This window comes from Megascapheus bottae, chromosome 26 (genome assembly GCF_031878675.1).
Source record: "Megascapheus bottae isolate mThoBot1 chromosome 26, mThoBot2.hap1, whole genome shotgun sequence".
NCBI lineage: Eukaryota > Metazoa > Chordata > Mammalia > Rodentia > Geomyidae > Megascapheus > Megascapheus bottae.
Genome location: NC_143534.1, coordinates 18,397,320 through 18,541,498, shown reverse-complemented (window position 1 = coordinate 18,541,498; position 144,179 = coordinate 18,397,320). Strand labels below are relative to the sequence as shown.

The 144,179-nt window shown below is 39.3% G+C and overlaps 1 protein-coding gene and 1 long non-coding RNA gene across 6 annotated transcripts; one reads left to right on the top strand and one right to left on the bottom strand.

Annotated features, from left to right (window-relative positions):
- Window positions 1–27,063: 27,063 nt before the first annotated feature.
- On the bottom strand, window positions 27,064–116,197 carry Arhgap12 (Rho GTPase activating protein 12). 4 transcript variants are annotated; one of them, XM_090319068.1, is made up of 19 exons: window positions 116,076–116,197; window positions 105,001–105,042; window positions 102,347–103,101; window positions 71,976–72,239; window positions 65,484–65,624; window positions 63,410–63,490; window positions 62,187–62,312; window positions 59,046–59,120; window positions 50,800–50,861; window positions 46,394–46,475; window positions 42,448–42,549; window positions 40,466–40,564; window positions 36,404–36,506; window positions 34,737–34,853; window positions 32,740–32,838; window positions 30,845–30,922; window positions 30,614–30,748; window positions 30,298–30,400; window positions 27,064–29,376 (listed from the first exon to the last, which is right to left on the bottom strand). In XM_090319068.1, exons 3-19 carry the CDS (start codon window positions 103,022–103,024, stop codon window positions 29,202–29,204), a joined length of 2,520 nt encoding a protein of 839 aa, XP_090175194.1. In that variant the 5' UTR covers window positions 103,025–103,101; window positions 105,001–105,042; window positions 116,076–116,197; the 3' UTR covers window positions 27,064–29,201. The 4 variants fall into 4 exon arrangements, with proteins under 4 accessions (XP_090175194.1, XP_090175195.1, XP_090175197.1 ...); XM_090319069.1 differs by lacking the exon at window positions 59,046–59,120; XM_090319071.1 differs by lacking the exon at window positions 65,484–65,624.
- LOC150046027 (uncharacterized) lies at window positions 115,982–121,965 on the top strand. 2 transcript variants are annotated; one of them, XR_016532713.1, is made up of 4 exons: window positions 116,883–118,112; window positions 118,457–118,652; window positions 121,637–121,762; window positions 121,858–121,965. It is a non-coding gene; the product is annotated as an uncharacterized LOC150046027 (long non-coding RNA). The 2 variants fall into 2 exon arrangements; XR_016532714.1 differs by lacking the exons at window positions 116,883–118,112; window positions 118,457–118,652 and adding an exon at window positions 115,982–116,212.
- Window positions 121,966–144,179: the final 22,214 nt, after the last annotated feature.

The window sequence follows — 144,179 nt, the reverse complement described above, 5'->3', positions numbered from 1 at the left end:
CCCCTTCTTGGCTGGCTATGCACAAGACTCTGAGCCAAGGGCTGTCTCGGGCTGTCTGGGTGGGAGCCAGGGAAGGGGAGAGACAATAAAGAATAAGCTCCAGGGTCTTTTTCTTCTCTGAAAAGATCTTCATTTCCACGCTAATTGCAATTTCGGGTCTGCCTCAGATTCAGACTCAGCCTTATTTGCCCAGGCGGCTGGCAAGTTGTTCCTGGACTGTGTCCTCCTCTTTCTCTTTCTTTCTTTCTTTCTTTCTTTCTTTCTTTCTTTCTTTTTCTTTCTTTTTTCTTGGCCAGAACCCACCAGTCCTAAATTGACAGGGAAAAAACACAGCTCTCCAAATTATTCTGGTGCCTCATCTAGGGTTATTATGCAGCTTTGGGACAAATCCCTAAGCAAGGCTCAGCTGCTTCGGACGCTGACCTGAACTAACACCTCTCATCTCTCCTGCTTTAGCTTCTTTCCTCCTTGCTGATCATTATGATTTGGATCTTCAAATTCCCAAAAGGCTTGCGTGTTGAAGGCTTGGTTCCCAGCTAACAACATTGTGGGAGGTGGTAGAACCTTTGATGGTGGAGCCTAGGGGCAGGAAGTTAAGTCACTGGGGAGGCGGAGAGAAGAGGGAGAGATACTGGAGACTAAGTCTCTTCTGTTCTCTTTTAGCTTTCCATCTGCCATAAAATGAACCACTCTGTTCTTCCACGTGCTTCCCACCATGATCTTTGCTTCACAGAGTTCCAAAGTGACTGGACCAAGCAAACGTGAACCAAACCTCGGAAATGACGGACCAAAATAAATCTTCTAAGTTGATTCTCTCAGAAATCCACAGGGGGAAAGCTGACTAACACATCGAGTATTCAAGAATTCCATTTTCCTGACTTTTCTTGGCTGGTCCACAAACCAAGAACATGAAAGCCAGAACCAGGAAGCCTCTGGGTACAGAGGCTCTGTGAAAGACCCCAGGACTGGACTGAGACCCTTCACCTGAAAAGTCCTCCATTTGGATACTAATCAAGCCAGAATCAGCAAAGGGTTGTGAAACTAACCAGATATGAATGGAGAACCTAAAAGGTGTGTGGAGAGACAAGGAACAGGGCCTAGTAGTAGAGTGTTTGCTTAGCATGCACAAAGCCCAGGGTTTGGTTCCTCAGTACCACATACATAGGAAAAAAAAGAAGTGGTGCTATGGCTCAAGTGGTAGAGTGCTAGCCTTGAGAAATCCCAAGGACAGTGCACAGGCCTTGAGTTCAAGCTCCAGGACTGGCAAAAAAAGGGGGGGGAGAGGTGGTAGAGACAGGATTCAATGGATAGAAGCAGGGATGTGGGGAAGGGCTAAGTAAGCTCAGCTTCTGGAACTACATGGTATGTGTGACTGAGAGTGGCTCATTAACGGCCTATGTTTGTAGAGATGGGAATGTTGTGGTTTTAGTACTTTAATTTGAAACCAACAACCATCTTGGGTTTGGAGCACAGAAATAATGATGAATGCACATTTTTATCAACAGTGGGGATGTGAGGAGAATCCGTTTACTAAAAGAATCATGAGCCTTCTGTGAAATAGATCCTTCAGGTGTACATTCCTGCTGCTCCAGTCTTCGCAAGCTCCTTCATCTCCATGAAATTTCAGATTGTGAAATGGATGCATTTCAAATGAGTCCATTTCCTCTTGAGTACAATTCATAGTTAACATGATGACTGCTAAAGAGAAAAAAAATGCATTATTCAAAATGAGAAGGGGAAGGAGTCTAAATTCAAATGATAAGCATGATCTCACAGGAAGCGGCCAGCGCCTCCTGCAACACTGGACAAAGATCCTAGGTGAGAAGACTCTCACTCGGTTGAAGAATGACACTAACCTCTGCACCAGAATAAAAGGGATTTTTATTGTTCGCCTTTTATTCTCTTGTATACCAGAATATGTGGGCTGTGGGGCGGGGGACCACAGTAAGGACCAGCTGCCGGGTTATGTCAGAACGTGGCAGCAGGAATGTGAGGTCCGTGAGAATGGTCTTGTAGGTTCCCTCGCCCTTCAGAGGTGGCCTGCATCCTGTCTGGCTCTCCTAGAGCTGCTGCAAGTGCAGAGGCAGGTGCGCACAGCGCCCCCTGCCGGCCGCGGGGCAGGTGACACCCTGCGCTTGCGGGAAGGGAGAGGGGTGCGGTCGGGGGCCGGGCAGGGTGGGGTAGGGTGGGCCGAGCGGTGTGCAGGTGGCGCCCCCTGGGCTCTCAGCAGAGCCGGGGAGGAGGTGTGGGGGGGGAACTGTGGCGGCGCGGGCTGAGAAGGGCGGAACCTGAGCACCGGGGCGAACGAGGGGTACCCGTGGCCCCCCCAGGCTGCGCGCACGCAGTGGCACATGGGTGGAGCAGGTGGCGGCTGAGTGTCCACGACAATCCAGGCAGGCCGTGACGGGGCACGACACAGGCGAGGGCAAGTCCGTGCGCAATGCATCCAGGCCCCGGCAGGCACCGGCGGCTCGTCACTCCAAGGCCTTCCATGTGTGACCTCCGAAGTGGCTTCTTGCGGGGGGCGTGGGGGGGGGGAGACAGTATCCACCGAAGCGGGACCGAGAAACCTCACACGCAGTCCCGAGGCGCTCGGGAGGAAGCGGGTGGGCGTGGATTCGCTGTGACCTGGCCAATCGCAGCCAAGCGCCAGGGTGGGGCCGGGGCGGGGCAGCTCCGTGTTTACCGCTGTTAGGTAACCACGGCGACTGCGCGGACCTGTCGCGGCCACGCCCCTCGCGGCCTTGCCCCGCCCTCGCAGCCAGGGTCCCGCCTCCCCACGCTCCCCTATTGGTCGCTGGCCGCGGCGCTCCCTGAAGCCACCAATCCTAGTCCGCGACGCCTTACAAAGGGAAAAGAGACGCCTCGTGGAGAAGGACTTCCCTGCTGGGACCGCCGGGCTGATAGCTTAATTGAGGTGCACGCGGACCGCATTACCTAATCGCACATTCTTCAGGGAGCTCTTTGACAGCCCCAGCAGTAACCAGTCCTGGCCTGTACCTGTGCCCAAGAGCTCATCCTGGATGTCTAGCTACACCTGCAGTTCGGGCACCATCATCCCCTAGATGGGCGTCACTTCCCCTCTAAAGGGATCTGGTTCCTCGTTCCGGAAGAACGCCACAGTCCGTCCGGACACTTTTGCAGTTGCAGAGTCTGAGCTGCTACCTGGGAGCCCACACTGTTTAGCATTCAAGCCTGACCATGGAGCGCCCCTGAGAGGGTGATTTGACTCCCCTTTTTTCTCTTCCTCGACATGCAGAGAAAGAAATCGCTGTCTCGCTCCCCTTTGCTGGAGTGGAAAAAAAAATCAATAGGCGTTTAATCTGCAAGGGAGATGAGTTTCCCATCTAACTCAAGATATTGGGCGGCCCTGGACTGAGGATTGATAGAACCGTCAGGTGTCACAGCTAGCAGGAGCCATAAATAATCCAGACCAACCCCTCGGCTTTACAGATGAGGAGCCAGGTGTCTAGAAATGCAAAAGGAATTGCACACACCGCCTCCGAGCCCTCAAGAGCCAGGGTGGAAACAGTGTTCTTTATGTGACATCGTGCTGAACAGCCCTAGCTATTTGCTTTCTTCGGGTTTCCCTTCTTCTTCCTTCTCTAGTATTGTCCAATAATGACTTGAAATGTGCAGATACGACTTTGGAACCTCAGAGTTGTCACCAAGCTGAATGTTCCCCTCCTGTTCAAGTTAGATTCCTCAACAAAGAAAGCTGCTTTGAACTTGGCCACAATCTGAGGTTCTGAAGTACAATTATACAAAGAAGAGAGAGGGTGAGAGTAAGAAAGAGAGAGGGGGAGAGAGAGAGAGAGAGAGAGAGAGAGAGAGAGAGAGAGAGAGAGAGAGAGAGAGAGAGAGAGAGAGAGAGAGAGAGAGAGAGGAAGAAGAAGGGAGGGAAGGAAGGAAGGAAGGAAGGAAGGAAGGAAGGAAGGAAGGAAGGAAGGAAGGAAGGAAGGAAGGAAGGAAGGGGAGAAGAGAGAGAGGTTGACAGTGTCTTGACTGACAGGTAGATTCTTATTTCCCAAATGACCCAATCCCACAATACAGAATCTACAGGGTTGTAATGATTTACAGCCACCCAAGAATAGTTTTCCACTTTTTGTCAAACTTGCCTCCTCTACCCCAACATCAAGCCTCTATCAAACTCATATAAGTTTCTCAAATGATGTAGGCATTTACCAAGTTCACACACACACACACACACACACACACACACACACACACACAACCTCAGAGAACTAGGTGTGATTGGTCAGAGTATCTATATTTTAGGACAAGTTGGAAAAGTACCTACCTTGACAGTACCTCCCTCAGAGTCTATAGATACAAATGAATATCATTGCTATTAATGCCTAGGAGTTAACAACTCAGATCCCCCAATAACAGCAATGAAAGACCTTGAGTGACTCTTGTCTGTGGGAACTTTGTTTACTGCAGCCACCTGTAGGCCAATGCCTGAAAAGCTTTTCAAAGCTCTTACTTATCTCTGCCACTAATGGTTCTGCTCTTTCTAGCCCCACTCCCACCCCACCTCCTAAGAGTTTTGTCATTTTTCTGGAGATTTTTTCCAAAGAGTCCAAATGGGAAAGTGTCTGTGGACTCAATACAACACAGGCATGTAGATTCTACTCAGTGCCACAGAGTCCTGCTGTCAACAAGCCAGACCTAGTTCTATTTCCAGGGGATGCCAGCTAGGTAACTCCATGTGTCTGGAGACAGTCAGCTGTTATGTCAGTCCTGCTCAGAAAAGTGAAGAGAAGAAAAAAGGCTAAAATGCATGCATGCATTTTTAGTCCAAAATCTCTTGCCACCATGTTCAAAGGAGTGCCTATTCCATCAGTAACCTGTTCAATCCTTTGAGCACCCATTCAGTGCTGGCCAGAGGGTGCTATGATGGGCAGGCACATTCTCCATGGAGTCTGCAGACTCTGGGATGGAGTGGAAGCTGAAGGCAGAGTTTCCCACTGCAGGAGTCATGAGAAGCTTCCTATTGGAAGAGGGAGGAGGCTAGAGCAAAGTGTTCCGGGGTGGTAGGAGGTAAAGTTGGAGAAATAGGCAGGAGCAGATCTCACAGAGCCCTGTAATAAGGCATAAGCAGTTGGAATATTATTTAAAGAACAATGAAAAAGTATCACAGAAGCCAGATTCAAGTGGCTCACGCCTGTAATCCTAGCTGAGATCTGAGGATCATGGTTCAAAGCCAGCCTGGGCACTAAAGTCCACAAAACTCTTATCTCCAATTAACTGCTAGAAAACCGGAAGTGGCTGAAGTGGTAGAGAGCTAGCCTTGAGCTTGAAGAGCTCAGGGACAGCACCCAGGCCCAGCGGTCAAGCCCCATGACTGAAAAAAAAAAAAATGCATTGCAGGTTCTAAGCTAGAGAGAATCGTGATTGACATTTGCAAACTATTCTGGCTGCTGTGCAGCTAGGGACCATAGCAGTATCTAGAGAGGAATCATTATCTACAAGGAGGGAGAATTCACTCATCTTAACATCTCTCTTTGGACTTTCATTTGCCCCAGGAAGAGATACTGAGACTGACTACTCAGTCTAGCTTGAGTGTCGAGTTACAATGACTCAGTCCCCTAGGACCGCTGGATGAAGGGGCACATTTTGGCTTCTAGCTCTCCAAAGCTGAACCAGACTCTGACCAAAGTCTTACCCACCTGTAAGAGCCTCATAGCAAGTCTGAGCTGCAGCCAGCTATCTTTCATGGTTATTGAATGGATGGATGGATGGCTGGAGTGGAAAAACATATGACTTGGTAGTTGGATATATGGATGAATGGGATACAGAAGAATATTCTAGAGAAAGAAAGGGAGGGGAAGGAGAGATAGACATGGAGATTTGCCTGGAGACTTAAATAAATGGCCTTTGCTATCTCCCCAAAAGTCTATCTCCCCCAAAGTACATTTACTCTGTCTCTGTCTCTCTATCTCTGCCTCTTTGCCTCTCTGTGTCTGTCTCTATCTCTCTGTCTCTGTCTCTGCAGACGTTAAAATCATGTCTACCTTTCTCTGAACAGATAGATCTTACAACTTGCTAAAAAAAAAAAATTTCTCTTCCAAAGCTTGGATTGGATCAGAAAGGCCCACTAAGGAAAAAAAAAAGTGTGGTAGTGGTAGAAACACTGGGTTAGGCATTTCTGTGTCCAGAGACAATGGTGGGAGCAGAATGCCATCTGACCCCCAAGGCCCACATCACACTGCACCGAAGTAGGGCTGTGGATACCAGTACAGTAGCAGCAGCACCAAAACGTCCCTTTCAGTTCCTTACTTCCTATCCCCAACATGCATGGCGTGCTGTAACCAGACACAATGGGCAATGAGCCTGCCCCTTGCTGAGGGAGAAGCTAATAAGCACAACCAGGGGATAAAAGAGTGAAGAAAGGTCTATCTTGCAGAAGTAAGGAGCACACTGGAGAGAATCCTCAAAGCAGCGTCTCCCTGGACAAAGAAAGCAAGGCACTTTTATTGGAGAAACTCATACATATTCATATAGGAAATCTTTATTGAGGTCATTTTGAGGTCATACATTGCATACTAAAAGGGGGGCCGGCGGGGGGGCAGAAGCATTTCCTGGGTGAAGAATACGATATTGCAATGAGCAAAACTTAACTCTAGGGCATCCAGAAGGAGTAAACCAGAGTGACTCAGATTTTGGCTGGTTTCTGTTAAGTTTCTCTGGAGAATCTTATCAGAAAAGAAAAATACAAGTTTTTTTAAGAGGCAGCAGTTCCTTCTCCCCCTCCCCCAACACACACACACACACACACACACACACACATACACACACACACACACACACACACACACACGCTGACACAATGTGCCTACTCAGAGGGAAAAAGATTTGGAAAACAAGAGGCCACGTTGCTGTGGGTCCTTTCTTAGGAAAGCTGGCTTTTCTGATTCTAGTGGTAAGTGCCACTGGGTTATCTTAGCAAGACTGACAGAACCAGTAACAGAACTTGACACAGTGTCCAAGAGCATCACACAAAGGGCTGCTTTGGCTGTCCTGCAAGGCTTCCAGTGGAGACAAATGCTTTCCACATGATGAGGGAGGGGGGAAGGAGGGGAAGAAGAGAAGGGGAGGAAGAGGAGGAAGAAGAGGCTTTTTTCCACTAGCTCTTGATCCTGAGACCCTGCAGCACGTAAACAACCACCTTCCCACAGTTTGCCAGAAACAAAAGCCTCTCATTGACCTCCTACCCCAACACTAAAAGCACAACTCAGTAGCATTCTGACCTGCACTACAACCATAGGACCACAGATTCCCTGTATCCTGAGGGCACATGTCCTCACACACACACAGGAGCCACCTGCAACACAGGCTGCCCCTGCTGGCCTTCTGTGGTAATGCAAGCTGGGTACCCAGGCACCCTCCACCACCACTGCTTCCAGACAAGCCAGCTAACAAGTGAAGTCAGATTAAAATATGAGGGAGGTACCCTCATATCAATAATGACAACATATATGAATTGCAAAATAAGTTATAAAAACATAAAAGAATCCCTCCTGTGTACAATTAATGCATACTAATAAAAGAAGATAAGAGGGAATAGAAAATACTGTGGTCACCAACATGTGATATATTTATGATCTAGATAACATGCCTAACATTTTGAGTAAAAGACTAATTTAAAAAAGAGTTGAAAGGCTTTATACGCTGAACCAGATCACTGAACGTCACTGAACTTGGCATTCCAATTATCCTCTATGGGAGTCTTCCTGTGAATTCATTTCAAGGGTGACATAAATTATTAGCCAGTATTTTTGAGTAGTTACTATGTGTGAGGCACAGTTTAAGAACTTTATTTATATGAATTCATTTAAGCTTCACTAATATTCTTGGTGTGAAATCTAATTACTATTCCTATTTCATAGGCAAGAACCAAAGGAAAGGGAGTGTCAGGTGTCACAGTTTAAATGTGATCTGAGAGTCACACAAGATTACATGTGTTGAAATTTAATCCCCATTATGAGATATTCAGAGGCTGAATATTTAATTCAAGTACTGTGTTTAGAAGTGGAGCCTTAAGAATCAATGCAGATATATACAGGCATCAACTGCAACAATGCCATAAGGAGAGAGACCAGAAAAGACACATACACATGTAAACTCTGGGTCTCTCACCACATGATGGTCCATACCAGTTTAGGACTCTGCCAGCAATAAGGGTCATCCGTAGACCTTGTTCCCCCCACCCCAGAACTGTGATCTCAATAATCTTTCTTACTTTATAAAGTAGCCTGCCTCCAGTGTTTCATTATACTAATGAAAAATGGATTCAGCCATTAGGCAACTTACCCAAGGCGATACAGCACTGAATTTGAGCCATGATAATCTGGATTTAGTGATTTTGTTCCTAGTGTTACACTATGGAATCCTTGATCATGTTCAAACCCTTATCATTCTGGCTGAGATATGGCTCAGTGGCATAGCACTTCCCTAGCAAGCATAAGGCTCTGGGTTTGATCTCCAGCAACACGAGGAGAGGAGGAAGAGGAGGAGGGGGGGGAAGAATTGTGTACTTTAGTTGACACCAATGCTTTCATTGCTTTTATACCCAATTTTCTTTCTTAAAAAGTCTATTATTGTTTGAATCTTGAATCTTTGCTCTAGTTTGGATGGGGAATGTCCTCCAGAGGCAATTGTTAAATGTGTGGTCCTCCAGGGATGGTGGAACCTTTGTAAGGGGATCCAGACCTCTGGGTTTTGGGGGGGTGCTCTTGAAAAGGCTTGTGGGGCTCTATACCCTCACCACTCTCTTTTGCTTCCTGGTATGTGCTTTTGCTCCACCGTATGATTCTGCCCTGATGTACTGTTTCAGCACAAGCCCAAAACATTGGTATCCATCAACCTTGGACTAGAACTTCCAAAACTACTAGACAAAATAATCTTCCCATTATAAGTTGATTACCTCAGGTGTTTGTTACAGTGATGAAAGCTGAGTAACATGTCATTATTGAACATATCGTCATTATTGAGAAGGCATGTCCTTCAATTATTCTTCCTTTAGGGGCATGCCTTACAAACACATACCTCATATGTTTTGTTTTTAAAACAGTATGTAACGAATTCCATTTTTGAACAGCATGTTGGAAACATATGTACTTTCATCTAGTTACATAACAAAACTTCCCACATTGCATTGTCTTCTCGTGTTTGTTTCAAATATTCACTGACTGCTTTTTATGCAAATAAGTAGTATTGTATGACAAAGGACTACATTTTTAAGTTCATCCTCATAATTTTTCACTTATTATTTTGGCCAGTTTTACTATGGCATGTCACTTTCTAAGCTTCTCAACATTTCTCATTATTAGTTTAGTAAAAAAAATAGTTCAAGTGTTGAAATATTTCATGACTTTGAATGTTGATGAAAAATGTTGAGATTTTTCTGTAAGTTCTCTGTACTTCATTTTAAGTGTGGTAACATTCTCATTCTCTTGTATCTCAGGGAACCATGTGCATTTTAGGTAAAGTCATTGTGAATGAGATGGCTGTATGAATCATAGATGCATGCAGCCTTCTCAAAATGTTAATGTATTTTCAGTTGATTTTCTTTCTAGTCTAATTATACCACTTTAACATCTAGTAAGAAATAATACATGCTCCCACTGGAAGCTGAAGAAGAATCCATCCTTTCATTTTCACATGCTCTTCTTTTACTATATATTTTCTTTGCAAGGAAGTTTTACAAGCCACCTGTCAGTCTTGTGATCAATATTCATGTGTAGATAGATATACATATACATATGTATGTATATATAAAATTATACACACATACATATACATGTGTATAGAGAAGGTATGTGTGTGTGTGTGTGTGAGTGTGTGTGTATAGGAGACACCAGAGTCTGGCTTCACAGGGAATACTCTGAAGTCATAGTCTTAGTACTAGTGGGTGTGGCTCAGTAATTCAAGTACATGCTTACAATAAGCAAAAACTTGAGTTCACGGCCTGGAGCATGGCCTAGTGGTAGAGTGCTTACCTAGCATGCATGAAGCCCTGGGTTCAAGTCCTCTGTACCACATACACAGAAAATGCTGGAAGTGGTGCTGTGACTCCAATGGTAGAGTGTTAGCCTTGAGAAAGCCCAAGGACAGTGGCCAGGCCCTGAGTTCAAGCCCCAGGGCTGTCAAAAAAAAAAAAAACTTGAGGCCGGGAGTTTGGCCTAGTGGTTAAAGTGCTTGCCTAGCATTCATGAAGACCCGGGTTCAATTCCTCGGTACCACATACATAGAAAAAAGCCGGAAGTGGTGCTGAGGCTCAAGTGGTAGAGCTCTAGCCTTGAGAAAGTCCAAGGACAGTGCTCAGACCCTGAGCTCAAGCCCAGGACTGGCAAAAAAAAAAAAAAAAAAACTTGAGTTCAATCCCCACTGCCAAAATACAAATAAATTTATAGGTGATGCTAGGTAAGGACTCTATGTAAGAACATGGAAACAGATTTATAATATATTGAACAAAAAATGTCTGGTTCAAACATCAAATAATATTTAAATATCAATATTTAAAACCTATTTGAAAAATCTTATTCATATGAATAGCAGGAGATAACTATACTAACAATTCTTCATGCCTGTCCTCCGCTATACTAATTTACTGACATAGCAACATACCTTACAAGGAAAATAAGCTCATTTAGTTCACAGGCTGAAAAGTCTACAACCCAGCAGCCCCTTGGTTCAGCCTCTGGGAAGGGCCTCATTGTAGGTGGTCTCACAATAGGGAAAGAACATGAAGAAGAGATCACATGGCAAACCAGGAAGCCAGGACTCACAGGCCAGGTCTGCTTTTACAACTTGTTCTCCCAAGAGCTAACTTCCCCACTGCCACTTCCCCACCAACAGCAGCATTAATCCCTTCCAAAAATGGCACCACCCTATCATCTACCACTTCCCATAGGCCTGACCAGTTCTCAACAGAGTGACTGAAGGACTGGGGTGAGGGGATTTTAAGTAGAGTTCTGGGTGGGTAGGGTTGAAGGTAGTAGCTGGACGGTATGCACTCACAACTTCATTGTCTTTGAACAGAAGTTAATTACACAGACCTGGTTCTGGGAACTTATATGATCAAATCCCCTGCTTAGTCAAGTGTGGCCTGCTTTGAGAAACTCAGCCTCTGGTCACCTGGTTGGGGGGGGGGGGCGGGGAATGTCGTGCAGGGCTTCTAGTTTCTGAGTCTGATGGGGACTTTTCTGCCTGGGCTTGCTTCCAACTTTGATCATCAGATCTCAGCCTCCTGAGTAGCCCGTGAGTAGCCACTGCTACCTGGCTTCAACTTTCATTAAAGTTCACCAAATCTGCTGAGGTCGCTAGCCTTTGTCTGTCTTTGTTCTGCTCACCTTTTGAGCCTGTCCTTTTTCCTAATATTTGGAGGTGTGACCCTTAAAAGGCTTGCTAGCTTGCTTGCTTGCTTTCTTCCTTTTTTTTTTTCTTTCCTTCTCCAGCCTTGGGGCTTGAACTCAGGGCCTGAGCACTATCCTTGGGCTTTCTCAAGGCTAGAGCTCTACTACTTGAGCCACAGCACCACTTACAACTTTTTTTTATGTAGGTGGTACCAAGGAAACCAACCTGGGTCTTTGTTCATGCTAGGCAAGCACTTTACCACTAGGCCAAACTCCTGGCCAAAAGACTGTTTCTTCCAGTTACTATGTATTGAGACCAAAAGAAACCAGCTAACACTTTGGGCATGTCTCTCAAATGCTTTCAACAATCTTTCTGAGGTTTGTTCTTTCATCTTTTCCTTTATAGATGAAACTGAGACTCAGAGAGGTTAAATAAAAAGTCTTCCAAGTAGTTATGACCAGGAAGTGGAAAAGCTGGGACTAATTGAACCTCGACATAACAGGTATGAGTCCTGTGCTCCTTCCCTCAGAGAGGAACTTTTGGCAGACCAGCTGGTAATTTTAGGGCTACAGACAAACTCTTGACCTCAGACCCACTTTGACATCCACAGGGGAAGAGGCAGATGGGTATAATGGCATTAAGTGGTGACCAGGAACTGGCAGAAGCCGGGGTGCAGGAGAGCAGGGCTCCTCAGGGAACCATCCGTGAGGGATTCTGGACAAGTCACATGAGATCCTCTGCAAGATCTGGTAGGTAATAGGAGGATGAAAGCTTCCTCTCCACCCAGAGCTCAGCTCACTGCAGCAGTGAGACTTCTGGTGCATGTGAGTATGCATATTGGAGCACATGCCTGTGTGTGAATGTGTATGTGTGTGTGTGTGTGTGTGTGTGTGTGTGTGTGTGTGTGTGTGTGTGCACATGTGTGCTTTGTGGATCCAGATTCTCCCAGGCCAGAGTTGAAGATCGTGTTCTAGTTGAGACCCCAAAGGCCAAACATGTGCTTTGTACTCTTGCCAGCTCCGGGGCCTCTGGCTAAAGTAGCCTGTTTTATGGATGAGCAACAAAGCCCCACACAACTTTAAGAGGCCACCTGGAGAGTTGATTATGATTTTTAAGAGCTAATGCTACCACCCACGACTCACTGTTTATGAATGGCCTTTGCTCGCTATGGTGCTCATAAACCGGGTAAGACACTGTATATTCTTGAGCTGCCCAAAGCCCTGGGTGGGCAGGGCCCAGTGTGCACTAATCAAGGTGCTGGGAGAAGACAGGGCCCTGTGGGTGAGAGGAGAGCTGAGGCAAACAAAGGCAGGGAGGGCAGCTGTGCCTGCTGGCAGCTGGGGAAGGGGGGGGAGGCCCATGGCGGGCCACAGACAGATCCCCTTAAGTTATGCAGCCCCGCAGCCAGCAGGGATACACCATAAATCAACAACAGGCTCACATCCTCAGCAAAGCTCCTGCAAGCCTAGGGATCCAAACAAGCCCAGGGCCTGGGGAATCCGAAGGAAAAGAAGAAAGAGCTCTGTCCCAAGCCATAAGATGCCTAGGTTGAGCATGAGGTTGCTTTTTCCTGGAGAAGTAGATCTCAGGAAGGGAGAGTGAGCCACACTGCCCCTTCTTCTGGGAGAGGGCCTGGAGTGGGTTCCAGTGGGAGAGACAGCTTCCGCTTCTTTCTGATTTTCTCAGCACAAAGTACTCTCTGTCTCTGCCTCTCTCCTTTTATCCTGGTCCCAAGGCTTAAATGTAGGGCCTCATACTCATGATTTTTGTTTTTGTTTTGTTTGTTCAGTTTGGTGCTCATTCTGGGGCTTGAACTTAGGACCTGGGTGCTGCCCCTTAACTTTTGTGCTCAAGGCTGATGATGTACCACTTGAGCCACAGCTCTACCTCTGGCTTTTGCAGGTGATGAATTGGAGATAAGAGTCTCATGGACTTTCCTGCTCAACCTGGCTTTGAACCTCTGTCTTCATATCTCAGCTTCCTGAGTGGCTAGGATTATAGGCACAAGCCACGAGCACCCACTTGGGTCTCACACCCTTGTTCAGCTTTACTCTTGAACCATGCTTTCAGTCCAGCATTTTGCTGGTTACATGAAGATAGTCTCATGGATTTCACATTGTGATTTTCCAGGTCTCAGTTTCCTAAGCAGCTAGAATTACAGGCGTGAGTCACTGGCGCCTGGCTAGAAAGGCATTTCTTATGAAGAACCATGCTGGCCTCATCTGTAAAATCATTCCGGGAAGTGGGGAGACCCTGTTTCTTGGGGCATGTTGGAGGGGAGCTCTGCAGACATCAGTCCTTGGGCTGCAGATGGTGGCTGGGTTTCCAGAAGTCTCAAACTCATCCTAGAGTCATAAGGGGAAAGCAGAACTTACCGAGCTCCGTAACCAGCTTGTGGCTGGATGCCACAAGTAATCCCACTGGATCTCTGCCTTGCAGCTACACAATTTCCAAAATGCCACTTGCTCTCTGAGCCTATGACACAAAATAAAACCTATCAGGTTCTGAGCTTAAAATGATGATATTTGGTGAAAAATAATTTAAAAACAATAATAAGTAAGCTTCCAGCTTCAGCTCTAGGTTTGCTTTGCTTTTCTCTGCCCTCGCTCCCACCCCTACCCCCATCACTGGCTGCAGACAAAGGCAAGAATTAATCACTATTATTCTCAGATCAACTCTGCTCCTGCAGGCTTCATACTGATGAGCACAACCTCTGTGCACCGACTTCCAGGGCTGGGGAAACAAAAGGGGAGGAGGAGAGGCAAAGAGAGGAGAGAGAGAACAGCACAGAACTCTAGCTCTGCTACCCACACACTCACACTCCCTTTAGAAGCCCAGCAGGTTTCCTGTCAGTTTTGCTGTGTTTGTTACCCTTGAAAATCCATAAAGACCATGTCCACTGTGACTAGCCTGCTTCCTTAAGGGAAACATTTTTTTTTGCCAGTCCTGGGGCATGAACTTAGGGCCTGAGCACCATCTTTGGGTTTTTCTCAAGGCTAGACCTCTACCACTTGAGCCACAGCACCACTTCCAGCTTTACACACCTTTGTTCAGCTTTTCTCTTGAACCGTGCCTTCAGTCCAGCATTTTGCTAGTTAAATGAAGATGGTTCTATGGGTGTCAAATTGTGATCTTCCAGGTCTCAGTTTCCTAAGCAGCTAGGATTACAGGCGTATGTGGTACCAAGGAATTGAACCTGGGTCTTTGTGCTTGCCTAGCACGGGAAACATCTTTTTCACATTTAGAAAGGTAAACACCCACTGGATGTGGCCAGGAGCTTGTTCTAATGATAAAGTGCTTGCCTAGTCCTGGTAACACATACATAGCAAGAGCTGGAAGTGATGCTGTGGCTCAAGTGGTAGAGCACTAGCCTTGAGAAAGCTCAAGGACAGTTCCCAGGCCCTGAGTTCAAGCCCCAGGACTGAAAAAAAACCAACACGTGCCAGATGCCATTGGTCACACCTATAACCCCAGCTGCTCAGGATACTGAGATCTGAGGCTTGAGGTTCAACGCTAGCCCACCAGACTAAGTTAAGAGATTCTTATTTCAATTAACTAGCAAAAGAGATTCAATTAACTAGCAAAAAGCCTAAGTGGAGGCATGAAGGAGCCATGGAGGGATTGAGGCCCTGAATTCGAGCCCGAGGAGCAATACACACACACACACACACACACACACACACACACACACACACACACACACACGCACACACACACACATACTTATTTTGAAAATCATCTTTTCAAAACAAGTTGTGCATCTATTTGAATGAACTAATGCCACTGAATTGCAAAACAACTAAAATAAGCTGGTTAGAGTGGCCATAGCTCTCATTCTAAGCTACTTAGGAGGCAGAGATCAAGACAATCATGCCAATTTAGGCAAAAACCTTTGTAAGACCCTATTGGAACTAATAAAGAGCTAGGCGTGGTGATTCTCACCTGCCATCTCAGCTATGCAGAAAGCACATAAATGAGAGGATTATGATCCAGCTTTGCCTGAGCAAACCACAAGGCCCTAATCATAAAATGATAGGGATATATTTCAAGTGACAGAATAGATGCTATCGAGTGCACAACTCCGAGTTCAAACCCCAGAACCACCGAAGACAAAGTGGTTAAAGGGTTATTTTTTTAAAATATATAATAGACGTGTTAGGTCCACCCAGAAAAAATGGCCCCTTCCCTTCGCTCTCCCTCTGTGGACAGGTGACTCCTTTCCTAGGAGCTCCTGCCCAGCAATGTGAGCCAGGTAACTGGAACTCCTGGGAGGAGTGGGGCAGGGGGACTCCTGGCCTCTACACCTTTTTTTGTTTTCCAGCCTCACTAGCTTCCTATTTCCTGGAAGCAATGTATCTCCTGTCTCTGGGCCTGTCCCATGGTATCCTGCTACTAATACTGGCTACTCAATCTCCTCACTCTTCCTTTTGACCTTCCTTATTCTTACTCCAGTGGCAGTTATTCAGGAAGTGGCTCTGACCCCATGTCTAAACAATATCCCTTTGGAAAGACACCTCTGAAGATTTGTGCTCCTTGCTTTATAGTGCTTGGATCTCTTTTGGATGATGTATTTATAAGTGGGATTATGGGATAATTATTTCTATTACTCACTAGACCATAACTCCCGCCGCCCCCACACATACCTAGAACTATATCTGGTCATATTCAACATAAATTCCCATGTCTAAACCATGGGAAGTACTTAAATTTATGTTTCAATGGATAAATTGTAGGATCTGGAAGACTTGACTATATCTCAACTTTTGCTATTGACCTTGTGCCTTTTGCCTGGCACTTGAGCTCTCAATGATTTATTCTTCTTGCATAATGAAAGAATAAGACTTACTTGGACTACATCTCCAGTACTTACAAAGATCAAAAGAAATCCAAGACATGAACAAAATGTAAGTAATCTTATTTTAAGATTTTTGTGTTTGTGTGCTGGTACTGGGACTTGAGCTCTGGGCCTGGGCACTGCCCTTTCATTCAAGGATAGCATTCTACCACTTGAAGCCACATCTGCCTCCACTTTCTGCTTTATACTAGTATGTTGGAGATGATAGTCTCACAGACTTTCCCACCTAGGTTGGCTATGAACTAGGCGATTGAGGGCCCTCAATCGCCTAAGTAGCTCAGATCACTGTAGGACAAAACCCCTCCCCTTAAAGTTCGCATCACAAATCATCTCCAAGCTGCAACACATCCTATCTTGCCAAGTAAGGTGTTTCCTCTTGCCTGCCCTCTGTGTCAATTCAGAATACTTCTCTCTTTCCTTCCACACACAGACCCAGTGCAAGCCATTCTTGAGGGTCAAACAAGGAGAGATTCATTCTAAAGAAAGTTCTTTTTTTAATCAGCAAATATTTTTAAATGGATATGCTGTAATCTCCTTATCAGAAATGTGTTTCAGGGCTGGGAGTGTGGCCTAGTGGTAGAGTGTTGGCCTAGCATACACAAAGCCCAGGTTCGATTCCTTTATACCACATACACAGGAAAAACTAGAAATGGTGCTGTGGCTCAATGGTAGAATGTTAGCTTTGAGAAAGCTCAAGGACAGTGCTCAGGACCTGACTTTCAGGCATGACTGTAAAGGAAAAGGAAAAAAGAAAGAAACGTGTCCCAAAGGTCTGTGTGGTAAAAGACTAGACACGAGAGGGCCACCATTGGAATCGAGTGGAACCTTTACAAGGTAGAGTCTACCAGGAGAAAGTTAAGTCACTGGACAGGCTTTTGGAGAGGATTCCAGGCCTCCTCTTCTCTCTGTGCCTGGCCATGAGGTGAAGGTTGTGCCATCACAAGCTAACACATATGCCTCACAGAAAGAAATGTTTCAACCTTTCAAGCCAAAATAAACATTTCCTCTTTATCCTCAATGACCTCAGGCATTTTATTACAATTACAGGAAGCTAACACAAAACCTTAAGATTAAAAGATCAAATGTTTGTCCTTACCTCTACTTTCAGAAGAACCATTCCAAGGTGGCGCTGCTCTTTCTTTTATAGAACGTTGCAGTTGGTTTACTGTTTCTCAGTTGTTCCTTGGGAAGAACTGGCTATTTTGACTGGGCTCTGTTCCATTTCAATTGTCTAAGGAACAGACAACAACTTGCTTGACGCCTGGCCTATACAGGTATAGAAGAATGATGATGAGGGGCCGGGAGTTTGGCCTAGTGGTAGAGTGCTTGCCTAGCATGCATGACGACCCAGGTTCGATTCCTTGGTACCACATACATAGCAAAACGCCAGAAGTAGTGCTGAGGATCAAGTGGTAGAGTGCTAGCCTTGAGAAAGTCCAAGGACAGTGCTCAAGCCCTGAGCCCAAGCCCAGGACTGGCAAAAAAAAAAAAAAAAAAAAAAAAAAAAAGAATGATGATGACTATTCTTGAGCCTGAAGATTAATTATTATTGGCCACAAGAAGATATCAGAAAGGACTTAAGGATTTTTTTTTGAACATCTAACCAGGTTATACATTGTATAATTATTTTCAGTCAAAGTTTGTATCTCCAAAGAGGAATTTACAGCTACTCTAACAAACTCTAGGCAATTCATACGCGTGCACACACACACACACACACACACACACACGCACACACACACACACACACACCATGTCAGCATATTTGTACCAAAGATAATGAACAGAGCAGACAAATCAATTTGACAGGTAATTTACCATTACAGGTTTATTTCATCAGTCCAGGCACAATGCATTATGCACCAGGAAAATTAGACAAGTCAAGGGAATGATAGTATCAGTGTTTAATGTTTATTTCCCATTATCTGGCAGGACAATTATTCTCAATAAAATAGCACCATGGTCTAGGAGAAAAACTTGAAGTGCTTCAGCTAACAAAACTGCACGAATGAAGTTTCAAGCAAGCATGACATCTGAGAGGAAATCAGGTGCCTTTTATTGATGATGGATGCAATAGGAGAAAATACACACATTTTTCTCAGTGCTTAGGAGAAGTGAAATAACCTCCACCTTATCCCATGGAGGGATGTTTTTCTCCTTCCGTTCTGAACATCATGTAATGTGTATTCTTTGTAAACTGAGTCACCAGCTCAAATCCTAGAGGACAAGGTCATGGACAATCTATGTCAATATGGAATGGGTTAATGTCACATACATTGATTCATTGATTCTCTAAACCCAGGTACAAAGATGGTTGAAATGAAAGGGTTTGTTTGGTAGTGGCGGTGTATTTTTTTTTCCCCAGAACTAGGGCTGAATTCCAGGCCTGGACACTGGGCACTGTTCCTTAGCTTTTTCACCCAAGGTTCTGCTCCCAAATTTTTACAAGTTAATTAAAGAAAAGAATCTTATGGTGTTTCCTTCCAGGGTTGGCTTTCAAATGTGATCTTCAAATCTCATATCTGAGTAGCTATGCTTATATGCGTGAGTCATCAGGGCCCTAAATTCAGACTTCATATATAATGGACTAAACTCCTCAAGACTGTATCTCATTTCCTTGTAATGATGAACTTCAGATAAACAGATCTCTGTCTCCAAGATACAGTATCCTATTGTTTCAGACAAATAGTAGCTCTTGTTTATTGAACTATCCACATTGCTGGTAGGGCTTAACTATAAGCTTCAACTTTTAGTAAGGATGGTGAAAAGTCCTGAATGCTGTGGGTCATTTCTCTGCCTGCTCTATCATCTGTATTAAGCACAGGGGACCCCCAATCTTCCAAACAGGTGGGCAGTACCATGTAATTAACTGAAGTGCTGCATCTTTTTCACTTCACGTCCATGCCATCATGCTTCTAGCTCTGAGATTTATGTGCTTCTTTGAAAATGATTGTCTCATTTAGGTATCACACCACTTGTTCTTCCTATTAATCTACTACATTTAAATCTAATTTTATTAGGTTCTAGCATAAATTATACAAGTTTCTAGGCATCACACACAGTCAGGATACTCTCAGGAAAGGAGCAAAAAGGCATCTGATCACACATCATAATGTTGATCAGAATGGACTCCAGGGAATGGAAACAAGAGGTTTTACTTCTTTGCTGTTTTTGTTTTCTTTCCTTTTTTTCTGTGTCTTTAGGAATGTAAGGGGACACAGAAATGGAGGGGTAAAGAGTGAGCAGATGTACCAGTGATACTCACTGGACAGTATGTTGAAAATGTACTACACAACTTGTGAGTGGGGATGAGAGGGTAAAACTGGGAGGGAGGGAGGGAAGGGGTGATGTTATCCCATAGAGTCAATGGTTTGGAGGTGTCCCCCAGAGGACACCAGGGTGGCACTTGGAACAGGAGTAAAATCATGAGAGAAAATTAGGGCTCTGTGTAGAAGGCCCTTGGGTCACTTGGGAAGCACTGTGAAGGCTGTTGCGAGAACCCACACGTGGCCTGCTTTCTGGCTGTAGCTAGAAATGGTTTCTTTTGTCACTTGCTGCTACCATGGTTTACAGCCCATGCTGTAGAAACCCCAGACCCAAAGTAACTTTTCTGTTAAACTGCCTCATATGTTTTATTATAGTAACATGAAGTTAACAGACCAGTCATCAGTTTTCAGGTTGATGTCTCTAAGACATCTTCTGGTTGTAGTGGTTCTATAATAGTAGTAGTGTCTTACATGCAGATACTAATGTGTCCTATATTTCAAATTCAGGGATTTTTTTCTAAATATAGAAAACCTACTGGTCAATTTTATTTCCTAGGAAATAAAATTTTTACCAGACATATTGCTGTTATTCTGATGATAATCATTTTCAAATAGATGTCCAAAAGATATGCTTCCATTTTCTTTTTCTTTTAGGAATAAGGTTTGGAATCAGGGCCTCAAGCTTGCTTCAGGTAGGTGTCCTGCCATTTGACCCATGCCAAAAGTCCTTTTGCTTTTTTGCTTGCTTGTGTGTGTGTGTGTGTGTGTGTGTGTGTGTGTGTGTGTGTGTGTGTCCATCTTAGGGTTTGACCTCAGGATCTGGGCACTATCTCTGAGGGTTTTTGTTTGTTTTGTTTTGTTTTGCTCAGGGATAGAACTCTACCACTTGAGCCATAGTTCCACTTTGGTCTTTTTGGGGTGTTTAACTGGAGATAAGAATTTCACAGACTTTCCTGCATGGACTGGATTCAAATTGCCATCTTCTGATCTCAGCCCCCTAAGTAGCTAGGATTACAGACATGAACCACTGATACCTGGCTCTTTTTTTTTTTTTTTGCTTTATTTAGTATATTTCATTTTTTCCTCAGGGCTGATTTCTGACTGAGATGTATGTATGACTCTATATTCAGCTGAGATTGAAAATACATAACACCATGCTCAGCTCCTCAACTGAGATGAGACCTTATTCACCTTTTCCCTGGGCTAACCTTAAAACACAACCTTCCTCCTCTCCATCTTCTGAATAACTTGAATTACAAGCATGGGCCACCTGGCCTGGTTCTGTTTCTTTTTGATTGTTATTAATGAGTTGTAAAGAGAGGTGCAATTTCTCATGAACAATGTCACCCCTTCCTTTGCTTTGCTCCAATTTCCCCCTCACATCCCTGCCCACATTCTACTTACCTATAGTACAACAATTTTACTTGAATATTTTGGTATTAGGTTGTTTTGGTTTATATTACTTGCTAGTATTCTTTCAATATAATTTCTTTTATTACTTTCAGGAAAAATGTACTTGAATTATTAGGTGTTTTTGTTTCTTGTCTTGGTTTTGTATAATTCTATTGTTTTCCTTTTTCAATATCATGTTTTAATTTTAAAAATGTTTCATTTAAGAAACATTTCTTTTTGGATCTTCTTACAATCCATTATTTTATCTCCTCTTATGATCCTCTATATCAACAGTTCTGAAAGTTTTCATCTGTAATTCACTCTTGATGGTCTCTTTTTCTAAGTTTCATTTTGCAATTTTGCTGGTGTTTCTGACATGCTTACATTTTCCACTGGAGTGTTATCCTCCTTGCTTTTTCGTTTTTTAATATCGACTCTAACCTTGATGCTATTATTTATTTTTGTGCAAAACTGGTTTTCCTGAAACTGTAGAACAAGGCAACATTCAGCCTTTGTTTACTTCAGAGTTCATCTTTGCATGGTTTAAGCAGCTATTATAAAAAGTACAACAACTTGCTTTTAGGGGATTTCCTGACTCTTACTTCCCTCCTCCTTTTTTTGTGCCAGTGATGGAGTTTGAACTCAGGGTCAGGGTACTTTCACTTGGAATTTTTACTCATAGCTGATGCTCTACTACTTTAGCCCTACCTCCACTTTCCCCTTTTTGGTGTTTAATTAGAGGTCAGAGTCAGATCTCACCCTCCTAAGTAGATAATATAACTACTTAGGTGTGAGCCTCCAACTCCTGGCTCCCTTCCCAGTTTTTTTTTTAAATAAGACATCCTCTTTTGTATACTGCTTCCACCTTTTTCCACTTCCACCCTACTTCTAGCAACTTTTCCTCGCTGGATGTGATGCCTGCTAAGTTAGCAGATGGTAATGTTCTGTCTTCAGTCACAGCTGCTACCCCACTGCTTCCATTTCTCTCACAGAAACCATCCCAGGCAAAGATTGGTACTAGGGTTTGTAGTCAATGTCACTGCATTGTTTTAATGTAGGAACTGAAAAAAAAGGCTTTCCGCACAATCTTACTACAGAAAATACACCACTAATGCCACTATGATTTCCACTCAAACTCACCACACCACATAGCACTGCTTCGTGCCATGATGATGCATCTGCGTAGAGCGAGGCTTCATCTCTCCAAACTGTCTCACCGAGGCCATCAATGGTTCTTCTGCCTTTTAACAAGTCTCCTCACTTCCCTCAGCAAAGACTACACAATTCTGTCATTCCCTAGCCCAGTCTCATAGCAATACATTCCAACCTCTTCACTCAATCTCAGACTGGGAAGACCACATGGTTGTAGTATCTGATTTGGGAAGTCATGTTAAAGGGAGGCAAGAAACCACGGGCCACCCCACTCCTAAAAAGATGGGAGCAGAAAGGCTGAGATTGGAATGAATGTGTTTCACTGACTATTTTCTCCCATAAGAGGAGACTGCTGCCATGATTCCTCTATGGAGGAACTCAGGATTGGACCTACTTGAAAGGCTTAAAATCTTCTCAGGTGTGCATGACACACCTGAGATACAGGGTCTGGCCACAGAATCTGGACAGCTGTTGGGCTGTGTTTAAATTCAGGAAAAGATTTTCAAGAAACTTTGAAGCCAGTGAGGGTGGTTAGCACAACCTGATTCCCTGATATGCTGTCCTGATGGAGTGGGAAATTTTCTTGGAGGCCACATGGAAAATGTGTTAGGAATAAACTGTGTTCTCTTTTGTAATGGAGCCTTACTTCCTGATGACTGTAAGGTATTTGCCCAGTGACTTCACCCAACTGGGAAGATGTCTTGAGAATTGTAGAGGCAGGAGAACTAAGTATGCATATGATCAAAACGCATTATATATGTGTAACAATGTTGGCACTGAACTTGTAGCAATTGTCAAGAGCTGTCCCCAGCCACCAAATGTGTCCTGTGTCCCTCCTGAGGCTTGAACTCTGGGATCAGGCACTGACCTTGAGCCTCTTTGTGCTCAAGGCTAGTGCTCTATTACTTGAGCCACACCTCCACTTCTGGCTTTGGGGGTTTAATTGGAAGTCTCATGGACTTTTTTTGCCCAGGCTGGCATTGATCCACATTCCTCAAATATTAATCTCCTGAATAGCTAGAATTACAGGTGCAAGCAACCAGCACCCAGAAAAGTGTGCCCGTCAACATCCTCCCTAGTTACACATCAGGTGTGGTAAGAGTCCTTTAAGAGGATTTTTGAGGGAGAGAGCTGATTCTAGAGCTTGAACTCAGGACCTAGACATTGTCCCTGAGCTCTTTTGCTCAAGGCTAGTGTGCTACCACTTAAGCCCCAACTCCACTTCACCTTTTTGGTGGTTAATTGGAGATAGTCTCAAGGACTTGTCTGGAGTAGCTGGCTTTGAACCACACTCCTCAGATCTCTGCCTTCTTACGGTGTGAGGCACTGGCACAGGCCTTTAAATGATTCCTTTTTAAAGAAAGGTTGAAGGTGTGATTTCAGATCCAATCGTCTTTGAAAGGACTATTAACCACTGACAACTCTAGGGAAGCCTCGAGACATGTCCTCTTCTTCCATTTCCACAGATGTCCTACCACGCCGTGTCTACCAGTTAGAAGTCATTTCCATTGTCACTTCTACTTAGAGCTAGCTATGTTCTGACACCCAATAACAATCCTGACATTGACAAGTCACTCCCTTCCCTTTCTAACCCACTGCAATGACTTTGCTAGCCCTCCGCACAAAGCCATCCAGTCTCTATCCTAGATATTTCTTCTGCTTGGTCACTTGGAAGGTGTTGTCCTGGAGTCAGATCTTCACGCTCAGCCAGATGATAGTGATGGGCAGGTTTGCTGTTTCCCCCGAGTGCAGGGGGTATGGGGGACTCAGGCCACAGTGGAAACGTTTCAGCACCCACATGTAGAACCGAAGCAGCAGGCCTGTACAATGGAGACACTAAGAGAACTTGTCAGTTCTCTGAGCTCCTCACTAGTTTGTCACTACCAGTGTGTATTAAAAACCTAAATAAAGGGAAGTAGCTTGAAACCCAGGGGAAAATTCCAATTATAACCATGCTTTAATTGTTTAGACAGTGTTTCTAAAATAACTCCACAAAAATCTTTCCCATGAGTTTCTAAGCTTTAGCAGCAAGAACATTGTGACACAAGCTTCAAAAATGTTAATTCCCTTGCAGCCCAAAGAACAATGGGAAAACACTTCTTTCTAGCTACAATTTGAAAACTGGATTTGGCCAAATTGCAACCATTTTGACAAAGCTGAAACTGCAAGCTAAATCCCGTTCAGTAACCCTTGCAGCCCTAATAGGGGCACAAGAATGACAAAATACCCCAAATTGGGCAGGCTCTAATTAAAATCTCTTCCCCTCTTCAAATTCTCCTGGGGTTGTGTATTTGAGACAACCATGGTGTGTGTGGGGGGGGGAGGGATTGTAAAACAGGGTATAATGTTTTACATCTTGCACTTTTTAAAAAAACAAACTTTTCATTTCTTACTTATTCCTTGCAATCTTCTGGAAGAGCACTGTTCAAAATCTTCTGAGCATTCAAGCGATGAATGTTGTTGCACCAATTTGCAGTCATTAACCCCATGTCACTACTATGTGGAATGTGGTTGTGACCAAGGAAGCAAAGGTTTTGAACTGGAAAAAAAAAAAAACTTTTGAGTGAAAAACACCGTATAGTGTTCCCTAAGGGCTGGACTATTTTATGTTCTCACCAATGGGGAAATCCAATTGTCATGATCTGGTGTATTGACAACCTCAGTAAATTAAAATATTGACGGTACTAGGGTTTGAGCTCAGGGTGTCAAGACTGCTAGGCTGAGCTGTGCCTCCATTTTCCCTGGTTATATTTAGGCTAGGTCTTGGAATAAATCTCCGGTGAATAAGAGGTGCCATTGTACTCAACCTGGTCACAATCAAGACTGTGTTCTACAAAAGCAGCTAAGATAACCAAATCTTGCAGAAATACAAATTTTCAAAATGCCCAAGGGAAAAAATAAAGTTCATACCTATTCTTGTAGGTCGTTTTACAATGACTTTGTGGTTTTGATTCATCTGTGAAAGCCGTTGATAACTCTCTGTAGCACCATATGTTACTCTGATATTTTGCTATAGACTTCATCAACGTTTTAAGGTTCATGACAATATCATAAGCTTGCCATACAGGCCACACCTACCAGAACTACCTGAAAAATTTGCTTATCAGTATCAGTAGTTGAACATCTTTACCAAAAACTGCTTTTCTGAAAACATGAGAGGGCAGAAATAAAAGTGAAGGTTAATGAGAAAAAGAAAAAATAATTGTTATCTGATATATTGAATTTATTTGTATTTGGTTATTTGAAATTTGATAGGGAAGGGGGGAAAACCAAGAGGGGTGGAGGGGTGGGGGGGAGGGTAATGGGTACCAAGACATGTGAAAGGGTATCAATGTATGTGAATTAATGCACCTTCTATCTGGCAAATATCATGTAACCCTTTTATTAATTACAATAAAAAATTAAAAAAAATAAGAAACATATTTTGAGTATGTATTGTGGTGTTTGGTTAAAACAATAACCTTGTTTGTAAGTGCTTTTTCCCCTTTTCTTTTTCTCCCTCCTGTGAGAGAAGGAAGGCAATGAAGGAAATGAAAGAGTTCATTTAAGTGCCATAGTCACATAGGGCCAATTTGTAAAAGCTCTATCCAGCTGAGTCTACTTACTGCCACCCCTGGCCGGCAAAACTTCAGTTGAGAAGACTAATTGAGATTCTTTGGGAGACCTCCCTTGTCTTAGCTGTTACAGAATGTCTCATTACGCAGTCCCAGCCTCCCTCTTCTCTGGAATACTAAGTCACACTCCACATGGCCTGAGTTTACTGCTTGAGAATTTCGAATAGACTCAAAATACACTGTCCCTGTGAGGCTGTTGGTTTACATCCCTGTTTGCTTCTTTGTTTTTTTCTTTTATCTCACACCAAAGACACATGTAAGAGGACTACACGAGTTATACTGCCAGTTTCAAAGAAAAAGCCAGGCTCCATCTCCAGCAATGTAACACAGACCAAAGCAGAGGTGCGTGCTATAAACAACAAACCATCAGAGCTGACAGCTGGGATTCAGAGAGAAGAGGAAACTCCACAAAGCCATTTTCCTCAATATTTCCAACCTTAAATATAGATATAAGATGAACTTTTGACTTTGACCAGATCAGTAAAACCCATTTCAATATTTTTATTTACTTGGGTTTTTTTGTTTTTGGCCATGGGGCTTGAACTCTTCTGAGCCACACTACCACTTGAGCCACAGTGACACTTCCAGCTTTAGTAGTTAACTGGAGATAAGAGTCTCACAGACTTTTGTGCCTGAGCTGGCTTTGAACCTCGATCCCCAGATCTCAGCCTCCAGAGTAGCTAGGATTACAGGTGTGAGCCACCAGCTGCCTGCCTAGTAATTTTATTCTCTTTACATCTTAATATGCTGTGGATTCCTCTGAATATTCTTTAACAAATGCATGATGTTTGAGGAATCAGTATCACGGGGAAACTACATGTTTAGATTAAAAGTTTAATTAGAAGCCTCTCCCATGATCTGGAAATCATTTCTCCTACTTCTATCTTAAGACTCAATACTGTGGGCTTGCAAAGATTCATGTGACAACTAAGATAGTACAAAGTTCTCCAGGTACCTGTTATTACTATTATTATTGTGCTACTGATGATTTTTTACTTATATGTAAGTGACATGGTGATTCACTTCTATGGCTTAAACATACATGTTTATATCCATATATGTGGGTAATGGTATATGTGCTTTTATAAACACATGTGGTCTATCTGCCCTTAGAGCCAAAGTTTGGCTGAATTATTTATTCCATCTGTCCTTTTCAAACAAAAGTTTAAAAATTTACACATTTATATCATTTTTTCAGAGATTTCATAATTACATTCTCCAAAGAAAAAGGTAAACGTTTCTATTGCTATAAAATTTCAAAAGTTAAGTACTGCTCTTCTTTTTTAATTGTATTAGTTTTTTTAATAATGTTTTTGTTTCAATTTTTAATAGTATTTTGAAGGAAGGCCCCACTGGTAAATGAAATTGCACTGACTTAATTTTAACTTTTAATATGTTTTCGACTAAAAATCAAGCTGCTGAGACAGGAAAATATTACTGGTTTTGTTATTACAAAGACAAGTGAGGTTTTTAATTCACAATAGATGAAAACACAAGACACAGATTTCATTGTACATACAGTATCACAATAAAATGACTAGCTGTAGACCAGTAAAACATTTAAGACTTCACATACACACATACTTTGAAACAAGGAGCACAGGACAATTTTAATCTTTGATATGTTCATGGTCACCAAGAGAAAGAACATCACAGATTTGAATCTAATTGTTTTTCTGGTATACAATCAAGAAACAAGTTATTCCTAAAGCATACTGTGTTACTAATGACATCTTTAAGCAAACACAAACATTCTGATTTGGGATCTTTTCTCCCCACTCGAAACAATCTGTTTTAGCTGTCAAGTAGTTTGGTCTGACATCTATTTAACAATATCACAACAACAAATACAGTATCTTAACCACAACTTAGGTTTTTAGACAGATCATACAAAGATACTTGTTTCTAAGGAAGGCAATCTATAAATTATAAATGCAATCCAAAGGAAAAGAATAGGGGCCACAAACTATTCACTTTCAAATACTGACAAAGAAATTTAAAGAAAATAAAGTGTATTGGACACAGGGAGGTGTTGGCATGGAAAGGAACAGAAATGATCTGAAGGAAAATGTATTTGCCACAGGAAACATTGGATTCAGTTAACTTTTTAAAGGGATGTAAGAGTATGACAGTAAATGAAGGACAAAAAATTAAGAGCCAAAATGCATTTCTCTAATGGGAAAATCTCTAAGCTTCTTATAGTTTTCTTTATTAGATTAGACATTTCATATACAGTAGTTATTCTAGAAAAATACATTTAAAAATTTTTCAACAGACCATGCTCCCTGTAACAAAACCTTCCAAACCCTGTTTTATTGTACAAACCAATCTACATTAGTAATGTAAAAGGAAATTTTCAATTTTAGCAACATCATTTTCCATCCAACATCCATCTGATATACACGTGAATTTCCACTATTCAAACTGGAGTTAGGATTCTGTAATATTTTTTCTAATGTTTTCTATACATATTAAATAATATGATCTAAAAGGTCCCTCTTGTAGTGCATTTATCATTTAGCAAGTATATTCAGTTTTTTTTCCAGTACCATTCATTCACATTATAGTGATCTGCTTGTAAATGTAATTAAAAATTAAAAGTGCACATTGTTAATTTTCTCAAATGCCGGCCTATTTCTGGAGGAAACCTAATATTCATGGAAAAGATTACCAATATCATGATTAGAAACATAGAGTTAGAATGTGCTCTGAGACTATACAACACAATTATATACATATGCTAAAGGACATTAAGTCTTTAGCTATTTACATCAACTAATGTCCATTTCCACAGGGTGATACCAACAACTCAATATGGCACTAGATATAATCAGGATTGTTAACTATAAGTCAGTATACCAAGACAGTTCTCAAATACCCTGAACTGACTAATCTAAATAAAACTCCAGTAAATCACAGTGTTTTAGGTAATATTAGTGTGCTGCCCAAACAATCAACTAAGATATCCAGTAAGGATGCTGTGCAATACAAAACAGACAGCAAGCCTTCATCCAAAGGGATTATGTCTGGATTATAATGAATTTTAGCACTTAGACTGCCATTGCATGCAGAAACCCTGAAAAAGAAATACACAGGTTTCAGAATATACTTCATTTCATTTTAAATGCCCAACGATGTTTTCAAAGTAACTGATATTAAGTACTGTTCTACCAAGTGAAGAACTTACAACAGATCAAGAGAAGAAATTCTACATTATCCAGTTTGAGGGGGGGAAAATGTAGTTTTTCTTACCAAATGATCCAGTGTGTATGACTGGTTAGGAATCTAAGCTTTAACTTTTATTGAAATTCAGAGTATGAAATGCAAACATTCAGGATAAAATGGATCCAAACAACACAGTCATATCACCTTGAAACAAAGCAGCAAATATGAGGGCCCAGCAGACATCGCCACCCTCCCTTTCCTGTGTGATCCCTCAAAAAAAAAAAAAAAGTGCAAATCAAAGAGTCACTGCTTGGTCCAAAACAAAATACATCGTACATAAACATTTGAAATCTGATGGAATTCAGCTTCTCATCCACAGGTTATCTTCCGTAAGAATCAACGTCCAAAGATGGCACTTAATTCCAGAAGAATTAGTTCTACAATTTGATTTTGGTACACAGTATGAACCGCTATATTGCCAGTCTCTTTTTCTGGCTTTAAGAGAGTGGGACCAAAAACAATCGCTATACTCTGATAAGTCATTCGGTTTTTCTCTCCATTTTCAATAACTCTATGGAGGAAAAAAAAAAAAGAGAGAAAATTTAAAATACAGGGAAAAATTTCAAATTATATTATAAATGTTAACAGTCTGCATTTAGAAAAGAAAAATAATCATCACTTTGACAGGTTACACCAAACTTTTTAAACAAGTAGAATTCTACCTGTATGCCATACTGAAGTTCTCTTTTGGATAAACACAGCAGAAAGGTTTGCATATATATATAACAGACTTTACACATGTGACATTTTAGCTTAAAGACCAGACAGTTTTAAAAATATATAGTTCAGGTTAATGAGGAAAATATTAAATTTAAGTTTATATTTATTCTCTAATTGGTGTCATTTTAGTATTCTACTATTCTTCCTTTTTTTTTTTGGCCAGTTCTGGAGTTTGAACTCAGGGCCTGAGCACTGTCCTTGGACTTTCTCAAGGCAGAGGCTCTACCACTTGAGCTACAGCTCCACTTCTGGCTTTTTCTACTTACCGAACTCGGGTCTTCGTGCATGCTAGACAAGCACTCTGCCACTAGGCCAAACTCCCAGCCCCAGTATTCTACTATTCTTAGAATAAGGTGAAGAAAATCAATGACTAAAGTAGCCATGATAACCTAGAGCCATGATGGCTTTATTTTAGGGTAACTTAATAATTTCATCCTCGTACTAATTAGTATCATAATAATACTTGAGCACCTACCATGTGCTTGCTGATCATTACACAGATATACATGCTGTTTTCCATATACTAACTGGTTTAATATCAACACACTACATCTATAAGAAACTGAAGCTACAGGAAGTTGAATACCTTTTTCTAAGTTACAAAGACATCATAGTGGCCCAAATGCGAATGAAATCTGCACGTGGCTGGCACTCTGTGGGTTTCCTAATGTGCCAGACCATATCATCCCTCCTAACCTTGCAGTTCTCTCACCTTCTGAGGTGCCTAAAAAGAATCTGCATTGTGTCTTGATTTGGCTTTGGCAACTGTCTGATTAGGTCCTTAACAGCAGCAACACGTTGTCTTGGTTCTTGTTCTGGGAAAAAAAAAAAAAGATATAAACTAGGTATCTTGCAGCAAATGCTTATGAAACTGAAAGCAATAACATGGTTTGGAAGCTGAGATTTCATAATACACAGTGACATCTGGTGGTCACGTTTAGAATTTCTGGAGTAAAACAACCTACTGAAATAAACTCGTCTGAGAAAAACAAGTAATTTTAGAGACAACATTTGAAATACATACTTACTAATTGCATTAACAAAATCATTAAAATGATTAAAAGTGAAGAGGGGTTCTGGCAGCTCTCGAAAAAACATTTTGAGTGCTCCAGTGATAACGTGAATGTCTTCCCACTTGCTATCATTCAGGTCCAATTTTTCATCTGAAAACAAGCAGGAATAGGATATTTCAAGTTACTTTAAACCAATTCTAAAGATTACAAGTGACACATCTGGGTATCACAAGAGTATAATCTTACCATGATTGACTGCGAATCTCAGCTTCTGGATCACTGCAAGATTGCCACTCACTCTATAGATCCCATCAACATCCAGACCTAGAGACATTAATAACATTATACATTGAAAAGTACTTGCTGAGGCCAGGAGCATAGCCTAGTGACAGCGTGCTTGCCTAGCATGCATGAAACCCTGGATTCAATTCCTTGGTACCACATACACAGAAAAGGCTGGAAATGGCGCTGTGGCTCAAGTGGCAGAGCACTAACCTTGAGGGGAGAAAAAAAGTGTTTAAGGACAGTGCCCATGCCCTGAGTCCAAGCCCCAGGAATGGTAAAACAAACAAACAAATAAATGTACTTGCTGAGCCAGGCGCCAGTGGCTCATGCCCTTAATTCTAGCTACTCAGAAGGCTGAGATTGGAGGATCATGGTTCAAAGCCAGAAAGAACAAGAAAGACCACTAGACTCTTTTTCTCCAATAAATGATTCAGAAAAAGCCGGAAATAGCACTGTGGTTCAAGCGGTAGAGTGTTAGCCTTGAGCAAAAGAAGCTTAGTGCCCACGCTCTGAGTTCAAACCTCAGTAATGGAAAAACAACAACAACAAAAAAGAAACTGGCTTTTTTTGAATATGTCTCCCCCTCCCCAACTTCCATTATTCTTTTTGAGAAAGGATCTTGCCATGTCAAGGACAGGAGCTCAAGCAATCCTGTTTCAGAAGTCACTCAAATCACTGGGATTCCAGGCATGTACTGCCACACCCAGCTTCAGAATTCTTACTCATGAACCTTAGCCTAAAATCAAATTGACTTTTTATGGCTAAGACTCTTGGCAGGAAAAGAGGATGACAACTCACTCTCAATTCTGTTTAATAAGCAGCCATAACTGTTTTGTTTATCATATAAACTGGGGTTAGCTCTAGAAAAACATCTCATTAAACTTAATACTAACAATTTAAAAGGTAAACTTCTGCAAGTACCTGGAGATAAGTTTAAAAAGCTAAAGAAGCAAGTAGACAAAAATCAAGTGACCTGTAATTTTCCCTAACATTTTACAATGTAAAAGCACATACCGAAGAACTCTCCTCTAAGGTATCATATGAAATGTCTCATAAATTAATCTTACAAAAGCTGTAGTGGGGCCGGGAGTTTGGCCTAGCGGTAGAGTGCTTGCCTAGCATGCATGAAGACCCAGGTTTGATTCCTCGGTACCACATACATAGAAAAAAGCTGGAAGTGATGCTGAGGCTCAAGTGGTAGAGCTCTAGCCTTGAGAAAATCCAAGGGCAGTGCTCAGGCCCTGAGCTCAAGCCCACGACTGGCAAAAAAAAAAAAAGCAAGCTGTAGTGATGGACACTAGCACTATATTTTAGATATAAAAATCATGTGATATTCAAATAATTAAGCCTAACTATCTCAGGTATTCATCAAATGATAAGTTTACCATTATTTCATATGAATGCATAAATACTATAAATTAATTCTACAGAATAGAAATTAATGTCTTGTTTTCAGGAAACAACACAAAAAAGATGCATCTATTTAGAAATTCCATAGTTGATTTAATGACTTTAAAATGTCATCTCAATTTTATTATAACAGGACATTCTCTCAGTAAAAAAATACAACCTCCTCAGACCTTCCAGTATTATCTCATTCCTTAATAAACTTAGTTTCACAATCACCTACTGTTTGCATCTGAAGCAACAGGCAACTCCAAATGACTTCTAAAAATTCCATACACTTACTTAACTACATAGAAGTTGTTGTTGAACAAGCAAAATAAAATCTTAGAATCACAATGAACTTTTGGTTGCCTCCCTCAACATCTCAAAAACCCTAGGGATTCTGATGATGAATCAATGAGTATGGGTTGGTTCACAAGAAAAATAAAAATTAAAAATAATTGTCTTACCATGTTCTTCAACATGTTCAATGCATAACTTCACAAACTTTGGCACTGTGACATTCTCTCTCTGACACAGATTAGCAAGATTAGATCCAAATACCTGATCTGAAAGAGAGTTTCTATTTTTTAGTAACAAATTACTTGCTAAAAATGTAGTTCAGGAAATGAGTAAATTATTCTAGGTGCAATAGAATATGTGCATGTATCTCACACTGTTTCCCATGACCTAAGCACCCTACTTATCCAATTTTACATTAAATAATGCTTCTTACTATACTCTATGAACACAACTCACTCATGTGTGAGAGCATTTGTACTTTGTATTTCTTCTGCAGAGAACAATTTCCTCCAAATTTGATTTTCTTCTCTTTACTTCTGGTTCTCAGTTAAAATGTCACCTCCTTAGAAGTGACCAGGTTTATCTAAGATAATCCAATTCTAGTCACTTCTGCTTTATTAGTATGTTAGATTCACAGTACTTGTCACTGCTTCAATCTTGTCTGACTTCCTACTTCAAAACCAGTTCCATGAGAGAAGGACTTCACAGTTCTTGAAGGCAAGCAGATATTGATGGCCCCTATACTCATGTCTAGCTCTTAAATATCCAAACCTTTTGAATACTACCAAAACAAGCAGAAATACCCCCACCATGTGCTAACACTTAATGCCAAAAGACATACTTCAAAAACTGCTCCACTAATCCTTTAACTCAACAGTTAAGAAATTATACATCAATGTTAATTACTCAGGAAAACAAGCAAAATTATTTTGAAATGATGAATAACCTAATAAAGTGAGGGTGGCATGTGTGCGTGTGTGTTGCTTACAGGGCTTGAACTCAGGGCCTGGGCGCTGTCCTCTAGTTCTTTCACTCAAGCTAGTGCTGCTCTACCACTTTGAGCCATTGAACTACTTCTGGTTTTTACAGTGGTTAATTGTAGGTAGTCTTACGGACTTTTCTGCCTGGGCTGGCTTTGAACAGTGATCCCTAGATCTCAATGTCCTAAGCAGCTAGATTACAGGTATGAACTACCAGCACCCAACAATAATGGGTTATTATTCTCAGTGAAAGGTTTGATAAATTAGTAGCTGTGTTTACTAACTTATCATCAAGCTTTGATTTCTATTTTTTTCCCCAGGCTTTCTTTTATAAAGGCTCTGAACTAGATATGCCAATTCATGTACTTTGCTCAGGAGGGCCTGTTTATATGTAATGCTTACGAGTAATAATTAACAGCTCTTCAATGTCTCTTGAATGAAGCTTGTTTTGTATTTTAAATTTGATACTTTTGCAAGCAGATGTTCTAGTGATGGTTTCTGGTGGAAACTTCATAATCAGACACAGGTATAATACAGTGCATCTTAAAATATTACCTTTACCTTTATTTCTAGATGTCACTGATTTGAATCACAATTTAAGAAGTTTTATCTTTGGAATTTAACACATTCACAAAAACTATAGACTGTAGATGTGACTGCAAAGAATGCTTTCCTATTTTAAAAGATCTTGAAAGTGCCCATGGTACTTATAAATGAAATGAACATACAAAATAATAAAATACACAAGAGTCAAGAAAATTGTTATTTTTTTCTTTCATTCTACATTGTAACTATTTTTAATTATCTTTATGTAATTGTACAAGAGTTTATATTTAACAAAACAGCTTAATAATATAATGCATCTGAATGAAAAATTTCTAACTTCTGATCTTTATATAATAAAGCCAAAACTCTTCATATCTTGTCATTCTCAGATACAGAGTTTCTAAAATAGCTTGAATTTACTCCTGTACAGTGTTTAAAGTGAAGCTTGTATGGGCATTAAAAAAAATCAATGTTAATTATTCTTTTAATCATTGTACTTGAAAGCTCTATGAATAAAAAAAATTAGACCATTTTTACAAACAAGAAATTTCCGAATAGGATATGTAGCAATTTTAATTCAAAACATATTGTTTCTGGTTTTGTATAACATCATTATAAAAATAACTTCACCTACTTACCTTTAATATAACCTTTTTCACGAACAGCTTGCAAAGTGGGGCGTCGAGTAAGAAACTTCTTTAAGTTTTTCTTCGTTTTTTTCTGCTCTGAAGAATCTATGCTAGATACTTTCATAGCTTAAAACAAATAGATATTAGGTATTTCATAAAGTAAAAATTTTTCAGATAGAAAAATTTCCATAGAGTACTCAAAACATTTTAATTTCCTATGCCAAAATCACAGTACAAATTATTCTAACTTTAATGTAATTTAAAGAAAATATTTGAAAAAGAAAATGAACAGATACAACTTCAAGCAAAACATTTTAATCATTAAATCCAACTACAGCTGGGTTTTCACTTGATGTCATGATGTTCACAGGCAATCGAAATTTAGTTTTGTTTCTACTTATCATTTTAGTACTATTCCTACATGTCATTTTGAATTTGTCAGTTTTAGAAAGTAAAATGACTACAGAAAATCCATAAAAAATGAAAATCCCTATCCTATTCAAGTCTCATTAATAAACACACTCATACTTACACTAACTCTCACCATAAGTATCTGTACTACATTACCTAAGAATGGGACCACCTGCAAAACGTTTTGCATTGTCTTCTTTGGTACTGGCTTATGAGCATTGCAAGAACAAGAAAATACCAAACTGTATTTCCTACAAATAATGTGTTCAGGGAAACCTGAGAACCAGGAATATATTAGGTAAAGAATAAAAATAATTTTTGTATTGACACTGCTGCATGGTAACAATGTTAATAAAAGCCTTAACCTTCATTAGAACAGAAGAAAAGTACCTATTTTCTATCATTCACTCTGAAGACCAGGAAACTATCAAGCATATGAATTGTAATTCAAATAGACTGAAAAGTAGAGTCACAGCAAATGGCTTATTTCAATAATACACTTAACAGTCTATATTAGAAAATGCTCTTCTTAAAACTTCTGTCTTTAGGCCGGGAATTTGGCCTAGTGGTAGAGTGCTTGCCTAGCATGCACAAAGACCCGGGTTCAATTCCTTGGTACCCCATAAATAGAAAAAAGCTGGAAGTGGTGCTGCGGCTCAAGTGGTAGAGCTCTAGCCTTGAGAAAGCCCAACAGCATTGCTCAGGCCCAGTTCAAGCCCCACGACTGCCAAAAAAAAAGCAAAAAACAAAAAAACTTCTGTCTTTAGCTCCTTCCCCCCCTTCACTAAATAGTAACAACTGCTGCTACTCTTATTTGTAAAAAACTAAATGCATCAGCACACACTGGACAGACATTATAGTGCAGACACAGCCGCCCAGCTGCCAGTATGGCCAATATGTAATATAGTCTATGACTTTGGACTTAATGATTTTATGTAAAATCTTAAACAGTCAATATATACATACAAATCAATCAAGTTCACTGCCCAAGAGGCTTTAAAATGTATAATTTTCCTCTTCAAACATAACAGTATCTTAACAGTATTCATATGAATTATAAGAAGTGATTATTATATAATACAGTCTACGAAGTTGGACAATAACAATGATGAGTTGACAAGAAAAAAGACTACTGAAATACTACTGAGTGGCAACTACTTAATTTTGTAACTTTTTTCTGATATTGACTGTTGCACAAAGCTTACAGGAATGTATTTAAACTCTGTGAAAAGCCAAGAAGCTCAAACGAGGAGCGAACTACTTACAACGAAGTTTTTTAAGCTCCTTTTGGTCTTTTTCTTTATCCTGCTTCTCTGCTCCTGGTGAATCTGGTACTTCCTCTTCAGCTGCTTCCTCAGGTTCTACTGCCTGTCGGTGAGAGGTTTCCCAAGTAACATTACTTCTAGCACTACTTTATTTGAAGTAGTATAATTCTCCAAATGACCAGTAATTGACGTCTGAATGAATTTGGGGGAAAAAAACCAGTGTCCAGTATTACATGATGAAAAGATCTGAGAACTGGGGGATAGCCTAAATTAATACACTACCTGTCTAGGAATACCAACGCCCCGAATTCAAACCGCAGTACCGAAAGAAGGAAAACAACAACAAAAAGAGTTCATATATCTTTACTATTTCCTTCTCTTGATTTAATGAATTAGAGAGAGAGAGACAGACAGACACACAGACAGACACATGCACACACACACACAAGGTACTGCTAGTAGCTCGTGGGGTGGTCAGTGTATACTGATGGCAGTTGATCTAGTGCCTATGTGAGTGGCATTAGCAGCAGTTAGAAAGCAGGGCTACAATATCTGATATTATCAGCTATACTCTGTGGCAACAAGCGAGGACTTTCACCCATGGATATAACAATCACACTTCGATGACAATATTTGCTGGAGGAAAAGTAAAAGACACTTTTACTCACAGACTTCTGGAAATTAGGAACGGAAAGAAATCTAGAGCTCATTGATAACCTGGTTACTACCAAGGTATCTTTTACAGGATAAAGTATGAACTAAATTCTTGAAACTAAACACTTTTATTTAACCTTGAGATCTTTACTCCACTTAAATAAATAAATTTACTTACTTACTTACTTACTTATTTAGTGGGTTGCAGGGCTTGAGCTCCACTTGGGCACTGTCTCTGAGCTGTACAGCTCAAGGCAACCACCCTACCCTTGAGCCAAGCCCCACTTCCTATTTTCTAGAGGTTAATTGTAGATAAGAGCCTCAGGTCCTTTTGTGCCCGGGCTGGCTTTGAACCTTGATCCTCAAATCTCAGCCTTGAGTAGCTAGGATTACAGGCACAAGCCACTGCACCTGGCTTAAATTCATTTTTATCTAAATACGTTTTTGTGTAAGGAAGAACTAGCTCCTGTTTCTTCTTAGAGAGCCCACTGCTATTTACTGAAAACCTCATTCTTTCTCACTTTTCTACAGTGTTGCAATTGAGGGAAAAAAAGAGTTTGGCCTAGTGGTAGAGTACTTGCCTAGCATGAACGAAGACCAATTCCATAGTACCACATACATAGAAAAAGGCAGAAGTGATGCTTTGGTCCAAGTGGTAGAGCTCTAGCCTTGAGTAAGCCCAAGGACTGTGCTCAGGCCCTGAGTTCAAGCCCCAGGCTTGGCACAAAAAACAAAACAAAAACACTATTACATTATATTAACAGCTTTTAAAGGGTTGTAATGTATGATACAGACGTCCTTTTACTTTCTTAAGAATGTCTTGGACATTGCTTAGTCCTTGTATCTCTGTATAATTCTGAGGTACATTTATCAAGTTCTACTAGAAAAATTATTTAGATTTTGAATGAGACCGAAAACTCTCATCAATTTGAGGGGCAATTTATATTCATACATGATTTAACCTTTTGGTTCATTAACATGATATAGTTCTCATTTAATTAAGCTTTTCCCTAATGTCTCTCAACAAAAGTTTTTCAGTTTTCTTCAAGTGTACATCACTTGTAATCCTATCTTTTGTCACTTGGGAAACAGTATTATCTTAAAAATTCATAGTAAATAATTGTTCTTCTCTCTGCTTATTTCCAATCCTATAGGCCTCAATTTAAAAAACCAACAGTGCTATCCCTGAAATACATCTCTGACCAACCACTAGGTTGATCCTTAATCAGTTTTTTCATAACACACTGTACATAATATATTGCAATATTCCACACATTTTATTAACTGTTTCATCATCTATATTTGGCAATTTTGCCTTTCATTGTAGCCTATACACAGAAAGGGTAGTATCTGACCACATGTTGCTGTATGCCCAGTGAACAAGGCACGCACATTAAACTGAATATGCTTTGAAGACAACTGTAATTACAGTTGAAAAACTACAATGGATAGAGTACATGGTACATTAGAACAATTAGACTGGACCTAGATTAATTTTAATCAGAGTCCCAAAAGGTTTCTGAGCCATACAAAACTATAAAATCAACATTAGGAAGCTTTATAGAAGCAATGGCATTTAAATCGTTATCCACGCCATTGCACTTTAGGGCTGGGGACCTAGCTCAGCAGTAGAGTGCTTGCCTGGCATATGGAAGATTTTGGGTTCAATCTGCTGCATCACTTTAAAAAAAAAATTTAAAAAGTTAAAAAGAGCCAGGAACTGATGATTCACACCGGTAATCCTACCTATTCAGAGGAGGCTGAGATCTGAGGATTTTGGGTTGAAGCCCAGCAGGAAAAGCCCCTTCCTGTGAGTTTCTCTCCATCTCCCTCATTCTCCCTCCCTCTTTGTTGGCCATGGGGCCTGAACTCTGGTCACTGTGCCTGAGCCCTTCATCTCAAGGCTAGCGCTCACCACTCTGAGCCACAGCGCCACTTTCAATTTTCTGGTGGTTAATTGGTCTCAAAACCAGGCTGGCTTTGAAACGTGATCCTCAGATCCCAGTCTCCTGAGTGGCTGGGATTATAGGCGTGAGCCACTGGCACCTGTGAGACTGTTATCTACAATTAATCACAGAAAAGGCCAGAAATGGTGCAGTGGCTTAAGTGGTAGAATGCTTAGTCTTGAGCAAAAGGAGCCCAGGGATTGTGTACCCACACCCAGAGTTCAAGCTCCCAGGACTGGGAAAAAGATTGGGTAGGTATTAATAGGTAGGTGGTAGATAGATAGTAAGTAGATAGGTAGGTAGGTAGGTAGGTAGGTAGGTAGGTAGGTAGGTAGGCAGGCAGGCAGGCAGGCAGGCAGGCAGGCAGGCAGGCAGGCAGGAAGGCAGGAAGGCAGGCACCGGCCAGCCTGGCACCTGTGGCTCAAGCCTGTAACTCTAGCTATAAGTAAAAAAGAAAAAGAAAAGCTAAGTGTCCTGCACCTGTCATGCTAGCTACTCAAGAGGCTGAGATCAAGATTTAAAACCAGCCTCACAGGAAAGCCTGTGAGACCCTTATCTCCAGTTAATCACCAGAAGTAAAGCTGTGGTTCAGGTGACAGAGCACTGGCCTTGAACAAAAAAAGCCCAGGGACAGTGACCAGCCCAAGCCCCAAATTCAAACTCCAGGATAGACTCAATCAATCAACAGGTAATGTTGGCTGTGGTATGAATATATGTCTGTCCATAGTTTGGGAATAAATGAAAAGGAAGGGATAAGAATCATAAATACCATACAATACTAGAAGCTACAAAGTAATTTTTTTTTACAGCTTTAGGACTTATTTGCTAGAAAAGAAATAAGTTCCCTTCTTACTTTATTATCTTTCATTTCTGTCACTGATAAATCCTACCCAATGTGGAGGCATGTCCCCATATGGTAAAAGGTAAGAACAGAATTAAAGGTGCGTAAGCCAGGCTGCCTATGAGTATTTTTAAAAGCATATATATTAAAAATGTATGTGTACAAGTAGAATGTGAATGGGAAGTTGTTATGGAAGTATTAACCCAGTAACATGAGGGTACTGCATGTTTTCAGAAGGGACAGGGTAGAAAAACCAGTAAGGTGTCACTAGAAAAGACTTAGTGTTAATGAAGAGATCATTCCACTAAGAACTGCCATTTCTCTCCCTCAGCCAGATACTTTTTTGAAGAATACCTGACAGAAATATTGTTTCAAACTCAGTGACTCAGTAAACATTATGCAAGTACAAACATAAAGCATCTATATCAGTAGTCACTGCAGTGATGGAGAGATCACTGTCATTCTCATTTCTATAGAATAATATACTCTGTATATATGTGTCTATATTATGAAATAAACATCTTTCATAGATTAACTGGAATGTGAAAATAAAATAAGCAATTATAAAATTAAAACTAAAACAGCTCTGCAATAATAATTTTACTTAAGCCAAATACATACCTGATTATTGATTGTACTAGTAAGAACTTTAAACCAGTCATTAATAATAGCATCATTATCAGACTGAATTAGCAATTCTGTTCCTTGACGAGTTTTCAGCTTTAAAAAAACAAAAAGGGTGAGAAAAAGTATAGTCAGTGCTTTCAACAAAATCATATAATTCAAAGTTTACAAAACTACCAGTTGATTTAAGTATTATTATGTATTATAATAGCAGTGAAAGGCACTAAACAGCTATGGAATCTTTTTTATGGTGTAAACTGGTATCACAATGGTTTATAAAATATGAACTTGTTTTCATAATAAAAATCTCAAACTAATAATTCAGGATCTCAAAGCTAACAGAAAAATAAAATAAAAATGCTGAAATTGTAGTTTATCATTTAAATATATGTCAAGTATCAAAGTTGTGCACCTGGAATTAAAAAGAATACATTCATAAAGAAATAAACATCTAAAACATTTTATATAGGTTGAGAACATTATATCTGGTTATGAAAACAGAATAAAATGATATCCTTTCAATATTTCCCACTTACTAGACAAATATAATGGCTCAGTACAAGGACAGGGCACAAACAATAAATATGATACCTTTGGGCAAAAATTTCCCTAGATTATGTGTTAAATGATGAACTGGAATAAAGATACAGTATGTTATTCTATAAGAAGTAAAAAAAGGGGCTGGGAGTTTGGCCTAGTGGTTAAAGTGCTTGCCTAGCATGCACGAAGACCCGGGTTTGATTCCTTGGTACCACATACATAGAAAAAAGCCGGAAGTGGTGCTGAGGCTCAAGTGGTAGAGCTCTGGCCTTGAGAAAGTCCAAGGACAGTGCTCAGGCCCTGAGCTTAAGCCCAGGACTGGCAATAAATAAATAAATAAATAAACAAACAAAACAAAAACAAAAACCTAACTGATACATCATCTCTTTAGTTTCAAGTTTCTTATATACTTGACCAAGCAAAAAATTTGAGGGAGTTAAAAAAAAATGCTCCTTACATTTTCTCTCTGATACGTGAATTTGTTTTTCCTAGAGGAATATGTAGCATTGTATACCAAACAGAAGTCTCAGAAGCAATTTCTTCAAACATACTTCCACAAATAGGAAATTATTTGTATTGCTTAGCATATCAAGAAAGGTACTGTGCTACAAACTTTAAAAACTTATGTATTATGAACTTGAAAAAATACCTGATTAAAGAAAGCTTAGAAAGATTTTTTGAGACGGGGATTAAACATACATGTATTTACTGAATCTATTTGACTACAGAACCTCTAAAATATTCAATTAACTAATGAAGTTGCTGAGTTGCTTCATAAAACACTGCTCATTCTTGCTTGCCTAGCATGCACAAAGACCCAGGTTCGATTCCTTGGTACCAAATACATAAAAAAAGCCAGAAGTGGTGCTGAGGCTCGAGTGGTAGAGCTCGGGCCTTGAGAAAGGGCAGTGCTCAGGCCCTGAGCTCAAACCCAGAACTGGAAAAAAAAAAAAGTGCTCATCCTTTTATGCATCTTTCTAGAGAGATGATCAAGCCAGTCAACCATCCTATTCAAAGTACAAATGTACTCTGTCCCTACTGTGGAGGGTTTTGAACAACCAAGAGTGAGATGTTTGTTTTTTGAAAAACTGAGAGGAAAGTAGGAGACATTCCTGTCTTCAAACATGTATATCCTCCCCAATATCAACACTTCCCTTTTTAAATTTCTAGCATTAGATTTGGCAGGTCAAACAAGGCACATCATTTCACTGCTGCTGAGGAACAGGGAGATTTATGGAAGGCCTGAAATATAAATAACTTATGTAAACAAAGCTCTTATCTTATACCACTAGTAATGATGAAAATTGATAATACTTATCAACTCTGCCTTAACTAGTCAAAATGCAAGACTATGCCCCCTAAAAAAAAAAAAATGTGAGTTCAGTTACTGAAGTTAAGAAACTGAGTCATACTTAGAGAGGGGGGGAGAACAGTCTTACCTCAAATACATTCTTTTTGCTGGATTTATCCTTGGATGCCATCTCAATTGTTGCCCCCTTTAGGTCCACTGTGAATTCTGGTTTGGACTGATTACTCCCAAACTTCATTTTAGAAAAAGGGAAAAATCTTTATGTGGTATTCATGCATGTATGCTTACTCACAAAGAATTAAGACCAATTTAACATTATAAATCAAATAGATTACTTGTATTTACCTCTATTATAAACAATTCCTACTTTAAAATAGAAAAGCACCTAGAAATTAGTATATCTCACAGAAAAGAAATGGCTCAACTTCCATCACAGTGTATGTGTGTACATTTGTATGTGGGTGTGTCTAAAATACATCACAGTATATGGATCTATGTATGCACATACACATAATTCACACTGAAATCTCTTTTCTCATCATTAGGGAGGGAAAAAATACAAAACTATTTGGCAAGGGAACAATATGACAGACATAAATCTTAACTCCGAGAGAGAAAAACTTGATAAAGCTCTGCATTATCTGCAAATTGGCAGATACATATAAACCTTGGCATCCTCACCAATTTACTCATGGCAAAAGAAAAATATGTACATAGAGAGAGATAGATTGTAGCAAAGGGTATGCAACAAGAACACATACAGTGACAGCTGAAACAGGATCAGACTTTATATATGGGACAGCAGGCCGATGACTGACAGAATTTTTCCAGGAAGAAAGCAGCGAAAACAAGAACTCAGAGATTGAGCTGGGTTGGCAAAATGACTTGATGGGAAAAGGGAAGAAAATGATTATGTCAATGCACAATGGTAAAATGGCACGCAAGGGAAGAAAAGTACAACGAAACTTGATAGGCAAGAATACAATTCAATAAGCAGACACAATAAAGCAAAGCTAAACACCCAGGCAATTTTTAAAAAGCCCTAGAATTTGTTTTCTGTTTGCTCGTTTGTTTTTTGGGGGTTTAGGGTAAAGGTGGTGGCTACAGCCTGAACTCAGAGTCTGGATGTTATTCCTTAGCTTTTTCACTCATTGCTTACAGTGCTCTATCACCTGCCACACCTCCACTTCCAGCTTTCTGGTGGTTAACTGTAGGTAAGACCCACATGGATTTTCCTTCCTGGCCTGAGTTCAAATCTCCATTTTGAGATCTCGGCCTCCTCAACAGCTATGATTACAGTGTGAATCACGAATGCCCCTCTCAGAGCATTTTCTGTCTTTGTTATTACATACGTTCACTTTTTTTTTTAAGATGGATGCCTCACAGATTTAAATGAATTTCATAGCTTATATTATACCTGAGGAATACTAAAAAGAACTCACGCCTGAGCCTCTATCATGTGCTCTGAAATCCCTGGGTTTCCACACAGTGACCTTGTAGGCGATGTCCTCTGGTATCCCTTTCCACATCATCCCTGAGAGTGTTCTTACCAACTAGCTTGATCTCCCCTTCCTCTAGGATCCTGGTTCTTCCTCCAGAGCAGGTGCAATTTTGTCCTCCAGGGACACATGGCAATGTCTGGAGACATTTGTAGTACTCACCACCAGAGAGCTAAAGGGGCTAGTCATCTGCTAAGACACTCTAATGCCGAGGACAACCCCTCAAATGTTCTCTACCAACAATTTCTGAATTTAGAGTTTCTATATTCAGAAATCTGAAGCATGGACAAATAAATTCCTGAATAATTACTGATATATTTATGATTTTTTAAAAGTACTCAAGGGATGTGACAAACTAACAGAGAAGAAACACAAGATACATTGTGTCACATTATAACTGTTCACTTGCCAGTCTTCCTGACTCCAATGTAAATACTGAAGAACAAGACTGTGTTATTTACTTTTAAATCCCCAAGCTTAACACAATGCCCAGAACACTGCAGGCTTTTATGTCTGTTGAACAAACAATAGATATTTACAGACATTTCTGAAGTGAAATGAGGTCAAGGGGAGGGGGAAGAACAAACGTGTAGGTTCATGTTACTGAACGAATAGTCTGGTAGATGACTAGTATTTTTTCCAGAAAACTATTCTAAGGAAGAAGAAAAGGCTCACTATAGTTTTGGATGATACGGAGGGCACATAAAATTCATCTTATAAATGGAATTGCAAGAGGCATTTGTGTATTTGATTTACTCAATTCTATCTATTTTCTCAGGGAAAAAAAAGCCAAAGAAAAGAAATACAAGGCATGGATGATTTTTTAAAATAATTTTGAACAGTGTAAAGGATTTTGTTTATCATTCCATCAATAAGCAAATGTTCTGGGGTAAGATCTGAACCTGCTATTTCTTCAAGTGCATTTCTTAGGATATTACACTCGGTGTGGGTCTAGTTTTTAAAGATATATAGTCTCTTACAATAATGACGTCTTAACATAAGCCATCCAAACTCAAATTGAAGGACACCAAAAGCTCTTGAAAAATGGCTCTTGAAACTAGCCTCAATGAAGCCCTTTCCTAAGAGCTCCTGGACAGATGCATTCACTATAGACAGATTTTTGTCTTTTGGGCTTTTCTGCTAGCCTTTGAGTCTCTTCCTCGGGTCAGAAGGGGTTCCACTGAAGAAATGGGACACATTTTACATAGATATAGTTCATAATAGAAGAGGGAAATAAAATGAATTCTTTCAGATCCTTTCCAATGCTTCTACTTTCAGGATTAAAAAACAACTTGCATTTTCTGTCAAATTTTGGTAGTAATGAATGCAGTATTTACTAAAATACATTATACAGGCTTACATGCTTTTTTAGTTAAATAATATTCCTTTTACTTGTGTCATTTAACTTCATTTTCACTACCTTAATGTGGGAATAGGTAATGAAATATAGTTTGAAATCTTAAAATTAGCCATAAAATAAAAATCAAGAATTCACTGTAGAATTGTGAATTTCACCTTATTCTAAACCTATTCAGTCTTTATGGAGACAATCAAAAGCAAGTTAGCTATGTTTTACTTAATTATATCCACCTAAAACGATTATTACACTTTTGGTAAGAATATTAGTAAAATTCCATTTGAAGGCGGAAAAAAAACCCAATGGTTACAAACACCTAATCTCAGTAAGAGTTTCAAAATTTCAAAATTGGCTACCTCAGTAGACTTTCAACCTGTGTTTCACTATCTACACATGGTAGCACAGTAACACAAGTTTAGATAGGAAATACAAAAGCTCTGCACCTTTTGTCAGCATTAAAATGCTTTAAGTTCTGATTTATACAAGGGGTTCTACAGTGAAAACCTCAAATAAAATGCAACCATCCTGCAAAAGATTAAGTGCTGGCGTACTCACTTGCCATCTTTAAACTTTTTTTTTAAAATAGTGTCTATCTCTTTATTCATACTTTGTATTTGGTGAGATATATACTAATACCTTCTCTCTCTCTTTTTTTTTTTTTTTTGCCAGTCCTGGGCTTGAGCTCAGGGCCTGAGCACTGTCCTTGGACTTTCTCAAGGCTAGCGCTCTACCACTTGAGTCTCAGCACCACTTCTGGCTTTTTTTTTTCTATGTATGTGGTACCAAGGAATTGAACCCAGGTCTTCATGCATACTAGGCAAGCACTCTACCACTAGGCCAAACTCCCCACCCATCTTTAAATTTTTAAAGAAGTTTTCATTTTCTTTAACCTGCCTCACTAAATAATGTTTATTAGATGATGATCCATCTGACTTAGCCCACAAACCACACCTTCAACTTTTAGTAGCACTAATTATTAAATAAATGACATTACACAGGTTTGCTTCCTATTTATTACTCATTAATATAACTAGACTTGACTTCTACTACAACTAGTCTTCTTTCTCTTATGAGTAAAAACAAATCTAAAGGAAACCTTTCATTTATTTTTATATACACATTTGCTGTAACAGGGATTTTGGAAATTACTTCCTGAAATTTAGGCACAATACTATCCACATAATTTAAGTGTATACTTTCCACAGAGAAGAAATACTTACCCAACTTGTACTACTTCCTTGAGTTTTGGTAAAAAGTAAAGATGAACCCTGTAACACGGCCCAAGAAGACAACCAGTTCTTTCTGTAATTACAAACACAATCAATTAAAGCTCCTACTAGTCAACCAAATTTAAAAAATAAATCTCCCTAATTGCTGTTACCCACAATTTAGTTGTTAATCCTAATTTTAGGAAGGAGACAAGAAGGCTTTGCTTGCTCTGCTGCTGCTCTACCATGTGAGCCATGCCTCCAGCCAGGCTTTGTGCCTGCTACTTTACAGAGGAAGGCTACTGGACTTTAAACCACAATCAGATATCAGCCTCCAGAGAAACTAGGATTATAAGCATAAATTATTAGCACTTTTGTAATCCTAATTATTTTTACTGGAGGTCTACTCTAATGGAATTTGTATTCATGTTACAGTGCCAATCTCATCTTGAAGACTTCAATATAAATGGAAGTTAACCAGAAATATAAATTATCAGAATTATAGCTAATTATTTTTACATAGAATCCAGAACAATGTGGTTTTTAATTTGTTTTAAAGCCACATAAATTGGAATAGCATTTGGATAGAATTCTTATTCACTGCCATTAAAAATCAGTAAGGTATGCTCACTTAATTCTTTATAGATACAGGCTATTTTATGTTTCTTTGTTATCTCCTTTTACCTAATATGGCTCTCCCAAACAGGGAGTAGTAGATACAACGCACCTTGTAAGTATATAATAAATTACACAATGCTTGGTCACTGATACAATCAACAAGATGAGAGGTTTTAAGTTACTAAGTTTATAAGGCAACATACATACATGAAAAACTCTGAATAGAGAAATATGTCAAGGAAAAGACTCCCATTTCTTCTCCAATCCATACTCCAGAGAAAATCAATGTTAAGAGTTTGTAAAAAAAACAAAAACACTGTCCACTGCTTCACCATCTTCTCCCCAGATGTCCCTAATCACCGTTTAAAAGCTGGTTCCTTGGACAGATTCCATTCCACTTCCTTCCTTCATTATCTTTAATACTGTATTTTAGACTTTTTTGCTTAAATGTTTGTCTCACTGGAACTATAAGGTATTTGAAAGCAGAAGCTGTTTTTTTCTTTTGTATCTATCTTTTCAAATAGCAGGTGTAAGTCAGTGTTTGCAAGTGGAAAAATAAAATTACTTTGCAAAGGGAACTCAGCTACTAGGAGAGGAAAATGAATATTGAATATATATATCTTGTTATAGGAATTTATTAAGACTTTGCTGATAGTTAAACAATCACACAGTTTTATGAGAAGTACAAGCACTCAAAGGCAGGCTTATTCTCTGTTCCCAGAATGGAGAATTTACTATCAACTATTCCACCTTCACTATTTTGAGACTTTCTATGAACAACTAAGAAAAATGAAATAAAATAATTGTTGTTTCTATTTTTTCATTTATTTCCATAGTTTCTGACTTTGCTTGTTAACAGTACTTTGTTTTAGCTAATGACCATTCCTAATAAGTACACATACACTATGCATTGTTCATATGCTTTATTATTTTAATGTTCTCACAGTTATAATGATTAGTACATTCCCCCTAAAAGTTGCTATTAAAACCCCTAGTCCTATTTTTACTTTGTGTGCTAGTTGTGGGGCTTGAACTCAAGGACTGGGTGCTGTACTGTCCTTGAGCTTCTTTTGCTCAAGGCTAATGCTCTGCCAACCCAGGCACAAAAGAACCTGAGATTCTTACCTCCAATTAACCTCTAGAAAATGAGTAGTGGGGCTTGGCTCAACAGTAGGGTCATAGTCTTGAGCTGAAGAGCTCAGGGACAACAACCAGGCCGAGTTCAAGCCCCATGACCCACCCAAAAAGTTGTCATAATCAGTAGAAACCTTGGGCTCTCCTAGCAGAAATTTACAATAGAACAAAATCTAGATACATTAAGGCCATATAGTATGACGCTAAATGTAAGGATCTCCAGGATATAGAAACTAAAGTCATATAATGAGTGATTATCATCCTTAACTGTTATCTCTCCTCTCTTTTGCTGTCCTTTGGTTATCTCATATTGTAACAGTATTTCACCTTGTTATCTCATATATTTTACATATGCTTAATTGGTTATTTGAAATAGGATAGAGAAGGGAGAAATCAAGATGAGTAGGGGGAGGGAAGGGGGGAGGGAAATGGGGACCATGACATGAGAAAAGGTATCAATATTTGTGAAGTAATGTACCTTCTATTTGGTGAATATAATGTAACCCTTCTATTAATTACAATAAAAAATATTTTTAAAAAATCACAAATGTTAGCTTTTTAAAACCTGGGAGAAATATAACTTACTTTAATTTCCTTAATTCATTTGGAGGTATGATATATCAACCCAAAATGCCAATGCTCAATAGGAGTATAAAGAGATAATTCAATAAAAAACTGAAATAACATGATTTTCCACTAAAAATAAATGCAAATACACATGTCATTTCCTTTTGAATCTCCAATGGAAAGGACTAAAAGATGTGGGAAATGAGCTGGTATGGTGGCTCACACCTGTAATCCCAGCTACTTAGGAGGCTGAGATCTAAGGATCTTGGTTCAAGGTCACTCCAAGGAACTAAAAATCGTGAGACTCTTAACTCCAATTAATCACTAGAAATGGGGAAGTGGGGCTGTAGCTCAAGGGGTAGAGCAGGAGCCTTCAGCTGAAGAGCTCAGGGATAGCGCCCAGACCCAGAGTTCAAGCCCTATGACCCACAAAAAAGAAAGTAGCAAATGCACTGCTAATGCAGGCTGGAAATGACTCAATTTACAGAGCATTATTTGATACACCATATCAAAATGACCTTGCATATGACCAAGCAATACCCACTTGGTAAAATCTATCCTACAAGCATCTTTACATACATGAACCATGGAAAATACTAATTACAATACTGTTGGATAAGGAAAAACTGTAAACATCCTAAGATCTAACAGTAGGCAAATATAGTTACATACTTGAAAATGAATAATGGTTAAAGTAAATGACACATTGACATAATATGCCAGCATGCTCTAACAGCTCTACATGCAATGATATGGAACCATCTCCAAGACAAACTGAAAAATGACTTAAACCAAGTACTGGTGGCTCACACCTGTAGTCCTAGCTGAGAAAGGTTTGATCTGAAGATTGCAGTTCAAAGCTAGCCAAGGCAGGAAAAGTCTGTGAAATTCTTATCTCCAGTTAACAGAAAACTGGAAGTGGTGCTGTGACTAACAGTAAAGCACTAGCTTTGAGCAAAAAGTTCAGGGGCAGTGCCCAGGCCTAAGTTCAAACTCCATGACGCACCAAAAACAAAGGAAGGGGGGTGGTAGAGTGCTTCTTGCCTAGCATGAACACAGGGTTTGATTCCTCAATACCACATACATAGAAAAGTCAGAAGTGATGCTGTGGCTTAAGTGGTAGAGCACTGGTCTTGAGGAAAGCCCAAGGACAGTGCTCAGGCCCTGAGTTCAGTCCTCAGGACTGGCTTAAAAAAAAAAAGTCAAGCATGCCTGGAATCTCTACTAGAGAAGGACAACCTAGGCAAAAGTTAATGAGACCATGTCAACAGACAAACTGGGCATGGTGGCTCATATCTCTAAATCTAGCTCCACAGAAGGCAGGAAGAGTTTGTTGGTCCAAGGTTGTCTCTAATAGAATGTAGACACCCTGTTAAAAAAAATAATAATAAGCAAAAGGGGCTAGCCATGTGGCTCATCTGGTTGATGACACGGCCAGCAAGCACAAGGCTCTGAGGGTTTAAATGCTCATCCTCATGCCACCAAGAACTAAATGATGTGCTAGGCTCAAGCCTATAAATCCTAGATATTCAAAAGGATGAGATCTGAGGATTTTGGTCCAAAGCCAGACCAATTACACAGCAAAAAGCCAGAAGTAGAACTGTGGCTCAAGTTATAAAGCACTATCTTTAATAGAAAAAGCCAAGCAAGGGTACAAGGTTCTAAGTTCAAGTCCCATACTAAACAAATAAATACAAATTCAATCTCTTATAAACAAACACACACACACAACTCACACACAATCCTTAGAGGAAAGTATTAAAGTTCAACAGACTCAGCACTGCCTTTCTCTAGAGAGGGAAAATGATGGCAACTACTTTTTACACAATACTCAGTACACTTTTGGCTTTTTGTTTTAACCACTGCTTTCTGAAAATAACCAGTAATATTACAAGAAAATTGCTTCTTTAAATTCCTCTTATTATCTGAGTCTAATATGACTTAAGATACATTTTACCACGATCTCACATTATATCATACTAGAAAATATGATTAGAATTTTTAATTCTTTTACCTGATTCTATTAAAATATAATTATAAATTTCAATTTACTTCAATCAGATGAATCATATAAGACTATTAAAGATTTATGTACTTACCGAACCTTTTTCCCATTTTCAGTAATTTTTGTTACATTTAACAATCCATACTTTTCTTGACCCTAGGGAACAGAATAATACTGTTTATCTATCATTTGTATAGACAATGATGTCCAAGTTGTAAAACACAATCGAATCAAATAGGCCTGATAATCTACAAATTAAAGGACTTTTTTTTTTCCCAAAATTGGACATGAGAGAGAAAGCTGGGGAAGGAATAAAATTGTTGAAAAAGAAATGTACTCGTTATCTGAGTTATGTAACTTCTCTGTATATCTCCTTTATAATAACAATAAAAAAGGAAATGGACATGAACATTATATGGGAGGCAAGAGAGGACAGAAATAGGAAAGGAATATGTTTGAAGCACCTGTACCCTGAGTAAAAAGTCATGAAGAGAATTTCAAGGAAGATTTCTAGAGAGAAATCTAAAGAAGGGAGTATAAGAAAGAGTAACAATTGATTACTACCAAAATATATTAAGTATATGCATGAAGCATCATGCTGAACTTCCCTTACATTATACAATTAATATGCACAAATTAAAAATGTGAGACAAGGGCTGGGAGTTTGGCCTAGTGGTAGAGTGCTTGCCTAGCATGCACGAAGACCCGGGTTCAATTCCTTGGTACCACATACATAGAAAAAAGCCGGAAGTGGTGCTGAGGTTCAAGTGGTAGAGCTCTAGCCTTGAGAAAGTCCAAGGATAGTGCTCAGGCCCTGAGCTCAAGCCCAGGACTGGCAAAAAAAAAAAAAAAAAAATGTGAGAGAAGTACAAGTAAGCAATTATAGCAACAAAAAAGATTAATCAGTATGTACCATATTTATTTTTAGTGGGCATTAAATTTTTCCTAATACTCTTCTGCAATATTTTCCATAATTTCATAATACTTCTCCTTAAGTTGTTTTGCTACCAATGAGTCAGCACCAGAAAAATGACTTGTGTCTATCTCTTCAAAAAGTGACAAAATGATAACTATCACAAAAGTGCAAATGAAAATTTGAAAAATATAACCTACTTATCAGGATGTAAAAGTAACAATGTAGAATAAGTACAGTGACTAATAAACTACTCAAAAGTATTAAGTATGCTTTCTAAAAATGGCTAATGTGGCACAGAAGTCACAATGGGCTTTATTCAAACATCTTACAAACTAGACCTATTAGCCAGATAATGTAATTAATACTGACATAAGCTTTATTCTCAAACCTGTGAAGGCAAAAGCCTACTATACTAGTTAACACTATCTTAAAATTCTTCCAAGTGAAGTAAAAAAAATCACTGGTTTTAGCTTCTTGTATTAAAATGAACTTAATCAAAATGAGTCAGTACCTTATTGTTAACATTAGTAAACACACACTGACTTTAACTCAACAGAAACAAACACACACACACACACAGAAAAAAATCTGTCAGAATTTATTTGTGACTATTTTTTTCTACGTACTTTAATCAGTATCTTTTTCTCCTTCTTTTTTTGCTATGGAAAATAAACGTAATACTAAGTACTTATTTGAAAGTAGCCTATGTCTGAAAAACTCCTTATCTATGGTCAAATCTGACACATTATTAGTTTCCTCAGATTTTTGGAATACTGGGAACTTGGAAACAACTCATTTGTAGTCTTAGAGTAATTGAATGAAATCTCAGGTAAGTATTTTATAATTTTCATAAGAGCAGTTACCTTTCATAAAACAACCACAGTTATATAAATATGCACAAGATGTTAAATGACAGTATTCTGAACTGTCAAGCAAGAAGTAATCTTTCAGTGAAACTGGACCTAAATGACAACACTAATCTGAATGGGGGGGGCACTGGTTATGTGAAATACAATAAAAAAGCAGACAGGGGGCCAGGAATGTGGCCTAGTGGCAGAGTTCTTGACTAGTATGCACAAAGCCTTCGATTCAATTCCTCATTACCAAATACACAGAAAAAGCCCAAAGTAGCACTGTGGTTCAAGTGGCAAAGCGCTAGCCTTGAGCAAAAACAAAAAGTGTCCAAGGACAGTGCTCAGGCCCTGAATTCAAGACCCAGGACTGGCAAAATAGAAAAACAAAACAAAACAAAAAGGCCGACATGTAAGAATTAAGGATATTTAAAAGTGGAACTGTCAGGAGAGTATAAGAGAAGCAGAGGCCAGAAAGAAATATAAACACTATAACAAGAAAAAAAATGGATGGAACAGCAGTCCTGACAATGTAAGCCTAAGAAAGAGACAGCCATAAACAGGATTTCTAACCTGAGTCAATGGATAAATGAAACCAGGTACAAAATGAAGCATCATATGAAAAACTTTTCGCCACATTCTCACAAAAATCTTAATACTAATTCTCTAAATATTATGCACTCTTAAGTTGAACATAAAATAAAACATATATGCCATATTATTTTGTTGAAACAATTACAGTAAAATTTCATGAATTATTTTCAAGTTCTCAGCATTTCAGAAATGTGAGTGATCTGATCTTAGATTTTCCTCAAAATAGGATTATGGTGAAAAGTAGAAGGTGGGGAGAGAGGGAGAGAGGAAGAGGAAAGAAGGAGAGATGGAGAGGGGGAGAGGGGGAGGGGGAGGAAAAATGGATTTAAAAAAAAGACTGGGATGCAGCTAGAACATAATTCTAATAATTGCTGTAATGTCCCTCAGTTGATGAGTGGATCAACAAGATGTGGTATTCGTACACAATGGAATTCTATGCGGCTGTCAGAAAGAATGACATTACCCCATTTGTTAGGAAATGGAAAGATTTAGAAAAAAATCATATTAAGTGAAGTAAGCCAGACTCAAAGGAACATAGGCTCAATGTTTTCCCTCATTTGTCATAATCAGTAGAAACCTAGGGCTTTCCTAGCAGAGATTTGCAACAGAGCAAAACCTAGATACATAAGGCCATATAGTATGACGCTAAATGAAAGGACCTCTAGGATATAGAAATAAAAGCCATATGAGTGATTGTTGTCCTTAATGTACTGTTATCTCTCATCTCTTTTGCTATTCCTTGGTTATCTCATATTGTTACGGTATCTCACTTTGTTATCTGATATATTGGATATATTTGTATTTGATTATTTGAAATTGAATAGGGAAGGGGGGAAAACAAGATGAGGGGTGTGGGGGGGAAATGGGGACCAAGACATGAGAAAGGGTATCAATGCATGGGAATTAATGCACCTTCTATCTGGCAAATATAATGTAACCCTTCTATTAATTACAATAAAAAATATATGGAAAAAAATTAAAAAAAAAAAAAGAAATGACAAGGGTCTTGGGGCTGGGAGTTTGACCTAGTGGTAGAGTGCTTGCCTAGCATGCATGAAGTGATGCTGTGACTCAAGTGGTAGAGCACTAGCTAGCCTTGAGAAAAGCCTAAGGACAGTGCCCAGGCCCTGAGTTCAGTCCCCAGGACTGGCCAAAAAAAAAAAAAAAAAGTGTTCTGTTGGGCTGGGAGCATGTCCTAGTGGTAGCATGCTCACCTAGCATGCACAAAGCCCTGGGTTCAATTTCCTGGAACAACATACACACACAAAAAAGCCAGAAGTGGTGCTATGGCTCAAGTGGCAGAGTGCTAGCCTTGAGCAAAAAGTGTCCAAGGATAGTGCCCAGGCCCTGAGTTCAAGCCCCAGGACTGGCAAAAAAAAAAAAAAGAAGAAATGACAAATGTCTGAACCAGAGAAGCAGCAGTGACAGGGGAAGGAGGGGAAACTGCAGAGAAATTCAGGAGACAAAAATCAATGGGGACTGAATATGAGGGGGAAGGAGGATTCTGGTGAAAACTGGCCCAGCAATTGAATAGACAGTGGAATCTCAACTCCAGATTTTTTGAGGGGAGTGGGGGGAAGGGCTAGTCCCAGGGCTTGAACTCAGGGCCTAGGCACTATCCTTGGGCTTCCTCAAGGCTAGAGTTCTACCAAAGCCACAGACAGAACCACTTCCAGCCTTTTCTATGATATGAAGGAATCAAACCCGGGTCTTCATGCATATTAGACAAGCACTGTTACCACTAGGCCAAACTCCCAGCCCTCCAGATCTTTTTTTTTTTTTTGGGGGGGGGGAGCAGTCTTAGGCTTGAGCACAGGGCCTAAGCACTGTCCTTGGACTTTCTCAAGGCTAGAGCTAAGGCTAGAGCCTTAGCACCGCTTCAGGCTTTTTTTTTATGTATGTGGTACAAAAGAATCAAACCTGTATCTTCGTGCCTGCTGGGCAAGCATTCTACCACTAGGCCAAACTCCCAGCCCCTCCAGATCATTTTTTTTTGCCAGTCCTGGGCTTGAGCTCAGGGCCTGAGCACTGTCCTTGGGTTTTCTCAAGGCTAGAGCTCTACCACTTGAGCCTCAGCACCACTTCCGGCTTTTTTCTATGTATGTGGTACCGAGGAATCAAACCCGGGTCTTCATGCATGCTAGGCAAGCACTTTAACCACTAGGCCAAACTCCCGGCCCCAGAAAGTGAAGCTTTTATAACTGTTAATAGTGTAGTCTTCAAGGGTTCTACCAAATCTGCTAGCACCCCCAACTATGGTCTTCCTAAGTCTCAGAACTATGAGAAATACATTTGTTATTTTTAAGCCATCCAAATTATAGTTTTTTTTTTCTTCCAGTAGCCCAAGTGGAGTAAGAAACACTAATGCAAAGCACTATTATATTTTCACATCTGTATTTTGTGGACTCCATTAGGGCATAAGTTGAGATCCCATCTGTTACTTTCATCTGTGTTAGAACTGTGCCTGGCATTGTAACTAGCACATAGTGTTCCACACAGACATTCTGAAGCAATTTACCAACAAGTAGACAGTGCTATAGACCATGAGGAATTATGAAAGATCAGTTACAGAAAAAAACAATGTCTTGGGGGGGAGGGAAATGGTGACCAAGACGTGAAAGGGTATCAATGTATGGGAATTAATGCACCATCTATCTGGCAAATATCATGTAACCCTTCTATTAATTACAATAAAAAATCTATGAAAAAAATGAAGTCTTAACTTTCAAATGCCAAAGGTTATGAATTTGACATAAAAGTACTACTAAGCAGATGAATAATACAGGTCTGGCTATCCAGCTGAGAAGAAATGGGAAAAATATCTCCCCAAATTAGACAAATTTTATTTAATTTTAATTTGATGTACTTTCTCTATATAACTCAAAATCCAGTTATAAGATAACTTACCAATTACCAAAATAATGTCCTAAAACTATTTTAAGTCCTGTAAAATATATGCACAAGTTCATATCTGAATATTTGTTAATCTACGAGAGGGATCTTAGGGGACAAAGGATCAAGAGACAGGTCTGCTATACAAACACTGGCTTTGAACTTGCTATGTATCCTAGACTAATTTTCATTTCATGATCTTCCTGTGTCAACTTCTAAAGTGTGCTGAGATTACAGAAATGTGTCACCATGTCTGGCAGTAAGATTCTTTTTATAAATCCTAACTAAGGTAGCTTATACAATGAATGATACAATGCTAGAAAAGAACTAGTGCAGTGAAACCCCTAGAATAGGGACAGAGGCAGGCTAGTGGCTACTGAGGGGAGGAGGAGAAAGGGAAATGCCTACTGGGTATGGGTTTCCTTTCCAGGCAATAAATGTCCTACAATCAGACAGAGGTGATAGCTACACTCAATACAAAGTACAAATACCTTTGAGTTGCACACTTTAAAATGGACCTAGTTTATTTTACATTACATAGAATTTTTTAAATCTCAGTAAAAAAAAATAGATTTAAATCCTGTTTTTAAAAAATCTTTAAAAGAAGTATACTCAATTTTAAATAGCAAATTTGCTCATTTGTTAAACAAGTACTGAAATATATTAATTAATATATTTTTAGTACAGTGATTGGGAATAGAAGGTCAAAAGCCCAAATATTCAAATTATGTACCCTAACGTTTCTATTCAACAGTAACGGGGAATCTTAACATGAATTCTTTCATAAACATACTGGAAAAATACAGAATAGCCTCTAAGGTTGATCCATAAAAGCCATCATTATAATTGGCTTATATAAAAATATATATATATATGTGCCTATTTTTTTTTCTTTTTGCCAATCTTGGGGATAGAACTCAGGGCCTGAGCACCATCCTTGGGCTTTCTCAAGGCTAGAGCTCTACCGGCCCATATGTGCCTATTTTTAAAAGATTTGAAGAGGGGCCCAGGAGTTTGACCTAGTAGTAGAGTGCTTGCCTAACATGCATGAAGTCCTGGATTCAGATACCTTGGTACCACATACACAGAAAAGGCCAGAAGTGGCGCTGTGCCTCAAGTGGTAGAGCTCTAGCCTTGAGATAGTCCAAGGACAGATCTCAGACCCTGCCCCCCCCAAAAAAAAGTCTTTTCAAAAAAGGAAATGTATATGCCATGTACACATTTAAAGAAACCATAAAAACAAATCAGGAATGGAGACTCTGAAAAGCAAAGTTACTGTGGAAATATTAGCCTCTAAGGAATCCAAAATCTGAGGCAGCACTGGTGGCTCACATCTATAATCCTAGCTACTCAGGAGAGGCTAAGAGCTGAGGATCTCGATTCAAACAGCCTGGGCACTAAAGTCCATGAGACTCTTATCTCCAATTAACCACCAGAAAACCAGAAATGGAGATGTGGCTCAAGTGGTAGAGTAGTAGCCTTGCTCAAGGACAGTGTCCAGGCCCAGAGCTTAATCCCCACAACCTACTCAGAAAAAAAAAAATCTAAAATCTGAGCAATAAATAACAGCTTTTTCATAATTTCATAAATGCTAAAAAAGTTTCTCTTTTTAACAATCTTCAAATTTTTACTTATTCATTCAGCAAATGCATATGAGTGGTTACTGTATGGTCTTGCAGCAGATACTAGACTTAGTTTGCTTTTATGAGATTTCTCTAATGGAAAGACAGACAATAAGAGAGTAGGTACTACAGACATATGTATTGAAAAATTATTACATTTTATAAATATAATTGAATGCTATGAAGACTGCCACAACAATATCTTACCTAATCCAGAAGGTTCGAATAAAATTCCCTGATAAAGCAAAGTTTTACTTGAGCCCTAATGAATAAGCGGAAGTTGAATAGGCAAAGATGTGGAAGAGAGACATGGCAGTAGCAGATAAATGGCCATTGGCAAAGAACCTGAGTTGAAAAGCAGGTTCTGCTGAAGAACTGAAAGAAACTCCATGTTGAAAAGCAGATGGGGATTCTGGAAGCCTGAGGTGAGGCTGGGGAAGCAGTCAAGTTCAAGGGTAGGCAGGGCCTTACCTCTGTTTTGGATTCTATTCTAAATGAAGAAAATCAGTTCAGGCCAATACCAGGGTCAGCATGCCAGAAAGACAGAGAGTGATAGTATATACACAGATCAAGTAAAATTGTGTCAAAGACAGGTTACATGGCCGGGAGTTTGGCCTAGTGGTTAAAGTGCTTGCCTAGCATGCATGAAGACCCGGGTTCGATTCCTCGGTACCACATACATAGAAAAAAGCCGGAAGTGGTGCTGAGGCTCAAGTGGTAGAGCTCTAGCCTTGAGAAAGTCCAAGGACAGTGCTCAGGCCCTGAGCTCAAGCCCAGGACTGGCAAAAAAAAAAAAAAAAAAAGACAGGTTACAGAAGAGTCACTTGGGGGGAAAATAACAACTGAGATACATCATCTCCAATAGATGAAACAACAGACTTCACAACACAGAATAAGGATGTTTATGCTTGTTAGAATGGAGGGAAATGCTTCTTACCGTTGGACTGCTGGTAGTATTTTCTGGAAATTTTTACATTTTTTTAAACAAAATATAAAGTTATCCTTTAAAATGGTGGCACTAAATTGATCGTTTTCAATACCATATTTTGTATAAGGGTGCATTAAAATTAATAAAATTTGCTGGGTACGGTGGCTCACACTTGTAATCCTAGCTACTCAGGAGGCTGAGATCCGAGGATAAAGGTTCAAAACCAGCCTGAGCATAAAAGGACCTGAAACTCCTATCTCCAATTAACCTCTAGAAAATGGGAAATGGAGCTTGGCCCAGGGGTAGGACGGTAGCCCAGAGCTGAAGAGCTCAAGGACAACATTCAGGCTGAGTTCAAGCCCCATGACTCACCAAAAAAATAATAAAATTTATGATCTTAATTTTAACTTTTAATTGTAATTTTTTAAAACCAATGAAAATTTAATAGAAGCCAAGATAAACATTACATGTGACAGAGCTAATTATCAAAGCTGCTTGAAGTAACTGGATTGTATTATATGTTTCTATCATACTAACTGGATCTTGGTGCTTTGGTGATGAGGGAGAAGATTCATTTTCAGGAAAGCAGGGTTTTGAGGCAGTTGGACATTCCTACAAGAAATAAGTAATGAAAAAAAGTTATTCTATTTTATAAAATTCTATTTCTCTTTACTCATAGTGGAAAGCCATCTATTAAAGGACATCTAAGGAAAACTTTTTCTTTGTTAATTTTCCTGGATTACTCAAGTCTAAAACTAGTTTATGAAATATGGCATACTTTATAATACATAAAATATAAATACACACAGAATTACTAAAAAGTGATGCATATTGCCTGAGATTATGATGTTCCGTCAGTTTGAATTAAGCATGTTTAAAATAAATTTTTTGCCACGTGTCAATGGCTCATGCCTAGCTACTCAAGAGACAGATCTAAAGGATTGTGGCTCATAGCCAGCCTAGACAGAGCAATCTGAAACACTCCTAGTCGAAAATAAACAACCAGCAAAACACAACACTACAGTTGTGGATCAAGGAAGTGTTACAACATGAACTGAGCAAGTAAGCAAAGAAAGAGCAAGACCTTGAGTTCAACTCTAGTACTTAAAAGAATAAAATTTAAACTCTTGTCAACAAATTTGAATATCCAAGGTTAGGCAAAGAATAGTCACAGGAATTATTAATTGCCAGAACGAAATGTTAATCAACAGCTACATAAGAAATTAGAGCTGAATTGCTATTAATGTTTCAAGAAAATTTTAGCTATTTTTTCCATTGATTGGATGTAAGATTGAAGTATATAAAGAAGAAATGTAAGATCCAAAGATTAGTAACTTGCCAGAGGATAAATTTTTTAAGTCTAAGCCTACATGAACACCCTAAGAGCAGCAAACCAGGATGGCTTTACAAGCAGTCTATTTTGTCAAAATGAAAACATAGCTGTACGTCTAACAACAGTTAGCTGCAGGACTACTCATAGAGGACAAGACTAGAAAACAATTCTTGGTTGTAACAGCTTAACTCCATTTCAATTTTCTCTGATGCTTTAGATGCTTTGAATAATTTCACAAAATAAGTGAGTTGGAAAAACCATATGCCAAAATTTATTAACTTTCCAATCCAACAATACATTCAAATCTCCATATCTTCAATATTCAGTTTTCTATGTTTATGGAACTGTGAAAGGTTTAACATTCATTTATAAAAAAGTCTTCAGGTTTATATCCTACAAAGACTGTAAACACAGAAAGCAATGAAATTTTACAAGCATAGTACCTTTGAAGGAACTCTCTTATTTTAAAAATCAAACACTAAAGGCAGATGGCTAATGAAGTATTAAAATCATATCAAAATGATTTTATTTAAAAATAATTAAATATATTGTCTAAATTTCATTTAGCTTCATGCAGGGGTTTTTTTTTGGGGGGGGGTGCAAGCCCTGGAGGTTCAACTCAGGGCCTGGGTACTGAGAAAGAGGACAGATTTTGCGACATAAACTAGAAAGTAACTGAATAAAATGAAAAGTAATTATGATTCATTTTTCATGGTATTGAGTCCTACAGAAACAAAAACCACATAAAGACTGACACTGTATGTGCAGCAATTAAAACTAGTATAAGCAAATTTATATTTATACATATATACACATTTATTAATGTATATGTGTATGTCTTGTATATTTACAAAGAGATTAAAAACCATATATAATCAGAAACAAAGACACACACAGTTATACATACAACTACTTCCTTCCAAGATTAATTTGAACTTATGTCATCATAACACCTGCTATAGTTAGACTTTTCTATATTTCAAGTTTTATACAGTTAACCCCCTAAGTATTAGCTAGTTTGTCCCAGCTGAGACCCTTTTCCACAACCTTGAAGATTTATTTTTTGTGTATGTATGTGTACTGGTCCTGGGGATTGATCTCAGGGCCTGGGTACTGTCCCTGAGCTTTTTCTGCATCATTTCCGGCTTTATCTATGTATGTGGTACCAAGGAATCCAACTCAGGTCTTTGTGCATGCTAGGCAAGCACTCTACTGCTAAGCCATGCTCTGGGCCCAAGAAGTAGTTGTTTTGTGGCACTAGGCTTGGAAGTTACAGCTTTCACACACTTGAGACAATCCACTGGCATTTATTTCATTTGGGGATGTTACCACCATCTTCATATTCAATTTTAACACTATGCTTGATGTTCAGTACATGCCTACCTCACCTCATCTCAAAAGTAAAGCCAGATCATAAAGCTGTACTTCTCCTAAGGAATGTTTCAAAACATCCCTTTTACTATGTGCATCAAAATTCATCCCCTACCTAAAACAGAGGATATCATTTCTCAGACTAATAAAAGAAGCACTGTGTGCAGAAAAGTAGGGAAACAAACAAACAAAAAAAGGGTTAAATGTCTTCACTGTGAAACTTCCTGGAGATTGAAGACAAAGGATAATAGAAATGGCTTTAAAATCATGTAGTAAAAAAGAATTTATCATCTAATGTATCACATGTAGGCACCATTAAGCCACAGGTAAACTAGACTATCATGTAAGAAGTAAAAAACTGCTAAGCCAAAACCTACCGCATGATAAACTGATGCTAAACACATAAAACAATAATCAATAAGATAATGTACTTTAGTTAATGATATAAGTAATTTCATCATACATGTAATTTCATCAAAACTTAAGCCAAGCACCAGTGGCTCACACCTGTAATTCTAGCTGCTAAAGAGACTGGGGATGACAGCATTGCTATTTGAGGCCAGGCCAGCCAGAGAAGTCCAGGAGATTCCAGCTCATCGTAAAGCAACTGAGTGTGGTGGCATGTGCTTGCCACCCTATCCACGACAGGAAGCCTAAAGCAGGTAGATAGATGTATCATGGTCCAGGTGGTCACTTAGACAATAAGCAAGACCCTATCTCACAAATAATCATTACAAAAAAAGGGTTGGAGGTATAACTCAATAGCAAGCACAAGGACCTGATTTCAAACCCCACTACTAAGAAAAAGGCAAAACAAAAAGGTTAATTGGTACAATTCAAATTTAGCCAAGATCATCTTTAATAAAAGCAACAATACACATAAATGAGATTAGTTCAAATGACTGTAATTCACTATATAATAAAATGTATAAAAATATTCTGAAATTCTTTACAGTTTTCCCTCAAAGCCCTACCTTGTCATTGGTGTCCAATACAATGGTGCTATGTCTCCATTTTGTTAATACTATTGGTTCTTGCAGCCGCCTGTCCAGACTTCTACTTTTAATTATGTCTCTTTGCTGCTGGGATGAAGCATTATACTGAAGAAAACAAAATGTACTTCATAAATAATAGAAACAAATACTAAATCTAAATGACACACAATTTTTAGGTTCATCATATGACACCATCACAAATTTTCTGGTTTTCTTATCTTTGACCAACATTGTGACACAACCCAAAAGATCACAGATTTGTTTGGGGACAGAGAGACCCAGTAGTATTAGCTTTCATCAACTGAAAAATGAAGATAACAGAAACATCGCTTCCCAGCATTGCTCTACAGAGTAAACAAAGCATAAAATATTGTCTGGCAGTATGTTCTCCATAAATAATAACTATAATAATTAATAAAATAAGGTCGGGGGCCAGGAGTTTAGCCTACTGGTAATGTGCTTGCCTAGCATGCAAGAAGATCTGAGTTCAATTCCTCGGTACTACATACATAGAAAAAAGCCAGAAATGGTGCTGTGGCTCAAGTGGTAGAGCTCTAGCCTTGAGAATGCCCAAGGACAGTGTTCAGGCCCTGAGCTCAAGGCTCAGGAATGGCAAAAATAAATAAATACATAAAGTCAGTGAAAAAGTATTTTGTAACAGTGAATGTACTTTTATGATCTACATGAATTTAATTTTTGCTGTAGGTCTTTAATGATTACATAACTGAAGTATTCTTATATTTGAGGATTTTTGAGCCTTTTAGAATTTATTTTTGTACTTCCGCTCATGCATACTATTACTTGTTTTGCTCAAGTGACACTGGTTCTAATGGTAAATTCTGAATGCATCATTATGTACGAAAGATAACTACTGCTCCTCCCAAAAGAATGCAAACATACTCAAGAAGTCAGCTGGGAAGGAAAGTCTAGGAGACCAATTATCACCAAAAAGCCAAAAGTGGAGGTGTGGTTCAAGTATAACAGCACTACCCTTGAGCAGAAAAGCTCAGAGACAGCACATAAGCTCTGAGTTCAAGCCTCCAGTCTGGCATACAATAATTAGATCATACAGACAGACAGACAGATATAGAGGTCAATTGACTGCGAGATCATTTTTAAATGAATCTGCTGAAATATGAATTACCTTCAGATATTATTTCATCTATTACTTTTAATATAAGTTCAGTGTTAAAGCTTATTACCTTTGGCAATTCCCATTCTGACCGAGAGCCATCTGCACTGTAGTAATATTGTCTGCCTTGATCATCAACATGCTTGAGCCACTATAAAAATGGAAAAGTATTTTTTATTTAAATGAAAGTTAATATAAGTTGCTATTACCAGATGTTAGATACTTGTTCTTATAAATTATTATTCTACTTATCACAACAAGTCAACAGCTAACACCTGTAACCCTAGCTATTCAGGAGGTTGAGATTTAAGGATTGCAGTTCGAAGCTAGCCTGAGCAGGAAAATTTCCATGAGATTCTTATTTCCAATTAACCATTCAAAAACCAGGAGTGGCATTGTATCCCAAGTAGTAGACTGCTAGCCTAGGACACTAAGGGGCTCAGAGACAGTGCCCAGGTCCTGAGTTCAATCCTCATGACTACCAACAATAAAAAAGAGTTAAGGGAGCTGGGAGTTTGGCCTAGTGGTAGAGCACTTGCCTAGCATGCATAAAGACCCGGGCTCGAATCCTCAGTACTACATACATAGCAAAAAGCCAGAAGTGAGGCTGTGGCTCAAGTGGTAGAGCTCTAGCCTTGAGAAAGCCCAAGGACAGTGCTCAGGTCCTAACTTCAAGGCCCAGGATTGGCAAAAAAGAGAGAGGGAGAGAGAGAGAGGGAGAGGGATAAGTTTATCAAGAAAAAGCATAGTAGCTAATATAATTATGAATTTTTCTTTCTCTAATTTCAAAACAGTGATTCTAGTAGCATTTAGCATCATAAACAAGAAACACAGGACATAGATACATAGATACATGTACATCTACTAAAACATAGGTACACTTTATCCTGCAGATAAGTTTGAAACATTAATGTATAAGGAATTTGCAACCTTCATAAAATATAAAATTTAACAACTTAAACCTATTTTCATACAAATTCTTGTAATTACTTCCCTTAGCCAATCAATGTATCTTACTCAGTGCAATTAAATAACAGAAATAAGAGAACTTCATGCAATATGTAACACAGGTTATATAATTGGGAAAAGACTAAGTACCCATATCTTCATTATGCTATAAATGAAAACTACCTCTTCTATATAAAATCTACTATCAAATAACCAAGGCAGAAAAGTAGAATAACAGCCTATTCCCACTTATATTCAGTCTCTAAACTAGCAAATTAACCAATTATCTTCTTAAATGATACCATATGTAATACAAAATTTCAACATTCACTTCCAGCCCAACTAAATCACAAACTATTAGATTTGTGCTTTAGTTTTATAGAAATTTAGTGACAATGAAAAAAAAAGTACTGGTAGTGAGACATATATAACAATATGTTGGGGGCTAGGGGTTTGGCCTTGTGGTAGAGTGCTTGCCTACCATGTACCAAGACCTCCGTACCACATACATGGGAGTATGGGGGGGGAGCTGGAAGTGGTGTAGTAGCTCAAGTGGTAGAGTCCTGGCCTTGAGAAAGCCCAAGGACAGTGTTCAGGTAGAGGTCAAGCCCCAGGACTGGCAAAATAATAATAATAATAAGTCAGAAACATTTTTCACAACTTTTCCTCCAGAAAATATATTTTATTGGATAGATTTTAACAAATGACCCTCCATAAGTCTACTCTGATTAATTTGAATGTGTCATCATCACCACAAAAATCACTGCCATTGTAACAGTTTAAAATAATGAGCCAGGACTGAGGGAAAGAAATGGTATAGCACTTGCCTGGCATGTCCAAGGCATGGGTTCCATCCTCAACATGATCAAAATTAAATAAGTAAAACCATGAATCAGTAGTAGTTATATTAAGTTTTCATGATATGAATTCATATGATTACAGAACTACTCCAAGGTCATGTGTGTACGCATGTATGTGTGACAGTCTTGCTGTATAATGCAGAATGGCCTTTAACTATGCAACTCAGGTTAACCTGGAATGCGAAATAATCCTCCCTCAGCCTCCTGAGTACTGATATTACAGGCATGCACCACCACATCTGGCTGAGTTTTTAAATACTACTAAAACTTCATTGCACAATTATATTTTATGAGAGGGTTCTGCCATTAATACTAGATGAGAAAAAAAGAAAGTACCTTTTCATTAGTATAGTCACTGGTATATAAGGTATGCCCACGTTCATCCAACTCTTCTGACCAACCCCTTGGAGGAGAACCACACTGACTATCTGACTGGCTGTAACAAATGCTGTGGTAGTTTTCTTCTGATGAAAGAAGCTATAAATAGTCAGAAACATAAGGATTTTTCTTCTTTGAATATAAATATGCAGCAAGCGAAAAATCTAAGAGTATGAATTTACTTAGCTAGTGCTAGGACATACTGAATATATTTATTTCATTCTCAAGACAAATTGATATTTTTAAATAGTACAATGTAAGTCAGGATATAAAGTTAATAACTGTTAGTTACTTATTATTAGTGCAACATGATAAATCAATTACCATAATGAAACTGAAAACAATACTTTCTAGATAAAGGAATGATAAAATGCTACTTTTTAGTTAATGTTGCTTTCAAAGAGAAATTTCATAATAAAATATTTAGAGGTAAAATACTAAGTAGAAAGAAAAGAATCCACAAAGTACAATTTTTTTTTTTTTTGCCAGTCTTGGGCTCAAGCTCAGGGCCTGAGCACTGTCCTTGGACTTTCTCAAGGCTAGAGCTCTACCACTTGAGCCTCAGCACCACTTCCAGCTTTTTCTATATATGTGGTACCAAGGAATCGAACCCGGGTCTTTGTGCATGCTAGGCAAGCACTTTAACCACTAGGCCAAACTCCTAGCCCCCAGTACAATTTTTTTTTAAATCTGGTTTTGCTGGGCACAATTGGCTCATGCTTACAGTCCTAGCTATTCTGAGACCTTTCTAAAGGCTGGGATCTGAACGATCACCATCTGAAACCAGTCAAGGCAGGAAAGTCTAAGAGATTTCATCTCCAATTAACAAGCAAGAATTCAGGATGGAGACATGGGTAACTTGGCAGTGTCAGCAGAACAAGCAAGTCAGCTGAGCTCAAGCCCTGAGACCAGCAAAAGGAAAAAGAAAGAAAAACAGAAAACCTGCTTTTTGCTTGGAGATACCTGCCAAACCTCACGGTAGAGTATTAGTTCTCAGTCATGAATAAAAAGACTGTGGACTCAAGACTCCAAACTACTGTCATGAGTCTCAAACAACAGCCCACAATTCTCCACTGGGACCTCCACTGCCACCAAGAAGCCAAATTCAAGAATGTGAGGGAGCTGCAAACAAATCCTGACCTTGTATTTCACACTAGACAAACCACAGCAATCTTTCTCCAATACCGAGGGAGAAAAAAACGAGAGATGGTTGGAAGATAACCAAAGCTAGTCTTCATAACAATCCAAATACTACTACCTGTGTAGCCTGCAAAAAATGTAAACACTTGTGGAATACTAGTTTCCCTAAGCAAGTCCTTTCTGACAGAACTAATTTTCAACTCACTAAGGACATGCTACTTATGAAATGCCAACACTACAACACACACACATATATGAAATAAAGACAGGAAACCAAAGTAGCATAAATAAGAATCAATAGAATATAATCAGAAACTTCATATACTGAGCTTAACGTAAGACTAAAGGCAGATATAACAAATAAATGCAGTATATGATCCTTCATTCCAAGAAAATATAAAGAATATTACTTGACAAGTGAGAAACAGTGACCATGAGATATTAAATAATATCTCAATATTAAATTTCTTAAATATGTAAGTATATCTTTGCTGGAAAAAGTCTTCATAGTTAAGAAATAAAATACATTGTTTTCTTCAGATAAATCACCAGCAAATTACAAGTGTGAGTGTGTATGTTTAAAATCAAAGTTCAGGAAAGTAAATGTCAAGCATTAGCAACTGGTAAAAGTATAAATAAAGATATATTGTACACACTATTCTCTTTTTTTTTTTTTCTTCTCTTGCCAGTCCTGGGCTTGAGCTCAGCGCCTGAGCACTGTCCTTGGACTTTCTCAAGGGTAGAGCTCTACCACTTGAGCCTCAGCACCACTTCCGGCTTTTTTTTTTCTATGTATGTGGTACCGAGGAATCGAACCCGGGTCTTCATGCATGCTAGGCAAGCACTTTAACCACTAGGCCAAACTCCCGGCCCTCTCTTTTTTTTTTGCAGGACAAATCAAACTACTCATTCTGAAGAAATCTGTATATGGTGTTATGATACTGTACCATCCTTTCAATATTTTTGTAAGCTCAAAGAGTGAGATTTGCAGATATGAAAAATGAAGCACACAGGCACAAAGTGAGCATAAACCAGAAGAAAGAGAAAATGGAGCAGAGGCTAGAATACCTCAGAACTTTGGGAACTGTAAAAAGACAGAATTACTCCAATTCAAAAATATTAAACCAAAGGGGCCGGGAGTTTGGCCTAGTGGTTAAAGTGCTTGCCTAGTATGCACAAAGACCCGGGTTCGATTCCTTGCTACCACATACATAGAAAAAAGCCAGAAGTGGATGTTCTTCTAAGGGTATATTTTTTCCCTGGCATCTTTCTCTTTCCTTCCTGCTTTCTGGCCACAATGAAACCATCAGTTTTACTCTGCTGTCCTCTCCTATCATGATATTCTGCTTTAACCCATTGAAACAATAGACCCAAGAAACCATGAGCCAAAATGAACTTTTTCCTCTACTGGGTAGATTTCCTAAAGCTGTCACAACAATGGAAAAGAAACCAACACCCACTCATGTATGAAATCACAGATCTTAAAAGCTACCAGCAAGAAGACAGTAGCAAGCCAAGTACAAAGGTACACACCTATAATCTCAGTACTCAGAAGGGTAAGGCAGGAGGATTGTGTGTTTGGAGATAGCCTAGACTATACAGCAAGAGTTTGTCTCAAAAAAAACACAAAAAGTTAAAGAAAAGACAATAGGAGACTAGCTGAACTCTTTAGCATTAATAACAGAAACCTAAAAACATTAGAACAAATCTTCAATGAATTAGAAATAAAAGCAAGCATTAAGTTTGGACCTCTTTGTTCAATAACAAATATTCTTCAAAATTAAAGTTTCAAATAAAAACTAATAGAAAGTCAGGAAACAAAAACTAATAGTAAAGAATTTAAACATATGCACTTAAGACAGAAGAAAATGAGAACAAAAAAAATGTGAGAAAAGAAAGTGGTAAAACTGGGGGAAGGAATAAGGGGACAAAAACATGAGAAGGGGTATTAAGAGTCGAGAAGTAATGAACCCACTACCTGGCGAATATAATAACTGTAACCCCCTCTATACATTACCCCAACAATAAAATACAATTTAAAAAAAATAAAAAGAAAGTGGTCCAATTGAGGTGACATTGGATCAAGATACATTGTATTCATAAACTGCTTTATTATAACTCGTTTGTACAACTACTTAAATATAATAATAAAAAGAAAAAAATCTTTTTAAAAAAACTGAGTCATCTTTCATATAGTGTGATGCTGAGCGAAATGAACTCCAGGATATGGAAACAAGAGATTTATCTTTGTCGTTGTTGTTTCTAACGTACTATGTGAAGTTATTTTTCCCCCCCTATGGTTTATCCCCTGTTGTTACTGTATCTGACTTTGGTACCTGGTGTATTATGTATGTTTGTTATTTGAATTAGGTAAGAGGAGCAATAAGATAATGAGACAAAGGGTGAATCAATGTAACAGCAATATTCACAAGACAATATGTTAGAAATTAACTTTACAACTCAGGAGAGGGTGGGTAGAGAAAGTTTTATATATATATATGCATACATATATATGAATGAAACAACAATAGTACAACAGCACATATAGTTCTTACAAATCTACGTAGCAAGATAAACCTGTAAATGTTAGACTTTGATGTATACACATGTTGAAATGTCTAGGGCAGCAACACTGTTGACATTCAGGCCAGATAACCCTTTGTCCTGTACAGAGATTCAGCAGCACCTTTGGCCACTACAAACTAGTTATCAATAGTGCAACCCCTATGATAAATCAGACAGTCACCAAACATTTCCAAATGTCCCTGCAAGAAATCATCTGTCCCTAGGTAAGAGCCTTCAGTCTAGCATAACCACTAAGGTACTAAGTGTGTCTGCTTAAGATAGAAATGTGAATGCTGTGAAAATTAACAGCAGTGGTATAGGCTTTAAAAGATGTAACCTCAGAAAAACAGGGAGAACACAAATGGAGAGACAAGAGTCAGTAGATGAACAAAACTTCAACTATCCATACAGCAGAATCTACACCAACAGGATAAGGAATGTGAGAGCAAATGAAAAAACCATCAAGTGTACAAAGTGAAATTCGCAAACTGCATTAGGAACCTCTGAAACTGGGGCGGGGAGAGAGGATAAAGGCAGGAGTGTGCTAAAATTAAGAGAGGTGAAAATTGCCATGCTCTCTTCTTCATGCATGAACATTAGGTATGTGCCCATCTCCTACACATGTAGAAGTACAGGGTGAAACATACTGTGAAGAGATGAAAACAGTAATACCCACTGTTGGACACAAAAGACACAATTGGGACATGGGTACCAGAGCCAAAGGAAACTAAGAGACGATCTACAAATTGAATACTAACACTAAGACCCTAACAGACTTTACTTTCTAGACAGATGAACTGAAGATTTCTACATAGACTATAATTAGTCCAAATGGGAAGACTCAAAAAATCTAGTACTGGAGATTCCCCAACAAGCAAATACCCCCAGAATCTCATTCAAGTCAAATTCACAATGTTGTGCAACTGTGAGAAAAAATTATTTCCAACACAGATGGCCTGTGATGATAGCAGAACAGGACATTTACACATCCAAACACACAGTCTCAATTTTCTCTCCCCATGCAATGTTTCAACAAGTGATAAAGATGTGCTCCAGCCACTCTGGAAATATCGTCACACAATTGTTGCAGGAACTACAAGTATAAGCTGATCAAACGCTAAAAGACATACCACCTCCATCTATTACTAAAACAGAAAACTAAGAAACACGCTTCAAGTTACTGTGTATGTTTAACCTGTTCTATAATTTAGGCTTTTCCCTAATTCTTCCAAATTATCAGATTTTACTTTTTTTTTTTTTTTTTTTTTTTTTTTGCCAGTCCTGGGCTTGAGCTCAGGGTCTGAGCACTGTCCTTGGACTTTCTCAAGGCTAGAGCTCTACCATTTGAGCCTCAGCACCACTTCCGGCTTTTTTCTATGTATGTGGTACTGAGGAATCGAACCTGGGTCTTCGTGCATGCTAGGCAAGCACTTTAACCACTAGGCCAAACTCCCGGCCCTTACTTTATTATATGATAGTTTATTTTCAAATCTCTCTAGTCCTAATAACGCAAATAAAATTTTTCTATAGTAAGTGTGAATCATGTCTCTATTTTTTTTTTTTTTTGCCAGTCCTGGGCCTCAGCTCAGGGCCTGAGCACTGTCCTTGGAATTTCTCAAGGCTAGAGCTCTACCACTTGAGCCTCAGCACCATTTCCAGCTTTTTTCTATGTATGTGGTACCAAGGAATCGAACCTGGGTCTTCATGCATGCTAGGCAAGCACGCTACCACTAGGCCAAACTCCCAGCCCCATGTCTCTATTTTTATGATCATTCCTGAACACTAAAGGTACATGTCACTGCCAAACAAAAGCTATGAATACCCAACTGAAAAACAGGACAAGGTTCGAGTTATTTATCACAAAGAAAGCTTTGTTAAATTACATTAAATGCAAGATACACCACCGGCTTTCTCCAGCGCCTACTTCCCTGGAGCTCTGCACTTAGTTACACTCACTAGCTGCTTCCTCTAAGAAAAGCTTATACCTTGTGTGTGCACGGGTTGGTTCCAGTCTATAAAATGTTAAGTTTTCCTTCCATTCTACCAATCCAACCTACCCTTTTTCTGTAAATGTCCCCAAGACATTTCAGCAGATCTCAAAATTAAGTGTTTCTCAAAATATAACTGGTAAATCCTCTACATCATTCTGGAGAGGATGTGGGAGAATATGAAAACAAAAGCAGAGGAAATATTATAAACAACTTTTAGAGAAAACAGTAATCTCAGAATGAACGGTCACACTCACAGAATGATCTAATGCAGCAAAGGTATTATCCTTAGTTCCTTTATGTAGAAATATATAAATAAAAAGGTATCCTTGTGCCTCTGATACAAGAGAAAAATGAGAAGAAGCTTGATAGCTCCTCTCACATTTGTTTAAATCAGTTCAATAGCTTATACTTAACTAGCTAGGTCACAAATATTTCCCTTCTTTTCCACTAGCTTATGTAATAAGTTAGTGTCCTGTAACATACAAAAGAAACCATTGGTAATAACAACTTTGTTCCAGTTCTAGAAACAGTAAGTGCAATGTTAGCCCAATGTTAGCTACTTCCCGCCAGTTAAGATTAGAAGGGCAATATATTAATAAAGCTTTGAAAAAATTTTTAGTATCTTAGAGATTTACGTGTTCTGCCATGTTAATAATAACAGCAAATAAAGCCATTTATTCTTTTGTTTCTGAGTAATGAAGAGACAAAATTGGGAAACATATTGGTTGATTCTTTAATTACCCATACCTCTTACCTCTTGGTCTCCTGGACTCTGGAAATCTCCTTTGCTTATACTTGCATCCCGAGTCCATCTTGGTGGTTTCCAAGTTCTTTCTTGTGTTCCTCGGTTATAGTAATAGCAACGCCCTGAACTATCTTTATGAGTTTCCCATTCTCCGTTAACCTGGATCGCTGGGCTCCCAGGAAGTGGGGGGAGAGCAGACTGAGATATTTTCAGTTCTTGTAGGTTAGCATAGACAGGAGAATCTGGCCTTCCTTGATTTGGAGGTGTAGTTGCCTATGAAATACAAGTTTTAAGTTTCATGTTTAAAACTGCATCACATTTAAAAATTGAAATGATATTTAAGAAGAGATTTATAAATATGCATACTAACTCATTTTAAAACATACAAGAAACATTAAGAGGATCTAGGAGTATAACTCTATGAGTGTTTGCCTAACAAGTGAAAGGCTCCATACCTGGTAATTAGCACTGCAAGAAAACACACAAAAACACTCTGAAATTGAAGAAAAAAAATTAAGAGAAGGGACTATCAAATGTTTAACAATTTGTAAAAATGAGAAGGGTACATGCTGAAAAAATAAATTTTAACATTCAAAGCTTGAAAATGAGTACACAAAAAATTCAAATGGAGTGCAAAGAATAGCATACTTAACTAGAAGTTGTGGGTTCTAGATTAAGACCTGTGGGTCCTAGTTTAAGACCTGGCTATAAAAGATGTGTAACACTAGACAGGGTCACTTCACTTCTCTGAAAGTGAGATATTTACTTTCTGTAAAGGAAAGAATGACTAAACAATCAAGGTTTTCTTTGGCTCTAAAATTCTAGCATCTTAGGCATTTTTTTGAAAAGTCTCACACATGAATAACTTAGCTTTTATTCAAAAAGCTATCAAAAATGTTACATGCTATGTTGTTCTATCACATCAGGAATCAAAGCAGTAAAAGGAGAGCTAAAATCTTGCTAGAATTCATTTCTTCTTAGTAATAGTTTCTCTATAACTACAAATAATTGAATCTACCTAGTTCCTTTGTAAATTTCTTAACAGTTAAAAAAATCCTAAAATTAGCAGTAACTCACTGCTATTCATGTTTAATCTTACTCTACATTCTTACTTTTAACAATTTTTTAAGTGCTGAGGTGCTGTGTATGCTAGGTATGCATTCTACCACTGAGCAATATCTCCCTTGCTACTTTTTTTTTAATATTTTTTCACTAGTTGTCAGTAAAAAAGCACAACACTCTTCAGACACTGCATAAAGACACTACAGACTTTATTAATTTACACTGAATTCCAGTGACTAAAAGGGAAAAGTTCACTTTTCAGGACTGTTTATATTCTATATTCATATTTGTATGTATATTTTCCTTTGACAACAAGTTTCTCAAGCTCTTCAATACTGTGTGTGCAATAAGATATGTTCACCAGCACAGCTGGCCTCTGCCACCAGATCACAATAACATATACACACTTTCATTACAGCAACCGAGGTCAAGAGATTTTGTCTGGGGACCAAAATGTACCTGAGTGAAAGCCACTGCATGATAAGGAGTTAAAGAGTCAGATGTTCCATATTTCCAGCAAAAATTATAAGAATGCCTAATCGTAACCAGGCGCAATGGCTTACGCCTATAATCCTAGCTACTTAGGAAGCTGAGATCTGAGGATCAAGGTTCAAAGCCAGCCCAGGCACAAAAGGACCTGAGACTCTTATCTCCAATTAACCTCTAGAAAATGGGAAGTGGGGCTTGGCTCAAGGGTAGGGCAGTAGCCTTGAGCTGAAGAGCTCAGGGACAGTGCCCAGGCCAAGTTCAAGCTCATGACCCACCAAAAGAAAAAAAAAAAAAAAAGAATGCCTAATAGTTAATTTTATCATTATATTGGTATGATATATTAAGGTGACACCCTTGTATATGTGGAACCATGTTTAAAAATTGGAATGAAACCAATTTGATCACAGTGTACTATATATACTAAATCCAACTTGCATTATGACAGTGAAATAAGCCAGACACAAAAACACACAGAAAATTTTTACTATCAGATGTTCTCTCTCATATGCATAAGGAAACTTAAAAAGAACTTGATCTGAAAAGAGAATAATCATTACTAGACAATGAGAGGGATGTGAGGAACAGGAAATGGAAAACTAGAATGGATGGTTAGATATAATACATACTATATGCATGAACAGAAATATCACACTAAATTCAATTAATAAATTATTAAAATTAGATTTAGTTTAGTAATAAATTTACAAAGAAAAATACTACACTGTAAATCAGTTTTACTCAAAGCTTCCAAAATAGTATTTGCATGTAAAGTATATTTAGTGGTCTAAATTACAGGACAAACTTTAAAAAAGAGTCAACAATAAAAATAACCCAAACCATGAGTACATAATTATAAAATGGTTACCTTTGATCTTTTCACACATGCTAGTTATGCAAATACTGCTTTTGATGATGCAAATTACTTTCCTAAAAATGTTATTGTCAAATGTAAACTACCATACCCAACAACATTATTTATGTGAAAAAAATACCCATAGAAGGGCTGGGAGTTTGGCCTAGTGGTTAAAGTGCTTGCCTAGCATGCATGAAGACCCGGGTTCGATTCCTCAGTACCACATACATAGAAAAAAAGCCAGAAGTGGTGCTGAGGCTCAAGTGGTAGAGCTCTAGCCTTGACAAAGTCCAAGGACAGTGTTCAGGCCCTGAGCTCAAGCCCAGGACTGGCAAAAAAAAAAAAAAAAATACCCATAGAAATAGGTATCCATCTATTTTTCTTACAGACTAATTTCATATCCTGCAAATTAATCATAATAGTGTTTTCTGCAAAAGAGAAAACACTCTGTAAGAAAAAACCATTTAGTAAACTATCTGTTATAACTTTAAATAATGTTAACTTAAGATTTGTTAAAGGAGTTCCTAATTCTACATTAGAACTCTGGGGTCAAGATGAGAACAAATAGCTCTCTTCTTAAGTGGCACATTGGCTCAAGGGGTAGGGTGGAAGCCCTGAGCTGAAAAGCTCAAAGATAGCACCCAGGCCAAGAGTTCAAGTGCCACTCTACCAACTCCTTCCCCCCCCGCAAAAAAGCTGTCTTCTTAATCAAAGACAAATTACACTGAATCTTTGAGAAACAACTAATTCCTGTTGTGTAAGCAACTCAAATTTTAAAACTTTCCAATTAGTATAATTTTGAAACAAAATCAAGAAGAATTAAAAGAATATCTTGGGGCTGGGAGTTTGGCCTAGTGGTAGAGTGCTTGCTAGCATGCACGAAGACCTGGGTCTAGAAAAAGCCGGAAGTGGTGCTGTGGCTCAAGTAGTAGAGCTCTAGCCTTGAGAAAGTCCAAGGACAGTGCTCAGGCTCTGATGTCAAGCCCCAGGACTAGCAAAAAAGAAAAAGGGGGGAAAAAGAATATCTTAAAGCGATCTTGCAAGATGAAAATATTCTAAATAAAACATTTAGCAAAAGCCAGGTGCTGGAAGCTCACACCTGTAATCCTAGCTACTAAGGAAGTGAAATCTGAGATCTGAGGACCAAGGTTCAAAAGCCAGCCCAGGCACAGAAGTCAGTCAGAATCCTGCCTAGCAAAAACAAAGGTCTGAGTTCAAACCCCAGTACTGGCCTATCTTCCCAAAGAAAAAGACCCCATCTAAAAATTAAAAAGTACTAATAAAAACTAAAAATCTTACCAGCTTTAATTTTCAGCTCATAAGAATGACAATCCTGCTGGCACAGCACGGCACGGTGGCTCACACCTGTAATCCTAGATACTCAGGAAGCTGAGATCCGAGGATCAAGGTTCAAAGCCAGCCTGGGCACAAAAGGACTGAAGACTCTTATCTACAATTAACCTCTAGAAAAAATGACTCACAAAAAAAAAAGTATTTTTAAAGGGTAATTATCTTATATAGGAATCATCTGCAGGTATGTTAAAATTATTGGACCATTTCACAGAATTACTGAAGAGATTTGGTTTGTCTGTTTTAGCTTAAGTCCCCTATGTGATTTTTATGTATACTACTATACAAAAGACATTGATAAACTCATTAATCCATAGTGGACTTAGAAAAAACGCATCCCTCAGTCCACTAAATCTGCATTGTAAGAAAATATACATACTTAAACATAATTTTTAAGTCCATGCCACCAGTTCTTTCTTTCCCTGTCAATGAATCCAAGCAGGAGTTAAAAAAAGGAAGCAACAAGAATATGTATATATAGACACATACATATCTGTCAATGTTTGGTTTTCTAACATTTGTTAAGAAAAACCTTGTTCATAAATAAATGACTTGTGTTTATACTTGAGGAAAAAAAACATGTAAAAGAGAACAAGAAAGTTAATTTTAAGGGTTATATCCATCATTAATTAACAACTGAATTGGGACTAGTACCACTTGCACATGACCCAATTTTATATTTAAAAAAAGATTTGGCCTGTCCTATTTTATCTATAGATGGACTAAAATAATCCTCCAACTCTCCACAGCAAGGAAAAACTGGGGAATGATACACATAAGAAACTTAGGCTGTCTCTGAAAAGTTAGTTTTAATACAGAAAATATTGACAGTTGTCTTTTTATCTTTGACAGTAATTTAAGAAATGTTTTATAGTAAACTTTAGAGAATGGCAGATCCTACCAGCCAGGGAGCTACATCTCTTGTTTTATTAAACACCCTATGCTATTTTGTATTAATCCTTAAGATACCTACTTCACCAAAAATGCATAAATATATTTAGATTTATGAGTAGGATAAACCCATAACAGCCGGTAACTACATTGTTATTTAGATTTAGAGTGAAAGATTTCTTGAATTATCAGGCTCCAAAACAGAATACATATCGTGTTTTAAATTCTATTTAGTTCGTACAGAAAACAAAACATAATGTCCTTCAAACTCCTTAACCAAAGTCTGCCTCACCATAATTATTTTTCCCCCCCAGTCTTGGGCTTGAGCTCAGGGTCTGAGCACTGTCCTTGGACTTTCCTCAAGGCTAGTGTTCCACCCTGAGCCACTGCACCACTTCTGGCTTTTTCTATGTATGTGATACTGAGGAATAGAACCTGGGTCTTTGTGCATGCGAGGCAGGCACTCTATCACTAGGCCAAATTCCCGGCCCCCATAATTATTTATTATAATGACACTAGGCCAACTGACAAAAAAAGGAGGAAAAAAAGAAAAAATTATCAACCAATATTCAGTTAAAGACTGTCAAACTGAAAGTTGCATGTTAATTTTAACTGAAAAAAGCATAGCTTTCCAAAAGACAGTTTTTCACTTTAACCAAAGTTTAGGAAAAAAATAATATAGTACCTTTTGCTTAACAATTATGAAATCCAAAAACATACAAATTGTAATGTTCTTATCTTGAAGCACAATCCCACTGTATACTGCAATGGTTTACCTTTTTGCCATTTAAATTTAAAACCTAATGATGAGCTAGGTAGGAGATGAAAATAAGACAATCTCTTCCTTAACACCAGTAGCCTGTGAAAGAGAAAGGGTTAGTTAAAACAAAAGCCCTCAAAAGCCTGACACTGGTGGCTCATGGCTGTAATCCTATCTATTCAGGAGGCTGAGGATGGAGGTTAGAAGCCAGTCCAGGTAGCAAAGTTTCTGTGAGACTCTTCTCTTCAATTAACCACTCAAAAAATTCAAGTGGTGGAGTGCTAGCCTTGAGCACAAAGAGGCTGAGGGACAGAGTCCAGGCACTGAGTTTGAGCACCACAACCGACAAAAATAAATAATAATAATAAAAGCCCCAATCCAATAGCAGAGCTAAGGGCAGGGAGATGTGCACAGAATGCTCTGGAAACCCACTCAAAGCAGCACAAGCAGGAAAAGAAGGGCAAACACAGAGTTCAGAAAAAGGATTTTTACAAGAAAGAGCCAATCAAGGGAAGTGATAAGGAGCACTCTAAGCACACAAAAACACTTTATGGCTCTTAGCTTGCAACATCGAAATAAAAAACTGCCTTTTAGTACGGAAACACAACTATATTTAAGTGAATTCAACATTGTTATATACCTAATTACAAGCACTTCTCATAGTATTTATGGCTTAAATATCCACCCACCTCATGTGAAGAATGAGGAACTTTTTTCCTGCAAAGGCTATCTGAATATTGTATTTATAACACCATTCTTAGGCATTAACAATACAGGCATTATGCACTACTATTACACCCATTACAAACCCATTATTAATGGGTCTTTTCCATTGTATACCAGATGATTTGGGGGACCATATATATGGCCTGGTTGAGCCACTTTGGAAAGTTCTGGAAACTAATAGGTAGGGCCTAGCTGAAGGAAGTAGGTCACTGAGGATTTGTCCCTAAAGGCTGTGTTTTTTCCTGGTCCTCCCCCTCTCCCTTCTTCCTGTTCACTGTAGGGGAAGTGATCTTTCTATATGCTGCCACCATCATGATGTTCTGCCTCTTTGTAGACCCAGAATTCGATGCAGACAAATACTATGTAATAAAGGTCTGAAATCATAGGCAAAGATAAATCTTTCCCCCTTATAATTAGGTGTTTAGGCACATCAATGAAAAGTCTAACACACATGACAAATAGATGCTTTTTTAACTTATTTTTTTAGGTCTTTTCTCATTACTCCAGCTCCAGGCTGTCCAGTTGTTATAGAGTATGATACCTCATCCATAGGATTCTTTTTAGTTCCTACCAGCCTCCTTCCTCCTCAGACACATACAATAACAAAATTGGTCCTACGTAGAAAGCTCTGCGGCCTGATGTTTATTTATAGAAAGCCATGGATAAACATATTTACAAAGTCACTGATGTGCTATCAACTTTCAGTAACAGCTCGTTATCATGCCATGATATAAACTAAAGCCACTCTCAATTACAGACTGTCTAGCCCTAGAAATGGAAGCATAATAGCAAAGGAACACCGTGATGAAAAGCTTGAGTGATGGGGACAACACATCAGAGACATTGGAGGGTAATAAAGAAGTTCAGCAGTTAGAAAGATTTGCCAAAGGCAATAAAACAAAAATCTCCTCCTTTAAGTTCAAGGCCACATCTCTCAAACCTCATTTTCTGGTATACTCACGTTCATCCTTTCTTCCAGCCCTATAGTTCCATAAATTATCAGGATACTTAGGACATTACAACCTGGCATTTACTTGTTTGCCTTTCCCTCCAGAACTTGATTATCCTTTAGACAGAAACATTTGTCTTGCTAATCCATTCATCTTCATAGCCTGGCATAGCACCTTGCAAACAGAAGCATAATATTTCCTCGATGAAAATTACTTTTTAAACAACAGAAGAAACTGTCATGGAATTGAGACACTCAAATTAATACCCTATTCTTATTTTTACAGTTTCCTTGGGAAACCTTGCCCAATTCCACTTCAATAAAACCAAAACCTCTCCCTCAAACATCTCTTCCTGAGTTCAAACATGTAGACTGAAAGATTGACTCATTAGCACTGACACTTCACATATACCTCAAATTCACTGAGCACTTTGCCTCAGTGTTTTTTCACAATATACTAGAGTCATCAATTTAAGTGACAGTATAAACTTAACTTCAAACTTCAATGATATTTTATGTCTCTTCTCTTTACCCTATAAAACTTCTACTAATTCTCCATCATAATATGACTTGAATTCTTTCTTCTGCTACTCTAAGGTAAACTATATGTTTCAATCTCTCTTCTTTTAAGGAATGATAATAGTCTGTGGGGTCTACTGACACCATTCCTTGCCTGGGCAATAGATCTCCAAAATACAACTAGTTTCTTTAAAAACACACATATGTCCTTAAACGCACCTAACAAAAATATAAATGAAGCCAGGGACATAGATAATAAACTCGTACTTTGAAATTTAAAAAAATGAGTATTTTACTAATTACAAAACAACTCCAAATAGCATGACAGAAGAAGGTATTCCATCATACTTTTTTCTCTATTTTTTTTTTTTTTTTTTGCCAGTCCTGGGCCTTGAGCTCAGGGCCTGAATACTGTCCTTGGACTTTCACAAGGCTAGAGCTCTACCACTTGAGCCACAGTACCACTTCCAGTTGTTTTCTATGTATGTGGTACCAAGGAATCGAACCCGGATCTTCATGCATGCTAAGCAAGCACTCTACCAAGAGGCCAAACTCGCGGCCCCCATTCTTTTTTCTTTATCATTTAATTCCACTCTCCCTATATTCTTTGCTCCAAAACCAATGCTCCTCAAACTTCTATTATTAATACTATATTATTTTTCTGCCATACCCTGAAATCTTTACCAAAATATCTCATTTCTGATCACAAACCACAAAGAAAACCATAAGAGGAACCAGGCACCTGTGACTTGCCTACAATCCTAGCTACTCAGGAGACTGAGATCTGAGGATCACTGTTTAAAGCCAAATCAGGCAGAAACATCTGGGCTGTGAGAGTCATCCCCAATTAATCATCAAAAAGTCACTTGCGCTATGGCTCAAGGAGTACAATACCATTCTTGGGCAAAAAACTCAGAGCCAGTGAGTGGGTGGGAATATGGCTCAGTATCAGAATATATACTTAGCATATGTGAGATCCTAGGTTCAGTCTAACAGCAACTAAAAAAGATAAAACCTATATACTGTTGTGTCAAACTCTTTGAGGTGCTCTCCATCTCCAAAGTTAGAACTCATAGGATTTCTGCACATCTAACACAGCTTTACTTAACAGAAAATATACCAGAAGCCATAGTCACAAGGTAAAAGAGTTAAAAATAATTATTGTAACATATTTAGCCCAATATATCCAAAATACAACCATTCATCATATCATTACATAATTATATAATATATACTATATAAATTATATATTATACAATAGATATAATGCATTATATTACTTATATATCATGCATTTATATAAATTATAATTTTATATACATTATAGATTATAAAATGTGTTATATATATTGTAAGTTGTATAAATTATACAATATTGAATTTTTTTCAAGTTTCAGAACTAATCTGCATTTTACAACATATCTCAATTCAGATTTTAAACATTCATAATAAATACTTGACTTACATTCAGGTTTCATAAAATATACAGTTCAAAGTGCATATTCACATAGTCACATATCCAAATAGATAAACAATCCTAAAAATTTTCTAATAAATAGTAAATTGATCAATCAATTAAAAATTTTCAGTGATTGTATATAGATTCCCTTCTATAATACCTGTTTGTTAAACATGTCATTTGAAATATGATGTAAAAATCAATGTTAATTCTGTAATAAAAAAAATTTAACGTAAGGCCAAGAGTGTGGCCTAGTGGTAGAGTACTTGCCTACCATTTACAAAGCCCTGGATTCTATTCCTTGGTACGACATACACAGAAAAAGCCAGAAGTGGCACTATATTTCAAGTGGCAAAATGCTTGAGCAAAAAGTGTCCAAAGACAGTGCCCAGGCCCTGAGTTTAAGCCCCAGAACTAGCAGAAATATTCAGCTTATACTAATTCAGTCCTCAGTCTCACTAGCCACACATAACTAATCTACAGTATGTTTATGCACATATAAAACTGTCTCTTTTATACTATATAATTAATTGTTACTTTTTTTCTATTCCACCAAACTATAAGTCCCTTATGCATTAACTGTGTATTCTCAAAACACAGAAGGAAAAAACAAGAGAATAAACTGAAGCCTCCTTATTTCCAAATCTCTAGTTTGGACTCTGGTGAATCTTATTCTCAGCAACTATTTTCCCAATCCACAGACTATTTCAAGAAATAGAAATACAAAGGAGACATCCAGAAGAAACTATTTACTGAAGAAACTTCACTATTGTGTCAAACGTATTCAGACAGTTATGTTTGTCCTTGTTGGCTAATAAAGCAAACAAAATTCTTCGATAGGACATTATGTTGAGATAGCAAGATTTAGTTACCATTTTATGCTGAGGAAGCAACATGCAGTGACCTGATACACTACCATTCATTATTACAAATCTCCCTCCCTAGAACTTCAATGGTAACGCTATCATCAGCAGAGAATGTCTAAAGCATACTTTGTCCTAAAACTTCTAGAGATTAAAAAGTTAATAGTGGAATTATAAATGAAAAGAAAAAATGCATCTGCGATTACTTGCTGAAAGCACACAGTACATTCATAAGTCTCGTAAGTTTAGAAACTGAGGTTTTTGCTAGTATCAACAAGTTTATGATTTCCTACACAATACAAATTAATACAGTTTTTAGTTCATATTTAAATAGCTGTCACACTTTCTTTTCCAGTGACAATTCTTTCTTGCCTTTTTATCAGAAGATTCTGAAATGAAAAAATTTTTTTCAGACGTAAGAGTGAACCAATGCAACAATGATGCTCAAGACAATACATTGGAAATGAATTTTACAACTTGGAGGAGAAGGGAAAGTAGGAGAAAAATGGGGGAGCGGGTAACAATGTTTGACAAGAAATATACTACCTTACATATGTAACTGTAACCCCTTTATACATCACCTTGACAGTAAAATTAAATTTTAAAAAAACATTACTTAAGGGACAAAAATTTTTAAATGTCACCAAATGAACACAAATGAAGGACTATCATACCACACGTACCAATTAATTAACAAGTATTCATGAGAACACTGTAATGTAGCTTTTTGAATAATTTATTAATTCCAAATTGCAATTTGCTCCATATTTACAAGTTTTAAGTTTCATTCTCTTAAAGCTGTCTTGAAAATCTATCATAAAGAAAACAAAAAACATTAACATGTACTGCATTTTAATGGCAATCACACCAAAGCAAGAACCCTAAGGTTATTTAAGCAAAAGATATTCAATTCAGGTAGACATGTACAAATCTAAAAATATTTTTATACATTGACGTATGTATGAAGAATAGAAGACTGCATGTAAGCTTTTGTAACTATTTTTGAGTAACTGAATTGTGGTTGGGTTGTTTTCTTTTGGTTTTATCTATATTTTTTATTTTACAAGGAGCACATTTGTTTTGAAATATTAAAAAGAAAAGCAGAAACATCATCAGTATTAAATCCATGCAATGATTCTAAGATAACCATAAGCACTTATGATAGCCCCCAGTGAAGCTACATACTCCATCCTCAAAACTTCCAAGTTGCCCCAGAAAATCCAAAGCAGAGAGGAAGGACTGGTTCAAGGTCGTCAACAGTTTAAATACACTGTCAAGTTTAGAATTATAATCCTTATAATAAGACACAATGAAAATAAAACTCCCATCAGTAAGTTTTCCAAACTCCTAAAGGTCTGGAGTTCAGGGAAGAGAGGATGGGTATTATGGAATAGGACTGTTCCATAATGACACTGGTCAAAAGCTTAGTAGTTTCTCTGATAGCGTAGTCCATCCTAAACTTCCATAAACTGAGGCTTTTCTAGACATGAATCATCCTAGCACTTTTCTTCTCTCTTTAAAGTTGTGCTAAAATACATCTAACATAAAATTTACCATTTGAGTTATTTTTAACTATACAATTCAATGGCATCATCGTTCTGAACAATCATCACAATTGTCCATTTCTAGGACTTTCTTTGGCAAAACTGAAACTCCACACCCAATAACCTCCATTCCATATTCTGTCTCCATAAATTTGACTACACTTGGTTGCTTATACACTTGGAATCCTTTCATGACTAGATTATTTCAGTGAATGTGAAGTCCTCAAGATCCATCCACGTTGTAGTTTGTGTGATGTGGTTCCAGTGTAGGACTCCACCCCATTCTATCTGTCTATATGACCTGGGATAGACACAAGTTGCTTCCTCTTTTTTGGCAATGCTGTGGATATGACTGTACAAATGCTTTCTCTTTTGAAACTCCTCAAATAAAACTTACTTTTAACCTTAAAGATCACCGATAAAAAATAGTAATAATCTAACCTGTTTTCCATTTCCTGATATCTTATACATGCTCTGAAGCCAATTAACCAAAAAGAGAAGGAAGGGGGCGTGTAGCCTAGTGGTAGAATGCTTGCCTAGCATACATGAAGCCCTGGGCTCAATTCCTGGGTACCACACACACAGAAAAGGAAGTGGTGCTGTGGCTCAAGTGGCAGAGTGCTAGTCTTGAGCAACAAAGTGTCCAAGGATAGTTCCCAGGGGTGGAAAAAAAAAGGGTGGGGGGAGGATGGAAATCAATCAGTAGCTAAGCTTAAAAGCCTTTTAACTTAGTCCATCTATCACTTTTTCAAATATCCTCATCTCTCTCCAGGAGAGAAATGTACAACATTCTCATATTTCAAAGTGTAGAAGACACAGAAGCATTTGATAGATGTAGTCCAGCACTACAAGAGAGTCAGTACTAGTAAAAATGGCAGTTTATTTTCCAAGGTGTTGAATCTTTTAGGATCATCACTACCTCTCTTCCTCATCAAAAAAAAAAAAATCTCAGTTCATTTTTTGGGTAAAAATTCATAAATACAAAAGATAGTTTCCAAAAGTAAAATAAATTCATGTTCCTCATCTAAGATTCACTAACTTATGAGAAGGCACACTTGGGACACATAAAAATCAGTTATTTAACATGCTTGCTCCTCTTGTTAGGGAATTAGAACATACACAGGAGAAATGCAAACGGACAAAGGAGAAAATGTGAAGCAGAGATCAGTTAAGATTTACTAACTTCTTGCTCAGCATTTCCTTTTGAACTACTGTTTCTCTTTCGAATGAAACATAGTGAAAGCAGCATAAAGAAGACTGGTTCCTTTTAATGGAAGAAAGCACTATCCACAAGAAGGAACAAGTTTTGAGTTAACTCAATTTTCATTCTTATATTCTATCTTAACAAGAACCTAACATGGCATTCATAAACACAGAATGTTCTCTACAATATGTAAAATTTCCACTTCAGATCTGTAACTCTAAACAAGAGATCACAAACTTTCCCACTACACTATAAAGTCAGCTAACTATTAAGTCAATGTAATTAAAAAGTAAAATAAACATATTTCTCTCATTTAAATTACCTATCAGTAAAACTGTCAAGGAAGAAGAAATGTTTCTATACAAACAATCTCTAATTCATATAAACATGATGAGTACAGCCCATATGATACATTACTTAACAATATAATAAAATAAGCATTCTGAAATACACCAAGGAAAATCTGACATGCTTAAAGAAGATATCTTGCAGCTGGCTAACATAATTTTTAAAGTCACAATTTCCTGAGCAGAGAAAGTATGCATCAAGCTGTTAAAATGAAGTAGAGAGGAAACAGTACTGGGGTTTGAACTCAGGACTTTTGAATTTGCTAAGCAAGTATTTTACCTTTCTACCACTGGGGCCAAATCTTCATCTATACTTCTTAAAACTATAAAATATATTATGTCTACACAAAAGGCAAAACAATCTTTAAAGAAAAGGAATAGACTATACAGAACAGAATTAAGGATGGGAAAATATCAAAAATCACCCAATATAACTTCTGTTCCAGGTTTTCAATGAAGCAACAACGTAATACGTACAACCTGTGAGCCTTTACACACAATTCTCAACTTTTAAATAATTTGCTATTCTACAATTTCATTGTGTAGCTCTTAACCAATTAATAACAGTTAATACTAATTAAACACTTACTCTGAGGCATTAACTACTTCAATACCTAAGAGTTTATTCTTCGTCCTAAGAAGTTGCTGTACCAAAATTCAAACAAGGTCTGTTTGACTCAAAGTCCGAGATGTTGGTCACTCATACTGTCCCTACCAAGCAGAAGTATTAGTAATCATTTCTTAGGGCTGTGTTGAAAAAAAAATTGTTACCACAATATAAAGTATCTTCTATATGTAGTGAGACTCTTTTCTCCAATTAACCACAGAAAACCAGAAGTAGAGCTGTGGTTCGAAAGTGGTAGAGCACTAGCCTTGAGTGAAGACCTCAGGGACAGCGCTCAGGCTCTGAGGTTAAGCCCCAAGACCCACAAAAAAAAAAAAAAAAAAAGACATGCCTTTCTCCCTATAGTTACAGAGAACTACTATTGTGACGTTAGCATAAGATTATTGTAATTTACCATCTTTTAGTAAACCGACATGACTATTCCAATTTCTCTTTTTCATAAATCTTTGTGTGTGTGTTGTGTGTCTGGGGAGCTGATATCCCAAGTTCTTGCTCTTCTTGCTTGCTCAGCTAGTCCTCTACCATGTGAACCATGCCTCCACGTGGACATTTCACTAGTTAATTGTCTCAAGAACTTTTCTGCCCAGGTTGACATCAAACTGTTATCTCTAGATCCTGGCTTCTTCAGGGGTTAAGATTACAGGTATTAGCCACAGGTACTTAACATTAACTTTTCCACATTAAACATGTCTGATACAGTATATGCAAATAAATATTTCAAATAGTATTTCAAAAGTGCTATTCTCTCTGTGAGCCTGGCAATTATCAAGGCCAGTTCAATTTCAAATATTCTCTCACCCATTGTCTGTCTCAGAAGTACATTCTCATTATTAATGCTCATCAGAAAAAGTATTCTGCTTTTTGGTCTGAAAATTATGTTTGCTCTACCCATTACACTACTGGAAGACCCCGACTAAAATGTTTTTTACTCTCTTTTTTGTTGTTTTTACAATCCGAGGGCTTCAACTCAGGGCCTGGACACTGTCCTTAGGCTTTCTCATGGCTTAGAGCTCTACCACTTGAGCCACAGTACCACCTTCCAACTTTTTCGATATATGTGGTACCAAAGAATCAAACCTGGGTCTTCATGCATGATAGGCAAGCACTCTACCACTAGGCCAAACTCTTGAAATCAGTAGGCTAGAATAACATCTGCACTCCCACATTTAATATTAGTCACAAGAGCCAACATATAGAGCCAACCAAAATGTACATCAATAGATAAAATGGATAAGGAAAGTGCGGTATATATAGTACATGGTGGAATGCTATTTAGCTATAAAAGGAAGACTTATCATTTGCAACAACATAGATAAACACGGATGACATTAGGTTAAGTGAAATAATTAGCCACAAAAGTAGAAAATCCATGGGATTTCACTCACATATATAATCTTTCTAAAGAAGCTGAAAGTGGCAATGTGCTAGTGGCTCAGGCTTGTAATCCTAGTTACTCAGGAGGCTGAGATCTGAGGATGATGACTCAAAGCCACCTCAGGCAGGATTACCTCTAAGTAATCACCAAAAAGCTGAAAGTGAACTGTGGCACTACTTAAAAAATAAAAATAAATAAATAATTTTTAAATTTAAAAAAAAAAAGCTCAGGGATAGAACCAGGATCTGAGTTCAAGCCCCACAATGGAAAAGGAGGAGGAGGAGGAGGAGGAGGAGGAGGAGGAGGAGGAGGAGGAGGAGGAGGAGGAGGAAATTGAGTTGAAAGTAAAATGACAGTTCTGAGGTTGGAATCACTAGGTGACAAGGAAAACTTGGGAAAGATTCACTGATAGGTACTAAATTAAAGCAACTTAGTTGTGTTCCAGTATACACTAGGGTGCCCATGCATAACAATAATGTATTGTATATTTTAAAAGGCTAGAGGAAAAGACTAAAATATTTTCATTACAAAGAAATGATGTTCAATAGATTATTCTGATTTGAACATTAGACAATTTATATATGCATGGAAATATATCCAGTGCTCCATAAATATACACCATCTTTGTGTCAAGATAAATTTTGTGTTAAATAAGGACAGGTACTCCATAAATATATCATCTTTGTTTCAATTCAAGACAGTACAGAAAAAAAAAAGACAGTACAGAAAAAGGAAAAAAATATTTACTCCTGTAAGACTAACAATCCCTTGCCCAAATTTCCTTGAAAGTTTAATTCAACAAGCTAAACAGATAGAAGAAAAGAAATAGTGCCAATTAATCTTATGTCAAAATATTGAAAAACAGTTCTGCTACTAATTAAAGTATCTCTCACACTGCATATTATTCTAGAAGAAGAATCAAGATTAGGCAGATTTTTCTTAAGAATCTCATTTTCCAACTTCAGCATAAAAAAAATATTTAAAATAGTCTAACCAAAAACTAGAGGAAATCTTTTCTTCCCCTTTCCATCATATCTTTCACTTCTTGTCATTCTGATCTTGCATTTTACATTCTGAAATTGAGTATTTTTATGTTGTGCTTTCCTTGAGGTACGGTAACTTTATACAAAGTAATTTAAATGTAAGCCATTTAAATATAATCCATAAAGATCTCTAAAAGTTGAATTAGTACATATTACTACATATGTGCTTAAACCAAAAAAGTAAAATTGTGTGTGATTAGATTATTCCTGTATTAACTAATAGACTTTTTTTTATGCTGGTCAGGGCCTAGGCACTGATTTTAAGCTTTTTTGTGCATAGATAGATAGCATTTTACCAACAGCTACAATTCCAGCTTTTATTCTTTTTTGGTGGTTACTTGGAGATAAAGAGCCTTACAGACTTTTCTGCCTGTGCTAGCTAGCTTTGAACCATTACCCTAAGATTTCAAAGCAGCATTACAAGTGTAAGCCACCAGTGTCTGGCACTAATACTGATTTTTAGTAAACAAGAATTAATCTACCCGTTGCCTCTGTAACTATAAAAAAAAAGAGCCGGGGCCGGGAGTTTGGCCTAGCATGCACGAAGACCTGGGTTAGATTCCTTGGTACCACATACATAGAAAAAAGCTGGAAGTGGTCCTGAGGCTCAAGTGGTAGAGCTCTAGCCTTGAGAAAGTCCAAGGACAGTGCTCAGGCCCTGAGCTCAAGCCCAGGACTGGCAAAGAAAAAAAAATAAATTAATTAAAATTAAAATCAAAAATCAAAAAAATGAGCCATTTGCTTGAATTTACTTTAATGTATTTTAAGTATTTTATCAAATTCTAAAATATTTTAGGAAAATTTCACTTATCAACTTTAAACTACTAATATTTACAACAAACCTATGACATGAACGGAGATTAGACTTGAAAGGCTCCAATTGCATACTACTTTCCCCCAGCAAAATGTAGACCCTCTGTCATCAAAACACAATTCTTTTTAACCCCAGAGTCCTATTGGGGCATAGACTAAGAGATTAAATCCAGAAACAGCACTCAGAATCTGAGTTCAAGCACCAATACTAGTAGCAAAACACACACACAAATTGACATACACACTCAAGTTATCTTTTTTTTTTTTTCTTCCTGGTCATGGGGCTTGAACTCTGGACTTGGGCACTGTCCCTGGGATCCTTTCACCCAAGCTTAGTGCTCTACCACTAGAACTACAGCACCACTTTAAGCTTTTTCTGTGATTAATCAGAGATGAGTCTCATGGACTTTCCTGCCCAGGCTGGCTTCAAACTAAGATCCTCAGATCTCAGCCTCCTGAGTAGCTAGGATTACAGCATGAGACACTAGCATTTGGCTTCAAGTTATCTTTTATACAAAGGGTTGTGATATCTACTTATTTGATTTAGAAGCTTATTCATATACTTCCTTTTCTTTTCTGCCAGTCCTGGGCTTGAACTCAGGGCATGGGCACTGTCCTTGGATGCTTTTTGCTCCAGGCTAGTGCCCTGCAACTTAAGCCACAGCACCACTTCCAGCTTTTTCTGAGTATGTGGTATGAGGAATCGAACCCAGGGCTTTGTGCATGCTAGGCAAGCACTCTACCACTAGGTTACTCTCCTGGCCTTCATATACTTCTTTAATGTGTCTAAAGTGGCATTCATTACTTTCCAAAAATCAGATTTTAAGTATTATGTATACTAGGTTTGAAAATAATTGTTGTGATAAAATTGAGTAGTCATTATGAGTTTAAACCATCCGTCTGGTATTTACTGAAGCAACTGCTAAAGATATTCTATGAATACAAATGAGATTTTCTCAACGAAAATGTTTCCACATCTGTTGTTTTTGTTGATATGTCACCTACATTGGAAAATTCTTACTCAGGGTGAAAACATAGAACATTTTTAATATACACATTTTTAACACCTCTATTAAGAGTAAAACCACCTTTTAAACCATTTTTGCATTGGTGCTTTACTACAATTACATAAGCATGTCTGCATGTGTATGTGTTTACACAGGGAGAAATTTCTGACATGTCAAAGTCAACTAAAACTGTGAATTTATTTTTAAATAGAAGTATCAATTTTTAAGTATAGGTTAAGTGCATGAATATTCCAGTCTACCAGAATGTGAAGAATTTTTGTGTGATTAACTTTATCCAAGACTTCTGAGGCACAAAGAATATTCCAAAAAATAAGTATATCGTAAAATATAGCAGATAACTATGCTACATAAGCATATACTGTTTTACACTGACTCAGCATCTTAGTTTTTTTTATTCTAGTGATGATACTAGAATCATCCTTTGGTGATCTGCTCCAGGCAGACTGATGCGATTCCAATCTGCCAATCATACTTCCCTGCATATACCCTCAGCTAAGGTGCTGGCACAAGTTCTGATATATCTGAGGGCTCAAACTACCTGCCAGATAACTGCCCATAAACAAGCATATGATGTAAGTCAAGAACAGTTCCCTAAAAAGATTTTAAATATGAACTACAAACTTTCCTGAGTATCCAACAGTGATGAACAGTCTAAAGTGTTATACTGTGTATGAGTCCCAATTCTTCTAGAATAACAAAGTCAACAAGATGTGTGTATACATACATATAAGACTCATACAAGTATGCATACGTGTGTGCGCACACGTGTGTGCATACATTCAAGAAGAAAGGAGGGAGGGAAGGAGAAAGGGAGGGACATAGTTCAAGGAATTAGCTCATGACTGTGAAAGCTTGGCAGACACAGAATCTGAGGGTTGCCAGCAGGATAAGTTCCATGGAAGAATTGTCATTTGAATCCAAAAGTGGTCAGTTAGCAGAATGCCTTCCTGCTCAGCATATCAGCCTTTGTTTTATCACATCTTCCAAGTAACTAGATGAGCTCACCCAGTTAGGAAGGGTAATATATCACTCAAAATCCACTGATTTATATGCTAATCTCATCTAAGAGATATCTTTATTTATTTATTTTTTTTTTGAGCCAGTCCTGTTGCTTGAACTCTGTGCCTGGGCACTGTCCTTAAGCCTCTTTGTGATAAAGGAAGACTACTGCTCTACCACTTGAGCTATAGTGCCGCTTCTGACTTTTTTTCTGAGTGATTTATTGGAGATAATTCATGGGGCTTTCCTGCCCAGGCTGGCTTTGAACCACGATTCTCAGATCTCACCATCCTGAGTAGCTAGGCTTATAAGAGTGAGTCACTAGCACCTGGCTTAAGAAGTATCTTTAGGGCCGGGAGTTTGGCCTAGTGGTTAAAGTGCTTGCCTAGCATGCATGAAGACCCAGGTTCGATTCCTCGGTACCACATACATAGAAGAAAAAAAAAAAAAAAAAAAGCTGGAAGTGGCGCTAAGGCTCAAGTGGTAGAGCTCTAGCCTTGAGAAAACCCAAGGACAGTGCTCAGGCCCTGAGCTCAAGCCCAGGACTGGCAAAAAAACAAAAAAAAAAAAAAAGAAGTATCTTTAAAGACACTTTCAGATGGGCCAAGCATCTAGCATTTTTCCCCATACACCCTTCAACAGAACATATCATATTAAGGGTTCTGTTGGTTTTTGTTGGTTTTTTTCATATATTTTTATTGTAATTAATAAAAGGGTTACATTATATTTGCCAGATATGTTTTTGTTTTTTTTAATGCAAGTTTCTGTCTTCATAGACGAGGTACTACATTACTGGTTATCAAAAGTATAGTGACAGAGGTACATGGGATAGTATCTTTAGACTTCACAATTTGAAGTTACACAGGCCAGAAGTTTGGCCTAGTGGCAGACTGCTTGCCTAGCATGCATGAAGACCCAAGCTCGATTCCTCAGTATCACATATGTAGAAAAAGCCAAAGTGGTACTGCAGCTCAAGTGGTAGAGCTCCATGAATAGTGTTCAGGCCCTTAGTTCAAGCTCCAGAAATGGTACAAATAAATAAATAAACTAAGTAACCTACACAAACTCATTCAGATGGTATTTGTTTTTCCTATTTTATAGGACATAAAAGCCTTGTACCTTCAAACTTCCTGTGATGAAGCAAAATAAGCTTGTAAATTCTATCCTGGCCTTATAGCCTTAACAGCAGTTGATGTTAATAACCTGGTATAGAACCGGTGTATGTGGGAAGATGTTTCTTTTCATCAGAAAGAGAACTGAAAAGCAATTTTATTTACTTGGCGTTTCTCCCTTATGTTGAGAACAACATATATATTACTTTTTTTTTATTTTTTTTTTTCTCTTGTAAGATGAAGACATCTTGAGGTGGGTTTTTTGTTTTGTTTTTTTTTTTTGTTATTTTTGCCAGTCTTGGGCTCAAGCTCAGGGCCTGAGCACTGTCCTCGGACTTTCTCAAGGCTAGAGCTCTACCACTTGAGCCTCAGCACCACTTCCGGCTTTTTTCTATGTATGTGGTACCAAGGAATCGAACCTGGGTCTTTGTGCATGCTAGGCAGGCACTCTACCACTAGGCCAAACTCCCACCACTATATTACTTTTTTTAAGGGGGATTCTTTCTTCTCAAATTCTAACTATGCCATTTGGAAGAGATACAATCAAGCCCCTGGCTTTAACTGTAAGTATGTCCCAAGCCAAGCCTAGCCAAGTAAATAAAACTTCTCTTCTATGATTTTCTCAATTAGAACCAAGGGTAGGGGGGAGGGGACACATAGGCTAAGGGTATGACTTTGGCAATTACCAGCAGCTTATCCAAAGCCATGTACAGGAAAAAAAAAATTTTTTGAGTGACAAAACCACAGAAAGGGAACCAGAGATTAAAATGCTGAGGAACTCTAGACAGTAAACAACTCCCAGTTTCCACCACCTCTAAAGCCTGATGAATAAAGCTACCTAGTAATTTTGTTTCAGAAAACAATAAATTCCCTTTTATCTTAACTACTCACAGTTGGGTTTCTAGAATTACATCTCAAAAGGAAAAAGCAATAAGCAAATAAATGTAGAGTACCTAAGACACAAAGTGAACAGACAAGAAGAATTTAGAAAGGAAAGACCAGATTGTATTAGAAAAGGGAAAGGTGAGGAAAAAGTCAACACAGTCATTTGTGACCTGATTTGGAACAGGTAGAATAGAAAGGAACATAGAGAACAGACTGTAGGTCAATGCATTTGTATGCACGAGTGCACATACAGACATTCTGGACCAATAGTCCAGCTTTTTACTAGATCTCATGGAAGTCAAAACCCAAGCAACCATTAGGAAGGATAGAGTCAGATTTATGCCAAACAAAGAATATAAGTGTAACTGTGATCCTTCTATACATTAGCCGACAATAAAAAAATAAATTTTTAAAAATAATGTTCCCCCCCACCCCGGGCCAGGAGTTTGGCTTAGTGGTAGAGTGCTTGCCTAGCATGCACAAAGACCTGGGTTCAACTCCTCAGTACCACATACATAGAAAAAAGCCAGAAGTGGTGCTGAGACTCAAGTGGTAGAGCTCTAGCCTTGAGAAAGTCCAAGAACAGTGCTCAGGCCCTGAGCTCAAGCCCAGGACTGGCCAAAATAAATAAATAAATAAATAAATAAATAACGCCCCTGAAAACATAAAAAACAAAAAATACAGACATTAAAAAGGAAAGTGGACTTTAAAAGTTCTTTTATTGGGCATGGAGTTTAGCCTAGTGGTAGAGTACTTGCCTAGCATGCACGAAGACCTGGGTTCGTTCCTTGGTACTACATATATATTAAAAAAAAAAAGTTAGAAATGGTGTTGTGGCTCAAGTGGTAGAGCTCTAGCCTTGAGAAAGCCCAAGGACAGTGCTTAGGCCCTGAGTTCAAGGCCCAGGACTGGCCAAAAAAAAAAAGTTCTTTTATTATTTCATCTGCAGATTTCATATTACTACATATACAGGTAGACATCAAAACTGACTACAAATATATTCAATTTCATATGTGTCTATTCTTAAGCTCAGCATTACTTTTAGTTACTTATATGTCAATTCTGGTTGCCAATATTTCACTTTTATTTTTGAAAGAGTTAACCCATTTAGTACACTTTTCATCTTTACCAATTCTTCAAAAGCCAAAGGGATAGTATAATATATTCCAGGCAGGAAACAAAAAGTCAGTAACTGGTGACAATTTAGCTACTCAGCTTCTCAGAAAAAGTCTCAATCTTCTGTCCAGTTCTGAAATCTGCATATTCTATTACAATTTCTTCTTTCAACTCCCGTCTCTAACATTTTTCTTTAAAGGTTAAGTTCCAAGAAAGGCCACAGCACTACTAAGCTGCTATTTTCTCAATACATCTCTGATAGAGCATTAATCCAAGTCTCTCCTGCTCCTACAACCTTGATGTTTTTGTGACTAAACTCTGGTCGTCATTTTAGAAATACTTGGCATATCGATTATTAGCAGTATTATACTAAGCACTTGATACACAAGAGACACAGTAACTAATGGCCTGGAGATTACAGACTAGTGAGAGAGAGAAAAAAACAATCATAAATATGATAAATATAATATAAAGCAAACAGGAGGAAGTGCAATAGAAGCTATGATGAGAGGATATCTCACAGAAGAAAAAAAAAAAAGCAAGCTTATTAAGAGATCAAAATAGCCTAAAGAAGGGCTGGGAGTTTGGCCTAGTGGTAGAGTGCTTGCCTAACATGCAGAAGACCCAGGTTCGTTCCTTGGTACCACCTACATAGGAAAGCCAAAAGTGGTGCTGTGGCTCAAATGGGAGAGCTCTAGCCTTGAGAAAGCCCAAGGACAGTGTTCAGGCCCTGAGTTCAAGCCCCAGGACTGCCAAAAAAAAAAAATTTAAAAACACAATTCCAAGAGAAAGAATACTGATGGTATTTTTCCCTATTTCTCTCACTGAACTCAAATTAAAACCTTGGTTTAATATATGAAATAAATAGGGAAGTCTCTAAAAAGTACAAAGTAGGCAGGACCCGTGGTGACTTTAGGATCCAATGAATCACATGGTGGTAAGGTGGTAAGTTTTGTGGATTTGACTTCACATGTCTCTGATCTTGCAAAGTAGACACCAACAGACACAGATCAAAATATCAAAATAGTCCCGGAAGCCTACTGTGTGATCAAGCAAAAGGACTAAAAAAGGGGCAGCTTAACAGGATGACTGCATTTGGGTAAAACCACTCTACTCCAGACAAATGTTACAGGGAAGGAAAAAAAAAAAAAAAAACAGCAATGGTTAAGTGGGCACCTAGATTTCTAGTCTCTGGGCTGTAAGAATGTATCCCCAAATCACTGCTAGAGTAGTGTCAGAATTCAAAGGAGGAAACAAGGATAGCTGCTGTCAGTGATATCTCTCCCACTTCTCTCATCTACATAGAGTATAGTAAAAAGAAGCCCCTCTCCTCCTCCTAGAGAGTAAGAACTTTGTCACCACAGCAGCAATTAGGCTGTCACTCCACCCACCACGAAGTCATCTAAAGACACAGGGCCATATAATGAATCACTTCAAGCACTACCTGCCAGGGAATTATCAGTAGCAACTGAGTGGGAGTTAGGATCACTCCCCATAATCCAGCACTCATTAGGAAATATCTCTTATCAATGAAGGTACTCTATTCTGACTAGTGATAACAAAGCTGTACCCCACCCCAATATCAATGCCTGGGCCAGTGTCACAGTAAAGCTACTAAACTATAGGGTTTAAATAAGACCTAAAGTCTAGTAACAGAAATGCTGATGTTTTAATAAAAAATCACCAGGCTCTGGTTGGGAGGTTGGCCTAGTGGTAGAGTGCTTGCTTTGCATGCACGAAGACCTGGGTTCAATTCTTCAGTACCACATACATAGAAAGCCACTTGCTGTGGCTTAAGTGGCAGAGCTTTAACCTTGAGATAACTTGAGGACAGTGCTCAGGCCCTGAGTTCAAGCCCCAGGACTGGCAAAAAAAAAAAAAAATTACCAGGCTCAGAACCAGTTATTTGGTAGAGCTCTTAATCACAAGTAGTCACAAAGTTAGTTGAAACAAAACAGAAAATCTACACATATGCAACAAATATACAAACACAAACAGGAAGTCTCTGCAAAGACAAATAGATACAAAGAAGTAACAAATAAAAATATATTCAAATTAAATAACATGAAAACAAGAATAAGTCATCATGGGCTGGGAGTTTGGCCTAGTGGTTAAAGTGCTTGCCTAGCATGCACGAAGACCCGGGTTCGGTTCCTCGGTACCACATACATAGCAAAAAGCCGGAAGTGGTGCTGAGACTCAAGTGGTAGAGTGCTAGCCTTGAGAAAGTCCAAGGACAGTGCTCAAGCCTAGGACTGGCAAAAAAAAAAAAAAAAAAAAGAATAAGTCATCATGAAGTATACCAAGGAAAGAATCCACCCCTTACAACTATTAACTGAGATTATCTCATCTCAACAACAGAGAGAATTAAAGACAAAAACAAAAAGACCTGGAGGCTAGTATACTGACTTAAGTTGTAAGCACCTGGTTAGCAAGTTGTGAGGCCTAGGGACCTTGCTCAAATCCCAGTATCACCAGAAACTAAATTAAAAATAAAGAAGTTAGTTGCTGATGTCTCATATTCATAATCCTAGCTACACAGGAGGTGGAAATCAAGAAGATCACAGTTAAAAACCAGCCAGGCATAAGTAAGAGATCATAATCTCAACCAAGAGCTGGACACTGATGCACATTTGTCACTGCTGTGGAAGGCCAGGATGATCACAATTCCAGGTTGGCACAGGCATAGACACATACACACATACACACACACACGCACGCACGCACGCACGCACGCACACGCGTGCGCAATGTGTGTATGTAACAAAGGCATAAAGAGCTAGATGCCAGTCTCAAGGGTTAAAGCACCTGCAAGGGTTTAGCACCTCATACCACATACAAATAAAAAGCAAAGAGTAAATCTATAAAATAATACCATCAATCAGATGACCTTATTGAAATTACTGAACATACCATCCAACAACAACATAATAAACACCTTTAGTATTTATAAAACACGAACAAAGACAGATCACGTCCTAGTCATCAAGAAAAAAATTTCAGAGATTTTTCTCCAACTAGAAGTCAATAATGAAAAGATACATGGAAAATCTCCACATAAGTGGAAACTAAACAAGATATCTGTGAGGACTCACACCTGTAATCCTATCTACTGAGTAGGCTGAGATCTGAGAATTATAATTTGAATCTAGCCAGACAAGCAAGTCAGTGACACTCTTATCTCCAACTGACCAGCAGAAGTGAATTCTAGCAATTTATAAAAACAATTATCAAATAAAGTCAGTTGTGTGACCATTTAAGAGAAAAAGACTTTCGAAAAAAATAGGAATTGAACCAACCTTTCTCAACCTTTGGAAGGGCATCCACAAAACAAAGTATACCTAAAAGGATACTAAATGGTGAAAGACAATTGTTTTCCTAGTTAGCCAGAAACAAACCAAGGATGTCTTGTACTTTACAATTATACATGGATACATGGTGCTAAAAAGTATAAACAGTGCAATATTTGCCATTTATAACAGAATATTATATAAATACAGAATAAATACAGAATATAAAGAAATATTTGCCATTTATAACAGAAAAGAAGCAACAAAGCTTCCCTTATTACAGGTGACACCAATGCCTACATAGGAAACCACACACACACACACACACACACACACACACACACACACACACACACATCTCTACTGCAATCAACTGAATTACAAAATTATTATTATTCCTATGCTAAAATTAAGACAAACATTGAACAAACTGAAAATCAATGATTTCTTAAGCCTGTTTCAGGAGAAACCACTACCCCAAAATCTGGAGAGGCGCCAATCTAGACAGAAGAGATGTACTCACCTGGAACAGAAACTACTGAAGCCATAAACTGACAGGAACACTTCAGTAATAATTTTAATGAGTTGTTGGAAGCTGAACAGACTAGTATGATAGTGACTAACATCTGGGAGCCACAGTCACAAGCAAGACTCTATGTTTCCATGAATTTTTGCTTCCAGATACACTACTAAGGTCCTTTCAATAAAGAGCCAAAAAAGAAACACCCATGACTCTGACATAAAAGAGAAAAAGTAGCTAAGTTTAACAAGCTCAAGTAGTCTCCATAGCAAAAAACAAAAAAAAATCTGTTCAGCTAGGGTACAAGACCTAAGGAAACCTTATCTAAGGTGGAAAAGGGGCATCTCTCAGATTCAGGTCTCACCTGAGGGAAAGCTAGCTAAGAGACATTAGAGGAAGTTCCCAGCCCAGTAATACTTAAGCACTACAAGGCTAAGATTTAATCACAGGATTATAGAATGTAATTACCCCTCTTCTCCATCCAAACACAAACATACTTTACTGCCACACAAGCGGGGCTTCATAGAGGATTAGAAAAGAAGGATCTGCAAGAAGGTGATACATGATAAGTAGTAGCTCTCAGAGAAATCTAAGAAACAATAGACAACAAAACCTCTGGTATGTACAACTACACCTAACAAACACTACCAGACTTTATTAGTCCCTATTACTTGATACAGCATTTCTGGCTTTCAAAATTTTACAAGGCATTCCAAAAGGTATGAAAGCAGTCCAAAAGCAGATATAAACAAATTCAGATATAACAGAATCAAATTCCGATATAAACAGGGTATTGTAATTTACCAGACAAGAATGTGAAATGATCATCAATAGCCTTATCAGGGCTAAAAAGGAACAAAAGGACAACCAGTCTAAAACGTATTTTTCCACAAAAGAATGTTTGCCCAGTACCAGTGGCTCACACCTATAATCCTAGCTACTCAGGAGGCTAACATCTAAAGATCATCTAAGGGTCATTGGCCTGGACAGGAAAGTCTTGAGTTTCTTATCCCTGATTAACCACTCAAAAGGAACTGTGGCTCAAGTTATAGAGAACTAATCTTGTTCAAAAAAAAAAAAAAAAAGCTCAGGGACAGAGCCCAGGCCCTGAGTTCAAGCCCCAGGCCCAGCACTAGATAGATACATAGACTGACAGATAGACAATAAAGTGTTTATAACACTCTTATAAGAATTGAAAAAAATGGGGGCCCAGAGCATAGCCTAGTGGTAGAGTGCTTGTCTATCATGCAGGAAGCCTTGGGTTCAATGCCTTGGTACCACACACACAGAAAAAGCCAGAGGTGGTATTGTGGCTCAAGTAGCAAAGTGCTAGCCTTGAGCAAAAAATAAATAAATAAATAAAATAAAGGCCTGAGTTCAAGCCCTAAGACTGGAAAAAAAAAAAAAAAAGAATTGAAAAACATGAGTGTATTCCAAACTAAAGACAAGGGGGGAAAAAAACTCCATGTTATATTCTCTTTAAGTTTTACTATTAATGATTTCTCTCTCTTTCTCTCTCTCTCTCTCTCTCTCTCTCACACACACACACACACACACACACACACACGCACACACACAAATCCCAGATGCTCCAGGAGCACATTTTTTTGCCTTGTTCAGCTTCGGTTATATAAGTCTTACGGCTTGTGGCCACAAAATATTTATCTTCAAGGCTAGCACTGTCAAATATTTCTCTGCTCTATTTTTTTTTTTTTGGCCAGTCCTGGGCTTGGGTTCCGGGCCTGAACACTGTCCTTGGGTTTTTTCTCAAGGCTAGAGCTCTACCGCTGAGCCTCAGCACCACTTTTGGCTTTTTTCTAAGTATGTGGTACTGAGGAATCGAACCTGGGTCTTCGTGCATGCTAGGCAAGCACTCTACCACTAGACCAAACTCCCGGTCTCTGCTTTGTTTTTCTGTCTTCTGTTTATGTGGTTCCCTTTGCCTCTCTTAAAATGATATTTATATTACTTGTAAGAAAATAAATATATTTCCTCATCTTAAAAGCCTTACATTTTCAAAGTCTTCTTTTCCAAATGAGGTAGTATTTACAGCTTTCAGAGATTACAAAGTAAAAGGAATCAGTTTAGCTAATTTCAAGTTATTGTGCAGCTTTAGTAATAAAAGCTGTATGGCAGAGAAGGGATATATAGTATTAAAAGAGAAGAGAAACCAGAAATACTTCCAAATATGCTTAGTCTTGATTTTTCAAAAACGTGTAAGAACAACTTACTGAAGGAAAAACAGCCTTTCCAACAAATTGTACTTTGTTACTATGGTAACCATAAACAAAAAACATGAGTTGAGTCTCAAACTTTATACAAACATCAAAATAAAAACAGATCACAAATTTAAATATTAAAATCTGTAAACTATTAAAGGAAACACTCAGGATTGTGGACTTATGTAATGGCTAATTTTATGGGCCAATTTGGTTGGAGCATCTGTTTGTTTATGACAGGGTTTCCCTAAGTACCCGACTAATTTCAAACTGGCTATGTAGTCCAAGCTGTCTTTACCAATCCAACTGTCTCCATCTCAGGAGTGCTAGGATTACAGTTTTGCCATCATATCTGGCTTATCTGTCAGTTTGAAGGGGGAAACCACATCCAGATAATTGATTAAATGCTTCCTGTTCTATGAAGTTGCTTTGGAAGAGATTAACATTTTTAAAGGTGGACTGACTATGTATGCTGCAGACCGCTCCCTCATAATGAAGAGGCCCTGATCCAGTCAGATGAAGATCTGAATGAACACAGTAAGAATGCTCTTCACTCCCACCCCAAACAAAACAAAACCTCACCAACAGTCTTCAATTTTGAAGTCCTGCATCACTTTTTCCAACTGTCTCTGGCCTGCCACTCCACTCAAGAGAAATGTGCAAGCCTCTATACTTACAGGAAACAAATGCTTAAAATAGTTATATGTGTGTATATACACGCACACATGCATACACATTCATGCATACACACATACATACACACGCACGCGTGCGCGCGCACAGGCACACACACACACAACCTACTGGTTCTGTTTCTCTAGGAAAGCCTAAAATGTCTACAAGGTGACTTTTAAAACTTAAAAGCATGATCTATAAAAGAAAAACTGAGAAATACAAATTCATCAAAATTTTAAAAAATTTTAAAAACTTTGTTTTGTGAAAGACCTTAACTAAGAGGATGAAAAAACAAGCCACACACTCGAGAAAATATTTGCAAATGTGACAGATATCCACACATGTTTGGGACTGGGAATATAGCTCAAAGGTAAAACACATGCTCAGCAATCACCCCCCCCCAAAAAAAAAGTTCAACATCAAACAACCATTAGAGAAACACGAATCAAAATCACAATGTGATATCATTACTTACATATCAGAATTGTTAAAATAAAAAACCAAGCCTGGTACCAGTGACTCACACCATATTCTTAGCTATTCAGGTGCCTGAGATCTAAGAATCCCAAGTTCAAAGCCAGCCCAGGCAGAAAAGACCACGAGGCGCTGTCTTATCTCCAAGTAACCACAAGAAAACTAGAAGTGGTGCTTTGGCTCAAAGTAGTAGAGTACTAGCCTTGAGTACCAGGCACTGAGTTCAAGCCCTTTGACTGACCAAAAAAAAATTTTTTAAGGCAGTAACACTACCAAATTTAAATGTTGATAAACATTACTTGCAGCAGTAGCAAGATTGGCTGGCACCTGTAGCTCACAACTATGATCCCAGCTATTAAGGCAGCTAAGATCTGAGGATCCTGGTTCAAAGCCAGCCTGGGCAGGAAAATCTGTATGACTCTTATCTCCAATTAACCACTAAAACCTGCAGCTCAAAATGGCAGACTGCTAACCAGGAAAGTTGCAACCCAGAAAGAACATAATTTCAGGGCCGGGAATTTGGCCTACTGGTATAGAATGCTTGCCTAGCATGCACAAAGACCCGGGTTCAATTCCTCGGTACCACATATATAGCAAAAAGCCGGAAGTGGTGCTGAGGCTCAAGTGGTCGAGTGCTAGCCTTGAGAAAGTCCAAGAACAGTACTCAATCCCTGAGCCCAAGCCCAGGACTGACAAAAAAAAAAAAAAAACCATAATTTCACAACATTGCCAGAAAACCTAATTACTAAGTTTACTTGATGAATTCTCTCATGACATTCAGAAAAAAAACCAAAAAACTGATTTTTAAATTTACTAAAAATTTAGACTTTTCCAAATAAGTCAAAATGGAAAAAAAAAAGTCAGAATGACTAAGAGATAGAAAAGAGTAAAACTTCTATTAGAAGACTGGGTAAATTTTCAACCCTTTCTCTCTTACACATACCATCAAAAGAGAGAAGAAATAATGTTCTCACAAATTAGAACTGGTCCTGTGAAGGTAGAAGTACTATGAAAACCACTAAAAACCCTTTGTGAACTTCAAAAGTTATTTTACACATTTTCCAGCTACTTAAATCAGGACAGAGTTCATTCTGGAAATATAAAGCAAAGTAAGTCATAACTCTAACAACCAAAATACACAACTTCTATCAAAGTGGAATGCATGTTTCATCATTCTACTTTAATCTTACCCTTATTTGTTCAGTTGAGCTGCTGCTAAGCTCATCTCCAGATTCAGAATCTTGATGTATTCTTTCTGAGCCCTCTCCAGCTGAATCACAAGACTGTTCTTGGGAGAAGCTCGTTTTCTCTATGTCCAAGAACTCGGGACCGGGAAAGTGTCCAAATAAGCGTGTCCTACTCTGGCTGGAAACTTTAGGAGAATGTGAGTCATTGTTAAATTTTCCATTATTATGGGTCAGGTCCAGGCTGAGGTTGAATGTCTGACTCGGATTATAACTGGGTCCAAAATTCTGATTGGCATCACGAATAAGGCCTGTTCCTTGAATAGATGATGAAGGCTTTCCAAAACTAGAAAGCTCAGGCAATTTGTTCACATTTTCTGTGGATCTCTGAAGATGGAGGCTCTGTATCATTTTCATGGAATTATTTGGCAGTCCAATGGTATGTTTCACAGGTGGCATCAGAGCTTTTCGGGTGACCTCCTTAACATACTGGGCTGGCACATAGAATGCTTTGGAATTCTCATCTGGCTTGACTTGCCACCAGTCATCATTGGTCTTTTTCACCAAGATGTATCGCTCCCCTTGTTTTATCACAATCTTTCTGTCCTTTGCTTCATATTCATAATCATATTCCACTTCAATATACACTTGTCCTGGAACAATCTTCCCACTTCTGTCAGCCATTTTTATTTTATAATATTCACCTCTCAAAAAGGATAGTATAACACATTATGGCTTTATGGCTTGCTGTATTAAGGTAGCTAGTTGTTTTATTTAAATGGAAGAAGAGAACAAAGAAAAAACTTAATGTAATCTAGATTTGATATTACTTATAAACATCACATAACACAGGTCATTTATAGAACATTTCTTTCAAATCTCAAACCTTAGGAAGTAAACATATCAAATATCACATGTACTGTCCCACATTAACATACTATAACTCTACAATTATTCATTTTTCAGTCATGTAATGACTCACCAATACTAATGACTAGACAGTGAAAAATGCTAAGCAACTCAACAGGACATTATCAAAAATCCGAGAACTTTCCTAACTTTCATACTACTTCAAACTTCCTCCACCTTCTATGAAAGGTTCACAAACAGTAACTTACATGAATCAGGCCCACTACATGCATTACCTAAGCATTTTTAAGTTAAAGCTGAACCTCAATGATCCTGCATTAATATTTTACCTTGTATTAATAGTTTACTTTGTATTTGTTTTTAGATTAGGTAGGGCATCCATAATCCAAAAACACCAAATATGCTTTTTTTTTTCTTCTTAATGGCACTAGGATTTCTACTATGGGCCTGATACTTGTTAGGTAGGTGCTCTACTGCCACGCCTCTATCCTTTTTTGGGGGGTCTGAGCCCTCTGCCTAACAGTGATTCTCCTGTTTTATGTTTCCCACTGTAGCTAGAATGACAGGTTCATGCTACCAAAGCTATCCTCGAAATCACAGCCTCCCAAGTAGCTACATCAGATCCATCACACCCAATTCAACATCACCAACTTTTTGAAGACCAACATAATAACAGTATAAGAAGAAAATTCTAGGGGCCAGGAATTTGGCCTAGTGGTAGAGTGCTTGCCTAGCATACATGAAGACCTGGGTTCGATTCCTCGGTACCACATACATAGAAAAAAGCCAAAAATGGTGCTGAGGCTCAAGTGGTAGAGCTCTAGCCTTGAGAAAGTCCAAGGACAGTGCTCAGGCCCTGAGCTCAAGCCCAGGACCGGCAAAAAAAAAAAGAAAGAAAGGAAGGAAGGAAGAAAATTCTACACTTACCCTCAAGCGATAGGTCACAGTTAGAACAGAAGGTTCTATAAAAATACTATGCAAAACTCCCTTCGGGCTATGGGTATGTAGTATACAAAAGCAAATAAGCCAAATGCCTGTAATCCAAGCTACTCAGGTGGTTGAGACTGAGGATCATGGTTTGAAGCCAGCCCAGACTGGAAAGTCAGTAAGACTCCTAATTACCCACTAAAAAGCAACAACTGGAAGTATTTCTCAACAGGGTAGAGTGTCAGCGTTAAGCAAATAAGCTAAGAAACAAGACAACACCCACGCTGCAAGTTCAAACCCTTATTACTGACAGACACACACACACACACCAACAACAACAAAAACAACAAAAAGAATCTCACATTTGAACTTGGATCCTATCTCTAAGATATTTCAGTATGGACATGCAAATATTCCAAAATTTGGAAAATACAGGAAATGTAAAAAATTCCCCATCCCAAGCATTTAAAATAAGGGCTATACAACCAGTACTTGGGTACTGCAGCTCTAGGGAGCTAATATAGTCAACCCACTGCTCAAGCAAGCTAATGCCATAGAAAACTGAGATTTACCAAGATGCTGAAACCAAGGTTCCACAGTAACCTACAATTTTCCTCAGTATCCAAGTATTAAGCTATTATAATGTACCATAATAGGTTATAATGTACATACAATATAAATGCAGAAACCATCATTCTCCTAAGTGTAATTTTCTTCTCTGTGATAAAGCCCATAAGCTCAGGTGGTAAATAAATTAATTACTGCCACAATTCTGGTAGCTACAATTTAGTTCTACACAAAATACTGGGGTAATAAGTTTAATACAGTAACACTATTTCAAAAAAAAAAAGTGCAAAACTTACCTTCGGATGAAGAGATGCAAATACCTGGAGTTACATTTAAACCTACAAGATAAAACATGTATTATTAATCCTAAGATTTCTTAAAGAGGCTAAGCACATAATCTTGCTCACAATTTTAGAAACATAACTTTTTAATAACAGCTGTAAGAAACATAAGACAGTGTAACATCTATTATGATTGTACTGCACTCACTCCAAACACAGAAGCCACTGAGGCCTGCTTTGACACTATCCTCACCTGCCACACACTGTTTCAACTTCATTTCTGCCCCTTACTTTTTAACTGTGGCAAACAAATACCATTTAAGACTTCTGATTATGTAAGAAACAACTTTGGTTAAAAAAATGAATAGTACAGGGGCTGGGAGTTTGGCCTAGTGGTAGAGTGCTTGCCTAGCATGCACAAAGACCGGGGTTCGATCCTTGGTACCCCACATACATAGCAAAAAGCCGGAAGTGGTGCTGAGGCTCAAGTGATAGAGTGCTAGCCTTGAGAAAGTCCAAGGACAGTACTCAAGCCCTGAGCTCAAGCCCAGGACTGGCAAAAAAAAAAAAAGAAAAGAAAAGAAAAAATGAATAGTACAGCCAAGCGTGGTGGCTGGCACCTGTTATCCTAGCTACTCAAGAGGCTGAGATCTGAGGATCGAGGTTCACAGCCAGCCTGGGCACAAAAGGACCTGAGACTCTTATCTCCAGTTAACCTCTAGAAAACAGGAAGTGGGGCTTGGCTCAAGGGTAGGGTGGTAGCCTTGAGCTGAAGAGCTCAGGGACAACACCCCAGCCCGAGTTCAATCCCCAGGACCCACAAAAAAAAAAAAAAAAAGGCTGAAGTGGTGCTGTGGCTCCAGTGGTAGAGTGCTGGCCTTGAGAAAGCCCAAGGGCAGTGCCCAGGCTTTGAGTTCAAGCCGCAGGAGATATGAAATATCTGATCTACAATTTTAGTTAAAAACAACTAAAGGGGGCACTAGTGGCTAAAGGTGGGAGGCCAAAGTAGTCAAAAGATATAATCTGTAGAGAAAGGTAGTTAGATACCCAGGCAGAAAAATAAGCAAAAGATAACATAATTGGAAAACACAGGAGCTGAGGTTAAAGAAAATTTAGGGCCGGGAGTTTGGCCTAGTGGTTAAAGTGCTTGCCTAGCATGCATGAAGACCTGGGTTCGATTCCTCGGTACCACATACATAGAAAAAAGCCGGAAGTGGTGCTGAAGCTCAAGTGGTAGAGCTCTAGCCTTGAGAAAGTCCAAGGACAGTGCTCAGGCCCTGAGCTCAAGCCCAGGACTGGCAAAAAAAAAAAAGAAAATTTAAAAAGTAAAACAGTTGGGCTCCAAATCTACTCTTTAATGCCAGCTGTATGGCTGTACGAGAAGTTTAAGCAGAACGATGCAATCTAAGGCCATCTCCGGCAAAACCCTACTAGAAAAATTAGAGCAAACGGGACATGAGAAATGGCTCCAATGGTAAAGTATCTACCTAGAAAGCATGAGGCCTACACACACACACACACACACACACACACACACACACACACTCAAATTAAAATTATAATGTAGCTCTAAAAAAAACTGGACAAGTGGAAATTATCAGTAAATGTGTAATTCACAACTTCTAGGTACTCAAATTACCAGGAAATAACAGTTTTACATATCCACTGCCCAGTACACATCCCTTATTTTTTTTAATGGTTCAAAAAGATGCCCACATAAGCTTTTCCTGCTTTTGGCTAGTTTTCATAATCCCCAACATCAAATGCTTCCATGGGGAAACAATTGGCTCCTCTGTGTTAGAAGCAGAGACCTCTGGTTGGCCACTGAAAAGACACCAGTAAGAAACTGAACAGTAGTAATACTGAAGATTTGGAGAATATGGTTGCAAAAGTATATTTTTAAAAACTTATCTAGAATATATAAAGAACTTGTTACATGTTAACAAAAAGCAGCCTAATAAAAAGCAAAAGATTTAAACAGAGACTTTTCCAAAGAATTTTTTTTTTTTTTTTTTTTTTTGCCAGTCCTGGGCTTGAGCTCAGGGCCTGAGGACTGTCCTTGGACTTTCTCAAGGCTAGAGCTCTACCACTGAACCTCAGCACCACTTCCAGCTTTTTTCTCTGTATGTGGTACCAAGGAATTGAACCCAGGTCTTTGTGCATGCTAGGCAAGCACTTTACCACTAGGTCCAACTTCCGGCCCCAAAGAATTTCTACTGATAGTAAATAAACTCATGAAAGGACCAGAAGCAGAGTTTTAACTCAACCGGGTAGTGCTCCAGCCTTGAGCAGAAAAGAGAGAAAGAGAGGAAGGGAGGGGGAAAAGAAAAGAAACCAACTTTAGTCAGAAAAATAAAAATTAAAAAATATAAAGAAGGGCCGGGAGTTTGGCTTAGTGGTAGACTGCTTGCCTAGCATGCATGAAGACCCGGGTTCGATTCCTCGGTACCACATACATAGAAAAAAGCCAGAAGGGGCCGGGAGTTTGACCTAGTGGTTAAAGTGCTTGCCTAGCATGCATGAAGACCCGGGTTTGATTCCTCGGTACCACATACATAGAAAAAAGCTTGAAGTGGTGCTGAGGCTCAAGTGGTAGAGCTCTAGCCTTGAGAAAGTCCAAGGACAGTGCTCAGGCTCTTAGCTCAAGCCCAAGACTGGCAAAAAAAAAAAAAAAAAAAAAAAAGAATGAGATCACATGGAAAAAGTGGAATCTAAAGCACGATGGGAGGCATCAGGCATGCTCAATTTTCTTGCAAAAACAACTCAGGTCCTATGAGAATTTAATCAACTCCTTCCAAAGGCACCTTTAAGGATCTAATTAATTCCTCCAGTTGCCACCTCTTTTTTTGTTTTTGTTTTTGCCAGTCCTGGGCTTGAGCTCAGGGCTTGAGCACTGTCCTTGGACTTTCTCAAGGCTAGAGCTCTACCACTTGAGCCTCAGCACCACTTCTGGCTTTTTGCTATGTATGTGGGGTACCGAGGAATCAAACCCAGGTCTTCATGCATGCTAGAAAAGCACTTTAACCACTAGGCCAAACTCCCGGCCCCCAGTTGCCACCTCTTAGAAGGCTGTACATCACCTTCAAATACGGACACAGTGAGGACACACTCAAATCCCACATTCAAACCACGTATGTGCACAAAAAAGTACATATGACCAAACTGTACTCTTAAATATGTAGAGCTTATTTTGGAGCAAAATACCCCAATACACTGTCAAACAAAACTCTTAATAATTGCAAATTAAAACCACCAGTGTCAGCCAGGCAATCCAAGTTACTCAGGAGGCTGAGATTTGAAGATCACAGTTCAAACCCAGCCTGGGCACTAAAGACTTTTCTCCAATGAACCACCAAAAAAAAAAAAAAAAAACCAACAACAACAAGAAAAAATGGAAATGGTGCTGTGACTCAAGTAGTAGAGCACTAGCTTTGAGCTAAAAAGTTCAGGGACAGCACCTTGGCCCCACTACTGACCAAAAGATAAATAAATACAATAAAACCACCAGTATCACTACCAATTTATCAAAATGATTTTAAGAAATACCAAAAAAGAGCATGTTAATGTTAAGAATACCAGCAAAATGAATTCACATTCATTGCAGGTAGGAATGTAAAAATAGTACTGTCATTCTGGAAAACAATCTGGCAGATTCTAATGAAGTTAGACATATATTATACAATACACAAATCTCCTTTCTAGTTATTTATCCAAGAGCTGCAGAAATGAAAGCTCACATAAGGCCTCACATGAACTTTCATAATAGTCACAAACTAAACAACTTCAATATATCAACTCATGAATGCCTAAATTATGGTATATTCCTCTGTAAAACATCAAAAACAAACTTTAGGGGCCAGGAGTTTGGCCTAGTGGTAGAGTGCTTGCCTAGCATGCAAGAAGACCCAGGTTTGATTCCTCGGTACCACATACATAGAAAAAAGCTTGAAGTGGTGTTGGGGCTCAAGTGGTAGAGCTCTAGCCTTGAGAAAGTCCAAGGACAGTGCTCAGGCTCTGAGCTCAAGCCCAGGACTGGCAAAAAAAAAAAAAAAAAAACCCACAACTTCAAAGGAGTCTTGTGTGACAATAGCCAAGAGATAGAAACCCAGATGACCCAATACAGAAGAATAGATACAAAAAATCAAAAAATGTGGTATATACATATAATAGAGGTCTTTTTTTTTCTTTTTTTGTGGGTCATGGGGCTTGAACTTGGTCTCAGCACTGTCCCTGAGCTCTTCAGCTCAAGGCTACCACCCTACCCTTGAGCCAAGACCCACTTCCCCTTTTCTAGGGGTTAATTGGAGATAAGAGTCTCAGGTCCTTTTGTGCTCAGGCGGGCCTTGAATCCTGATCCTCAGATCTCAGCCTCCTGAGTAGCTAGGATTAAAGGCATAAGCCATTGTGATGGGCATACAATGGAGTTGTACATAGCCACCAGACAAGATAAAATAATGCCATTCAAAGCTAAGTTGATGGAACTAGAGCAAATCATGTTGAGATAAGCCAAGATCAAAGGAACAAAAGGCGCAAGGTCTCCTTGATATATGGGTATTAGATCTAAACAATACAAGAGCAGCGACTCAATACTCAGGTACTCCAGGTCATTAACATGAATTTGGAGATATAAATATATGTATATAGACATATAGATCTATGATAGGATATATATTCCATAGGCATACATTGATTCATTATATCATATAGAGCAATATGTAACTATGACGTACAAAGATTCAGCTTAGTTTTAATTATGTTCTTAAATTTATGTGCCACTGATTGCATATAGTTTTTTTCTTGAATACTTGTTTGCAAAACATTACATTTGAAATATGATGTAAAAACTCAGTTTTAATATAAAGTTGGGCCAGGAGTTTGGCCTAGTGGTAAAGAGTGCTTGCCTAGCATGCATGAAGACCCAGGTTTGATTCCTAAATACCACATACATTAAAAAACCAAAAGTGGTACTGCGGCTCAACTGGTAGAGCTCTAGCCTTGAGAAAGCCCAAAGACAGTGCCTATGCCCTGAGTTCAAGCCCGAGGACTGGCAAAGAAAAAAAAGTATTGGGCTAGGAGCAAGCATGCCTAGGGGTAGAGTGCTTGCCTAGTATGCACAAAGCCCTTGGTTCAGTTCCTCAGTGCCACATACACAGAAAAAACTGGAACTGGTGATGTGGCCCAGGTAGCCTTGAGAAAGCCAAATGACAGTGCCCAGGCCCTGAGTTCAAGTCCCAGGACTGGCAAAAAAAAAAAAAAGAAAAAAGTCTTGTGATAACAGAAAGAGAAAATGTGAACGAAGTACCTAATTAAAGCATGATAGTATTACAATGAAAATTGCTTATTAAAGGAAATAAAAGTGTGTTAGTAGAAAAATACCAATCAGAGGATACTGGATACTGTAGCCTTCTGTCTGACTTGTTTCACTAAGATTAGTACTTCTGAGGTTCATCCTTTTGGTTATACGTATTTGTTGCTCATTTCTATTACTGAGTATCCATATACTTTGGTGTATAGATAACATATCTAAATAAAATGGAATTTTTTTTTGTCAGTAGTGGGGCTTGAACTCTAGGCCTGGACGGTATCCCTGAGCTCTTCTGCTCAAGGATAGCACTCTACCACTTAAGCCACAGCACCTCTTCTAGTTTTCTGGTGGTTAATTGGAGAAAAGAGTCTCACAGACTTTCATACCTGGGTTGGCTTTGAACTGCAATCCTCAGATCTCTTGAGTAGCTAGGATTATGGGCCTGGGCCACTGGCACCCAACTGGATTTTTTTTTTTTAATTTTGTGGGTCATGGGGCTTGTACTTGGCCTGGCGCTGTCTCTGAGCTCTTCAGCTCAAGGCTACTGCCCTACCCTTGAGCCTAGCCCCACTTCCCCTTTCCTAGAGGTTAACTAGAGATAAAAGTCTCAGGTCCTTTTGTGCCAAGACAGGCTTTGAACCTTGAGATCTCAGCCTCCTGAGTAGCTAGGATTACAGGTATGAGCCATCATGCCCGGCTCCAAATGGAATTTTTTAAAAACAACTTTCAACCAAGTTTTGTATCACTCTTACATCATAACATATTTAAATTCTGCTGAAGAACAGAAAAAGCACAGAATTCAGAGTCAGTCAGAGGCTTGAAATCTAAGTCTAGGCTTTGCTTCTATCGGTTCTCAGACCCTGAGCATCTTATCAGTAAAACAAATGAAACAATATAAACCTCAGAAGATCCTTGTGAGAACAGAAAAAAAGAACTTTCAAAACTGTAAAGCCTGACACAGAGTAGCAATTTTAGTCATACATAATATACTCTAGGAAGCAAAAGCTGTGAACAGAAAATATTTACAGGTAATCATTTATGAAATTAATCCTTCCTCAAATATCTTTTGTCTCTGTATCTGGGTAAGCTAAGACATGTCATTTGAACTGTGATCCTCATATTTTTCCATCAGCAAAATGAAGCTTAATAGTGGTTCATACCATATATTAGAATGCATAAAACTCAATACAATAAGCACTATGTAAGTTTTAGATCTGATGGCAAAATACTATTACCATCCCAGACCTAAAACTAGCCTGCCCATCTGAACTGCAGTGGACAAAGTCATTTGTGATGTAGATCACTGATTCACATGCTCTTAGCAATGGCACCGTTTAAACAAAATGTTTTAAAAAATTATTTCAGAAGAGTTTAATAAGTTACACAATTACTACAAAAACAGCTGGTGCCAGTGGCTCATGCCTGTAATCCCAGCTACTCAGGAGGCTGAGATCTGAGGACTGAGGTTCAAAGCCAGCCAGGGCACAAAAGGACTGAGACTCTTATCTCCAATTAACCAGAAAACAGAAAGTGGTGCTGTGGCTCAAGGGATACAGTGCTAGTCTTGAGCAGAAGAGCTCAAGCCCCAGAGTTCAAGCCCCATGACCAACCCTCCCCCCCCCAAAAAAAAACCTACAAAAACAGTCCAGAATTTCCATATACCTAGAACTCAACTTCCCATTATTCTTATAGTAGTGTGGCATATTTGTCATACGCAATCAAACAGTAGTGATATATAATGACATCTAAAATTATTCCAATTTCAGCAGTTTTCCCCTTTTCTATTCCAGGATCTCATTCATTTCACAGGCATACCACTCACAAAGTTTAAATCTCCAATACTAGGTTCCAGCCTCAGATATTCTAATGACAGGTAAGTATGAGGTGGGACCCACGGATTACTACTGGGATGACTGAAAAATACATTTAGAACAGCAGTGGTCTAGATTTCAGACTCAGATATGTTGCACAATTCAGTAGCCACTAGCTATGGGCTGACTGCTTCCAGTCTAGATTTTAGATTCAGATCTCTTATTCAACAGTCATTAGTTGATGTAGACTGAAAATTGGAAATGTGCAATCAATGTAAAATATGTTAAAATATGTAAAAAGTCCAAAAAAACATAATTTTCATGTTGATTACATGTTAAAAATAGTTTGAACATACTGAGTTAAACAAATTCATTTCACTTGACTTTCCTCTTTTATTGTTTATTTCATACATTTATTGTTTTTTTAAATAATTTTTTATTATGATTAATAGAAGAATTACATTATATTCACCAGATAGAATGTGCATAACTTCACAAACATTGATGCCCTTTCTCATGACATGGTGCCATGACTTTCCTCTTTTGTTTGCTTTTTTTTTTTTTTTTTTTTTTTGCCAGTCCTGGGCTTGGGCTCAGGACCTGAGTATGTCCTTGGGTTTTCTCAAGGCAAGAGCCCTACCTCTTAAGCAACAGCACCACTTCAGGCTTTTTTCTATGTATGTGGTACCCAGGAATCAAATCCAAGTCTTCCTACATGCTAGGCAAGCACTCTACCACTAGGCCAAACTCCCAGCCTTGTTTGCTTTTTAATGCTTACTAGAAATCTTAAAATTACAGGTGTCTGGCATTATATTTCTATGAGACAGCAGTGGTCTGTGATTTAGGCAAAAGTCTCCACAAGATCTGGGAACTTGTTAGAAGTATAGGTGACTCTCATGCACTTTAAAGCTTCAGAAGCTCCAGGCTTTCAACAGAGGAGACAAGCTTAGAAACAGCATTTGGCAGATAACTTTAAATCAATCTCAAAATCAAACTGGAACCTATTGTTGTCAGTGAAAAGAAGAGGGAAATGAATGGTCACAGAAAAAACCACCTACTAAAATGACCCAAGTAGACAGGTTAACTGGAGAAAATTAAAGCCACAATAATACTGGCAGACAGGTCTTCCACCAAGAATGATGTAAGATACAATGATGCTATGTTACCATGATACCTTTTCCTGTGTGATTCATGCTACAAAATTGTGCATATTTATGATAACTAAAATTATTGGGCAAAGGGTGTGCCTTGGTGGTAAAGCACATGACAGAACTGCTAGACTGGGGATTAATCTCCAAAACCAGAAGCAGGGGAATATCTTCACATATAAAATTGTTAGACTATAGAATACAAATTTTACTTTTCTTTCCCACTTTTTATTATACAATTACAATGCAAAATTTCTCTGAAAAGTTAGGGCTGGGAGTTTGGCCTACTGGTAGAGTGCTTGCCTAGCATGCATGAAGACCTAGGTTCGATTCCTCCGTACCATATACATAGGAAAAAGCCAGAAGTGGTGATGTGGCTCAAGTGGTAGATCTCTAGCCTTGAGAAAAACCCAGGGGCAGTGCTCAGGCCCTGAGCCCAAGCCCAGGACTGGCCAAAAAAAAAAAAAAATTTTCTCTGAAAAGTTAAACATCAGTACTACTTACTAACTTCACAAGTCACAACTGTGTTATTTCTGTCAATTTAAATGTATTATCCCTGTTTGAATGATAAGATCTTGAATACATTTTCTAGTTAGTTTCATGATCTATGTATGGCACATACTCCCTTAATAATCATTCTTACTGGATTAATATAAAAACTATTGAGTATGAAAAGCAATAAACCAGATTATCTTTTTCTCACTAATGTCATCTGCAAGTCTAAAATTTTTGAATTTAAATTTGTAAAGCTTGCTTTTCATCAGTCTATTAAAAAAGCACTGTACATGTATTTTCTAATTAATGAGAAAAGTTAGCTGATTAAGTGCAAATAATATACTTTCTACAGTATTATATATATATATATTCATTTGTGACTAAACTGTTTATAGTAAAAAAGAAAAGGAAGAGAGGAAGAAGAGGAGGAGGAGATGGAGAAGAGGTAGCTTCGGTGGCGACTCTGGTGGTCACACCTGAAGATGGTTAGAAGCCAGCCCAAGCAGGAAAATCCATGAAACTCTCATCTCCAATAACAACCAGAAAACCAAAAGTGGCACTATGACTCAAAGTGATAAGAGTTCTAGCCCTGAGCAAAAAGACAGGGCCCAGGCCCGAGGACAGACCAAAAAGAAAAAAACACATACAAAGTAAGAGTACTAATGATTATACAATCATAACTCAGGAAACTGGTGGCATATTAGGAATCAATGAGCAACATCCCACTTTTTATTGTCTGTTTTCAAAAACGCTATTGTGGTTTATTTGTCTCTAATTCTGAATTCATTTTTATTATCACTAGGTAGTTGTACGAAGTAGTCAATGAGCTTTGTATGAGTGACAGTCTATCAAATACTGACACACACAAACATAACCGGTTACAATTCACTTAATTTCTTATCTGTATTTTCCCAAAAGAGAAATCCCTCCAGAACAGTGGTAACTATGTTTCCAGTTTGTCTAATTCTTAAGGTAGCCGAGCTCACTACCTGCCCTTAGGGTTCCCAAAGGCCAGCTCAGAAACGTTTCCAAGGGAGCATGAAAGAGAAAAATACAGCAACCAGGTTTGTCTTACTCATAAAGAGCATGTAAGGAAAAGTAAGTATTATGAACAAATATCTCTAGGCCATCATTTCTCAACCTGAAGTGTGGACATGGCAATGCTAAGAGCCACATACTTTTGAATAATTTTTCATTGCAACATCCAGACTTCCAAGGTCTCACCTCTAGAAGCTGGAGGCAGAATGTGAACCAGAACTCCGTGATCCTTCCTCTAATTTACCTCATGTGTGCCTCCATGGTCAATAAAACCTACTTCCTTGTATCATCACAAATCATAAAGCAATACACAATCAAACTGTTTAGGAAAAACAAACAAACAAACACCTTACAAACCACCGCACCGCCTTCGGAATGACATTAGAACTTTCTGGACAAAAGGTATTCTGGTCAAACATTCGGCTTTAACCTTGGCGAAAAGCATTTGTAAACTGCTGCTTCAGGCAAATGGAAAACATCACTGGCGGGGTGTGTGTGTGTGTGTGTGCAGGGCGTGCCTTTTTCTCTAACAACCACCCTGTGGCCATTTCTTCTACACAAGAGGGTCTGCAGGTCACCGGCGCGACACACGTCCAAGAGGACCGTCCTTCTGGGAAGACAGATCTGGAGAAGGGAGGAGGACGGTGCACTGGGGGAGAGGGTTTTTTAATTCCAGGACTGGGGAGGAGATTCCGCCGAGGCGAGCTGGAGGGCAGCAAATGGGTATGCATTAGGGGCGGGGCACGTCTGTAGACTGCGGAGAAGAAAGTGCCCGGTTTAAGGTCAAGATCCCCCCCCCACCCCCAGCGAGGCCCCAGGTGGCCTTCCCCGGCGGCCGCGGAGGGAGGCCCGGAGGGAGGCCGGCACCTGCCCGGCCTTTCACCTCCACCACACGCGCGCGGGCACACTCACACACTCACACACGCCACCCTGCCACCCTCCCTCCCGGGGGCGGGGCGGCCGCTGCCCTCACACAGGAAGTCAAGAAACCCAGGGGGCAAAGGAGCCACAACTTGGGGCCCATTTAAAGCCCCGGGGTGGCCCCCGTCGTCCGGAGGGCGGGCAGGCGGCGCCGCCCCCGCCCCTTCCCCGGCGCCCGCCTCCCCCGGCGCGGGACCCCCTCGCGCTCCGGCCGCACCTCGCGCTCGCGCGCGCGCCGCACGCCCCCCCCCCACCGCAGACGCCCCCGCCCCCACCGCCCTCACGGGGCACAGCCCCAGCCCTCGAGCGCCTTTGTGCACCGCCCGGCTGGCTCCCCTGGGTCCGCGGGCGCCCGGCTCCCGGACACCTTACCGAAGGCAGGCCCGGGGCCCTCAAGGCGGACAGCTCTCCCTCCTCGCAGCCGCGGGAACCCCACAGCCAGCCCGGGTGAGCGCCCACAAGGCGGCCGCCGCAGCCCGGCGTCCCCGCAGGCAGGTCTCTGAGGGAGGGTAAGTTCCAGGGCACGTCGGAGCGCGCCGGCGCGGGGGCGGGGCGGGCGCCGGCGGGGGGCGGGGCGGGGCCGGGGTCACGTGGCCGGCGGGGCGGGAGGCTCACGTGACGGCCCGAGTGGGCGCGGAGGCGGGGCGGGGCGGGGGCGCGCGGCCGGGGAGCGGCGCCCGCTCCGGGGGCTCGCGAGGCGGGCGGGGCCGGGGCGTGGACGGCGGGCTCTGGAGGCTGAGTGGGCGTCCGCACTTTGTCAACACGCAGTGGGAAGTGTGGTGAAAACGCCGGGAGGGGGGGAAGCGAGGGAAGAAGAAGGGCGAGAAACCGACGGCGGACTGGGGTGGTCCGGCGTGGAGCCCAGGAAGTGGCGGCGAGGCTGTGGGCCCTGCCCGCCCGGTTCTCGGCCCCCGGCCGGCCGGGCGGTCACTGCCAGCCTGCGGTCACGGGCTCGCCGCCCCCGGGGAGGCCGGACGCGGCGCCGCCCCCAGTCTCTGCAGGGACGGAGCGGAGCTCCGATCGCTTCGCGCTGGACCTGCCGGGCCCCCTCGGGGCCTAGAGCAGCCTGCGGCCCTCCCCGACGCGTGCCGGCCGGCCCCGCGGGTCTCCTCCGGAGGCCCCCGCCCGCCCCGGAAGTCACAGGTGGCGCTGGGGTTTGGTGGCGATCGAGGGACCGACGAGTTCTGTGGCAGTGAGGAGGGAGAGCTGGCTACTGCCATGGACCACTTCACCCTCAGGATTCCAATCGTCAAATGAGAATATTGACCTAAACCCTAATTCTTCTAGCTCTAGAATGTGTTGACAGGGGGGAAAAAAAAAACAATAACTATTCAGGACATCAGAAATATGTATGAACCACTAGTTGAATGGCCTGTTTATGGTGCCCGGATGGAAAGTTAATAGAAACCAGAAAGGGGGAGGGGGAAGGGAGCATATGATTTCAGAGGCAATTTCTGGAAATGGCTCTTCTCTGTGCTTCGTGACATATTTTTGAAAGGCCACAATGTCTGACTTTCTTTCCGCAATCTAAACTCCTAATTGTTCTTTAAAGGATGTTTTTAAAATTAAATCCACTGTGATCTTGGCAAGGCTTTCAAAGTTGTAAGCTGTAGAGTAGAACCTTATGAACTGATAAAGGCTAACGTTTTAAGATAGCCTCCTAACATGCTTATGATGAGTTGTCGTCGTTGTTGTTGTTGTTTAATTATCTTGAAGCGGCTCAGCTCACCTGTAATCCTAGCTACCCTGGAGGCTGAGATCTGAGAATCAAGGTCTTAAACCGGCCAGACCAGAAAAGTCCACAACATTCTTATCTCCAACTAATCAGCAAAAACTAGTAGTCAGTGGAGGTGTGTGACTCGGAAGTGGTAGAGCAAAAGCTTTTAGGGGGGAAAGAAACCCATACATAGCTCTTAGGCTTCAGAGTTCCATCCCCAATACCAGCACAAAATTAAGGTTGAGAGACTACTATACTCTTACATTTAACCTACTCCCTTAGTTTCAGTATGTTCTCTTCCATGCCTTTGTTCAGCATATACAAATATGCTTTTGTTCAGCCTACAGAGTGTTGCTGTTGTAAGCTTCTAAAACTATTTTCCATAGAATGCCCAGCAATCCCTTTCTGAAATCAAAACAAGGACAGTCTTCTGTGAAAAGGAAACTGCCCTGATAAGAATGTGCTGATAACCTTTCCTTCCCTACTCCCCCAACCTGAATTGGGCACCCTTCAAGCCATAGAACCCAACAGTTTGCATACATTTGCAAATCGGCTTGTAACTCCACTTCCTATTTCACAACCTAATCTCAGATGATACCACAGTGTCCACAGTATGCTGATCACCACCAACAGCAGATGGAGTCAGATAAAAAGAGCTCTATTGCTAGTGTGTGTTTTTAAAGGACCTGATGGTGAGTTACGACATCATATGCAACATTGCCTCTACTTCGTTTTTAAATAACACTTGTAGCATATGTCTGGCACCCATGCTCAAGATCTCAACAGATCGGTTTCAGGATTTTGACATTTAACTGGCTTCTTAGGAAGCAGCAGATAGTTCCAACATGGAGAACTTAAATGCAAGTTTCACACTAAAGATTTTCATCTGATCTGTTTGTGTAATGTATCCCAAGTTCCTAAAAGCTCTTGGCACACCTTCAATGCATAAGAAGTTCTTTTGAATGTATTTTTCAGTGAAAATGAGCTCTGAATTGCTGAATTAAACGTGTCCTAATTTCTTCCAATTCTTTAATAGGTAACCTACTTTCATTGTATATTTATTCCTCATCGAAAAGAATTTATGTTCTGGCATCACTACTTTGGCTGAGCTCTCAGGAAACAGGAATTTGGCAGTATTTATCAAACTTACAAATGTATCTATACTTGGAACCTCCAATTTTACTTCTAGGGATTTATCCCAAAGATATAGTTCCACACTTAAGAGAGATAAGGTATTTCTGATAGTGTCATTGTTCTCATAAATGTTCCCCCAACGGTCATTGTTTTAAAGGCTTGGTCCCCAGAATGGTCACATAAGGACATGGTTGAACCTTTGAGAGGTAGAAGCTAGTAGAAGGTGTTTAGGTTATTGGGAATTGTGCCTCTGAAGGAAATTGTGGAACCCCAGTTCCTTAGTTCTTTATATTTCTCATCCTGGCCATGCCATAAGCAGTTAAGCTCCATTACATTATTCCAACCATAATATGCGTCCTGACCGCAGTTCCTACCCAACAGATCCAATGAATCAAGTACAGAACCCCAAAAAAGAAAAACCTGTGGTCCAAAGTAAGACTTTTCTAAGTTCACTGTCTCTGATATTTTAGTAGTGGAAAATGAATGCATATAGTATTATTGAAAATAGTAAATTATTGGAGCAAACTAAATCAATAGGACACTTGTTTAATTTTGATATACATTGAGTTATACAGCTAGAAAGAAAGAAAAAAATCTTTCTTTTTTTCATTGTGACATCCTGGGTGCTGTCACTGAGCATTTTTGCTCAAGGCCAGCATTCTACTACTTGAGCCACGGTCCCACTTCCAGGTTTTTGGTGGTTAATTGGAGATAAGAGTCTCATAGAATGTTCTGCCCAGACTGACTTAGAACCTTCTGAATAGCTAGACTTACAGGTGTGAGCCACTAGAACCTGACTGAGTTCTTTATATTTTTAATACTAAGATTTCTGTGGTTCCTTTAAGTAAAAAAGTGGACAAAGTGTAGCTTCTGTATGTGTTAAACCAGGACACACTAAGTGTTGGGGAATGTGTACTCAACAGGTGGAAGATATGGTAGATGGACCTTTCAGTGCATTCATAAACTTCTTGATGTTAGAACTATGAGAATAATTTATTCAAAAGTTATGTTAAAACATTTAATTGGTGCCAAATGTGGTGGCTCACGTCTGTAATCCTAGCTACTCAGGAGGCTGAGACCTGAGGATCAAGGTGCAAAACCAGCCCCACACTAAAGAATGTGAGACTCTTATCTCCAATTAACCACTAGAAAACCAGAAGTGGCACTGTGGCTCCTGGGGTAGGGCAGTAACCTTGAGCTGAAGAGCTCAGGGACAGTGCCCAGGCCGAGTTCAAGCCCCATGACCCACCAAAAAATAAATAAATAAAAATAAAGCTCATCAGTAGCCTATCATGGGGGCACATGTTTGTAATTTCCACACTCAGAAGGTTGAGGCAATGGCATTACAAGTTTGAAGTCAGCCTGGGCTACATAGCAAGACCCTATCTCAAAACAACCCAAAACAAACAACAAACTGAAATTAAGGACTCGACCAGGGGTGTGGTGGTCTAGTGGTAGAGTACCTAGCATGCTTGAAGCTCTGGGTTGGTTTCCTCTGTACCACTTTCACAGAAGAAGCCGGAATGGGTGATATGGCTCAAGTGATAAAATGCTAGCCTTGAGAAAGCTCATGGTTCAAAGCCAGCTGGGCAGGAAAGTCTGTGAGACTCATCTCCAATTAAACACTAGAATACTGGAAATAGTGTGGCTCAGAATGATAGAGCATTAGTCTTGAGCTGAAGAGCTCAGGAACAACACCTAGGCTGAGTTCAAGCCCCACAACAGACCAAAAAAAAAAAAAAATCCTTTAGTAATAGCATTTTAATAAACCTTGAGGTCACTGAATTTTTTTGTAATGTCCACTTTGATGACTCACTGTGTTTCTCAGGAGCTGAGGCTTTAGGTTAATCCTCCCAGAAGGTTCTGGAAACCTGCCCACAGTAGGATTCTACAAGTAAAAATAGAGGCTTGGTAGGAACTACTGCTCTCACTGGGGGTTCTGTTGATTCAAAGAGAGTGACAACAGGGCTAAACATCTTATCACCATACATAGGTTCTCACAAAGGTAATTTATATAAATACTGAAACTTATATAACCAGCTCTTTCACCCCAAAGTAAAGCTGGAGAATACTTAAGGTATTACAATTCATTTCCTCAAATTCAAACTTCCATACTTAAAAAAAACTGTTTTTTACTTCAACTTTGATATTATTCATTTTAATTTCTTTTTTTTCAATATTGAGATTTGAATTCAGAGCTTTGTTTGTGTTAGGTGGGTAGCCTACCATTTGAATTATGCCCCTCAATTACCCATTTCTGTCTGAAAATACAATAAGCAACATCAGCAAGTGCTGGATGGAATAAATTTTATGTTAAAAAAAAAAAGATGAGGTGGCCAGGAGTTTAGCCTAGTGGTAGAGTACTTGCCTAGCATGCTCGAAGACTGGGGTTTGATTCCTTGGTACCACACACATAGAAAAAAGCCAGAAATGATGCTGTGGCTCAAATGGTAGAGCTCTAGCCTTGAGAAAGTCCAAGGACAGTGCTCAGGCCCTGAGCTCAAGCCCAGGACTGGCAAAAAAAAAAAAAAAAAAAAAAAAAAAAGATGAGGTATATGTTCATAAATCAAGGTAGATAGGTTAGCCACCCCCCAAAAAAATTTACCTTTCATTAAAACAACCTTATTGAAGAGATTTATTTATTAAAATCATTGAAAGTTTTGGGAAGGAAAAAACTCAAACTTCTAGGGAGCACTGGACTACATCTGTTGATATTATCATGACAGAATTTAAGCAGCTGTCATGGCAACCTTAATTTAATCCTCCATTAATGTCTTGGAACACCCAGGCACCCCAGGAAGTGAGGAGGGTGATTCAGTAGGAGGCACACTGGCATTTCTATGAGTCAGAAAAATACCAGTGCACTCACTCAGCCTTGCTAGAGATACCATGATTGTAGACATAAAACGCAGCCACGAAGCAACGTGTGACTTTCCACAAGAGCAAAATGTTGGCTTCATTCACTATTGTCATCAATGTGAAAGTCCCACTCACTCGTCATTAACTTGATATTTCTTGCTGTTGAGATAAATTTAAATATATACCAATTTGCGGCTTTAGTTTCCTTATTTTTACCTTTTAGGAAAATCGCCATTCTCTACTTTTGTTTGAGGGTTGAAAGGTCAGCGAGGATGTAAAACTTCAAGACAGCTCATTTTTACTGCCTTATTGATTTTACTTGAAGAAGTTGACATGACTAAGATGAAATGTAAGTGTTTACTTTCTGGCATAATATGACAGGGTCTGGACTTCATCAGATCTATCAAAGTCAAATCTCTCATTATAATTTCCTCTCTTTTGCAGAATCAAAGTGAAATTTGGATTCTGAAACAGCTGTTAAGTATCCACAGTATGCTAAACTTGAACATTTTAAGAAAGGAATAACAATCTGACTACTTTGAAAAAGCACGATAAATATTCTTGTCATACAAAATGTTTCATTTGAGTAACTTTTTTTTTTTACTATTTACACGTATGTGTGGACACGTGTATGTGTGCAGTGAAAGAATTCTGTGTATCTGGTTATTTGTTAAATCCTATTTACATTGGGGGACATATATAAAAGAAAAGGAGAATTTGTTGAATCATGAAAGAAATTGAAGGGGAAAAAACCCTAATTCATGATTTTGACAAATTATATAAGCTCTACATCTAAGCATGCAGCTTTATTGGCACTTGCAAGAATGAGTGGACTTGAACTTAGGGTCTGGGCACTGTTCCTTAACTCTTTACCCTGAAGACTAGCATTGTACCACTTGAACCACAGCTTCACTTCCAGCTTTTGGGTGGTTAATTGGAGATGAGAGTTTTACAGGCTTTTCTGCCTGGGATAGGGTCAAATCTCATTCCTCAGATCTCAGCCTTCTAAGTAGCTAGGATCACAGGTGTGAGCCACCAACATCCAGCATACAATTCCATTTTTAAACCTCATTCACCAATATCTGTTAATATTGAAATATCCATTACTGTGATTTCTCACAACTCCACATACACCAGCTTGCTGCTTGTTTTCCCAATCTTTTAAGAACAAAATCATTTCCGGATACCGTTTCCTTATTGCAATCTGTACTATGGAGAATTTTATTTCACTTTTAATTAAATGGTTAACTTTAAAAACAAGTGGGAGAGGGCCGGGAGTTTGGCCTAGTGGTTAAAGTGCTTGCCTAGCATGCATGAAGACCCAGGTTCGATTCCTCGGTACCACATACATAGAAAAAAGCCAGAAGTGGTGCTGAGGCTCAAGTGGTAGAGTTCTAGCCTTGAGAAAGTCCAAGGACAGTGCTCAGGCCCTGAGCTCAAGCCCAGGACTGGCAAAAAAAAAAAAAAAAAAAAAACAACCAAGTGGGAGAGTATGAGTGTGGCCCAGTGATAGAGTGCTTGCCTAGCATGCATAAAGCCCTAGGTTCGATTCCTTGGTACCATATACACAGAAAAAACAGGAAGTGGTACTGTAGCTCAAGTGGTAGAGTGCTAGCCTTGACAAGAACAGTGCCCCGACCATGAAGCCCCAGTACTGGAAAAAAATGGCGATCGGGGAGAGAGGAAGTCTATTCTCTTTTGTAATGAGCTTCTCTTTAATGACAAAACCTTCACAGCCTGTCTCCTTCATGGCTAACAACTGTATTTTTTTCTCATATTAATCAATCTGTTGAAACCAGATTACATACTCTCTGTCAAACTGGTTCCACTTCATTTCAGTGACCTTCGTTCTGTGTGTTTGCACTATCCACTGGCTGAGAGAAAATATTATATCTGACTCTAAAAAAGGATTTTGTTTGATTCAAATCTGCTCTCTGGCACTTGTTTTTCAAACCTTTAGACATAGGTTTTATATTTATGTAAGTTCATTCCATCATCAAAAACTTTGTGTACATATTTTTAACCTTTTTAAAGTGAAAGGGATTTTACTGTGCACCTAGATTTAAAGGGAAGGGGCGACTGCAGAAAATTTCTATTAAAGAAGATAAAGAATTGGGCATACTTGTGATTCTATCACTTGAGCTGCTATGGCAGGAAGATTATGAGTATGAGGCTACATAGACAGAACTTGCCTTAAAATGCTAACAACAACATCAACAATAACAGGAACTTCTTTACTTGATCTACAGTAACTTCTTAGCTACTGTAGATGAGAAGAGAGGAGATTCAGGCCTTCTAAATGAGCATTCTAGCTGTTATTATCTAGCCATGCCATCTTGGACTAGTGTTACCTTGGTTATTACCTCTCCTGGCCTCAGTTTCTCCCTCTGTCAAATGAGGGCATGGCTTAGATGATTCCAGGAGCCTATTCAGTCCAAATATTCCCTTTTAGGGAGGCGTATAGCCTCTTAGGAGGACCTGTTAGGACCTCCAAAGTAAGCAGTAAAAATTAAGTCATTTATGTTTTGTTTTTTTGCCAGTCCTGGTCTTGAGCTCAGGGACTGAGCACTGTCCTTGGACTTTCTCAAGGTTAGAGCTCTACCACTTGAGCCTCAGCACCATTTCCAGCTTTTTTCTATGTATGTGGTACCAAGGAATTGAACCCAGGTCTTTGTGCATGCAAGGCAAGCATTCTACCACTAGGCCAAACTCCCGGCACCGTCATTTATGTTTTTTAACTTAAATCAATTTGTTCCAGGAACTGCTGGCTCACACCTGAAGTCCTAGGTACTCAGGAGACTGACATCTGAGTATCAAGATTTGAAGCCAGTCCCGACAGAAAAGTGTATGAGATCCTTATCTCTAATTAACCAGGAAAAAAAAAAAAACCAACAGAAGTAGAGGCATAGCGATATGGTTCAAGTAGTAGTAGAGTGCCAGCCTCAAGTAAAAAAAAAAAGGCTCTGAGTTCAAGCCACAATACTGTCAAAAAATAAAAATAAATAAAAAAGCTATTTGTCAACATATAATAGTACTTGCCTTATTCATTCTCAAAAATATGTTTCTCTTGAAATAGCATTAGGTTGCTTATGGTTTGGTGTTTTGGTTGTTGTTGTTGATCTAGGGAATTGAACTCTGGACCTGGGCATTGTCCCTGGGCTCTTCAGCTCAAGGCTACTACCTACCCCTTGAGCCACAAGGCCATTTGCAGTTTTCTAGTGATTAATTGGAGATAAGAGTCTCAGGGACTTTAGTGCCGGGGTTGGCTTTGAAGCAAAATCCTCTGATCTCAGCCTTCTGAGTAGCTAGGATTACAGGTATAAGCCATCACGCCCAGCTGCTTATGGTTTTTTGTTTTGTTTTGTTTTTTCTGCTTATGGTTTGTATAGCTGTTTATTTTGAACCCTGAGGCTACCACTCAACTACACTGTTGCACTATAACATAACCTTTAACATGACCCTTTGGATCTGGTGATGTAGCTTCGTGATAGAGTGCTTGCATAGTATGTACCTGAATGAATGAATGAAAAAATAGTCCTTGAATAGGAAGAAGAGCTACTATAATCCCCATGTTTTGAATAGAGAAACTTGGGAAAGTTCTTTGCATGGTGAGGTGTAGTTTTAGTAGCAGTTGAACCCTCTGTCCTGATCCTAAAGACTGGCTTTGGATACTAACTCACTAGTCTGGAATGAAAATAGTTCAGTTGATCTACCTTCACTTCAAAGCCAGGCAATCTGTATTTATGTTTCCCTCTTGCCCTTGATCTAATTGTATGGGGAGGAAAAATTGCAGAACTGCCAACTATTCAGGAAATGGTTATAGAATCAAGTCAAACACTCTAATGAAATCATTTTTTTTTTTGCCTGAGGCTTGAACTCAGGGCCTGAGCACTGTCCTTAGGCTAGAGGTCTACCACTTGAGCCACAGTTCCACATCCAGCTTTTTCTATGTATGTGGTACTGAGGAATCAAAACCGGGTCTTTGTGCATGCTAGGCAAGCACTCTACCACTAGTTAAAACTCCTAGTCCTAATGAAATCATCTTAAGAGAAGGGTTTGGAATGGTACCAGACTGTGGAACTACCGTGTCTCCCACAGATCCACCTAGGCTATGCTGCCCTCCTGGTATTGCATAGTATAGAAAATGCATTGTTTGATAACTTCTAATATATAGTGATAAAATGAGCTCTGGCATAGGTAAAGGAAGAGAATCTACTCACTGCAGTACCATCAACTTTTACTTTAGTTGCCTGGCACAGAAAAATATGCCACTTGCCTTTCTTGCTTTTGCTGGTTTCCCCTTTGCATTGCTGTCTGAATGTTGAGTGTGTAATAACTTGGAGGCAGAAAGCCACACACACAAGAAAGTCTTTCTCTGAGAAGAGATTGTTAGTATTCTATGCAAATAGGGTTAACAAAGACCCCAAGAAATCAACCAACCTAAAAGACATAGTGGACAATTGACCAAAGAGGAAATTCAGTTGCCGTCCTCTAGATTCACAAAAGGCATGTAGAATAAAACATTAATGAAAGACTGCTTCCCAAACCATTTGGGGAATGGCATCAGATGAAAGCTGTTTTCTTACACATTTTCTTACACATTGTTAGTAGCTTTATAAATAGATTCAGTGGTGTTAAAAAACATTGAAAGTGATGCAAAGGAAAAGGAAAGCGTACATTTTTTTATGCTTTGTAAACTATGTAATTTCATACTTGGGAATCCATTTTATGAAAGTTACAATGCAGAAACTATTTTGTACTCCCTAAAGAGTTCATCAAAGTGCTATTTATGATAGCAAATGGTGAAATGTCTGACCCACACATTGTGAATCAATTGACATTTGTTTGTGAAGTGTTTTCAATCACATAAAAAAACAAGTACATGGGCTGGGAGTTTGGCCTAGTGGTAGAGTGCTTGTCTAGCATGCAGGGAGGCCCGGGTTCGATTCCTCGGTACCATGTACATAGAAAAAAGCCGGAAGTGGTGCTAAAGCTCAACTGGTGGAGTTCTAGCCTTGAGAAAGTCCAAAGACAGTGCTCAGGCCCTGAGCTCAAGCCCAGGACTGGCAAAAAAAAAAAAAAAAAAGTACAGGTTATTAAGTAATGTGAAAAATCAGCTAGTGAAAACCAGAAAACATCCCTGAAAATTAGCAATAGTTTTCTTTAAAAAAATAAACTTGCGGGCCGGGAGTCTGGCCTAGTGGTAGAGTGCTTGCCTAGCATACACGAAGACCCGGGTTTGATTCCTCAATAACCCACATACATAGCAAAAAGTCGGAAGTGGTGCTGAGGCTCAAGTGGTAGAGCTCTAGCCTTGAGAAAGTCCAAGGACAGTGCTCAAGCCCTGAGCCCAAGCCCAGGACTGGCAAAAAAAATAAAAAATAAAAATAAATAAATAAATAAACTTGCCCAACTAATATTGTTTTATGAATGAACAATAATTGTCTTCAGGTTAGTAACTCTTTTTATTTTCATAGTTTCCACTATTAATCACTTCAGATATTTACAACAAAGGAAAGAACGTTGCAAAGCGAATTAATTAGGCTTGACATTTCTCATTCTAGTATTCTAAAGGAAAAACAATTCACTAGATCTTACCACCTGTCAACACTGTGTTTGTCTTTTTGTTTTGTGTACATCTTGACTATCTTAAACACATTATCTCTTTGCCAAAAGAAAAGAAAATATTCCTAAATTTCTTTAGAAGTTTTGTGGGTGTTCCATGTAGTGGCATATTCCTATGGTCCCATTTACTCCAGGGAAGAGGCAGGAGGATAGAAGTTCAAGGCCAGCCCAGGAAAAAGGTTCTAAGACCAAATGGAGAGTTTGCACATATGAAAACACACACTGAGGGAGCTGGGAGTTTGGCATGCTCACCAAGCATGCGTGAAGATCTGGGTTCAACTCCTCAGTACCACATACATAGAAAAAGCCAGAACTGGTGCTATGGCTGACGTGGTAGAGTTCTAGCCTTGAGAAAGCCAAGCCCTAGGACTGGCAAAAAAAAAAAAAAAAGGAAAGAAAAGAACAGAAAGAAAGGAACACTCATAAAGATACATTGTACGCATAAATTGACATTTTGAACTGAAATCCTTTGTAAATCTGTTTAAAGATCATTTTTGCATTTCTAAATTAAAAGAAAATAGAACAGTGAAACGTTTTGGAAATGAGGAAAGGAGTAAGAGAGAGTAATGGAAAGGGGAGATTGATTGGAATACATTGTATGCACGTGTGAAAATGTAATAATGAAACCCCAATTTATGTAACTAACATGTACTAATAAAAATAAACACAATTTCAAGCCATGCCCAGTGGCTCACACCTATAATTCTAGCTACTCAGTAGGCTGAAATCCTCGATCTAAGGATCAAGTTTCAAAACCAGCCCGGGCAGAAAAGTGCCTGTAAGACTCTAACCTCCAATGAACTACTCAAAAAACCCAGCAGTGGCACTATGGTTCAAGTGGTAGAGTAATAGCCTTAAGCACAAAGAGGCTCAAGAATAGCACCTAGGCCCCGGGTTCAAACCTCAGAACTGGCAAATGCATAAATAAAATAAATAAATAACATTTCTTACAGAAAGGCCAAGGAGAGCTTGTCTGAACAATGAAATAAAAACAAAAAGGGTGGGGAGTATAGCTAAAGGCCTGGATTCAATCCCTAGTTCCAGGAATGGAGAATGATAGAGATGTGGTCCCCTAGCAAATATCTTTTAGATTCTTTAGTTTGAACTTTATTTAAAGTTCCAATTCTTTATCTGACAAGCTAGAAACTTTGGTTCAAAATTCAGTTGAGTGGCCATGTTGTTACTTTTAAATAGTAAAATACTAACAAAAATTTCATACTATTTAGTCTTCAAGAAAGCAAAGCCTCCAGGAGATTTACAGTTCCTAGGAAACAGAACTCAGAGTCTGTGAAAATGACTTGGGTAAAGTCCTTGTTCATAAAACCTATCAAGAAAGATAATTATACAATAATGTTGAACTCTAGCACCCTTTAAATTATTTGTATAAGATAGTGAGCATAGGGGCTGGGCCCATTGACTCACGCCTATAATCCTAGCTACTCGGGAGGCTGAGATCTGAGGATCAAGGTTCAAAGCCACCCCAGGCACAAAAGGACCTGAGGGTCTCATGGACTTTTTTGCCTGGGCTGGCTTTGAATTTAGATCATCAGATCTCAGCTTCCTGGGTTGCTAGGATTACAGGTGTGAGCCACTGGCACCCAGCTCAATTAGATTTCTATTGTATATCTAAAATCAAAACCAAGTGGACATATTCACTTAGATAAAGTTGGAAAGACAAAGTCTGCAAACTTCCAAATAAGTGTGAGGTTCAGAAAAGGAAAACAGCATAAACTAGCATCTAGCCTAGTTCTAGTGGCTTACACCTGTAATCCTAGCTACTCCAGAGGCTGAAATCTGAGGTTTGTCATCGTAGCTATTCAGGAGACTGACATTTGAGGATTGTGGTTTGAAGCCAGCCCCAGAGGGAAAGTTAGTGAGCCTCTTATCTCCAATTAACCACCCAAAAGCTCAAAGTGGAGCTGTGACTCAGCTTGCTTTCTCTTCTTTTGTCCTAAAATACTCTCTCTGATCTTGCCACTTCTATTAGGAACAAACAATATCTTTTTTTGCTATGGAATCTTAATTCTGTTTGAATTTCCAACACCTTCTCCACAGCTGTTCCATAATATGTGATTCCAAAAGCCAAATGCAAAAAAGTAACAAATGTAGGGCAGGGAGGGGAGTGTAACCAATGACACAACTCTTTTTGCTCTTGACTTTCTCACTAATTGTCAAAGGCTGATGGCGTGACCCTCGTATGATGGATACAGCTAGCTGCTAGCATGCTTGATTTAGCAATGCAGTATTCAGCTTCTTGTGGGACTCAAGGTGTCGGTCCCATCACTGCAGGGAGTGCTCACAGCCCTTCTCATGCTCACGCCCTGTGCCCTTGTGTACATTCCATTCCTTGTGCTCACCCTTTATGGGTTATTTATTGCCATCTGGTGGAAAAACAGGGTTGACTACCAGATGGCAGTTTGGAAATTTCCGGAAGCAAAGTGACAGTTTTTCCTCAAGGGAAAAAGGCATGTATGTGTCTGTCTGATCCATAGGTCAGAGTTCTAACATCACAGGCATTTTCCTATTCCATTTCGTCTAGGGACACATGTCATCAGTTGTACTGCTGAACAGATAACTGAATTATTTTGTCCATAGTATTTGCGAAAAAGTTGAGCTACATTTTTAAGTACCCATGGAGATTATTGAAATTGCCTCGGGATTAAGGTCCATTGTCTGCATAATGCTTATGAAACCACCAGGCCTGGCCTCAATTCTTTTTTTTTTAATATACAACAATGAAACCCCCTTTTAAAGCTAATTGAAACTCATTTCTTTTTAATATGGGGAAAATGACAAAACAAAATAGAGCTAAAACATCTCTATTGCTTCTCCTTTCACTAAGGGAAAAAATGTAGTATTAGCTATTTCCTAGTTCTGAGTTCTCTAATAGCTTGGTTGAGTCACTGAGCAATTTTAGGGTAATATTAGTTTATAAAAGGATGCTATAAAATTTAGCATCTTCTTCAAAGTGACAGGATGAGTGTAAGTCCAAAATAATGAGGTATTTCTCTTTCTAAATTGTCATAAAATTTACTGGTTCTGTCACTCTTCTTTAAAACCTAAAATAACATGATAGCAAGCCTGTGTGCCTCAAAACTGTCAATATTTTGTAAGAAAAATAATAAACATTGCCTAAGCCTGTTCATGATGCTCTACCCAAATAAGCAAAATAATATAAGCAATAGAAATTAATTTCTCATAGTCCTGGAGTCTAAGATCCTAGCATAGCAGGTTTGGTATTCCAAGAAGACTCTGATTCATGGATGGCCTCTTCAAGCTAGGTGATCACGTGGTACAGGGTGCTAGTGATTCCCCTTGGGCTTATTTTATAAAGACATCTGAGGCTTGGAGCATGGCCTAGTGGTAGATTCTTGCCTAGCATACATGAAGCCCAGGGTCTGATTCCTTGGTACCACAAACAGAAAAAGCCAGAAGTGGTGCTGTGGCAAAAGTGGTAGAGCTCTAGCCTTGAGAAAGCCCAAGGACAGTGTCCAGACCATGAGTTCAAACCCCAGAACTGGCAAAGGTGAGGAGGGGAAGCAGGACTATGACCAAGTGGTGGAGTGCTTGCCTAACATGCACAAAGTCCTGGACTCGATTTCTTGGTACCACATACACAGAAATAGCCAGAAGTGGTGCTGTGGCACAAGTGGTAGAGCACTAGCTTTAAGCAAAAGAAGCTCAGGAACAGTGCCTAGCCCCTGAGTTCAAGCCCCAGGATAGGCAGAGAGGGGGTGGGGAAATACCACCAGTTGCTACTGGTGAATTCAGACAAAAGGCTTACAGAGGTGCATTGTTGGTTGTGTTCAGATTTTACATAGAGTTGAAAAAAGCCAGTGACCTGACTATTCCTGGGGCTGAGATCTGAGGATTGTGGTTTGAAGCCAGCCTGGAAAGTTCATGAGACTCTTACCTCCAATTAACCACCAAAAACCTACAAGTGGAGCATAGCTCAAGTGGTAAAATCTCAGCCTCAAGTGAAAAGGCTAAGGGACAGTGCCCAGGCCCTGAATTTAAGCCCTAGTACAGATACAAAATAATGATAATAATAATAATAAAGTTGGGAGAGCCAGGCATATGACATATACTGGTGATCAATCTCACCTCCCTAGATGCAGAAGCAGGAGTATTGCTGGTCCCAGGCCAGCTTGAGCTACATAGCAACATGCTGTATGAAAAGAAAAGAAGAGGAGGAAAAGGAAGAGAAGAAGAGGAAAAGGGGAAGGAAGGAGAGAAAGAGGTAAAGAAGGAGGAAGAAGAAGAGAAAGAGGTAAAGAAGGAGGAAGAAGAAGAGAAGAAGGAGGAAAAGACAAGTGAACGTAATGGTTTTCAAAAATATTCAAAATGCTGTGATTCCTTGCATATTATACAAAATATCATTTTACTTGGGATGTAGAGTGCTTAGCATATGTGAGGTTCTGAATTCAATCTCTATACTCAAAAACAAGGCAAAAAGTATCACTGATCCACATGATGACTCAAATTAAACACCTATTTACCTTATTATGACTACAGGTCAGAGACTGAGTAATGTCATTCAAGTGGACAGGAAGCATAAAGTAGTTTCTGCTTGCAGCTGTGGTAAGACCACAGGAATTGACTCTTCCTTCCTTCCTTAACTAAGAAACTGAGTGACAGCTAGGAAGTACTGGTTTCCATCCACCCAACAATATGGATGCTCAGGACCCTGTTCCGTAGAAGAAGGAAAACCAATTAGATGAGCTATACCCTATAGAATATCTGGAAGCCAGGAGCTGGTGGTTCTCATTTTTAATCCCAACTTCTCAGGAGGCTGAGATCTGAGGATCATGGTTCGAAGCCAGCCTGGGCAGGAAAGTCTGCAAGACCTTTATCTCCAATTAACCACCAGAAAACTAGAAGTGGTGCTGTGGCTCAATGGTAGAGCACTAACCTTGAGCAGAAAAAGCTCAGGCAGGAAGAGTGCCCAGGTCCTGAGTTCAAGCCCTACAACTGGACTGTAGCTCATTAGAGAAGAAACCCCCAAACAGAGCTCACTTAGATTCTTTGAGGGGAAAAAAATGGAGTGAAAAATGAGAGCCAAGTTGAAAAATGTTACAGTTTGCATTACTATTCAGGAAAGGACTGTGCAGAAAGAACAGCATGGGGTCCCCTTTGAACACACTAAGGAGGAAATCGCCTGAAGCTACAGCATGTACCACCAGCAGAGAGGAAGTGGATCAGTCTTTCAAGTTCCTTCTGGGCTTGGAGTAATTTGTGTTCCCACCAAACACAATTTTTTTTAACTATCATAATTATGAGACATTGGCTAGAATGCTTAAAAGGCTACTGTCATTTAGAGGGGCCAAATGAGAACTATCTAAAGATGGTTTGGGTTTCAGGAGCCCAGGTTTAGAAGTTAGCCTTGGAGAGATCAAATGATTTTGAAGTTACTTAATTGAAACACAAGACAAAGCTCAGAATACGGGCAGAAGATAAGAGGGCCATGAAGATGGGGTTCCATGCATTACTCCATACATGCATGAAAATGATCCCATTAATTTGAACAATCAATGTGTGCTAATGAAAATGTATAAGAAAAAAAGGTCAAAAGATTGTCAGAATACAGAACAAGCTCTTATGGTAAGTAGCTCACACCTGCAATCCTAGCTACTCAGGAAACTTAGAGCTAAAGATCGTGGTTCAAAGCCAGCCAGGGCAGCAAAGTCTCTGGAATTCTTCATGTCCAATTAAGCATCAAAAAGCTGGAAATGGGGCTGGGAGTTGGCCTACTGGTAGAGTGTTTGCCTTGCATGCACAAAGACCCAGGTTCATATATAGAAAAAGCCAGAAGTGGTGCTGTGGCTCAAGTGGTAGAGCCCTAGTCTTCAGAAAGCCCAAAGACAGTGCTCAAGCCCTGAGTTCAAGCCCCAGGACTGGCAAAAAAAAACAAAACAAAACTGAAAATGGGGCTGTGGCTCAAGTGGTAGAATGCTAGTACAAAAAGATAAGAGGCAGAAGCCAGGTCCTGAGTTCAAGCTCTACTACCGGTGTACACACACACACACACACACACACACACACACACACACACACATAATCTAGCCCTAACATTAAAATTATCTCATGCAAAGAACTGAGTGAGTCCTTTTAGCACTTGATAACTCATAATGAGAAGTCAGTCAATAGAAACATACCTAGAGATGGCACCTATGACACAGAATTAGTAGACTGTGAAGTGATAGCAAAGTAATTATCATAAATTCACCCCATATATTAAAGAACTTTAACAACGAAATACATGGATGCTACAACCCACAGTAAACTTCTAAATATTGTAGATGCAAAAATATTCCTTGGAGGGAATTAACAGTAGATGGACACCACAGGAGAGAAATAAATAAATAAAAAGAAGTTAATGCATTTAAACACAGCAGTAAAAACTATCTAAAATAAAACACAAAGAAAGGAAATAAGTAGCAAGAAATGAACAGAGGTCAGCTAGCTATGGGGCAACTTAAGGCAATATATCATACATGCAAATAGGAATCCAGAAGTAGAAGACTGTGGGAGGAGAGGGGGTAACAGGAAGACTATTTAAAAATCATGATCCCAGAACTCAGTGCTAGTGGCTCACACCTGTAATCCTAACTGCTCAGAAGGCTGAGATCTGAGGACTCTGATTCAAAAGCAGCCCACGTAGGAAACTCTGTGAGACTCTTTTCTGTAACAAACTACTCACAAAGCCAGAAGAAGCCCTGTGGCTCAAGGTGAGTAGAGCATTCACCTTGAGCTAAAAGCAGCTCAGGGACAGTGCCCAGGCCCAGAATTCAAGCCCAAGGACTGGCACAAAACAATCATGACCCGCATGTTCTTCATGTTTGACAAAATTTATATTCCTATGACATCTATATGGTCAGTGAACCTCAAGACTATGAAATGATCAAATTTATAACTAGTGCCTCATGCCCTTATAAATCCGATTAGTACCTTTCTTCATCCATTTGTAATGCTATAACAAAGTATCATTAACTGGGTGACTTATAAACTGTAGAAACATATTTACCCCAGTTCTGAAGACTGGGAAGCCCAAGGTCAAGATGGTGACAGTACTGATGTCTAATGTAGGCCGTTTGTGAGAAAGTGCTTCTGGGAGTGAGAGCAAGAAGGAAGGAGGCCTCCCCTCAAGCGCTAGCCTCCATGAACAGTGTCCTTGTGAACCTCACACATGATAGCAGAACTTCAAGGACAGAGGCTTCTCAAAGGCTGCACCATGAACACAGTTGCAGTACGGGTTAAATTTCACTGTGAGTTTTGGAGAGAACACTACCATTCAATCCATATAGGATTGATAGCATTCAATCCATATAGTTCTGGGAATGTGGCTTAGTAGAGCATTCTTTTGATACTTAAAAAAAATCTTGTAGAAGCCAGGGTGATAGCTCACACTCATAATCCTAGCTACTCAGAGTCTGTAAGCTCTGAGGATTGTGACTGAACACCAACCCCAGGCAAGAAAGTCTATGAAACTCTTACCTTCAATTAACCACTGGCTCAAAGTGGTAGAGTACTAGCCTTGAGCAAAAGGGCCCAGAGTTTAAGCCTCCAGATCAGAAAAAAAAAAAGAGTGAAGGCTTTTATTTGAATCATTAAAAGTATACATGTCACCAGTGACTCATGCCTATAACCCTAGCTACACAGGATGCTAGACCTGAAAGATCATGGTTCAAAGCCAGGTCAAGCAGAAAAGTCTTTGAAGATTCCATCTCCTGTTAATCAGCATAAAAGCCATCTGGGGGAGGATGATAAGCAGGTGACATGGACCAAGATGCACTGCACTCATACTCTGATGTGGAATCGAAACCTCTGTACAACCACCGAATAAAAGAACCAGCTGGAGGTGTGGCTCAAGTGTGTCATATCCCTGAGTTCAACCACAGTACTACCAAACAAAACAAAACAAAAATTTCTGGAAGAGAAGTAATGTCATATAAGTACTTGTTATTGTTATCTAGAAAAAAAAAAGTTATGCCCTGAAACATGAATCAAGAATGGATTCATGGAAGTAGCGCTGTGGTTCAAGGGGTAGGGAAATAACCTTGAGCTGAAGAACTCGGGGACAGTTCCCAGGCCCAGAGATCAAGTCCCATGACTGACAAAAAAAAAAAAAGAAAAGAAATAGATTTGTAACCTGGGGCAAAACATTAAGAATTGGTTACTATAACTATGCTTTACTCATGCATCCTTGATTTTCTATTTACATTAGCAAAGGAAAAATGGAGAAACAGAATAGTGGCACATACTGATATTACTAATAATAAAGTAATTATGGAAAAAGAATACTGACACAGAACTCAGTTAATATCAAAACAAGTAGCCATTTTCTTCCCTTCAACCCAAGGTAACTATCCCTACTTATGAAACCAATATCACCTTTAAATGTATGGCTTCTTAGAATAGTATCACTTGAAGAGAATCCTTATGACTGGAATTCTGCTTCTGTTCTCGTGTGGGCAAGAGTGAGCAGTTTCCAACTAAAATGTATTCCTCATCTCCTCACCTCCTGCTTTCTGCTCACTGGAGACAGTGTCTCCAGACATTTTTATGGACTCAACTTGAGAGAATGAGGCACCGTTTACAATCTGTAGGTAAGAAGTCAGAGACTCTGTCAAACATGATAGCCCCCCACCCCAAGAAAGAATAGTAAGAGTGGCTGAGAAAGGAGACAGAGAGATAGACACAGACAGACATCTCCATAGTGTAGGACTAAAAAACAATATGGATACTTTGCTTTCAGATACAAAACTGATTCTTACTCATTCCATTATGATTGATACTATCACTGAACCATGACACTATATATTGAACATCTACTCTTAGTCAACTTCAGAATGGATACTAGAGTTACACGTTATTCCTACCATCCTGGAACTTACTATGTTTTCCTCAAGAGAGATGAGGACATAATTTTTTGGGGGTGGGGGTGGTATTAGTGTTTCAACTCAGTCCTGCATTTACTAGGTGGTTCTACCATTCAACTACACCCCTAACTGGTTTTAGTTTATTTATAAGGTCATTGCTGCTTTTGTTTGTTTTGTTTTATTTTGCCTGGGGTTAGCCTCAAATCACAATCATCCTGGCTTTGCCTCCTATATAGCTGGGGTTGAAGTCAGAAACCACCATACCATGCCCAGATCTTTTGTTAACTTTTTGCCTGGGCTAGCTAGCCTAGAATCTTGATCCTCCTGATCGAATAGCTAGATTTATAGGTGTGAGACACTATACCCAGTCCTTGAATATACATCTTTATTTGCTTAAATATGGTATTTTACAGCATGATATTTTCCATTTTAATACGTCGATTTTGGTAATTGAGAAACTACATGACGTTAGGGGAAAAGGTCATTGTTGTCTTGAGCAGGTTGTTGGAAAATATTCAAGATGTCAGACCATTGAGGGTTTTCTTCCTTTCCCTTGACAAGAAATGTTTCCCAGGAATAATTACTGTTGTGGAAGTGACTACCCTTTAGAACAAAGTGGGGGGGGCAGGGCCTGGGTCTTAAACTCAGGTCATGGGCGCTGTCCCTTAGCTTCAGCACTCAAATCTAGAGCTTTGAACAAAACAGACCCACACCTCTGCTTTTGGCTTTCTGGTGGCTAATTGGAGATGAGTCCCAGACTTTCCTACCCTGCTGGCACTGAACCATGATCCTCAAATCTCAGCCTCCTGAGCACCTAGGATCACAGGTGTGAGCTACCATGTGGAATTTTTTTAAGTTATCTTTCAGTCCGACACTTCCTGAGTAACCCTGCCATTATGACTCAAGGTGGTGGGGCAACCTTATATATAACTATGTCCAGCTCCTTAGACACGCTTAAAATACTTAGCCCTGTTAGGCCTGAACTTCCAGTTCTTGATGCCTTTGGGTTAGGCATGATGCTGTCAAGTGTTACTTATCAAAGCAGAGAAAGAGAATGTATGTGTAACAAAACCAATGTTTGTGAAAGATTTTCTTTGAAATGTTTCTGTTTTGAATTAGAAAAGATGTCACTTGACTTTCAAAGAACAGATAATGATTTCACAAAACATCAGGTACAGCGTGGACAGGTATGTGGCCAAATCCTGTGGTGATACTTCCAGTACTTTGAAGGGGATGTCTGTTATCTGCTCACACTCGTGTGCCCATATGCACATGCTCATACACACAGTGTTGTTTACTTGGCCTATTTTCATATGTATATCATTTTTTAATGTGGTGATTGGAACTGAACCTAGGACTTTGCCCTAGCGTGCTTGCTAAACATTCTACTACAGAATTACCTTAACCTATAGACAGACAGACTGACAGGCAGATAGATAAATAGAGATACATGATTGTATATCTATATAGGTAGGTATGACAGAGAGAGAGAGAGAGAGAGAGAGAGAGAGAGAGAGAGAGAGAGAGAGAGAGAGAGAGAGAGAGAGACAGAAAGACAGACAGAGAGAGAGAGAGAAAGAGAGAGAGAGAGAGAGAGAGAGAGAGAGAGAGAGAGAGAGAGAGAGAGAGAGAGAGAGAGAAGAGGGAGAGTAAGTGTGTGTAGAAGGAAGTTGTAATAAAGTTTTTCTCTTGTTTTTTAATTTTTTTTTGCCAGTCCTGGGGCTTGAACTCAGGGCCTGGGCACTGTCTTTGGACACTTTTTGCTCAAGGTTAATGCTCTGCCACTTGAGCCATCGTGCCACTTCCAGCTTTTTCTGAGTATATGGTACCAGGGAACCAAATCCAGGGCTTCATGAATGCTAGGTGAGCAGTCTACCACTAGGATAATGCTAGGTGAGCAGTCTACCACTAGGATAATCTCCTGGCCTTGTTTTTGTCTTGTTATATGGCCCAGGATGGTCTTGAACTTGTGGCTTCAAGTGATCCTACTACCTTAGCCTTCTTAGTAGCTGAAACTATCATTCCCAGTTTCAGTTTTTCCATAGGACAGAAAAGAAGGTATGGAGGTCTCAAGTAGATTGAAAGACAACTGTCTGAATAAAGTACTCTGGGGGACCGGGAGTTTGGCCTAGTGGTTAAAGTGCTTGCCTAGCATGCATGAAGACCCGGGTTCGATTCCTCGGTACCACATACATAGAAAAAAGCCGGAAGTGGTGCTGAGGCTCAAGTGGTAGAGCTCTAGCCTTGAGAAAGTCCAAGGACAGTGCTCAGACCCTGAGCTCAAGCCCAGGACTGGCAAAAAATAAATAAATAAATAAATAAATAAATAAATAAATAAATAAAGTACTCTGGGTGGGCAGGGGAATGTAGCCTAGTAGTCAAGTGCTTGCATGCACAAAGCTCCAGATTCGATTCCTTGGTACCACATACACAGAAAAAGCCAGAAGTGGTACTGTGGCTTAAGTGGTAGAGTGGTAGCCTTGAGAAAGCTCAAGGATAATGCCCAGGCTCTGAGTTCAAGCCCCAGGACTGACAAGAAAAAAAAAGTATTCCAGAGTTGGGGAGGTGGTCTTAGTACAAGAGGACACATGTGGTCCACAGACCTACTGTGAAATCTCAGAGTTCTGACTTATGGCTAATTTAATGTGAGAGTCTGACATGGGTGTCTTCAGTACAGCCTTTCACGTGATACAATACACTTCTAGACATGGCGGTGTGACTTTGTTTTGTATGAGGGAAGGATTTCCCCACACAAGAAGCATATGATTGGGTTGTTTGTTTAGCAGTTTATAATTGAATTCTACCCAGAATGACTGTAAATACAACAAATACTTTTTCAAAATCTTTGACACACTGAAAAGATTTGGGGAAAAAATTGCTTTTGCCAACATAAGTAACCAAAGCAAACTGCACAAACATGTGTCCAAACAGTCTGGATCCTGCTGAAAAGAAAGGCTACAAACATGTATGCTTCTAACAACACACTCTGAGGGTTTTCCTAGTGCAAAGCTGACAATTCTGCTAATGACATATTTGATTGCCATAAATACAGTAGAGCCCAGTATTAGTGGCTGATACCTGCAATCCTAGCTACTCAGGAAGTAGAAATCTGAGGATCATGGTTCAAAGCTGTTCTGGCCAAGAAAGTCTATGAGATTCCTATCTTCATGGAAAAAAGAAAGCCAGAAGTGAATCTGTGGCTTAAGTGGCAGAGCACTACCTTTAAGAAAAGGGTCAGACCCCAGGCCCTGAGATCAAGTCCTAGAGCTGACAGAAACAAAGGAAAGGAAAGAAAAAGAGGTGGGGGTGAAGAGGGAGAGAGGAAGGGAGGGCAGTTGGGTAGGCAGGCAGGCAAAAAGTACTCAAATTCTAGATCATACAGGTAACCATTTATTACTTCTCTGAAATAAATGCTAAAGAGTATTCTCTTTCAGTGCTGCCATATACAATTTTACACTTACAATTTTTATATTTTGGTTTTATTTTGAAATGGGGTTTGGCTGTTTAACTATATTATCCTTCAAACTCCTGGTCTGAAGCAGTCTTCCTGCCTCAGCTTCCTGAGTTGCTGGGATTTACCAATCTGTATCAGCATTCTTGGTGTTTCAGCACTGAAGTGTTTCACTTGAGTTGGACACCAGTGGCTCACATATGTACATAAGCCTAGCTACGCAGGAGGCTGAGATCTAAGATCCAACGGATCTGAGGATTGAAGCCATTCTGTGCAGACTCATCTCTAATTAACCAGCAACAACCTACAAGTGGTGCTGTGGCTTAATTGGTAGAGAGCCAGCGTTGAGTGTGAAAAAAACCCAACACACCTAACTGAATAAGCCAGGATATCTGTATACAAAAGCAGAGTGTCCATTAAGGAGACCATGTTCTCTAATGTGTGTGTGTGATGCCAGAGCCTAGGGGAAATGTCAGCGAGGTAGGGAGCTGAGAAAGTTTGGGAGAAAGTAATGTGGAACTAAGTCTTACCAATCAGACAGGGTGGAGGTGAATGACATTTTTAGCTGACCTAAAAGCACACAGACAGGGAAGAACCCAGAGTGTAGTTAAAAATGCACTGTGGTTCCAGAAGATTGAGCTAGATTTCCACTTCTGGCCACATGTGAGACCAGATTGGACTTGCTCTCCATATGAAACATATGTCTGGAGTAATGAGAACAGAGAAAGGTGATGGTTTCCACCACATACACTAAGATAGGAATTGTACATATAGAGGAAAGAAGGCACCCTATTGGTATTTCCACAGGAAAGTAGAACCACGCCAGTGGTATTTCCAGGTCATGGCTACAATTGAATGCATTGCATCTTTGTGCTGTTCAGCTTCTCCTTAAATAACATGGGAGCCAGGTGTATACATGTAAATTTAGCTACTCAGGAGGCTGAGCTCTGAGGATCATGGTTCAAAGCCAGTCTGGGTAGGAAGGTCCATGAGACTCTTATCTCCAATAAACTACTTAGAAAAAGCCAGAAGTGGCACTGTGGCTCAAATGGTAGAGCACTAGCCTTGAGTACAAATTGGCTCAGTGACAGTGCCCAGGCCCTAAGTTCAAGCCCCATGATAGGCAAGAAGAAGAAGAAGAAGAAGAAGAAGAAGAAGAAGAAGAAGAAGAAGAAGAAGAAGAAGAAGAAGAAGAAGAAGAAGAAGAAGAAGAGGAAGAGGAAGAGGAAGAGGAAGAAGAAGAAGAAGAGGAGGAAGAAGAAGAGGAGGAGGAGGAGGAGGAGGAGGAAGAAGAAGAAGAAGAAGAAGAAGAAGAAGAAGAAGAAGAAGAAGAAGAAGAAGAAGACACTTTAAAGAAAGGTGTGGGATGTAACTCAGTGGTACAAAATTTCCTTAGCATGTGTGAAGCTCTGGATTTAGTCCCCAACTTGCTTAAATAAATGAATAAATAGGCAAAAAGATGAATTCTGGGGAAGAATGTGAGAACAAATGCCTACTACAGAAGGATGTGAATATGCTAGTGAGGAAATCTACAGAAGAGAGACTTTTCAAGAAAAGGGAATCAACAACAGTATCTATTTTTTTTCCCCAATACCAGTCCTCTTGCTCAGGGTTATGCTCTAACACCTGACCCATGACTTCATGGTTACTTAGAAAGAGTCGCCTAGACTTTTCTGCCCAGGCTGACTTCAAACCTTGAATAGTCAGGATTATGTGTGTGAGCTACCAGTATATTCAATTCTTAAAGGATCTAAAACATATCTAATCCTTCATTAGCAATAACCAATTTTATATAGTTGTGATCTGACTTCTTTTATTCTGTCCATATCTATCATACTGAGTCCCTATTTCTTTCCAGTCCTGGGGCTTGAACTCAGGGCTTGGGCACTGCCCTTGGGTCTTCTCAAGGCTACAGCTCCACCATTTGAGCCACAGCACCACTTCTGGCTTTTTCTGTATATGTGATACTGAGGAATCCCGAACCCTGGACTATGTGCATGCTAGGCAAACACTCTACCACTAGGCCCTCATTTTAACAATCTTAACCTTACATGTTTTATTTCACCGGACAAGCATTAAATAATGAGCCCAGTCAAAATAGATCAACAGTTAAGAATTCAAGCCCTTCTCATTAAAAGATATTTGTGTGGCACATAACTAAAATCCCAGTTGTGTTGGAGTCTCAGACAGTTCAAAGCCAATACCAGCAATAAAAAGTTAGCAAGGCCCTATCTCAAAACAAAACAAAACAAGGTCTTCCAGACACCGGTGGCTCATGCCTGAAGCTACTCAGGAGGCTGAGAACTGAGGATCAAGGTTTGAATCCAGCATGGGCACAGGAAAGTCTGTAAGACTCTTAATCTCCAAATTAATCACAAGAAACCGGAAGTACTGTGACTCAAAGTGGTAGAGCACTAGCGTGAGCAAAAAATCTCAGAGACAGCACTCAGGCCATGCCATGACCAGCAAAACAACAACAACAACAACAACCCCACAAGATCTATAATTTCACCCACTGAAGAAGATGACGTAGAAGAATCAAGATCAAACTGTGAGAGTTAATCTAGAAAATAAAACAAAGCAGACAAGGATGTGGCTAAATGGTAGAACATTGCCTGGGCAAGTTCAAGGTCCTGAGTTCCAATGTTCCATCCATGCCATGAAAAATCAGATCATGTGGCAAAAAATAACTAGTGCAGTGAAGTCAAGGAAGGAGCTGGAAGAGAATGTTGGTCTCAGTAAGAGGAAACTGGGACTCAACAATCTCTGGAAGGCCCATGTGTATGGGGACAAAAGCTTGTGAATGGTGTCTATTTAGATTTTCAAAGAGCCTTTCACAAAGTTCCATACAAAAACTGAGTCACCCTGGCGCAATGTGGGAGGAATTGTGAGAGACAAGAAACAATGGTTTAGGATAAAGAGGGTCTTGGGAGACTATAAATAATGGCCTTCCTTATGCTGTTCCCTTGTGAGGGGTTTGCATGAACTACTTGGAAGAGCCAGAAAAGCACAATGACAGATGTTCTGATTCTGCAAAGCCTAAGTGTAAATATGTGATGCCAGCCTGGAATTATCAGAAAAGGAAGCCATGAGAAACGGAAAAAAAAATGTTGTTGTTTTTTGTAGTAGAAATCAAAAGTCTTGGGTTGTTGCTTGGCCTGTTTTGTTCATGACTGGCTCTAGACCACTTGAGCCATGCCTCCAGTTGCAACTGTTTGCTGATTCATTGGGATTAGGAATCATCTGGATTCTTGGGGAAGGCTGGCTTTGAACTGAGATCTTCAGATGTCAGCCTCCAGAGTAGCTAGGATTACAGGCATGAGCCATGGGCAGTCTTAACATGGACAGAATAGGAGGTGACTTTAAGGGGAAATATTCTAAGTTATAGTTGAAAGACTTATTTGCTCATTTATTCAGTAAATGGTTGTTAAGAATGTACTGTGTGGGCCGAGAGTGTGGCCTAGTGGTAGCAGGCCTAGCATGTACAAAGCCCTGGGTACCACCTACACAGAAAAAGCCAGAAATGGTGCTGTGGCTCAAGTAGTAGAGTGCTAGCCTTGAGCTGAAGAGCTTAGGGACAGCGTCCAGGCCCAGAGTTCAAGCCCCAGGACTGGTAAAAAAATAAAAAGAGTGAGCTAGAATTTTCTGTGTAATCAAATGTTGTGGTATGTGTTAGGGAAGATGAAATTAAAAACACAATTCTACTTGCTCTTGGAGAGAATGTTTTATCATAGAAAAGAACAAAAAATCTTTTCTGATTTTTTTTTTTTTGCCAGTCCTGGGCTTGAGCTCAGGGCCTGAGCACTGTCCTTGGACTTTCTCAAGGCTAGAGCTCTACCACTCTCTGAGCTTCAGCACCACTTCTGGCTTTTTTTTTTTTTTAATGTGTGTGGTGCCGAGGAATTGAACCCGGGATCTTTGTGCATGCTAGGCAAGCACTCTACCACTAGGCCAAACTCCCGGCCCCGACCATGAGACTCTTATCTCCAATTAACCACTAGAAAAATGCAAATGGGGCTGGGCTCCATAGGTAGGGCAGTATAAGAGCTCAGGGACCATGCCCAGGCCCAGAGTTCAACCAAAAAAAACAACCAAAAAAAAAAAAAAAAGGTAGCTGGGCACAGTGGCTCATGCCTATAATCCTAGCTACTCAGGAGGCTGAGATCTGAGGATCAAGGTTCAAAGACAGCCCAGGCACAAAAGAACCTGAGACTCATCTCCAATTAACCTCTAGAAAATGGGAAGTGGAGATTGGCTCAAGGGTAGGGTGGTAGCCTTGAGCTGTAGAGCTCCATACCACTTGAGCCATGACTCTAAGTCAGCATCAGAGTTTCTCTGACTTTTTTTTCTTTTTTGGTTGGTCATGGGTGGGGCTTCAATTCTGGGTATTGTCCCTGACCTCTTCAGCACAAGGCTAGCACTCTACCTCTTGAGCTACTTCATCACTTCCAGTCCATGAGATAAGAGTCTCATGGACTTTAATACCCAGGCTGGCTTTGAACTATGATCCTCAGATCTCAGCCTACTGAGTATCTAAGATTACAGGAGTGAGCCACCGCTCCTGGCAAGAGATGTTCTTTTGTTTTTGAATCTTCCTAAGTGGCTCAGGCTGCCCTTGAACTTGTAATCCTCCTGTTGTGTGCCAGGGTTAGAGATATGTGTTACCACACCCAATTAAGAGATATTTTGAAACGTTTAATCATACAGGCCAGGCATAAACACCACAGTGATGTAATGAAACTCCATACAAACAGTATACTATAACTCTTGAAAATGGAAGGTATAGAAACATTGGTTCATTTCAACTAAAG

What these genes read in the sequence shown, in the direction of transcription:
- Arhgap12 (XM_090319068.1), bottom strand. Translation starts at nt 103,024, where the DNA reads ATGGCTGACAGAAGTGGGAAGATTGTTCCAGGACAAGTGTATATTGAA. An exon ending in TGAAAAAGGTTATATTAAAG is followed by an intron (nt 32,839 to 34,736) that starts GTAAGTAGGTGA and finishes ACTCTCTTTCAG; the next exon opens with ATCAGGTATTTGGATCTAAT. An exon ending in CTTTTTAGGCACCTCAGAAG is followed by an intron (nt 29,377 to 30,297) that starts GTGAGAGAACTG and finishes TTTCCTCCATAG; the next exon opens with AGTTATTGAAAATGGAGAGA.